Below are 142,671 nucleotides of genomic sequence, written 5' to 3' on the forward strand. Positions count from 1 at the left end.
ATTTCATAAAAAGAACGAGTTGTGACTGAATGTCGGACCATCATTAAGAGGGATTTAAGAGATAAAACCAAAAACAACAGGGTTTGAATGCCTTATAGTTTCATGTGGAAAGTCAGAAAATGAACCTTTAAAATTAACTCCAAGGTTTAGAAATGTGTCTCTGAAAGTTTAATTGAAAGTGAAGTGTTATTTTAAAGTAATTTAATACCTCCCTCCAGAGACATCTGTTGTTAGTGCAACAGAGGGCCCAGCTGTTATTTGTGCACATTGGATGGAACATTGTCACAAGGCTTGAGCACTTAAAAAAAAAGATGTTACGCGCGGGTACTCTACTACTTCATATGGGTGCATGTTGTTGCTGGTAGTGATGATAATGGTGACAATAATAATGTTGTGAATGATGATGTCGTTGTGGAAGAATATAATAATCATTGCTATAACCTGACGTTACTTATTAATTCATTTTGTATTATTATAATAAAAATATGACAATTATTTTAATTTTTTTTTTGTGGATTGTTTTTCCTTTCCTCTTTCTTCCCAGTCTGATTTTCCCTCAGAAACACACAAGCACACACACTACCCCTTATGCTGTTAACATTCTCCTGATGCCAGTCTGACTAGAGCTTACGCAATTGTTTGTGTACATTGATTTTGTGATTTCGTAGGGGTGATATCTCTCTCACTCTCTCTCTTTTATCACAGCTTCAAGTAAGAGCAGATAACTCACATGCACTGTCACGAACATACAGGAGATTTACCACCACCATCCTCGTCACTCTAAAGAAAACACGGAAGGAGAAATTACGGAAAGTTTGGTAGTTTTGAGCAAGTTATTTAAGTTAATATTCTAAGTTATTGAAGAAAAAAAGCAGAAAAAATATATTTGAGGAGGGCACATGTTGGTAGTAGTGTTGTTTTAACTTGATATACTGTAAAAGAAGCTCATCACGAGGCAGGATACTGCTCGCCCCTGTGGCGGGGTTCAGCTCTGGATCTTTGTGCTGGTGCTGACACAAGAAACCTGATGCTCTGAAATAATTTTCCTGCCAAATGGACTTATCCCCACTATTTTTTCGCGCAAGATTTCTCCCGAAGCCCCCTGTTTCTCACCGACCCCTGAGCCTGGTGGTGAGGGAGATCTCTCGCGTGAGTTCTTTCCCTCTTTCCCTACCGTAAAAAGCCAGAAACGAGCAGAAAAGAAAGCAGAAAACAGCAAAACACAAAAGCAAATATTGATATTTTATTGCCGATTTTGTGTGTACATTTTGCCCACAAAGGTGAAAAAAGGACTAATGCAATCAAATAAACTTAGTTGCTAGTCTTTCACATATCCAAGACTCTAATCACCATTCAACTAATAACCTAGCAGTCCTGAAAATAATTGAATGTTTGGTAGTTTTGAGCAAGTCAGTAGTTGTTTAACTTCACAGCAAAAAAATATAAATACATTTAAGGAGGGCACAAGGGTGAATGTTCCAGCAGTGGTGTTGTCTTTGTTGTCTTGATATACTGTAGAAGAAGCTCGTCACGAGGCAGGATACTGCTCTCCACTGTAGTTTGCTCCCCTCGGATCGAAGTGGCTGCATTCCCAATATGGTAAAAGGGGCGTGACATTTCCGTGACATTGCTGAGTAACTGACCAATTACGGCAGAGCCGACAGGCCGACCGAATCAGATCAGACTTGGCGCACGTGGGGACTCTGAACGTGGGCACTTCAGAGCAGAGAGTCAGAAGCGAGCCGGTGCATGGAGAGGCAGTACATGAAAACAGACACTTTTTTCGAACTTTAGCTATTGTGAACATACTTTAGTAGGTACATAGATTAAATATATAACCCCCAAAAGGGCATAATATGACCTCTTTAAAATGCAGTCTGAAAAACATCAGTGATAAATGTATAAGACGGACGAGGCAGCAAAGATATATTCCAATACAGTTTAATTCATAATGTACCACCATAAAGCATTATCTCCGTCTTAAAATAAAACTTGTAAACTAAAAGTGGTACTAAATATGGATAGAGAATATATCAACGTCCTAATTCGTGCCAATATAACTTATCCCATCCCCACACTGGCGCTTATGACATTAGTGAAAGTAACGTACAATTACGTAACAACTGAAAGTGAAAGTCTGCAGTCGTATTTCTTGTGCAGGTCCAGGAGATGACGGAGGTGGGACACCAGGAACTTGAGATTCTCCACCTCTTTGGAATCATAATTATCCTCCTTAAAAAGAACAAAATTAAAACAAAATTAAAATATAGGTCAGGGTAGGCTATAGGGCTGCACAAGTAAGTGCAGTTACATCGTTATCCCAATGAAAGGATTTCCAACAATCAATGCTTTCACACTCAGCATGTTTACATTTTACTGTGATTGGTTGGGATCAGCCTGTAGATGTGGTTATATGTCAGTTGCATGCAAAGACTGCACATTTAATTGCACTATCATCCAGAGCTCGACTGATAAATCAGTCAGTCGATAATATCTGCGGATATTAGCATATCCACCGACTATCTGCTCAGAACAGGCTGTTTCTGTGTCTGACCCCGCCCCTCTCTGAAAGAGGATATGGCTCTTTGTGTGTGGACTTTCTCGCTCCATGTATTTTTAATATGACTAGGGACACATATTAGAGTAAGAAAATCATGGTAAAGTGTATTTTCCATAACATGTGACCTTTAAAGGAGCTATAGGTAACTTTCAAAAATACTGCATTTGTAGTTGCAGTAGCTGTTGCTTGCTCTCACTGGCGTGCTCGTACGTATACGAACGAGCATCATCATCGGCCGCGAAACACTGAATATTTACCAACATAATGTTTACAGAGGATGTGAGTGGTCATACACATGTGAACGTCTGTGAAGGAGTCTGTATTTTATACAGGCAACAACACAGATAGACAGTGAACATTTACTTTTCAGTTAACCGTTAAAAAAAATATTTATACATTTAAAAAGTTACATATTGGAGCTTTACATTATAGACTAGACACCTGTATTTACACGGCCTACATGTGTATCCCATTTTGTGTTCTTTTTGAATCCAAAAGCATTGTTCAATTTAACCCTACAGAAAAGGAAAAAAAGATCACTTTGGAAGCTGTCTCACACATCAATACATTTGTTATTACAGTGTTCAATAAGGCCGAGATAGACAGATAGACAGTCAGTCAGACACTTACCTCTAAATCCAGCTCAAATGTGATGGCAAACATTTCAGCCTCTTCAAACGTGTTTGTGAAGAAGTCTGCCAAGTCTGGGAATCAAAGAGAAGTCAACTAAGTCAAAATAATAATACAAATATTTTACAAAATGGAAGAAACATAGAAATGCATCCAAATAAAGTTAAGTACCTGTTTTCGGGAAAAGCCTCTGTGAAGCATCGGACAACGACAGAAGAAACAGGCTCTCTTCGACTATTGTTGAGAAACTAAAAAAAAAACACACAAAAAAACTCAATAGGATATTTCCAGGAGGGACTGAATGTGTGAACGCAAAGAGCCACATTTTTTGTCTGATAACACAATACTGTGAGAACACGGAGAGCTCAGGCTTTAATGACATGCATACATTGAAATTCCATGACAGTGAAGACCTACTGGAAGCGAACGAATCATGTGCCACAGCATTCATTACTTCTATTTCTTTGCCGTCTAACATTGTGTATAAAGTCTCCTGTTTCTCCAACAATCTAGGTGTCTGCTAATTTTGCCAATTAAGTGTACACTGGAGAGGAGCATGTGCTCAGTCACATGTTTTTTTTTTGCATCTGCCTGTCAGTCGCTATTCTGCATACTATAGTGGAACCTGCCTGATAGTTTTGATTAGGAATATGTACGCCTGTATTAAAGACGTCCTCTCAAGGTTGTGCTGATTCTTACACAGTTTATGCTAATGAGCCTCTTTAACTTTGGCACTTGATAAGATTGATTAATCCCATGGATGTATAAAGAGATCGATAAATCACTCAATCCAAACAAAATGTGCCTATAAAGACACTTCACATTTAAAGCAGTTTATAGGCTTAGACTTTTACCATAAGCATGATTCCATTGGAATCTCTTCCAACTTCAATGCAAGAGGGGCATGTTTGCACTCGACTACATGAAAAGCTCCAGTTTATATCCGTATCTGGAGGAAAAGGGATATTAAAAAGAGAAACCCAGGGAGATAATAAACTTCTTCTCTGCAGGCATGTATCAAAAGCAGATAAAAAAAACTAACTTTCTCATCCAAAACTCATTTTGTGTTGTCATCATTGACAGTTTCTTGGGGGTAAATACTGAAAAACTGCTGGGAGAGTTGATTTATTTTTTGCAATAAGTTGAATTTTCTTCAATTTTTTTGGCAGGTCTAAAATCAGCTGGAATCCCATAACTTCCAAACATTTGAACTCGCTACTTTTAAAAATATAAACACTTTAGACATTTAGACAATAGAGATTTTTTTTAAATAATTCTTTGTTGAATGATTATTTGTAATTGAACATATCAATTGTAGTTTTAGACCTTCAATGTTGTGTTGCCTGAAAGGTGGTGAATGACAATCTTATATGATAGTTGTTTCAGTCACAGTTTCTTGGGTTTGGTTTCTTTCGACAGCCTCAACTGAGACCTCATGTAATGTGGATATTAAAATGCACATATATTACATACATACCTACATATTTCAAAATTGATTATTACCACTTCATCACCACTTCCAGGGTTGGAAATGTAAAACCCTCACTTAAGAAGGTATAAAGAAATAACCCTTGATTTCTGGTGCCGTAACAAGTGTTTTTCTGTAGGTGCAGGTTTAAGGGTGGTGGTGGTGGGGGGGGGGGGGGGGGGGGGGGGGGGGGGGACTGTTTGATATTCACAACGATTGCTGTCATTGACACGGAACAATTGCTGTCATTTACATGGATTACAAAGTGGCTTTGGGGGAGATATCAATGTCAAAGATGTTCAGGAAAATACATCTCTGATTACAAACAAGCTTTTCATGTGATTCACTAGGTTATTTCCTGCCTTATCTTTCACGTAAATCAAGAAATCAGTGATTTGCAAGACTGGGTGTGCATGTTTTTAGCCAGGGTCCAATGTAAAGACAAAGCTGTAGGCAGCTGTCAGCACCAAATCTCTGTGATCAACCATCCTGAACAGCAGATAAACCCACACAGACAGCAGCACTGATTACTTTTTAGGATCAATTCCTTATTGTGATGGAAGGCTTGTGCTGCAGTGCTTTCCTTTGCCTCAGACAATCATGTGTCAATAGCTGCCAAATGGCTTTTTGTGTTGTCTTGCACTGCAGTGAGTGCAAAGGGCAGATAGAGTCGATGCAGTTTGAATGTAATAAAAGGATCATCAAAAGTGCAGTTTGAATATAGTAACAGATTCTAAGAGACACAAATTGACCTATAATGGACCCAGGATGAGAGAGAACTTGCTGTCTCTTTTAGAACTTGAACCACTGGCGGACTCGGGAAGTTTGAAGGGCAGGGGGTAAAAATAATTTTAAAAAAAGGGCACCTGCTCTATGTGGTGGGGCACCAGCACAGAAAAAGTCGTCGTACAATGTGGAGCCCAGGAAGAATTGCTGAGCTCTCAGGTACGGCTAATGTGGATCCTAACAAATAAATGTTGAAGACCCACTTAGTCCACCAGTGAATCTTGAACATATCTGCTCCCTTAGCTCAGAAGGGATGAGAGATGTGACTTTGCATGTTCCCTATTATTTTTTTATCGCCCTCTAAATATACACGCTCGGACCTGTCACTGTAGCGCAGGAGGCAGGACCAGGGGGATAAACACTAGATGTTCATTTCCAACTCTGGACAGCTTTCTAATCTCACCAAGGCCTAAAAATTTACTGCCACTCGTAACCGATGAATATGAAGAGGGCAGTTAGAGACTGGCTTTCTCTCACTCGGCCATCAACAATATGCTCAAAACAAGACCTTTAATCTATGGCACCTGCATAAGGGTGGACAGATAGCTATATGGTTTATTGGTGACAATGTTATGGAGAGTAAAGAAGCAGTAGAAAATGATCCATTTAAATATTTTTGTTTATTTATGGGCGTTCATTGTATCACAAAGGCATTCTGTTATGTTCAAATGTCTGTTCATCCTGAGGGTGGTGCTCTTTTAAGATACATTTTTGCATTAATAGTCTGCCACGTAGTTACTGCTCTTCCACCAGGTCTTCACTTTTGTGTCTCTTGTTTCCTCTTCTTTTTTTCCACCCGTGTTCATGCCTTCTTTCTCTGCTTGAATGCTGATTGTATGGCAGCAACACATCAAACATCCAGCTGGATTTACTTGCTCCTAAAGGACACAGGGCTGCATGTCAGAGGTGACCTTAAATGTCAATGAAATGTATTCCTGATGTCTGTTATGTCAAAGTAAACAGCCATAAAACTGACTTCACCAAAGTCCTAGGATTAAGTTTTGTGGTAGAACGGAAAGAAGGCAGTTATCAACAATAAATACACTCAAATATATTTGATATGGTCTATAACAGTCTCAATAAGGGGAACAAAATGTGATTGAATTCGACAATCAATAGTGGGACAATGAGTCAGTGTGCTTATGTTGCTGAAATGTTATGTGGAAATGAAGGTCAAGAGATCATTCCCTGTCTTCACCTGGAGAGTCACAGGCTCAGAGGAGGATGTTCTTTAGAGCCATCGCTCATTAATTTGAGGGAAAATTATTTTGCCGTTGTCTTCGTACTTTGGTGATCTTTTTGTGGCACCATGTAACAACAAAAACATCACCCATCGACTGCATATAAAGATGGATGACACGCTTCACCTCCTCTTGTTGAACAAAAAAAGAAAGCCGTATAAGCTGGTGATGTCAGTCAGAGTCTGCCAATCAGGAAGAATCTTCATTGAAAGATTGCTCCTCTACTCTGATACAAAACAATAAAGGAGCAGGATTTGTCAACAGAGCTGTTAATCGTGGAGTAATATTCTCTTTCTATAGCATTAAATTAATAAAAATTCATCTTCTCAGAAAAAAAATATTTTATGGAGATACATTTTCATGACAGGAACTAACGATAATAGGACAAACAATGTTTGGAAAAAACATTATTTGACGTGTATTTGGATTTTATAGTGTCCCATCTGTTAACATGAAGTAAGCGGGAACAGTACAGGAGGAAAGAGTGGAGATGATGCAAACATTAGGTTAACAAAGCTTAGCAGTCAACCACTGTGTCTAATTAATTAGCTGTTGAAAAAGCTAGCTTATTGTTGTTTTCTCACAGAATGAGTTTCTCTATGTGGAAGTTGATGACACAAGAAGCTAGAAGAGCTCGCCCATGTGGTTTGTGGCACATACCACATACTTTAAAATAACTGAATTGGCTGTGTTGGTGTCCAGCAGAGAGCAAGCAACCAGCAATTTCCCATAACTTTATGGCTTAACAGGAGAGTTATTTAAAAATTCATGAATAGAGAAATGAGAGCGAAAGACCAAAACCTTTGGTGTTTATTTTTATGTTTATTTGACCAGCTAGTAACCATGTTTATTTTTACGGTAAAAAAAAAAAAAAGATGTTTTGATATGGGACCTGATAGGGGTTTGTTGGTGTTTGGAGCCAGCCTCAAGTGGACACTCGAGGAACTGCAGTTGTTTTGTTTGCCATTCTGCTTTGGCTTCATTTTTAAGGTTGCTTGTTGATTTCTAGCTTTTACTTAATATGTAAACAATTTTATTTCAAGCATTAACAGAATAATTTATATTACCTTTATAAGAAATTCACACTTAAATTTTTTTTTTAGATAAATGGCTTTATGGAACAAAAAGGGTATGAGACATTTTTATCTTAGACGTTGTCAGACAAAAGTGGTACAGAATCCTGAAAAAAATCACATTTTTACATATTATATGTAATTAGTGACGGTCCACTGTTGTTGTTGGTTTTTTTTTAAATGTGCATCAGAGTTTTTTTTTGGTGGTCTATTTTTTATTACAGCAGCTTAACTACCAGTCTGTTGAGCTATGGGGTCCCCAGCTTTGCTGAGGCCAAAATATGCTGATGAAAAGCCATGACATGTTTTTCACTCAGCTGTTTTACAGACAACTTGCTGGATCTGTCCAGAGGGGCATGACTGAACTTTCATCAGTATGCAGAGCGCAGGCTGAGGCAGAGGCTCTCTTCCTCATTCCTCTATTACTCTCTTTTACGCTCATCGTCCCTTAATGTTTTTGTCAATTCAAGAGTAGAAATAGAAATGCAAAAGGGAAATAAAGATAGAATGAGATGTCGACTTAATGTACCAGTTAAGGTTTCTCACTGATTAAAACATGAAATGCTGAGATATTTTAACTTCAGAGACGTCTTCCAAGCAAAACATAACCATTGCCACTTCTTTTGATTTGAATGGACTCTCCTGTTTGTCTTGTTTTCAATCAAGGAAACAACATCATGTGTTTAAGTTATAATGAAACTTGCAGACCACAGCTTTCTCGGGTCTGTTCCTCTTGTTTGATGTTTGATACTCGTTCAGTGTTTTCTTATTGGTTCATAAATCTAATACAATGCCAAAACAAGAGCCAGACAGGCGCTGTATTATTTGATTGTGTGTCAAAGTTTTCCATTTGGGCCTGATTGCATATCAAAAAATCAGTTTCTCTATTTTGTTCTTTTGTGTTGCCTATTGCTTTTGATCATGAACTGAAATATACCTAGTACCCACCTGTAGACTAACAACATTTTTCTCCACAGCAGTGCATCAACACTCAGTCATTTCTGACAGTGATCGTTCTCCACAGTCCATAAATGACCCTGCAGGAAATTTCCCCACTGTCCTGCGGTGCCAATTTACAATATCAAACAGGGATCTAGAAAGCAGCTGACTAAGAACCAAAATAATGGTGTGTGACCACCCAGTGCTTTCGCAGGCTAACTGCTTGTTTGTTTGGGAGGTTCTGCTTTGTCATCAACAGCAGGGCTGTTCTAATCTCTGACACAAAGGCAACAATAAACCGTGGAAGGCCCCAGGTTCGCAGCGTGTGCGGCCACGTCCAGGGGGAGGTTTTGGGGGCTATTTCGCCAGCGGCCAGTGCTGTGCAGAGTTTAGTCTAGCATGAGACAGCCAAGGGTGAGCACCCAAGTTTTCACACATTAAAGGTGCTGCAGGGGACCGAGCACTCCAGGGGATACCACCAACCCAGAGGAGGGAAGCGTACCGCAATGTTCAAGACCAGCTACACGCGCGAGGTGCGCAAGGAAAAGTATGAGCGCTCAGATGTCTTTGAGGAGGAAACAGAGGACTCTGAAACCTCTGCAGGCATCTCAGCCATCCAGGGATGGGAGAGCCTTCAGGAGCTCAACAGCCGCTTTGCACGCTACATCAACAGGGCCCGAGTCCTGGAGCAACGCAACGCCGTGTTCCGCAAGCAGCTTGAGACTTTGCAGCGGATGGAAGAGGCCAGTGGGCTTGAGGAGGCCTTCACAGAGCAGATTGAAGTCAACAGACAGCGAATTAGAGAGCTGTTGTCTGAGCACGGCAAGCTGGAGAGAGAGCTGAAAGATGCATGCCGCATGCTGGACGAATTCACCAGCAAGTAAGAGAGTGGGCAGTGGATGGTCTTATCTGTGTGTCAAAGGTCAATTGTCTTCTTCAGAGTGATTGGTGTTGTAAAGAAATGTTGTCAGTTTTTAGAATAATTGATCAAGTGAACACGGCAAAGAACTTTAACGCCAATAAAAAATTGGAGATGTGTTTTTTTTTTAACAAAGAATCTACTAACAAAAGATAATAGAGGAATTGTAAATTAATAGACAACCATACAAGAATGGGATGCAAACTGTAAAAAAACATTTATGAATACTGTTACATTTTGTTGACAGTTTTTCAACATGATAAAATAAGACATAAAATATAGTCAATACATGTACATTTTAAGTTACTTGGTCCCAAATCAGAGAAAAAAGAAATCCCCAAACTCCCACAAAATTATAAAATCTTTGAAAAATAGTTCTTTATTTGGGCGCAGATGGCCTAGCGGTTAGGTCGCTCCCCATTTAGGAGGCTATAGTCCTCCAAGCGGACAGTCCGGGTTCTATCTGGGTCCTTTCCTGCTTGTCGTTCCCTACGCTCTCTCTCCACTGCTTCCTACTATATCAGTCAAGGTAAAAAGCTAAAAAAAAAGTAAAAGTAAAAGTAAAAAAAGGTTTTTTATTAATAATGCTCATGTAATTGTCAACAGCTTTGGGAAACCTATACAATTAAACTGTAACATTTCCTTCCATAATGAGTTTTTTTTGTTGGTGCGGATAATTCAGAGATAATGCTGTAACAATATAAAAAGATGGCAACTTTGTTTATTATCATGGACATTTTAGAGAGGGAGAAAAAGGTTTACTTTGTTAATGAAGTTGAACCTATCTACAAACTCCACAAACACTGGATGATTATCAGCAGTCTGCAGGCCAAACTATATTAAAGACCAGTAGAATATCGACCACCTCTGATTAAATCAACAAGTAAAGAGAGCTGGATTGTTATTTTACACCATGTATAGATTTTAGTTGACAGATCCAATACATTATAAACACAGAGCTGTGAGAACACAGCAGAGGTTTCATGTGAATATGTCAGGTTGCACTTCTTCTTGAATGAGCCCATAATCAAAATGTTTTATGTTCCAGATACAGAAATGAATGTGATTTCCAAGAACAGCTACGGGGAACACTGGAGCAGCTAAACAAGGTACAGCTTGGTGAAATGCACACACACATATGGAAAATCTGAGACATGGAAAAACTCAAGTATGTGGAAAAAAAGATCCGATACAATTCATTTTTAACAAACACCTGATAACCTTATTGAGTTCAGATTGGCGCTGAGGGACAATGAAGAGTTTTATCACATCATATAAATTGACAGCATGTGACTGCAGTATGCTTTGTGATATTCAATACAATTCACGCTGTCCTTCTACCTGTGTTTTCTACTGGGTTCTCTGTTGTGTTCTCCTCTCCTCTCCTCTCCTCTCCTCTCTTTCTCCTCTCCTCTCCTCTCCTCTCCTTCTCCTCTCTTTCTCCTCTCCTCTCCTCTCCTCTCCTTCTCCTCTCCTCTCCTTCTCCTCTCCTCTCCTCTCCTCTCCTCTCCTCTCCTCTCCTCTCCTCTCCTCTCCTCTCCTCTCCTTCTCCTTCTCCTCTCCTCTCCTCCAGGAGGCTGACAGCTCTCTGCTCAGAAACCTGGAGTACCAGATCAACTCACAGTTCCTGCAAGATGACATTAGCTCAACCAGAGATCGACACAAGAAGGTCAGTGCCGTGACGTTGATTATATATGATCAAATCTAACTGACCTGAAAGGTTACTGACCGGAAACTGGCTGTTTTCTCAAGAAAAAAGTTCTCCAACAACTCAAGGCTTCTAAAGAAAACATAATCAGCAATTCATTGCATTGTGGATAGGAAGCCTAGAAGTCAATGAGGATTTCCATCAAGATAACCATTCATAACATGTCTTGCTACAGAGCCTCCTTTATACAGAAAGTATTGATTGTCGAGAGAGTAGGTATAATGGATATTTAACCTCTAAACTCAAAATGGATCATTTTAAATCAAAGCTATCATGATAGCCTTGCTAGCTTCAGTAACTTCCCCCTGATCATTCATATGTCCTCTGGCTCTAAGGACCCCCCCTGATCTTTTCTGGGAAAATGTAGTGTTAAATACATGAATAAAACAAAGTCAACGGCCTTAAGTAAGAGTGTTGTGAGCTTGGTCTTTGAATACAAATCAATACAAATTGATTCTAGAGACGCTAGTACAGACAGTGAGAAACTGCATAATTGATCACATTATCGTTCTCCTTGTTGATGGGTTTTGTGAACTAGGTCAACATGAGATTGAAATAGCCTTAATAATTCTCTGCTATTGCTGAAGTCAGTTCATAAATTTATCATATTAAGTAGGGACCTTTTTTCTTTTTTCTTACTCCTGCTTTCTTATGTCCATCACTACTACTCCAATGATAGGGCACCAACCCATGACAAATGTGCCTCGAAGGATTTGTTATGATGTACTGAGGGCTTTAGCAATATCCCCACTGTGATGTGAGTTTGTAAAGGATTGCAGGGAAAATGTAACACGTTTCTTCCCAGGTGCTCGCATATAACAGGCGAGCGGAGAGTGAAAAGCAAAAGCTGAAATATTACCCTCTGTGCAGCAGAAATTGCTTAAAGGTGCAACACAATGTGCACTTAAATGCAGGGACTAAACAACGGGATAGTAACGTCATACATCAAGTGCACTTCCCATTACCTGAACAATTTCTCCCTTTTTTATTTTCCACCCAATACTGCTTTTGGTGATGAATATATGCATGACTCTACAATATTGAGATAGCATATCAAAAGGCACTGCTGTTTCTGTATTATGTGGGGGGGAAGAATAGGATGCATATGAACTCATGGTCTTTTGAACCTGAGCTTTGAAGTATCCCCCCAGAGAGAGGACATATATCTCCACTTTATTGCAAAGTCTGAGATCATGCTTGTACAAATGGATTTAGGAAAAAAAAAACTCTTCGCTATGAAAAAGAAGATGAGCACAGAATGAAACGCTTTAATTTGATACTTTTATTCTCTCTACCAAACCTCAATAAGAAATGCATTATAGGTAGCATAGGTAAAAAAAAAATGCAATTGCTTAGGGATGTTCTTGCCTTTGCTGTGTTGCATATTTAATGTCTGCTCTTTCTTTCCAGAACCTTGCAGAGATCCAAACCTATGTAAACATTTTGAAGCAAATCAACCAGACACTTCCTCTGGCTCCAAACGTGTCAGTGGGCATCTCCGAGGTAAGGTCACTAATGTTAACACCAAGTGTGTGTGTGTGTGTGTGTGTGTGTGTGGGGGGAGGGAGATAATGCTCCTTCATGTCTCTAAATGATGAGGTTGCTGGCCTCTGTATCCAATTGACAATGTTCACAGCGCTGCCATTTAAACTGTGTTATAATGTCATCCTGCTGTAGTCCAGGTTTTAAGTTGTAAAAATCAACAGGCAACAAAATTCAAGCTGACCTATTGATCCCCTTTTTAATACGATAAGACGCCATCCGAAGTCAGCTTCCATAAATGTACTGGCTTATATACAAATTGGTAGGGAACTGGCTGAAACATAAATAGTAATACCAGTGGAAGTGTTAAACAATAATAAATAAAATGCACAACTTCCTGGCTAGCATTATGTTAGCTAGAAATTTATAATTTTCTTCTTGTGTTTGCAACTTTCTTGAAGCATTTTCTATTTAACTAGTTAGCTAGGAAGTTCATTCAATCTTAAAGCCTGTTAACATTTGGTAGTGTTACATAATACAGTAGACAATGCATACATTTCTAGTTTATGTAAGGCTAGCTTACTTGAATAAGAAATGGAAGCCAGAAAGCGGTTGAATGCTAACATTAGCGGTTTTCTAAAGCTGTTTTCATCCATGTATCCATGCTGTTTGTATCCATCTCCTGAAAGTTTACGTGTACAGAGATTGCAACGGTTGCGTGCAAACAGTCTATGCGGTTGTGTACCTATCACTGGGAATAAAAATCACCACCCGCTCCTTCTCCCATTCTCCAGATTATATCCTGTCACAAAAAGTTGCACATTCTGCCTTTCATGATTATGGAGGATTTTAAATGATCATGATTTAAGAGACAGTGAATACATTAATGAATTTATAACCTGGATTACAGTTGTACAACATATCACCAGTAGTTGATTTTCCCTTCCATTGCAAAATGGAGGAAATTGCAGGAAATTGTGTCAATATAGTTTCCTGCACCTGCAGGTGTCCGTGCTTTACGTTTAACATGTGTGTGTGCACGTGTGAAAGACCATCATCCATCCTGCAGACACATGTAGCGTCTGTTTGAGCATGTGAGGACACATAATGAAAGACAAGCCTCGAAGAATGGATGCACATAGATAATAGCATGATATAGCAGTCTTATAGCTTGAGATATACAGTTTAGACTTTTGGAAGCAGTAATGATTACTGTAAAACACTGAATTGAGAATAGAGGGGCCATGTTTGGACCTTAACATTAAAAAGTTCAAATTGAAGATGTTAATTTTAAGACACGCCTCTGCGTCCAAAAATATTTGATAAATTATGAACTAAAGATATGTTTGAAACTCAGGAGTACCACACATATTCATGCCACTTCATATTCCTCTACATTATGTGAGTGATTATGTTTCTGAGTAGGGCACACTTCACTTCATCAGTTCATATAAAGAAGTGGATAATCAGTAAAAAGTCATGTTGTGCTCTTAAACGTGCTAAGATCTTGACGGGGCTTGAGATCAATGTTTCATTGTTGCTGTGAGTGAGTGTATGTCATTGCCATGCTGTCAAGTATAAACTGTGGTCCTCTGCATGTTCTTATTGGTTTCTGCTTGATGTTTACAGGAGCAGGAGAAGTTGCTGGCCCAGAGGAAAGTGCCGGGGCTAAAGAGTCAGCTCGAGGAGTTCAAGAGCGCCCTCTGTCAGCTGCAGGCTCAGAAACAACGCCTCCAGACAGAGGTGGGTGACATGAATGATGATAGAAGGAGACCTTGTACCATTTCAGACAATGTTTCTTTCTTTAACCCCAAAGCTAATATTTACCTAAGGCTACATGGATTTCCACCTCACAACACCTCTAAGACCATCTCATACTTATGTTGTGAAATTCACTAAAAAAGAGTATTTCTGCATGGAACCCAATGCACATGTAATGTTTTCTCATTGCCCTTTTTCTCAGAAAAACTGTCCAAACAAAAATACATAATTAATTGACTATCAAATATCATAAAGAAAATATATATATTCACATGGCTGGATCCTGTAAAAAATGTTTAGTTTTTTTTTTTACAGAGACTCACTTAGACAAAAAATAATGATACCATGATTAAAATTCAAAATAAGGAAATTGTTATTATTTAATCATATTCTTATGCCTATATTTTTATTCAGTCAAATATCCATCAATCATTTTCTGTGTCAGGTGATAAAAATGTCTCTACATTTAAGGCTTGCATGTTTTTGTTTTGTTTTTAAGAATATCCCTCCAAGGGAGAGAAATGTTTGCTTTTGTCATTGCCAGAGGTGCTGCTTGTCATCAGGCAAGGCAGGCAACTGCTCGGGGCCCCAGGCAGCGTTTAAAAATGTGCACATTTTGCAAAGACAATAGCAAACCTCCTGAAGGGAGCACTCACTCTGCCGAACGCTGGTTGGAGGGCCCCCACAGACTCTAGAATCGCCACTGGTCATTGCACTTTGTTTTTATGTATTAATTAATATTTATATAATCTGACAGAGCATGGAATTCAATTGGCCTTTATGTTGCAGCTTCAGATTTTCAAAATGGTAGATGCTGCAAAAGAACCATTAGATGTCAGCCTTGCCCACTTCTTTTTACCTTTCACTGTCATGAGTAATACGTACTGAGACCATGTTATGTATCATACATACATTGAACTGTTAAATCCCTAAGGGTGTTTGTATTTAATTTTACCACAAATTCCTAATAATTATTTCCTGTCTGTCCATACCCTCCTTCAGACCACAATGTTGGAGCAAGCCATCAAAGGTACACAGGAGAGTTACGACGATGAGATCCAGATGTACAATGAGAAGATTGAATCTCTGCGTAAGGAGATCGAGGAAGCTGAGAGGTCACTCGAGAAGTTCACCAGTGAATGCCGTCACCTGGCAATGTACCAGACATCTCTTGAGAATGAGCTGGAGAGGTACAAGAGGATCATCGAGAACGAAGATAACAGGTAGGTTGCCTCTGTGTAGTTACACATAAAGATGCACTGACATAGCTGGGCATACAAAGCATGACTGAGGTTAAGATAAACAGATTTGGTGTAAGAGAACAGTATGGAACACAGTGCTCCTCTGAAGGCTGAAATGATTGCTTAGAAACTGTAATTTTGACCCCCAGTCATTAAAGAACAAGCAGTACATAAAACACAACTACTGTTAGGATTAATGACTTAAAGAGTAGAAAAAAAGAACACAATGCAAAGCTGCAACTTCAGAGGTAAAATCTGCCCTGGAGATTATTATCCTCCTCATCTGATATCAACATCATATATAATTTATGCACACTTTAAATTTTTATCGCAGCATTTTTGCACTACCCACCACTGCACTGTTGTCTTATTTAGTCTTGTACATATTAGGCTTTGCTGATTTTGTGTTTATTGTTAATATGTAATGTTATAGTTTTCTTATACATATACAGAGATCAGTTCAACAAAGTCAAATCCCTTGTATGTGTAGCATGCATGGCCTATAAAGCTGAGGAAAAACTTACTGGGGCTTATAGGCATGTTATTGAGGGGTCGTTAGTGAAAATGTAACCATGTAAAATATTTGACCAGCCACCCAAATGTCTTTAAATGCTCTACAAATATTATTTTTCTTATTTGTGTTTTGTTTATCTTCTGACATGGTGCTATAAATGATGTTTAACGGCCTTTACTGTTTACAAAAGGGGTACAAGAGGGTCATCATTGAACCTCCTTAAAAGCAGTTATAAACAGTAACATTTCAATCAATTTGCTCTTAAGAATGTCAATATTTTCTTACAAAAATGGTATGGTAAAGTTTCATTATAAACACATTACCTCCATATTATTTAAATTGATTTAGTACAGTAACTGTTAGCCAGCGATAAGGTGCCCTTTATGGACATAAAAAGTTTATATACTGTAGAATCCAGTACCATCCAGCAGATGGTGTTATGTGACAACAAATGTATCTCTATTGCACTTGCAAAACCAGCAAAGTGATGTTGTTTTTTTCTGTCAGGTAAGATTTATGTTTTCACTGTTTAATGTTACGTGTTGCTTTCTTGTCTTTTAATTTTTTTTTTTAAAGACTTCTCTCCCAGACTTCTCGCATAGCAAAGCTGCTCAGTTGGATGTTTGACATTTCACTGCTTTCTTCCCTGCAGGTTGAATTCAGCGATAATTGGCACTCCCATAACACTGCTCACGACTAATTACCGCTACACTCACACACCCACTGCATCCAGCAGGGGGAGAGGTAAGGTCACTATAAGTACATCAAATTGAGAAATTACTTTGGGTGCAGTCAGTTGCAAATGAGACAAGTATTGGCACTCTCTGTGATATCTTGTGATGTTGTTTTTGTCTTAGCATCGCATACCATTTGGGTTTTGGTGTATATTCCTGTTATGTTTATTCTTAAGTTTTAGCTCGTTGACTCATGACATTATGTTTGTGCAGATATCACCCTGGCAATTCAAGATATCACAAGCATCAAGCCCCGCCAGAAGATTCTGGCCAAGAAGGTCTTTAAGAAGAAAGAGCTGTCCCCAAAAGATGTGATTGACAGCGGCCAGGAGGAAAAGAATGGGGTAACATCTGGAGAGGCTCTGGATGAAGAAACAAAGGGGATCCCATCTGAGGAGGTGCAGGAGGAGAAGGTGACGAGAACCGAGTACAGACCAGTTCTCACCGGGGTTTCTCCACAGGACGTCCCAGATGGAGCTCAGATCAGCAAGGCCTTCGACACTCTTTGTAATATCGTCAGAGACAGAATGAGGAAGTACAAGAAGCCAGAGCCAATCGCTGACTTCTACACCAAGGGTCGTTACGTTCTTGTCACCGGTGACGGCAGCTACCCAGATCCCTGCTTCTACACTTCCACGCCATCGGCCGGACATGTCATTGTCACAATCATAGATGGAATGATTCCTCCATACGACCCTTTTGGACACAGAACTCCTTCTCCCACACCTCCTCCACAGCCAATTGTAGACCCAAGGCCCCTTACCCCCACCGATCCTTCTAAGGGCGGAGAAGGAAAGGATGATAATAAGGGAGGAAAGGGTAAAGACAATGGAGGTAAAGGGAAGCACAAGAATGCAGATCCTGAACCTCACCCCAAAGATCCAAGCCCAGTCCCTCGACCCTCTGGCCCAGGCTCCACCCCCAAAGATCCCACCCCGGCTGCTAATCAACCCAAGAAAAACAAGGACGACAATGGCCCAAGTGGGCCAACCCCAAAGCCTGCGCCTAGAGGTGCCAGTACCAGCTCCAGCTCCAGTTCAAGCACCAGCACCAGCACCAGTTCTAGTAGCTACACCCCTGATGCCATGAGCTATGAGAAGGTGGAGGTGGTGGAGTCTGTGGAGAAGTTCTCCAACGGGCGCAAAATGAAAGGTTATGAGGAGACTTCCATGGTGGTGGAGACCATGATAGAGAAGTCCAGCAAGAAGAAGCATTGAAACTCCACCAGGGTCCTAAATGGTCCGGGACAATCCTGACGTTGGTATCAGGCTACAAAAATACAACTGTTCCTGAACCTTCTGTACCAAGATCAACATTCACATTCCTGCTCTGATACACACTCCTCTTCCTAAAGCTTGCGGTCTCTGGTCTTGCGTCCAGAATACGTTTGGCTGGTTCCAGAAATACTGCTGTTGTTGTCCGACTTAATACTTACGCGCATGAGAGTCCTTTACTGTCTGAAAACTTGGAAAAAATAAAACTGAAGCTCCACCCATAAAATTCACAAGAAAATAAATAAAGAGTAAGTTGTGCCACCCTTCTGAACTCTGTCTTAGAACTCCAACTTTCCCCTTTGAGCCCATTTGTTTAATTGGATGCCACTGCCTGCCCTCAGCACAATTTTGCTGTGTATTAATTTTCTTTGATATATTGAATAATAAAAAATGATTCAAAGATCAATTGATGTTCTGTTTGCTTTTCGTAAGATGTAATGTACTAAGCACAAACAAGCGTATGATACAACCATTTACTCGTTTGTATGTTCTCTAGACTTAAAAGTACTCCTTTACTTTTAAAAGGCCACTAGACTTTTGGCTCATTCAACAATATGTCATCTATTTCTGGCAGGATAAGAGGAGGTAGAAAAAGGCATTGATGATCTCAGACAGGAAATAATACAGAGAGAGAAAGAGGGAAAGTGTTAAGTGGAACTCTGAGACACCCTGCTGAATCAGGATAATTGAGATAAATAGCTGTCCAATGTGCCAGAAAGTTAATCATCATTTCTAATAAAGCATTTTGCTAACAAATATTTTTCACTCAGCTCCCTCTATCTTTGTGATATTCGGGTAAGATCTCCTTTTCTGCTCTGAAACCTACAATAACTCTTAATGGCCACTTGGGGGCAGCAGACATGAGCTGTAACAACATCTTCCTGACATACTATTTCCTATGAAGTTTACATGGCAAGCTGAAAATGTATACATACACTTTGAGCTCTACATCTGGCTTTAGTAAGCTTAAAATGTTTGCCAACTACTGTAGCTATGTATTGTCTGGCTAAATATGCCACTAGGTTCATGCTTTTGTTAATTTTCAATATTTTCTGGCCTACAAAAATGGACTGCTATCACTAGAAAAATAATCTGACAAGTGCAATGAAAGTGAATGAAATTATTTGAGTTGCAGGCTGGTAAACCAAAATCCTGAGCTGAAAGACGTTAAAACGCTCCTTTGACGTGAAGTGCAGATTTAGAAAGAGAAAAAAAAAACTTCCAGATTAGATGTCAGATATGTGATGATTGGGATGATTTATTGATGTTATATGTTGCAACCTTGACAAAAAATAAAAATCTGAAAAGTTACCTTGGCCATAGTAGCTCCACTCTTCACAGGGCAATTTTCCTTTAATGGACAGTACAAAAAATCTGTGGAAAGACTGAAAACCCAGTCTGTTACTGTTCAGCTTGTGCTCTACTTATATATAAATACATGCTTATATGTTGTTGTTGTTTCTTCCACCAAATGCTCCGTCTTTGGTCTTAAGCATTGTTTTTGTCTGTGATGTTTTTATCCATCAAATATGTAGGAATCACCACTCTCTCTCTCTCTCTCTCTCTCTCTCTCTCTCTCTCGCTTGCCCTGATTTCCGACTCCATCCACTGTCCTCTTTCTCTAATGGGACAATAAAGGGTCCAAAAATTAATCTGAAAATGGAATCTCAATAACATGCATGTTGGGTTTGGTAGTGTGTTGTAAATCACTCAAGTGCTTTAATAAAGAGCTGAATAGATTTATTATAGTATACGTCAAAGATTATGAAAGATGAACCGAGGACCACAGGCTGCAAAATAAAATACATATTTCCTTTCTTAGTTTATATAAACAGTGCGTGTCACATAAAAATATCATCAGAAAGAAGTATCACTGCTCTGTTTGCAAGATAATAAACTTTAAGTAGAATGACACAGAAAATCCTTTACAGTCACAAACTGTACAACAGTCGGCAGAAGAGAGGTGCAGGGCAGTCAAAGCAAGAGCATGAAAGAGTGGACTGTATTCCGTTTTTGTACAGTTCTGTGGAGTGTCAAAATTCATGGTGAGATAGTTTCATTTCTCTAGAACAGTTATTAAAAGTTACACTTGAATGATGGTTCCATTACACACACGTTCATCGAAGGTTGGGGGCTAATTGAAACACTTGAGAACAAAAAGCGGAGTGAGGAGGGGATAAGAGGTAGAAGAAAAGGAGGATAACCATCGAGTGAGAAGAACTGAGGTGATGCATGTGAGATTTAGAGACAGATTTGAGCAAGATTGCAGAGGGAGAAAGAGAAAGATTTGACAACATGCAGATGGGTTTTTTTTTTTTTTTTTAGTTGTTTTTACTCAGCAAGCTCTTCAGACTTCTCTCTACAGCTTCATCCAGCTCCTCCTCCAGCTCCTCCTTTTTAGACATTGCCAGTTTGGACTGATAATCACGCACTATCTGGTCTATATAAGGGGCACTTTGTGTTCCGTGCAGCATGAGAGTCCACTCCTTCAGGACCCCGCGCTGTGGCTCCTCCCCCTGAAAGCCCACCTCCAGGACCCAGGTCCCGCGGGGGTCCTCACCCCAGGTGTGGGTGGTCATGAAGGGCCACTTGTCGAAGCCCACCTTGGAGTCGTCGTCGCGGGGTCTTCGGCTCAGCAGGATGGACTTTGTGCCCATGGGAGAGGTCATGTTGATGTTAAGATCGCCACGGCGGCTGGCGTTGACGGTGACTACCGCCTGCACGTGCTCCAGGTAGCGGACAAAGTTGTCCTTCCCCTGGCAGGCTTCAGTGTTGATGGCTAGCACCAGCCTGTTTCCAGACTGGATTTTACTGGCGAGAGAGAGAAACAGGTTGAACTGTTAAAAACTGTTCAGCAGAGAGACATGGAAAAGCCAAATATTAGTGTTTAAAACATCCAAAACTCCATTAACTGGAGGAAATAAGACCGCATTTTGATTGCTTCCCTGTGGTTAAACTTCAAATGGAAGATGTAATAACTTTTTTCTTTCTCCCAGTGAATTTCAGCCCAGCTCTCTTTTGAATATCCAAGTAAATACAGTACTTGACCTATTTTTTCCTTCGGCAAATCAAGGCTCCTTTTGAACCTGCTCCCTTATCGCACAAAAGCAGTGATGATTGTCATATCTTGGCGCTTTACTGTGTAATTTATGTCTAGTGGTGGGAATGAAAATGAAAACCTCTGCTATTTGGAGCCACACACGCTACACATAGGCCTTCATTTCTTGCTACCAGCTGTTGATCATACAGAGCCTTTCTTTACGACCAGTTCGTCTTCTGTGGGAGCCAAATAACACACGGGCTGATGCTAATCATGGTTTTCAATGTAAATGCAACGAATAACTAGTTGTCAATCATCTAATGAAACTATAGAATATCAAAAAAGTGTGACACAATCTTGTTGGAAGTTTTTAGGAACCAGGTAAGCATCTACACAATAATTCCAACAGAATTACAGAACAGAGCAAATCTGAGTGGCTAAAACAGCAACTTCTTAGCACTTTTGTGCGATGAAAATGGAAATCAATGGGAAAAAGCAAGTATTATCATAAGTATTTAAACATAGACAGTAAAACTACAGCCTGCTATGTGGATTATACTGTTAAACTGCAGGGAATTGTTAATTAGAAATTAATCTGAGGCCTTTTGTTAAAACTAGAGGAGAATGATTTGTCTATTTCATAATGAACGTATTCTTTTTTTTCTATTGACCCGACTGGATTTGTTCAGAACAGACAGTAAAAGCAAGACGGTCTTGGTATTGTTACTGCTTTGTGGATGGAACGGCACACCGTCGTTCCCATCTCTTTGACTGATGGAGGGAACGAGTGGGAACACAGTAGGACAGGGATGGTGGCCAAAGGCTATATGAGGAGGCTTAATAACAGTGTGTGAGTTTGACGCTTGAACTGCACACGGTGGGAAATGGGGGCATAGAGAGGGAAACGAGGACAAGAACCAGAGACTGGAGTGAGAGAGACGAGAGAGACGTGTGGAACAGCACTCGGTTTGAAAAATGATTAATGGAGCACTATGATGAGCACAGCCAGGCGAGTGCAGCGGTGAGCTTCTTAGCGCTGATGAAACAAATTACTCTTCCCAGAAAAACAGAACAGTTCACAGCGGGGTGTTTTACAGGGAGTTACACCCTGAAATGCTCAGTGAGAAATCTGACATAACCAAATATTAAACTCGTTAACAACATGGCTCTTCAAATTTGTTATGTACCTAAAATATAAAGAGACATCTTTAAAACCATTTTTACAAAGTTGCAATTTCCTTTTTTTCCATCTTCAAAAATACAATAATGAGTTTTAAATTTTGATGAAACAAAATACTATGTGTTACATATAAGGGACTGCAGTGTGGTTAATTAATGCTGTGTGCCTGGTTTGAATCCCCATCATACACAGCCTTTCTGTGTGGAGTTTGCATGTTCTCTCAGTACCTCCTGGTACTTCAGCTACCACCCACAGCCCAAAGGTCTGTATGTTCTGATGAGAATGTGATTAGTTGGTTGTTTGTATCTGTATGGCAGTCCTGTGATTGACTGGTGACCAGTCCAGGTTGTACCCCGCCTCTCGCCCAACGACAGCTGGGATCGGCTCCAACCCTGAGACCCCGAATGGCATAGGCGGTATAGATCATGGGTGGAGAAATGTAATAAAGTAAAACAAAGTTGTGTCCTCACTTTAATACATTTTTAAATTGGACTTTATCTCTGTGAGTTTAGCTAAATCTGTGAGTTTTTATTTGCACATAATTAATTATTGAATTATTTTCCAACTTACAACATGTTTTTATTGTAATTGATCTCTGTGAGTATAAGTCTAGGAGTTTTACTTTGGACCATAAAGTGAATTTGTGCGCAGCAGCAGCACAGCTCCCATCCGATGAAGAGTGTGAGTAATTACCACAGTGGGTCATAGAGCAGGCAGAGGGATGCCACTGAAGGGCAGCACCAGGGGAGATTAAAACAACCTCACAGCTCACAGGGGCCAATGCATGCCAGCTCCACTGGTAATGAGAGGTTCTCCTCCAGCCAAGTAAGCCACAGCAAGCCAGAGCAGCCATCAGATCAATGCTGAGCGGTGCGTTTGCGGGGCTGTGGCTATGTTGGTGTTTATTGCCTCTCTCTGGTGATACACTTTCATCAGAGGTGGGCTTGTTGTAATTATATCTCAACCACAATAGAGGCAGCACAAGCCCTGCAGTGCAGCTGTGAAAACAATGAACTGATGAATAATATCGCACAGCTATTAACACAGCTAAGAGATAGCTTGAAAAAAAAGAGATGCTATCTCTATTATCATAAATACTGCTTTATATGGTATTTGTTTAGATATTGATATTTTGTTCATGGCTGAGCAGAGTGCTGATGTCGCCTTCTGCAAATTGGTCTGTTTGATGTCGCATTCAAGCCAACACGTTCCTACCCCCTCTCTTTATCCAATATAAATGTTGTTTTATGTGGCCGTATGCTTCAAAATATGATGATCTGGGTACATCTCCAGGGTCAGTTCAGCATATGCAGGCATCAAGTTTTCTTTAGTAAAAAATGCTACATCTGGTTAGACAATTAAACTACAACAGTCAACAGCAATAAACAAAAAACCATTTGGTTAAAGATGAAGTTTACAACAAACGTTTCTATTTTTTTGGAAGGGGGAGTGTGTGCAAAAATCATTCAAAGATAGTTGGTTAAAATGGTCAAATGGTCAAAGTGAGCGAAGGTTTGGGCAAAATAATGACCTGCTAGGACTTTTGTTTGTAGTTAGGTTGAGGGGAAAATATCATGGTTTGGGTTAAAATAAGTCCAAATGAATGTGTGCCTGTTGAGTTACTTAAATAATACTCTCCTGGCTGAAAGTCCCACATTTGGAAACCATCCATTTTTTGATTATGTCAATGGCAAGGCAACATTTTTTGCCAAATGTCCAAATATTATGAGGCAAGCTCTCTTCGACATTTAAATAAAATCTTAAAGGGGTGTTCCTTTTTTTAACTGGCCTTAACTCAAGGGAGACACAGACACACACACACTCTCTGACACATAGGGGATTACTTTCACGCCATGCTGTCGTGACTGCATCACCTGTGGAGCACTGATTGGAGAGTAAAATAAGGATCCTGAGGGGATGATGGTGGCAAAGCCTGAAGAGACAAACCATATACAGCCTGCTGTTTTATCTACACCTACGCATTGACATTTCCACAACACATGTGAAAGCTGCAAGTTTACATCCACAAACACAGAAACACCTCAACCTGGAATCCCTTCCTGGCTGTCAGTCAGGGTAATTGACAGTGTTTCCAGGGCCCGCCATGCTGGGCCATTTGTGGCAGTCTAATTTAAGGGAATAAGAGGGTATGCTGGGGGAAGTCAACAGTCATCCCTCACAGGAGTGGGAAGCCTATTGATATGATAGATGGATGGATAGCAAAACCCTGTTAGGGTGAGCAGAGGGGGCCAGGGGAAAGAAAAGAAGAGTAAAGTTGGGTTGGAAAGTAAAGACGGGGAAGGAGGCTAGAGGTGTAGAGTGAAAACTGAAGGCAAGGCTGTTAATGGAGAAGAAGACCAGAAGAAGAGGAGAGGACTAGATGAGAAGACTCATAGCTACAGCTACATCTCGTGTGTAAAATATTTTATAAAAGTAATAATAATAATCAGCTTCTCTATCAGTAAAGAAAACATATTCTCCAATTCAAACAACCAGACAAAGCATTTTCTATTTCCCAAATCGATAAGATGTATCTTTGATTTCCCTCTAAAATAATGTGGATCATGCATGTATTTATATTTATGAAACTTTGATTTGAGCAAGGCTATGAAATTAACTGAACGGCAGAATTTGCTTTTAATGGGTTCACAGCACACTTCTGCAAGTCGTGTGCTAGACTGATTGTATTCTGCACGTCACAAAATCATACATGTTGGTACCGGCCATGAACTATAGCTGCAAACAGGACATGTAATATTAGCTCAAATAGCAGCAAAGTAGGCTAAAGGCTAAATCCAACTAAGTGCATATCATCTGTTAAGCATTAGGCCAAATCAATTTAAAGAGAAAACTTTAACACTAAACTTCTGACTTGCTCAGTAATATCCAACGTACAGTAATAGTTATACCATCGAAAGTGTTGTGGATTTAGCTACGATTAGCCGCCATACGCTGAAGTCACAAAACCAAGCATTTTATTAGACTAAGCAACAGCGTGATGTATCTTCTATGGATTAAACCTCACATTTGTTAAAGTTAGAATTTTTAATCTCGCTTCTCAAGAGTAACATATTCCTACTGTAAGGTTAATAAGAAATGTTCAAGCCGCAGGGGGACTGTTTGTTAAAACTGAAAATAAATCCATTCCATTTTCATTTTCTAGTTAAAAAACAATAGCACAAGATTTATTTAAAAAAAACATTCAACAACTTTACTATGGTTAGTTACCATAATACCCATTAACCAAAAAAGCACCTGTCACGATCACAGTCTTTCATTATTTGTACAGGACCATCAGACAGACTGAGCAGCTAATCTGAATATGATAGGGTCATGAAGTCGACACTCCCATTGTAGCTGTTTTATTGAATTAAACCTTATTGGAATTACCCAGTAATTAGATGAGTGTGTCTCTTAGGCTCAGCAGTGTTTTCCTTTCAGCATCTCGGTGGGGACAGCTTGAAATTTCCAATAGGCAGAGTGCACATGAAGTGTGCAGAATGTATAGCCAAAAAAAAGTAAGGATTAGAAGAAACGTGACTCACTGGGTATCCTGGATGGAACCGGCTACACAGTGGAAACGCTCAGGCACTGTTTTCCATTCATTGGCCATTTTCACCATCCCCCCGGCATCCAGCACACCATAGCCAAACAGGTGGTTAAACTCGAGGCCAACGCCGTTCCTCCTCCACTGGTGCACCTCGTCATGAAGCTGGTTCCTCTTGGAGGTCAGGACTGACAGGTGTTGCATGTCTCTCCAGGACAGGTTTGGGCTGGGGGAGACAGAAAGTTTACATCATAAATTTAAGCAGGAAATATCAGGTTTGAATGAGAGTTACTTCCCAATGTGGTGTTTATTATAAGGAAATTAAGACAATTTAGACTGCCTCTTGCACTAAGTCTGTAACCTGTGCAATTGTGTATCATCCCACAAGTGAAGATGTACATAGTGTGTTTATTTAGAATTATTATGTTATTTATGTCTCTATTGTCAGTACATGTTTCCCTTGTATTTTGATGTCCGTAACTTTGAGCTGTTGCAACTACATTTCCCTAAATGGGGGATCAATAAAGTTGTATCTTATCTTTTCTTAATAGTGACACCTTAAACCTCAAAGGGCACTATCCCGCTGTTGGTGCAGCAGTAGCTCAGTTTATGTTAAGGTCCGGGTGTGGACCATTAAATGGAAGTTGGTCTGGTAGCTGGAAAAGAGCCGGGTCACTTCCCAAGTAATGCCCTTGAGCACTGAACCCCCAACCGCTCTGCATGTCCAAATGTCATGCTTATGCATGTGTGTATCTCTATAACAGAGTGTAAAACCAGAATTCCCTCAGGGATTTAAAAAGAACAACATGGTCAGAAAAGAATACAAATGAACCATTAGGTGATTTTTATGATTTGTGCCACCAAAATATAGTCTGAAATATAGAAAAGCTGTGACAGTTTTCCCAGCTGGTACAGCGGAGGATGTGGCTAATAACTAGAAAAGTCATCACCATTTCATAAGGTTCTGGCCTGAGCAGCTTTGTCAAGTTACAACTTAAATTGTGGACGTAATAACATTTCCCCACATTGTTTTTATAAGTTGTTGGTGTAAGTAAAGTAAAGTGTAAGTAAAAAAAAGTTTCACCAAGAAGGCAACAGGAATTTGAAGTTCTTGAAGAGATTTTTGCCTCTAACCTAAAAGGATTCTTCCTTTATTAAGTCCAAACAGTTAGACCTCTGTGAACAAGGTTTATCTCCGCATGTTTTAGATTATATAACACTCATAGTGTCTGTTCTTTGAGGCACAAAGATCCCCGTGTTTGTGTCTCCCTTAGTAATTTTGGCTGTGTGTGGCGACAGCTTTGTTCAGGCTGACTCATTCACTCCTGCTGTAGGATGGTTTTGAGTGTGTTTGGGCAGTAAAAAGGCCCGCGCACTCGTCCTAACAGCCTCGTGGGTTATTTGCTGCCGGAGAGGGTAAGCATCCGCTCCTCCTAATAGCGACATCATTATTGTGTGTGCAAAGCAAACAGTCCTTCTTTACTCAGCTCCACTAGCAGGTGTCACTTAATGGCAGCGGTGTCTTGTAAACCTTCAATGTCAGAAATGAAGCATCTCAAGGGAAAGAAGAGTCTCCTTGGGGATTATGGTAATACGCAGGGTTTTAGATTTTCATACTGGTTTAATTATGCTTTGGCAGATTCACTAAACTGCAGTGTATTTTAGCTATTTTCTAATCTACACATAATAAGCTTTTCTAAAATTCACAAGGATTATAGAAAAAAACTGTTATTATACATAATCAACAGATTTTGATATGCTTTGCTTACACCATTAACCTACTTACATTTTCAGAAGGTTGAGATAATTTCATATTGTAGAGTATTTCATTCAGCACATTTTCTTCACTGCTTTTAGGTGCAGAGATAGCTCAAACATAAGCACTCAGCTAGCCCATCCAAACAATATATAATCTGCATTTTTAAACTTCTTATCACATGGTGTGTGTCGTTGGCCGAGCCCATAGATTCGGTACTTTGTGTTAAACAGAATACTTTACTTTTCATTTGACTTGTGCAATAAATAAGCAATCCTGTGAAAAGTTGAGAAATGATCCGTGCTTATAAAGGGTTCAGAAAAGGATGGAGAATTTGAATAGAAGGATATGAGAAAAGATATTGACTTAAGAGGTCAAAGACATCATAGAGTAGGGATATAAAATCTCAGGGTTATATTCAGCAGCTAATACATGAATAGCTTAAAAAAAACTGTTCTGTCAAGTCAAAGGATATCAAAATGTAATAAAAGGCATTTTTTTCTGCTCTAATTCAACTCTCTGAGTCTGTTTTGTACAGACAGAGGTACTGCAGGTTTAAAGAAGGGGGAGTGGAGCACATACTTAGCCTCAATAGCCAGAGCGAAGACACCGGCTGCTTCTGGAGCTGCTGCTGATGTCCCAGAGTGACGCAGTGTGCAGTTCCCATACAGGTCTGTGGTAGCCTGAAAGGAACAATGTAAGGGAAGATCAGGACAAAAATGCATCTTCAATATCAATACAATAATACCCTCCCCTGAACTACATATTTCACATTTTTTATTGGAGGGATTCAATTCAATTCAAAAAACTTTATTTGTCCCCCGGGAGGCAATTCAAACCCCTTGAGATGCACCATCTCGTTTTCAAGGGGGTCATTAGATATTTGCTGTAGAACGACTTGAAACTCAAGGAGCTGGTGTCAATAAATGTCTTTAAATCTAAAATGAAAGACCTATAGGATGTCGATGTTTTTAGCTGGTGGTGCAACAGAGTCTTTTAAGGTACATTTTTGTGTTTGTCTGTCTATCTTGGCCAAGTCTTCCTTGAAACAGAGGCTCTTAATCTCAAAGGGAAAAAACCTGGTTAAGAAAATGTTTTACTAGTCCAACAATACTCATTATGGTGGCAAAACACAGATTGCTAACATTTCGCTAGCTTTGACTAATATCACCCTCCACAAGCTAGGTCTTACTTTTAACTGTACGGGTTTTCAGGGAGGAGAAGTGGTCTTTTAGAGGAGCTGGGTAGGAGAGACTCTTGGCAGCGATGTTGTCAGGAGCTTTTGTCTCCCAGTTTTTCTGCCTTTTCCCCTCGCATGTCAAGATTGTTTTTGTTAGTATAGTTTGGGCTTGAGATCACCAGCACTCCTATTTTCGTTTTTTTGGTTTCTTTGGGTTTGTCTTTTCTTCTGAAGGTAGTTTTAGGGAAAGATGACGCTACGACCAATTAAATGGTTGGCTCGGCACCTTCCCATCTTTTGTTCTTTTTGGCTGGGTCTGCAGCCCCTTTTGTTTATTTGATTCCTTAATTATCTTTAAATCTGTGTGGCGTCCTTATATGTTTTCAGTCTCCATGTTCTGAGCCTTGGTGTAATTATTTTGGTTAAGGAGGCCGTTACATCTATGAAGGGGTTTCTTTTAAATATTTCTTTGAGTTAATATACACATATGGGAGGGGGAAGAGTGGGTGTTATTAAGCATAACAACTATATCACATCATATGTGTCTTACAAGTTGCTATTGGATGCTTTGAATTTCCATCGGGATCAATGAAGTATCTATTAATCTCTCTCTATCATTATAACAATAATCATCATGTCGTCATGATATTTTACCTCACAGTTAATTGGGAGTTTCTGATCAGTGCATTGACTGGAATACTTGTTTGATACAGCCACGTTTCAGGCTGTATGAGAAACAGGACAACATCAATATGATCCTCTCGTTACAAGTTTAAAATACAGATAAGAAAAGGATGCATCTGAGTTCAGAGTGTACACTGGCTAAACTGTACTATACACAAATCAGCAGGCAAGCAGTGTCTATGCTTATTGAATAAGCAATATAATTTGGTGCTTAATGAGAAATAATGACTGATTGACTGAAATTAGATGGAGAACCCTGGGGAAGATCCGTGGCTCTGTCAACAGCCAAAGGTGATTTGCATAATCACAAACCCAAACACTGCTGCCTTATACACTAAGCAATCCTTATTACACACAAGCGTAGCAAAGGCTGTGGGTCTACATGCTCTGTGTTTGTGTAAGGGCATTCAGTTTTATAATGTTGACCATCAAGGTCAGGCTTTTGCCTTCAGCGAGGAAGCAGCGTCTATCGTACTTCAGCTGTGTCTTAATTGTCTTCATTTCAAAAGATAGTGCACGATGTCCACTCGTCTGTTTGATGTTGAAGACTCACTTCTTTTGTCATGAATTCCCCACTGATGACACAGTTCTTTAGGCCTCTTATGGTTGTTTCCTGTTTGTGTCATGCTAAGGTCAATCACTATGTTCACTTCAGAACATCTCTTTCCCTTTCTTTACATGATTTCCACTTGCATACAAAAAAACGCTCTTACAATGAGGCACAAAGCAACACAGTCATGGTAAAGGACATTTTCTATCAATAGCAACTAATAAAGGAAAGCCACAAGTCCATAAAAAAATAAAACCTTTAGTCTCTTAATAAAAGCATCCAACATGCCTGATACCCTGCTCTAGGGTTCTACAGCAAAGTGAGGTCCAGTAATGTGAACAAAGAAGAGCTATTTTCTTCCACCGGAGACATTTTTCACAACAGTTTGATCCCTGATCTCATTCAATATCCTGAAAGGCCTGGGAAACACTGTCTGCCCGGCAATCATAAAGAAGCCATTTACAGTTCAATCTGTGAATGAGGACAATCTTTTTTGAAAGACAGAATGTCACCAACAAGATTTGAGACGTCTTGAGACATCCAAAAGAGCAGAGAAAGATTACGTCGGGGCCCGTTGAACCTAATTTTGATAAGCTTATTCATCAGCCTCTGTGAGACATACACGCGTTCAAACAAACTCACAACGCCAGCCTCTGGATTCCTCTTGCGTCCGTTGCTGAACGTGGATGCCAGGGTGGAGGAGCAGCTCTCATCGTACAGGGCGGTGCGTCCGTCATTGATGGCCGAGTTGATCGAGATTGTCCACATGCTCGAGGCGTAACCATCGCAGTTGCAGTCGTCATAGCTACCGCCGTCTCCTGATGCCCACACGTAGATGCTGCCTTTACCTCCTCGCCCCTTAAAAACACAATCATCATGATGAGAATGATGTCATACAGGCACTACCTCTTGTTGTTAAGTGAGGCTTACAGGGGTGAAATGAGAGGTGGGAATTTGGGAGTTCCAACTGATTACAGGCTGTACAGGTGGTGCATGTGTGTGCAAGTGGAGTAAAGTTGTTAGAAATCCTCCTCCAAATGATTGAAAAAACAATTCGGGCTCAGGCGAATGCAGGAAAAGAAAATATGTCAAAATATAATGGAGGCATTCATTACAAATACCTCTTTTTAAACAGGATCATCACTACTGGGTTCATATCACACACTGGCAGAAAAGTTCAGGCTATGTTTTTGTGCATTCAAGTAATGAGGAAAAACTGAGATCTGGGGAAAATTTAGGTCAAGACAATAAACACTGAAAACTTCTCCATTCAAAATCAACCATACGGCCTTCACTCAAATCAAAGCATTCAGGCAAAACACCTTACTTACACCCCAAGATTCCAAACTGGTTCCCATTGTATGCACTTGTATAGTATAGAATATCCTCTAAAGGAAGAATGTGTGTTCTCAAAGTACCACAGCTGTTCTCTTTCTAATTACAGCAGGTCAAAAGGCAGAACAGAAGTCACGGCTTAAAAATGCATAGCATATACTCTCTGTATATGTAAGCACAATAAAATGTCATCTTTGTTACAGATAGAGTGCCTCGAAATCACGAAACAACTGGCAGCATGCGGAGAGCCTCCTCTTCACCACATGCTGCACCTGTTTCAACTAGAGGACGAGCACTTCCTCACAAAAGGAAAAGATCAAGTAGGGGCGGGAGGAGTGGCAAATCCTTCTCTTCGCGGTGCTTATTTATGACGCTCTCTGTTTGAATTGCAAAGGCAGGTTTGAGCGTCGTTGAGCTCACCTATTGACCTACTGTAAGAACTTCAAGCCTTTGACCTTCTGTCTCCTGCATTGTCCAAACAGAGTGCTTTCATTTTGCACAATGTCATCTATTAAAATGATCTCTGGCTATTTGCAGAAGACACACAGTGACGTTAAGGATGCAATTTTAAATTAACTTTATCAAACTTAGCTGAAAATGTGACATAGTGTGCTTCTTTATTTTAAACTTTCTTTTTATGAGCCATGTGTACACAATGGGTAGCCTACACAGCAGTTTATAGGAATGATTATTAGAATCTAAGCGGTGGATTGCAGAGTACCTACTTGATTAGATGTGTTTACATAATCAGATATTACAGTCAGATTTTCTTGTACTCAGCCACCCTGCATGAGACCGGGTCACTTTAGAGCAAAACCCACACTGGCCAGCACACAGTGCATGATGATTAATCAAGCAAGTAATTGGAAATGACACTGTTAGCATGGCAACTGGTTGTGTGTGTGTGTGTGTGTGTGTGTGTGTGTGTGTGTGTGTGTGTAAGACGACAGCCCTTCAGCCACAGGGCCCACATCGTCGCCTAACTTAGCTATTCTATACTCCACTGAAGGGTCATTACGAAAGGCCTCTCTGCTCTAGAAGACCTGGAACACAACTCTTTAGGGGCTAGAGCTACACTGCTAATAGCATTGAGCATCCATCAGACCCACTTCACAAGTAGTCGTATATGAAAAAGACCCTGCTAGGGGGGTACTACTTTCAAGAGGTCCAGGACTTTTGGAGAACAGGGCATGCAGCCCCTGCAGTGCTGAATGTCTCTGATTGGTCAGGCACAGCGGGTGCCTCGACATTTTTTCTAATACACTCAACGAGCAGAAACGTGGTAGAAGATATTGAAGATGCGTGTTGATTTTTAAAAAAATGAGAGAGGTTAAGACACAGAAAGGTTTCAAGACCAATGCGGAGCTCGTCAAACACTGAAGCTACTTTTGGAATTTGGACAGCAGTGCCCATTTTAAACACTAGGTGTCAGAGTTACATGTTGCTCCTTTAATATCATAATGAAACCCTCAGCACAGCAGGTGTAAAGTGACCTTACCTTGTTGACGCCATCAGCCATAGCCTGCAGCGTGAGCTCTCTGGGTCCATCCACAGTCTTCCCATCATCGGTCGGTCCCCAGCTGGCACTGTAGATGTCAATAACCTGCGGCATGTGGCTGATGGATGATGCCTCAATGATGTCAGTCATAAACGGCTGGTCCAACATCCTGATGCCTGACAGAGTAATGTCTCCATGTGAACTTCAAAATCCTCCCTTTTATTGATTCTCCACAATAACGTCAATATCTAGACAGTCAAGACCATACAATACACAACACCATCACAACATCTAAAGGCTTCAAATTAGCAGAGACGGTGAAGTCATCTACATTTGTGCTCACAAATCAGACAGTCGATACTCATTTTCTTTTTTCTACTGTTACTCCCAGAGCAAATTTAAAGAATCAATATAAATAATGATGATAATAATCAATATATATATGGAGTCGTCTGGATTGTGCCACATTTCTGTGGGTTCTGCGGTGCACCCTTATACTTCACTACCAAACAACAACAATGCAGCTCTTCTAACATTTAATACATGATGTGTGCACTATTTCCCTCGGATTGAATTACCTCCTGTGATCCTTTCTTGGGCACATAATCACAGCTTTTATTGACTTACATTATAGTTGGCTCATTGCTATTCCTCTCACTTTCCAGCATGCAGCTTTAATGTGACACACACCTGCCACCTTGGAGTTGTAGGCGACTCCCACACCGCAGATGTTGTTGTTGGCTGCCGCAGACACCTCTCCTGCACAGCGTGTGCCGTGACTGTGGCAGGAAAAAAAGAGAATATATCTAAGAGGATTTGCATGAATTTACATGAATTAAAAAAATATTTTTGGGGGGTTATGGTTTAGATTAGATTTTTTTTTTACATTACATGCAACACTGCTATTGTTGACTTTGTGTCTGACTAGAATTAGAAATTGTTGACAGAAAAAGACTAAGCATTTTCAGTAGTTACAGCCTATTAAATTAGCATAAGCACAGTGTCATTTATTAACCTGAGAGCGTTTAGCTCATGGAGAGGAACCCTCCATTTATCCATCACTCATCGGAGTCTGGCTGAATGTGTTTGCACATATCAGTGTTCTGTGTGCACCATGTGATGTGTGTCTATCTCTACATCCCTTCTCTCCCCACAGGGACACTGCAGAGAGTCAACCCCTCGCTCCCAGCATGCATTGCTAGAGACAGGCAGCTATTTATAACAACCAGCTGATTAGCCAGCGAGCTGTGCCCGACAGCCAGCAAAACAGTACTGCTTCACTGGCAAACCCAAATACACCCTTTTTTCCCTCACTCCCACACAGATGCACACACAATGATACATCTAAGCAGATGGACGCAGAGTGGAGGCGGAGAGGCGGAGAAGGGATGTATTTCCCTTTGTTCCTCTCCGCTACATGTGTTGCTGTGGCAGTGGATCAGTGTGATTGGGAGATGTGAGGCAGATAAGGTGTTATCAGACAGAAGGTCGACACTGTGAACACTGCGACCCTGAGGAGAGACTAGACTTGTGCTAGTCCTCCTTTATCCACCTTATCGCTTCCAAGTGAGCGGGTAAAAATAGGGCCTGTTTTTCTATTGTGCTGTGTAGGACAACAGCTCAGTTTATACTGCACCATTATGTCTTAATGGAACTATGTGGAGAGAAAAATCAATAGAGGAGAGCTGCCAGACTCCGGGGAGCGCACACACATGTGCACACACATGTGCACACACATTGACTATGTGTATATATAAACAGAGGTTGGCTGAGTGGGCTTTACCTGTTGAACCAGTCGTCTGTGTAGCGGGGAAATGGGAACGGGTCATTGCTGCTGAAGTCATAGCTGGCATCAGCATTCTGAAAGGACCAAATGGATGCAGTTACAAAAACAACAACAGACAAACAGAAAAAAAAAGGATGAGAAAGCAGAGAGGAGCATTTTATAGTGAAGTGCTGACCTTATCATTACTGCTCCGAATGGAACAATTTTGAGTTTTTCCCAGTAAATGGCGTAATGTGAAAATCTGCGAGCTTTAGCTTTGATTCAACAGTAAAGACTTGAGGATCAAATTCCAATAAGTCTGAGCGACAGGTTGAGAAATTCATCAAATGTCAAACTATTCCTTTAACATAACAGACCATTAATAAATGGAAGTAAGAAAAACTCAGTTTGAGACAAGTTGACAGTTAAAAGACAAAATCAGAGAAAAAAAAAAGATGTACTCTTTGGGGAAACTGAAATAATGTTTGGTCAGAGAAGGGATTTCAGGCTAAGTAAACTGACGCAATTAATGCTAGGATGTAATTCAACAAGGCCCTAAAGTAACAAGATAAAAAAAGGAACAGTAGTGGAAAAGCAAAGGAGATGGACTCAGGTGAAAGACACACCGAAGAGACGTTATCGCAGTGAACACAAGTGTCAGAATGTCTGAAGACACACACACAGTGGTGTACTGCAGGATGGATGCAGGTATATGTGGAGTATTTACAGTCAGTGTTGGGTATATAAACCTGAATCCAGTGTGAGGAGACAAGTGTAGCTCATTGGGTTATCAGCCATAATATCTAAATCAAATAACTAACACTTACTAGTTACTCGCTAAGTTAATCAAAATATAAACAACAATAATCTGAGCAACGTCACACTATTTTGTTGAAATAATGATCTCTTCATTATATCTGCCAAGGGGGCTGTGTTATATGTCAATATGTCACTGCTGCAGAAAGTTGTTTTTATGCACATGTGTTTTTTATGATCTCTATTTATTTTTTATTCTCTTGTAACTGCAAGACAAATTTCCCTTTGGTGACAATAGTCTTATCTTATCTCATCTCGTCCTATCCTCTTATGATGTGCATGATTGGCATTTCAGGTTGACATACAATGTGGAATATTTATTAACTTTCTTTTTGGTCCACTTAATATTCAAGAGTAGTTTTTAATGTTGCAGTTCATAACACGGGGCAATGATTTGGAGAGTAGCTTCACCAGACATAGCTACAGCACTACATGCACAGCCAAATATAGCAGACATCCTTGGGAAATATCATGCCTGTATTGCTCTTCCTATAACGCACTTCTGAGGTGCATTCAAGCTACTGCACTCTGCAGTAATCTCTCCTTTCTTTACCTGTCACTCACATCCCATTGAGTGCTGTTTACTTTGCTCTGTGTACTCAGTAACAGATGCTCTGTGCGGTCCTGACTACAGAGAAGTCACAGCAAGAGTTCATTAGCCATATAATCAAACACATCATATCAATCGTGGGACTCCTCGCTCGGGCCTCACAGCTCTGCTGGCTGGCATTTACGGGAGATGACTCAAGCAGCAACAAAGGGAGAGCGAAACAGCAAAAGCTTATTGACCCAGTAGAGAAACACTGTAATTATCCCAATGTGGAGCAGGTAAAGGAGGGGAAAGCAGAACTGCTAACACACTGTCTGGTGTTGCATGTTGAAGTGGCAATAGAAAAAAGTTAATTGTTTAAACGGATTGTGATGATAAATATTGTGAATAACCTTTCTGTCTTCTTCTCTCTTTGTGGATATAAAATGAAGAAAAAAGATGAAATCATTTGAAACACGTGGCAAAACACCTGCAGTGTTGCTGGTCAAAATAGTGGAAAGTAAAAAACTGGTTTCAAAATTGGGTTCATTATTCACTTCTGAGGAATCATTCGACTGCCAAAGAGGATATTTAACTTGTGTCAGGAGCACATGTATTTCCCTTTTTCATTAAATGGAGTGAAAAGTGCTGAGCCCCCCAGTAATACATGACACAGGACCGTGTCCATGAATCACTCTCTCTGCTTCTCAACCTCATATCTACTGCTTTCAATCAGACTCAGCCCTTCCTCTGGTGTCTCATACACCTCCCTCACCTTTGCCTGGAATCCATCGTCCATTTTCCAGTTCTCATTGTGAAAGGTACTCGAGAGAGAGGCTCAAAGCTCTTACAATGTTAGCCAGCATGCCTTGTGAAACTAGGCTGTGTCCAAAATCAACCACAGCTCACTATATGGTGCACTATACAGTTAAGGGCATTCACCACTTAGAAGTGCGGCATCATGCATTTCACTGCAAAGATTTGACACGCAGGAAATGACGCAGTGTGAGCTCAAAACAACAAAAGTAGTTGGCTGTTTTCTTCCCTTTGTTTTGGGTAAATACATTCAACATAAGCTATCACTGAAATTCAAGCCGTGATATGTAATAGATCCCTGGCAGGCGTTGCTACACGTTTAAATTGTGCAGCACAGCAATGACGTCATTATGGAAACTACATTCCTTTTATTCTGAAATACTTCTGACTCACTCTATTTCAATGAGAGGTGGATATACTCGCTGCATGCATGTTCAAATGTTGCATTTAAATACATTAATAGTTTAAAAGGCAATAAGATCAAATCAATGTTTCTGAACTATCTGTTTTGGATTGTGACCTTAAAACAAGTCTGTAGTCATGGGCTCCCTGTCAAATTGCATATATCAGTGAGCTGTAAGCATATTCACCTGCTTGTTTTTAACTATGCAATGTTAGACAGATCTCTGGACTGCTATCACCACTATAAGGCAAATAGTCCAGAACCAAAGAGAAGCATGCCCTTTCGTCGGTGTGTTTTAGTCCTGATGTATTGAATAATGGAGAGGATAGGCTTAGACATGATGTCCCCATGTATCATCTTATCATGGTGGATTTAAACCGTGCTGACACCTTAATGGAGGATCCGAATCTAGGAGAGTTGATGCAGAGATTCTGTATAATGTGTCCTTGCTTCAAAGTCTTTTGCAAGTACTTTAAAGTGAAAGTCCCATGACGGAAACGGTAACACAAGGTCCGAGGCAGCAAAAGACAGATGCTGTGTGTATTTCTAATCTTTAAAAACTGTCATCAGAAGACGTTTCTGCCGCAGAGTATAATGAGCACTCAATAATATACATCTGCACTTCAAGGTATTTTATCAGCTTATGCCCTTTCTCTTTTTCGTGGTCATTATTCTCTCCTTGTTAAAAAGGAATTCAAACGAATGCAATATATGAAGTGAAATTCGTAGCGGTATGAAATCATAACATGTTGTCATGGTAACTTCCCATGGTGCACAGCAGGAGAGTCACGCTCAAAACAAGGACACAAAAACCCAAGAAACACACCTCAATTGTCCCTGAGCTATGAATTCACCTATTGATTGATTAATATCTGCTAACCTGTCGGAACTACACACAGATACACTATAAGGTGTAAGCAAGAGGATAAAAGAGTAAAAAATACAAGCTGGTTCAGAAATGATGCAACAAATACTCTCTTATAAAGAAATACTATCAGTTTTCCCTCCTTTTTACTCTCAGTGATATTAAGCCAAGGTTGGAAATTTAAAGAAATCTGTTTTTTTCACTACATCTAGAGTCTGAATAGATGCGTTTATTTATGCAGAAATAATTAGAAGTTCTGGGACTTACATTTGCAGATAAATGTGCCATGAAATTGAACTGCCAAAGCTGTAATTTCTCATCTTAAAACACGCTCAATCTCCAAATCAATTCACCTTTTCAGAAAAATATCTTATGAGCTGTTCCATTGTGATCATAACACAAAATGGCAAATCTGAAAAAAAAAAAAAAAAAAAAAAAGAAGTCACGCACAATCCCACGCCCAAGCAGTAACGTTTTGTTGTCCAAATCAGATGCAAACATGTACACACAAAGACCCACAGCCTCACAATCATTTAGAATCCAACTCGAAGATGTGATGAACTTAAGATGACATTTTGTTTCGCTTCTTATGGTATTATTCAGCTCATAGTAGGAGGTCTTCGTTGGACTACAAAACACAATGACGACAGTAGCAGAACAGGATCCGTGTCTTTCTGCCCACGCGTGCTCTCACGCACACAAACGCACACTTTAGATCTATGCACAGCAGGATCCATCGATGGATCCAGTGGAGTGTGTCCCTGCATCACCCCAGCTGAGACGGAGTGTTATTTTTGGGTCTGTTCACAGGCAAGACACATGCAAAGGCAGGAAAAACCTTGGCAGTGCATTGATGAACATGTGTGAAGTGGAAAAAAGACACTTAAGAAAGCTACAATTGGAAAGAAGAAAACTGAACCTGCTTAAATATGGTTTTGCAACGAAATATATGATGATAATTGGGGTACAATACGCAGACTATATTCATATTTCCTACTGTAATTCTTGTTAAAACAGTCAAACAGAGGTGTTTTGAGTCTTACAGAGCAACATGACTCACTCTTACAAAACACCTTAGTTTCTCTGGAAGATTCATGTTCTTGGCTGCAGGATGACACCTCAATGCAGTCACAGTGACAGAAACTGTATATTTTTAAGTCTGATCAAGCTAAGCGTTCTGCTTATCCCCGTTCCAATTTATCCATCCCTCTTGTCCTGTGAGTTTTTATCAGTATTCTGGAGATGGAGCATCACATTATGCAGCGCCAACCACCCTGGCATTATCTCTGCTTGTGACAGATCGGCCTGCCATTGTGCCTGCCACAGCGCAGGGTGCATTAACATTAAACAGCTCGGCCTGCCGTCTGCCTGTCTCCGCGTCCTCCAGGAGTACAAGGGGACTCGGAAGCCATGGAGGCAACTTGGGGAGGACCTGTCACTGCTGATGGTGAACGGCTGAAGTCCATGAAATCTAGCAGCTGAACCGCTGCTGCTGTTTATGACAGCACTTAGAGGAAATGAAGGAAAGAAAGAAATGAATAACTCTGAGGTACTCACATAATTTGATGCCAGGTCTGGATGAAGATAGTCGATTCCTGAAATGAGATATTGACATTTTTCAGTGAAATAATTAAAGATAAGAGGGAGTGAAGACAGTATGACCTAAAGTGACTTATTGTTATGAAAGAAAAGTTTCACAATCATTCAGTTTTGTTCTTTTTGACATCGTGATATCAGAGAATGATTTACTTCTGACAAACAACTTTTTTTTGAGGACTACAGATGAATTTGAGCTTTTACGCTGAATTCAGCATATATACTTTGACGCATGTCACTGGTTTGCTCATGTGTGCTTTCAAAATTCTAATAAATTAATAAATAAATAAATAAATAAATATGCAGGACAGGTAAACCTTACAGTCTGTTGTGTCACATCTAATACAAATACAAATGTTAATGCATGCAGAACATTTTTTTATGATTTTTAAACATTTTTAAACACTGAGTATAAATGTGTTTTTATATATTTATCTTTGTCATTGTATGTTGAGAAATAACACTGCAATTAGGGCTTTAAATGTTCATGTTGTGAACTTTTCTTTTCTGCGACGTGTTGCTTTAAGAAAACTTAAAACCCAGAGCTTTGAAGCTGTCATTAAGTTAGCCATCACAAATAGCGGAGGGCACATTAATAAGATCCAATTAATGTTGTTATACCAAATTATACGAAAAATGTATCAGTAGGCTCTCCCCCAACCTTAAGCGAAGTAATCTGGCACTACTACCACTGTGTCGTCCACTCAACCACCTCTCTCCTCATTCATGCACGGCCTGCTCCGACCTCCACCTCAGTGGCAAGGAAGGAAGGCAAGGAACAGGAACGGCAAGAATACAAAGGAGAAATCCTGAGATAACACTTGTTATGAATTGGCGCAATACAAACAATGATTGGTTGATTGATTGATTGATTGATTGAGGATAGTAATCCTAAGAAATATTCTGTAAAGCAAACACTTATTGCACGTCCTTTCATTTTTTATTAATAAGATGGGAACAAAGTAAATGATTAAACAGAATCATGAGTAAGTGCAGGTGTAATTGAATGCTTTTACACAACACTCCTGGGTGAGGAAACAACAGCACATCATGCTCACCATCGTCCATGATTGCGATGGTTACTCCTTTCCCCGTGTAGCCCAGTTGCCAAGCTTCAGCCACATTAAGATCCAACCCAGGAGTCCCATCTGCTTGGCCCGTGTTTATCTAATCACTCAGACAATATGGAGAACATCCGTGACTCATGGCACCCAGGTGAGCCACGATTAGAAGAAAAAAACAGTCAACATTGAGTCTGTGTGTGTGTGTGTGTGTGTGTGTGTGTGTGTGTGTGTGGGAAGGAAGAGGGGAGATTGGAGCGGGAGAAGGGGGAGGTAAATGTCAGCGATACGGCACATTCATCAGACGAGAGGGATGAATGACGGCAAAGCTAGCCGCGGTGTAAAAGTCACGCTTGCCAGTTATGGTAAACAAGAGGGGAGGAATAGGCAGCATGAATGCAGCTGATAGACAGTATTGGTGAGGCTAATTAAAGAATGAATAACAATGTTGATTCAGAAAGTAGTGGGGAATATGCTGTGCAGCAGAGTAATTAAGGTGGAAGAATGTGGGTTGGTCCTAAAGGTCAGGGCGGCATGCAGACGGCTGCTCGGCTGATTACTCACCAGATACCACTGTTTGGTGAATAGAGGGTCGCTCATGTTGACTTCGAGATCATTGATATTTCTGTAGCCGCGCTTCTGACGACTGAAGCCTTCCTGCTCAAAGACATTCTTTACCTAGAGGGAGAAAAAAGAAGAAGAAGTAGCTGGTCATTGTCGTGGTTTGCCTAAAGGAATCATACATGGAAAATGAAATCAAGGTGCACACAAATCAAACTAGGATCTTTAAGACGCTGGTAGGTGTAAGCATGTTCCATTCTGTGAACAGGAAATCAGCAAGCCCAGCTGTGCTCTACTGTATCATAAAGGCAGAACATCATGTAAATCAAAAGGCCTATTCTTTTCTTTCCCCCTAATCAGAGCGGCTGCAGCTGGAGCCCGGCTTCCAAACTCACCTGCCACACACAAGAGATGGATTTTTGTTTTTCTTCCTCTGTGCATTTTTTTTTTCAACAAAAAGCTGCAATTATGCACACATACGCTTGTGATTCTTTGAAATCTCTGAGGCAGAGGAACAGCTGTGTTATGGATTTCAAATACTGGCGGAAAGCAGCCACAATGTATTTATCAAGCACTAGAAGATAACATAGAACAGAGAGTCTACATGATTGGGATTCAAGCGCTTGATTGGCTAGCAGTTGGCATAGAAATGGTTGTGTGTCTTTGTCAAAGATGTTGTGATTTCATTTCTACTGCATGTTAAAAAAAAAAAAAAAAAAACAGCAACATAGCAAAACAAAACTCTCCCAACAACTCACTGCACTCATATCTGGAAAGTGGTCTTGAGAATAACATCTATCAAATCAGTCAATTCTACTTGAAATCGCATTCAAGTTCCAGGGGCGGCTGTGGCTCAGTGTTAAGAGTCGGTCCTCTTTCTTCAGGTTGGGGGTTCAATCCCCAGATACTGCAGCCACATGACCGATGTGTCCTTAAGGTTTAGGTCCACTTCTGTCTCTTTCTCTCTCTTGTGTGTGAAGGTGTGGACTTGTTACCTATAAAAGTTCACCTACTCCCCTAAACTGCCAAATCAGGACACTTTAAATGTACCTGACCCACTTGTATTGATCTACAGATCAGTGACCTGCACTAGTCACACAGGTTGATTCCAACCTTCAATCAATCAAACTGTTGATGTATGGTTTGATATCCACTTTTTGTATTCCTCTTGTTCCTTGACCTCTTGACGTTTCAGGTCAAGGTTATATGTTTTGGGAAAATAGACTAGGACTTTTTTTTACAAAAAAAGCGCTCGTTACTAGTAGCACGCTCTAAACACTTCAATAACATAACAAATAACACATTTTATAGCCGAATCAATAAAAACAAAATGTATTTTCACGTATTAAAAGCTACATGTTGAAAATGGATCCCTGTGGCTTGATGTTCCTCTCGTACTTACAAACCCACTCTAGTGCGACTGAGGGAAACAGGCATTGTCCGGTGTGTTTACCGCCACAGATAAGAGAGCAGAGCAGCACTTAAGATGGCCTTTTAAAGCGGCCGAAGCCTATTCATCCAGATCTTTCTTTTATGGCACACTCAAGGCAATCAGGAGACACACACATTGTAAATCAACATGTCAGGAAGTCCTTTGAAGGAAATGTCAGCCCCGACTATAGACGTACATTTTGTTTTATGCATGTATATCTTCTGCCAGACATTTTTAGCTGTTTTTCTTCCTTTTTAAATTGGCTGAATTCAGAGGGAAACCCCAAACACTCTCTCTGCATTATCGCTGCGCTTCCTCCTTCTTTCCATCCATCATCAATTTATTCCAACACTTGGCAGGAGAGCTGGTATTTCCCCTGAGACGGCATGTCATACTGCCCACTCACAACATCAAACAGTGCCCATGCACCACCATCCCTCTCCGCCTTTTTGCCCGCTGCCTGCTCACAGCTCACAACGCTTCACTTCACTTCAAATCAAAGAGCTGTGTTGCTCCTTCTGTCTCTCCTTTTCTTACTCGTCCTCGTTTCCCTCCTGGCTTTCCCAGACATGTGTCTTCAGGGTCAAGGGATGCTGCCCATTGACAGAGATTTATTCCATTTTCCACCTTTGTTTAATTCAAAGCCACTTCCTTGCGTGCCCTAAATAGATTTTGAATGTATTGTCCCATGTAAGATAGGAGGGGGCGGAAGGAACCGTGGATGGGTGGATAGGGTGAAGGCCTGGATGTGCAGATGAATAGACGTTTGAAATCATTGTTGGACATGAGAGGTATAAGGAGATGAGGGTTGAAGAAGGACAAGTAGGCATAGAGGAGACTGCAGAGGAACAGAAGAAAAAGATGGTGGTTGAAGTCAGAAGTGGGTCAATGTGCTCCTTACAGTCCAGGGGCTCCAAAGGACCAAAGGAAATCCATCTAATACACATCTCTCCACCTTCCTGTATAGTATGTGTAGCCTATACATTATATTTTATATTTACTAAATCTGTATATATCCTCATATAAATGTCGGTAGGGCTATCTATCCATCCATCCATCCCTCCATCCATCCATACAGTATATCTATCTCGGACGTATAGGTTTACGTAGATAGATACATGCAAATAAACGGATTATTTGAGTATGTTTTTCTCTGTCTGTCTATTACATAACATTCAGTGATGCTACTTAACTAAAGATGTTTTAAAAAAATGTTACATCCATGTGTAACAATTCAAATAAAAAATCTGAATGACAATGACTTTGTCTGTAAATCACAAATAATGGTAAATAATAATTTCCCCACAAGGTCTTTATTAACTACCTTCAGTTCATTTATATATACACACACACATATATATATATATATATATATATATATATATATATGTGTGTGTGTGTGTGTGTGTGTGTGTGTGTGTGTGTGTGTGTGTGTGTGTGTGTGTGTGTGTGTGTGTGTGTGTGTGTGTGTGTGTGTGTATATATATATATATATATATATATATATATATATATATATATATATATATATATATATGCTGTAGGTGACAGCTAGCTGGGACTCCATCTGATTGGCTGATCTGTGTGCATGTAGTTATTCAAGTTTAGGTTTGACTGATCAAACATTATTGTCTTATTCATTATCAGACAGACTGTCTCTTTACAGTGTTTTTTTTCTAATGTTCTTAACAGGATTATGATGATGATGATGAAAATGGGATTTAACGTTCAGCCCTATTAATTGTTTGTTTGCTTACATTTTCCTCTTCAACTGCTTGCCCCCTCTTCCATGAAGATGCTGGTGTGAAAAACGCTCATACGTCCACCATACTACCTTGATGCGTTTGAGGAAAACACTTCAGAATGATAAACAGGCGACACTAAATCAGACTGGCTGACCTCATTCATTCCAGAGATGCACGAGAAATCAATATCTGCAGTGTGGCATAGGAGCATGTCAAGCATCTGATTAAACGCCAGCATCTGGAACATTCAGACCTGCCCATGTCCTCGCTGTCTCTCTTCCATCAGCTGCATTAGTTCACTGGAGTGGCTCGCATTTTTTCTCTTTTTCATTAGCACCCCTCACAAGCGCAATTAGAGAGGTTAGTTGATTGTCTGCAGCACGACCTCCATGTTCACAACCTCCAGCAGTGGACAGAGCTAAATGCAGACCTAGGCTTGCAGCGACACATCTTATTTAAACTGAATAAAATGACTGAATCAATTTTTAAATGAGAAATGGGTCAATCAACGTACGTATGTATTTAACTCTCTTAACTTTGGAAAAAACAAACAGTGCTCTTCTGTTGTTGTGTTTCCTAATAAATAAATGCTTGTGATGATTCAGGCTTTGGGGATTATTTTCAGAGTTTATTTTCATGTTTGCAAATAATTTCCTGTTAGAAAATTGCTGCTATGATATCAGCAGCTGTTCAACCTGACAGCTGCTTTAATGAACACTAAAATCATACAACCTTGGCTGGGGACTGTTGCTGCTGACGTCTTTTACATCGTAACGTTTTCAAAAAATGACAGATCATGCTCACACAGTTTACACTGCAAAATCTGAACAGGATTAATGTGCATCAACATCAGCATGAAAAAACAATTATCCTTTTTGTTTCAGTGCACATTTGCAGACATTAGTCACCGACCTTGGAGCCTATAGACACTGAGTCACAGAACTATACAGATAATGAAGACGCCCCACACTAATGAAGACCAAACAATGGATTTTTTTGTTGATATTGTCGCTGCAAATGAATAAAAAACATGAAGTAGACCAGCTGGTTTTCCTGTATTACCCTGTTTAACTTTTTAACATTTTGTTTTCCTACAAAACATATGAAGAGATAAAACATTTAAATTTGCAAACCAAGTGCATCCAACTTTTTTTAAGCAATTTCTAAGCCCTGCTTTTTCAAATGTATTGCACATTGAAGCAAGCCTCAGAATAACAACTGTCATGCAAAGAGAAAGGGAGTCAATTCTTTAGGCTCATGCGTGCAGGTGACACACAGTCTGCTTTTCTCACAGTGCACCTCTCTATTGTGTGTGCTTACCCTGCGGTCTTTTTGGAGCCGCTGTCTGCTGCGGGCACTGCGTTTGCTTCGTCTCTTTGAAGTGTCCTGAGGGTACAAGTGAAAGAGCCCCTCTCCGAAGGGAAGCTGTGGAGAAAAAAAAAAAAAAGAAAAGAAGAGAGGAAGATGGATGAATCCAGGGCAGAAGAACAGTTGATGGAGAAACATAAAGGTAGTAATCAGGAAGTGCGTGATTGGCAAATACAAAGTATACAATAGGTTAGAAATGGAGGAGAAGGCAGGATGATAATTCTCCAGGTGGGGAACAAGGGCGCTTATTCAATGGCTTCCAATGAGGGTCTATTTTAAGGCTCTGGAGATGCTGATTTCCACCACAATAAATCAGCGGGGCAGGGAAATGAGATGCATCATCCAGAGATTTCCCTCTAGCACTGTGCTCAGATTAAAGACCCCCTTATGCTTTAGTAACAGCAAGGGGACAGGTCAATCCTCAGAATAAAGGCTTTCTGCTGCGCCTGTCATATCCAATGAGAAACCAAAATTATGGAAGCATGAGGATTACTCCTATCTTCTACTGCTCTTTATTACTACCCTTGGTGATGGAATAATAGATCATGTGTTCAAAGCGTATAGCAAATACAACTACTGCATCTCCATTGAGAGGATTTGATCATAATAATAATATTTACTTGAGTATTTGCACATCAAACATCCCAGCCTCACTCTTTTATCTCTCTTTGTGCTCTCATTTGCATGTGGGTTCAGATTCTGTGCCCCGGTCTTGTTAATTAGGCAACAATAGAAGATAATTCAGACGACACACACATTGTTTAATGGTGCATATCCCATTAAGACAAATATAGCTGCCGATTACATAACCTGGAAGGCAGGGAGGTAGAAAATTTTGCGGTGGTGGTGGGGGGGGGGACTATTTCCTGACAAACAAGCAATCACAGACAGCACATCACATTAGGATGAATTACACATTGAACCAGGATTGTGTTGTTGTTGTGGAGGTAAATCCTCATTCAAAGCAGCAGACACCCCTCTGCTCACTGCTACGCCTCACTAGCTAACACTCTGGCCAATTTCTCCCACACATTTATTTTGACATTTGACAAGAGACACACACTGTCAGGGAATTATTTCCATTGATCGGACAAAAACGGCTTGTTACTTATTGTGACATGTTGTTATGCATGCCGCATTGGTCAACATGTTTAATGAGATCTACCATCTCAGGTGAGTAAAATCCTACTACAAGGAAAAAGGTTGTGTATGCTTGAGACACTGTGGGTTTAGGTGCATGCTGTCCGTGTGATAGAGGAAGCTGTTTGAAACATTCTTTTTGAAGAAAAAGCCATTTTAAGAAGGGAAACTGCTTTTCACAAAGTAGGTACAGGAGACAATTCAACCACAATAAAAATATTCTCCTCATGCAAAAGTGTAATTTAGCTAATAAACATTATGCCAAGATGGAATCCATTAGATTCTCAAGGATGATATCACAGCACAACTTCATGTTGTGAGAGAAACCCCTGCTGATTTAATGGGTTTGCCTTTTTTTTTTTTAAAGGTCGATTTCACCTAAAATAAATGCTCAGCGTGTTGTTGTTTTTTGTTCATAGGAAGAGAAATTGGAAGCACAAATTAATTGAATTAACTTCTGGTAACCTTTGAATTCACAGAGGCCACGGTCCAGTGGGCAGCCTACTTAACGAGGGCCTACATTAAAGTGGGATGACGTCATCAAATGAAACCAAACGATAACACAGTGTAACTAAATGGAAATTTGGAGAAACACCTTTTAAACTGGATTGCGAATTATGTGTGACTATTTGCGATAGCCAGACAGAATATAAACGCTGCCAGCCTGCCAAGGTATGATTATAATTTTTGGAACATCAATAACTGGATTGAAAAAAAGAAGGATTTCGTGCATCGAAGTTTGAGCTCCTCGCGAGAAAAGAAGAAGAAGAAAAAAAAAAAACATGGTCTAAAGTGAACATTGCGTGACTGTTTTCCCTCTGAGCATCCTTACCTTTCGGGCGCTCTGGAACCCATGTTGTGTTGCGAGTTGGTGCGCCTCGTCCTGTGCGTCCTCGTGCAGCTCAACCAGAACATGGTCCGTTAACACTCCTTCTGCAGCCTGCGTCGCGAGCAGCAACCGCAGCGCGTTCAGCAGCACTAATAATCCCACAGCTGTCCCATGTCGAGGAGATCCACTCATCGTGTCTGGCTTGTTTCAATCCCCCCCTGCCTTTCTGCCTGCCTTCCCGTCGGAGTGGACTCTGTGTGCGGGATGCTCCTCGGTAGAGGTGGGAGGAGGAGGAGGAGGAGGAGGAGGAAGAAGAAGAGGAGGAGGAGGATGTAAAGGGGTCGAATCAAAGATTTTGCGGACACATCTCCTCGTCGATCCCTGGAAGTTGTAGCTTTTTATCCAGGCTCTAGTAGCTCTTGCTGTCTTGTTCGAGTGATGAGGATGTGTGTTGTGGACCAAAGCTGCATCCTCAGCTTTCTATCTCTCTCTCTCTCTCCTCTTCATCCTCCTCCTCCTCTCCTCTCTAATTCATTTACCTTACTCGCTCGGGTACTTTCTGCGCGTGACGTTGTACCAATGGGCTCAGGCGGGTGTGTTCCGGGGTTTGTTTTTTTTTTGCCCTCCCCCGGATGAGCACGGGGACACTTTTCAGCACCTTGGAGAAATCCTCCCCATCCTCCTCAGGGTTGATAGAAAATGTACTGATTAGTGCCTGCCAATTGTGCCAATTTACTCTACACGTTAATCATTGTTGATGTAATTCCTCTCTCCTGCAATATTGTACACTTCTCTTCAAGGGTTGAAACATCTATTCCATATTCTCACTGTTTTTTTTTTTGTAGTGGAATGTAAGAACAGTCCCATCAGACTATAATTGGTTGTTAGGATGTGAACAGCAGGTTGTTAGAAAAAAAAGAGACTGCTCCTACAAAGGCAGCTCATTAAAGGAGTCCAGATCCCCTGTATGCTCTCGTCTTCCTGACTCCCTGCTGCTACAAGCTACATGAATGGGATACAGGCCTGCTGTAGACTGATGTAACAGTGATGTGAGAAAGAAGAGAGCAAGAGGGTGAAATACTCGTACTAATTTCCTTTATACAGCTCAGGTAAAAGAGTACAGGAACAAAAGACCTTATTCTTTCTCTGTCTGCCAAAAGTTGTTACTACTGCGGCCTTTAAAGAGTTTTGTGTCAATCTTGGCAACACTTCTCTCTTCACCAATCATACCCTGTACTTATGTGAGTATTAGTCTCTTTTGAAAAAACAAAGTCAAACTTAGTGTCTCTGATTCTTTTTGATTTAAAAGTGCCTATGTAGGCAGGCATACTTTTTATATCACCAAGCCTGTGGCAGAAGTTACAATCATTAAAAAATAACTAGAATGAATAAATCTCCTGGCTCATGGTCTTAGCCTATGCTTTTGTTGATCACAAAGAGGCATTAATATTCATTTCAGTCTGTTATATATACCACCTCAACATATCCAGCCATGTCGATATAAAGGTCTATAAAGGCAAAAACAAGATTTAGTCATCCTTATCTTATCTGTCTCCAAGCCTTGTGCATTTTTGTATTGCATTTAAAACAATAAAACTTTATAATACAAGTTAAAAAAGTCTAAAAAATAGTCTTAGAACTGCTTGATTTCACTGTCTACATTCCTTCTGTACCAGTAAATTTGCACTTCAAAGTGAGATAAAATCTACATGGAGATACGACTAGCCTTATACAGTATGCTCATACATATTTTATAAAGCATGTTTTATTTTCAAAGTGTTCTTTCTATGACGTCCATATTTAAAAGATGCTAATCTAAGGCATAATGGTGCTCTGGGACATGCAGCATCCTCTGTTAAATAATTAGATTTGAGAGATGTAGTAACATGGGAACACAACAGCACATGGATCATTTATCACAGAAGTCTAGAGGAATAATGATGGTGGATTTTCTATAAGTGGATCCGCTTTACTAATCACAGTTTCCATGCCCCCTGCAGACCTCCTCCCACACTCTTGCTATTCTGTAGCACACAGATTATTTATTTAGCCCAGGCAAACCCCTCGCATCTCCATCACTACATCGTTTCTTCACTGCTGGGCCCACAAGTCGTGACTTGTGTTTTTGTTGCTGATTCACATTTTACCTTATCCTCTTCAACATGTTTGTCTGCCAAACCTGTTAGTAACACATTCTGATTTCAGTTTTTTATCCCCTGACAAATCACAAATACTGTATACTGAGAGAGAAGTGGGTGTATGTTTAGAGGTCTATCCCTCACTGTGAGGTGACTCCACCATAACACTATATGTTTACACTGAAACCTCTCACGTCTTAATCAAAATGTACATAAAGGCACTATCTCATTTATGATACTGAATGTTTGAAGAAGAAGAAGTGATGCTGCCTCAACAGATTAGCTCTATTAAGGGTACTACATTTATAACTACGGTGGCCCACAAGGGTGCTACAACAACAAAAATGTGTTATTGATTTTGTTGCTGATGCATTTATTTCGGCCTTCTGCAGAATATTGTTTCTAATAGTGGTAGATTTCTGTCCTATTTGTTTTGGATTATTGTTATGGATTTTTTTTATATGCATTGTTTCTAAATGTGCAGACCATTCCATCTCCAAATGAAATTGGTATGAAAATGTATGAAACTCTGTATGAAAAAGCTCTCCAGTGTTACGTCTGTGAATCCAGCACAGTAAATGTTTGTATGACAGGTGGGGATCACAGCTTTTATGTGCAGTCTGATGAACACAGGAATCGAAAACAGCCATCATATGTATAAAGATTAAGTTGCTATGGTAAAAAAAATTAAAATTAAAATTAAAATTAAACCAAAGCAATGGCCCAAAATGTGCAAATTTTGCAATGACAAATGGCAAATTTTACAATGACAATGACAGTAGGAAAACTCCCTAAGAGGGCCCCATTAGACAGCACTCACTCTTGTTGCCCTGCTAAGCGATGAATGCATTATTGCCGTGGAAATCAAAATTTGTCAATGAAAGTCAACAAAATAAAAATAAAAAATGAATTATCCGTCTATAGGAGAGAAAAAAAAGAGGAAAAAAGAGGAAGAGGAGTACAAGTCGGGACACTGGCAGACATAATGCTGATGAAAGCTCTTTGGAGGGCCCCCAAATTGATTTTTGCCTACGGGGACCCCTCAGACTCTAGAATCTCCATTACAGTACAAGGCATCCCAGGAAATATGTGTTCAATGATTAAAGTTTCAAATGAAACACAATTTGATTTGGAACATGCAAATACAGATAGTCATCCAACCCCTCAGTTTGTATTAAAACATTAAAGCTTGGAGTGTTATTAAATTACTTTTATTTAATCAACTCTCCAACCTACATCCTAAGTTTGAACTGTGTCTGTGGTGATATTTGAGACAGCTTTGTAACAAATAGCAAAATCAGGATTTTTAATGTGGTCGTTTAAACTTTAGTCATGCTCCTCTTCAACACTCGCCACACCAGAAAAATCTACACAGAGGGATTCAATCTAAGTTAACAATAGAAATGTCTTGGTCCTCCAAATTTTCTCTCCTCAAGCGAATTTTGGGTCTTTTATTCCATAAATGAAAAGAAAGAGTTATCAGTGTGATTCTAATAAGGGCTGTAATCTTTTGTAATGTCATTTACTAACTTCACTAAAAACCGAACAGTCTATAATATTAGCAATAAAATGTTATATTGGCTGCACTTATTGTTTTCAGACGGCTGTGTTCTGAATAATCACATCATTTTAAATGCCCTGGGTTGATTGTTTGTTGTCAAGCTCTGGAGACATTTTGAAAAATGGACATTTCACAAATCGTGTTTCAGACTGAATCATGACATAAGATTAACGGAGCTGTTAAACGCAGCGATGTGTATCTGCAGCAGTGTTGGAGGAGGAGCCGAACAACATGGATGTTTAATTTTTAATACCCACCCCGAGGCTGGAGTGGATGCAGGCTGAACATCAGTGTTTCTGCTCAGAGTTTCAGTGAGAACAGGAGAGATTAGTCAGCAATGACACTTAAAACGATCAAGCATGCACACAAACAAACAGTCCTTTGTGACCTCTGCCACCAACATTTGAGACCACACCGGGATTCTTTGCATGCTCTCACGTATGGCTCTCACAGACACTAGTATTGATCTTTTATTAACTCCTGTACTGCAGGAAACAGTTTTGTTATGCATCTGATATGCAGAGTTTATGAATAGTTTATGATTTCAGAGAGATCCCATCCCTCTGCTCTCGTTTAGATGCGGAATTAAACAACACTCTCTTCAAACGCAAACAAGTGAGCGCAAACTTAGCTGTGAAATTAAGTTCTGCAAGTGGAATACTCGCCTATTGACACAGTTTCCCTCTGTATTAGCGTCAGAAATGAAGAATATCAAAGTTGGAGATCTTTCTGAACTTTCCCCGTAGTTGAGCTGTCATTTCAAAGGCAGCTCTATATCATACTGCTCTGTCAGTGCCAGCCAATGTTGTGAGATGGGATATATCTGATTGAGTGGGGGATTGTGGGTACTATTTGGCACTGATTGCAGTGCGGATAGTGTCAATTCTAATGGTTTCATTCATCCCCTCTCTCTCTTCTCTCTCTCTCTCTCTCTCTCTCTCTCTCTCTCTCTCTCTGTCTTCCTCTGTCTCCCTTTCTCTGTATTATAGGAAGCCTGCCTCTGCTTCTGTGAGATAAGCTGCCGGCCCTCACAGGTAGACAGATATCAAAACCCACAGACAAACGCTGGTCTTCATACTGGCAGAGGGTTGACAAGTGATGGCACACTATTACTTCAGTGTCACTTGCTTTAGGTCTTTCAAATTGGCTTCAACTGTGGTCTTTATATGAGATTTTAGAGCAGTTTTCAATTTAAAATGTAAAAACTGCTGTAAATCAACCCTTGGCATCAAATGTATGTGTGGTCAGTGTGTAGGAGATGTAATAGGATATAAAATATGTTCAAGGGATATCTATCAGTGAATATGGCAGAGTAAAGCCAGGCTCAGGAGTTTTGTGCCACTTGCTACCCCTCCCGGCAATTGGGACAGAATCTGGTTTTGGTCCTTGGTTGCTTCCAAAGTCAAAACATGATTAATCTCTTTCCACAGATTCAGTATTTTTATGCAGAATCTGTGAGTGCTGGACCAGATTTTGTTATTGAATGTGGTCTCATTTCCATTTGTAGTACACAGAGAATGGTCTAGGCCTGCAAGATGTGAGAAAAATATGCAATGCGTGATAACATTGTTCAATATTAAAATGGTATGAATTACATGCATGTTAGCTTTAACAGTTTCCACCTGTTGTTTTACAACACTTGTGTTTGCAAAATGCCCCTTCTAAACCCCCCCCCCCCCAAAAAAAATGTCTCTTCTAAATTGGCACTAATTAATCTGAGAGTAGCTGATAGTTTGCTTTAGCTTCATCTGACTGCATCAAAATGGTGTAAAAGCATGAACATTAGTTTACACACAGGAACTTTGTATGATTGGTTAAATATACACGTGCTGAATGAGAAAGAATGGCTGGACTACAAATGTTCTTGTTTTTTTTTATTGCGATAGATTCAGACCTTCACGATGTGTATTAGTGAGAATGCAATAACGATAAAATCCCGTAAAATTTCACAGCCCTAGTTTGATCTGCTAGCATTTCAGCTAGTAGTACAGTTGGCTGTGTGCAAGAAGCAAGTCTGTGTGGAGAGCAATGAGGCAGAACATAACCCATCATGATAAAATCCCTGAACTCATCAGCAATGATCCAATGACGATCAAATTTTAATCAATCAATGTCTTTGAACAGATAACTGCATGCAAGTGCAGCTAACAATCATTACATAGATGTGTCTCTCAAATCCAACTCTACACTCACTTGTAAAGTCGCTCGTTGGACAGTGAACATTTAGTCAACGAGCTCCAGAGTTGGATCCAGATTATCTGCTAACGTGAGGGGTTTAAAGACGTCTTGCACTCTGGATCTGAAAGTGATTTCTGAGTGTGATAATAGCCAATGAGAGTGACAAAGAGAGAATGAGAAAAAAAAAAGCAACTGACTGTGTTTTTCAAGCAGTAAACTTTCCAGCTCTGAGGCTAATTTAAGCTAGCAGCCCTTAATATTCCACTTTAAAACTCATCTTACCTGTGACGTCTGTCTACAATCATTGTTTCATCCAGACTTGTTTAGCATTTTACTTGCTTTTTCCTGCTGCAAAGCATGACTACAGCGGGTTTAGGTATGTCTCTGTTTACTTCTTAAAGGTCAGTCTCCAGATAGCAAACTCATACCAGATTAAGTGAAGTGCATGCTGCTCCCCCTGCATGCAATCATCTTCATAAAACCCCTTTAGTAAATTTCTCCCTATGTCTGCGAGGCAATCAGATTTTTGAATCAGTTGTGATTTTTAAAACACCTGTAAGTCTGAGCCTCAACGTATCACTGCATAAGTAAGATTTAATTGCAGCTACTCTACTCAATCGAGTAGATTGGGCTATATCTATTACTTCCATCATGCCAGCTACAGACAGAAGGGAGCAGAGGAACAACGTGAGGTTATGTCGGAGCGTGATGTGCTGTGAGGCGTAGCAGACAGCAAGGCCAGCTCAGGTGGAAACTCAGGCTCCATTTGTCATGGGCCACAACTCAGCAAAATACATTGAAATCATCACTAACCCTCTCATGTCTTTCATTGAATACTTCGATGTTACGCGCTCTTTACATACACCCTGTTAAGGTACAGATGTGCAGGGAACACTGTTTGGGAAACGGGCAATTCAGGTTACATCATCCTGCAGCTTTTACTTAAGAGGTCTGCTGCTACACTGCTGTGAAGTTTGAATGTTTCTCTCTGCGTGGTGCCTTAGCTAATATAGACTCTATTGATATTCCTGCCTGTGCTTCTGCTTTGCCTTGATCTAACCTTGAACATAATGTAAGCAGTAAGTTACCCTCAAAAGAAAGAGTCTATCATGTCTATTCATGAAGTGAACAACAGGTTTTAGTGTCCTGGGTACACATAAGAACCTTCAAACACTCTGAATATGTTCGAGGATGCAGGTGTAGCTATTAATACACCCAAAAGAGACTGAGCAACAGAATTATTGACTTATGGTCTTCTTTTGGGGAATGTAAGTATTATATTCACTCTTGTTTGACCTCCTCTGGTGGTGTCCTGTAGCCTATAACTCCTGAGGAAATTACCTATCTCTGGAGCAGCTAAATGCTCCAATAGCTAACAACAACAGTTCATGAAATGTTCACTAGCTAACTTTGCCTGGCAAGTGTTTGATTCTGAGCAGTTACTTTACTTCACACTGGTTTTCATACAGAAAACTTAATACAGAAATTGGCGAAAACATTTTTAATATGTCAGCTCAGCTTACAATGGGACCATGATGGCAGCCATATAAACTACAACCATAGATACATCGTAATTGTATCACTTTTTCAAACTTCTATCTTTCCTCGTTTATACCATACGCTGTAAATATTAATGGACGAAGCCTGAGTGACGTCAGCCATCTTTTAAGGCAGGGGGCTCCAGAGGCTCATCGACAGCAGCCGCCATGCTGGAAATCCTGTCTCAGCCTAACTTTCAGTCAGCCTTACGACAGGCTGAGAACTGGAGCTGAGGCGGGTTTTAAGCCTTATGACAAACCATTACATCGCACCCAACTATGGATAACATGATAATAACTAATCAGACCTTTTTTTTTTTTCTTTTTTGTACCAGGCTGTAAACATGTCAAATACTGTAAAAACTGCATGACTTTTTTGGGTGTGGAGTGTATGTGACTTTCGATGTTCCTGGAGCCGGCCTCCAGCGGACACTCGACGAACTGCAGGATTTTGCACTTCCACATTGGATTCATTTTTCAAGACCGGAGGTTGCTGCTTGGTTTATGCCCAATTACAGGCTAGAAATAATTAAAAATGGTGAAGTTAGAGGGAAGCACCTTTAATATGGAAATATTGAACAAAAGCCTCTATAAGAGAATACATACCATCCAAATATTGACTTGTCATGGCTACCGAATAACTTTTCTTTGTAAATAAATAATGTCCAGTGTCCATTATAATACATACACTGAAAAGCAGTGAACAAATGCACAACAAATCATAATGTTATTTCCCCAGGTATATTATATTTTATTCAACAACTGAAGAGATAAACTATGCAATTGTTTTCCTTTCAGGAAATGAAAAACCTGTCTTGACCTACCCGGCTAAGCCTATAAATCCCCTTACAAATGAAACATAAAGTCAGCAGGTTCCCTACAAGGTTTAGCAAATGGAAGAATTCCCTATATCTTTAATGGTTTCTGATAAAAAATGTATCTAGTATCGGACTCTGTAGAAGTGCAGTTTTTATCCTTCCCTCACACAAAGCAGTGAGAGCAAACAAACCACCTGCTTTGTTATTCAAAGCATATTCCAAATATAAATGTACTTTAATTGGAAAAGGAAAACAACTGTGCGAGCAAAGATTATGCATAATCACAATAATTATTTGCCTCGGTGTATTACTTATTCGGAGGTGAGTGTTCAGTGCAACCTAATGAATGCACCACCTAGGAGGGAATTAAAGCGCAGGCAAATTAATAACAGAGATGAATCACTTTAATTCAGAAAGTGGAGAATAAAAAACACTAAGTCGTATTATATTAATAAGAAAACTTAACCTGAATTTAATGACAAGTGCATCTTTTTCAGCAAAAAAAATCCATGCCTGTATTTTAATGAGAATTGTGTTGTTTTCCTATCTTACTTCACCAATAATACAGTTTGTGCTCCTTTCAGAAAGTTGTGATGAATAGCTAACACTCATATAGCCTACATCTGTGTGCCTGAAACAATCTAGCAATCAGCCAATATGTTTAAGTTCCTGGTCGAGTGATTATATTCTCCAACACAAGGACTCATGCCCGGCATGTGTTCAGAAACTATGATGATGTCATCACTGCAGTTGCTTATTGCCATTACAGATATATCATGCCCAGTGCCCCCAAACCTGCCAGAATCAAACACGTCCAACAGAATTACTGATAATGATTTGGATTCTTGAAAACATTACCTCAAAGTTAATTTTTCTAATCAAGCCTCCTGAGCTGGACCTGGTCCTCAGCGCTTCACCGCACTGCCAACTTTCCCATTCCCATTCATACGCTCATTAAGTTGTCAGGGAAGTAAGCCACCTTCAATCTGATGTCTGAGCAATCAACAGCTTCAGTCGATCTGTGACATTTGGCACTGGAGTTTTTTTTTTTGATGTGTGATGAGACAGCCTGACCTTTAGGGCTCAACGGGAATGAATCACCATGAAACTATGGTCAATGCCTCAACTGGGTCGAGCTACGAAAACACAACTAACTGGCATTGAGATAGCTCACCTTTTCCTTGTGTTTTCTGTTAGCCTCAGCCTTAAACCTAAGGGTGATGATATCCCCTCAATGCAAACATGTAGATCTTTGTCTTTATTTCTTCACATTGAATTCATAGAATAGCGTCAAATGCCAAAATAAATACTAGTCATATTGGGAGGTGAGAATTAAATGACTGAGAAATACAATTGTTTTGATAAAAGGCTCATTTTAAATGTATCTGTGACCACAGGAAGTGGACAAGCTAAGTGACCTTGGCAGAATATGATGCCATAGGAGCTGTATCACACAAACAGCATACACAGCAGTCTGTGTGTGTGGGCTCTGATGCTCTTTCCATTTTAAAAGGACATTAGGGCTAATGGCAATGGTATCTTAGAGGTTTCCAAGCCTCTTTCCAGAGCTGCCCTGTACTCATAGGCAAAGAGCATAGTCCATTAAGACAGCAAACAATATTTTTCAAAGTCCACACAGGCACTGGATACATGGCTATTGAACACACAAAAGGGATAAATTATGTCTTTGACAGTTTGGTTTGTAATGGGAACAAATTACCTTAATTCCACAGTCGAGTCTTATTAGTCTCATTATGTATCCACTAAAATATGAGTGTGAATTAACACTCATAAAAATACAAAACCTAGCCATGAATTGCTTTTTGATCCCGAGCATAGTTAGCATTTAGCATGTACAGCCAAAATGCCCCTATTTGTTCCACGGCTAAGAATGAAATGCTAAATAATGGCTTTATAAGTAAAAAGTATAAAGTATGTAGATTTTACATTTACAATGAAAAGAGCTGCTATGCTTTAAAATGCTGTTAGCATCCTTCAGATAAAAACAGACAACTGCAGTCAACACTCACTAACTGCACCTTTCATTTTAAATCATTCATAATAACTCGCACACTTCCATAATGATCGGTGTTTAAGACAAAATAGCTAATATGCGAAAACTAACAACAGAATTAATTTATTGTGCATTTTTTGTGAAAAAGAAAATCAATCAATCAAATAAAAACAAAAAATAGACAAGCTTAAAGCTCCAGATAGAATCTTTAAGTTTGTGTTTACTCTGTGGACAAGGTACAACCTTATCTCTTTACTTATCTTGTTTTTTTTTTTTTTTTAAAACACATCCTGCTTTCTTTCGACAGTCAAATGTATGTATCATTTTGAGTCTTTCCTGGGTAAATGTAAAAAAAAGTAACTGTTTGTGCAGCATTCATTTTATCACTTGGTCTGACATCTACTCTGCAGCATCTGCTTTTATAAACCTGATTAAAATGTAATTTGTTTAAGCTATTAAACTTTTTTCGATTACATTTTATTAATGCCTTTATTGGCGAGACAGGAAGAGTAGATAGAGTCGGAAAGAGAAAGTAGGGAATGACATGCGGGAAAGGAGTCACAGGTTGGATTTGAACCCAGGGTCACCCACTTAGAGGACTATAACCTCTGTACACAGGGCGCGCACAATACGCTATACCAGCCGCCCCCATTTGGAGTATTTTTACATGTAAAATATTATGTAGCCTAAATAAGTCCCTTTATTTCACCAGTTGAATAGCTATCAAGGATCAGGGTTTCTATTGACTTTAAGTAAAGCTCAAAGGGCCAGCATTGTCATACGATAACACAAACAGCTAAAGGAAAGAATTCAAGAAAAACACATTTTCCAAAGAAAAGGCTGATGAGGAGAAAACATTTCCATGAAACCAGACATAGTCAATAACACGACCACTTGACATTAAACCCATCAGCTACTGTGAACAAAGATCACAGTGAAAGCAGAAAAACGCTGTGGGAAATAACATCCTATTGTTTGTGTGCATGTGCGTTACGCGTGTGGCTGAGCATGTTTTTCCATGTCGTTCAGCTGAGGAGGCTTTTTCTTGTTACGTCCCTTTGTGCGTGAACAGTGCACACATAATCTGCAGCCATGACACTCAGTAAAAGAAAAAAAAACCCATGAGGGAGTTTGACACCTTTAGCCAGGCTCTTAACACAGATGTGAGAACCTGCATGGCTTGATCCAGGCTGGGCTTAGTGATGGCCACAGTCTCTTAATGGCTCAGTGGCTTCACCGAGGTGACAGCAGCTAAGAGATAAGCCTGCCACTCTGCCTACTGACTGTGAAGGAAGGACTGCTAATTAACAGCTCTGTCCTGTGCTGATGAATTTATTCTGCTTAGCCTCATTTATTTAATCTGGCAAAGGTGATTTATTTGCTTGAGCGTGAGTTTAATTGTTTTCTTCACAACTTCCCCAGTCATATCCACTTTAAATGTTTGAAACTATTAAATGCCATTTACTTGGTTATAACCAGTCGACTGTATATTGAGTGTCGTGCAAAACTTCCGTCAGGTACATCATGCCGTTGTAAAAATAGGCTACATGCAAAGTGAGTAAATAGACCCTGCGATGGCCCATCCAGGAGGGTCAATAAAACCTACGAGCTGAAACGCATTTAGAGATTCTCCATGAAACTCTCATTGTTCATTCTCCTCCTGCGATTTGCGAGGATACCCCATCCAATCAATACAAGGACCATTAGGCTTAACAAACCTGGATTCATCTATAAACTGCCCACAGCCTCTTCAAAGCAACAACATGTCCTCCAGGGCCGCCTGCCTACCTGAAATGGCTCACAGGCAGGTGGGTTGAACAAAGCAGGATGTCTTTTTATCCTGACATACCGACTTCTGACGCTCATTTGGCATGTCAGAGTACGTGTTGTGACGCAGATTACCCGCTACACAACCAGTAATTCCACTAATGTACATGTGTGCATGTGCTGTGTTTATACCCCACTGTTTGCTATGATTTGACATTCAGCAAATGGCTTAATACATGACCATTTTTTTTTTCCCATAATGAGAAGTTCTATTACAGCAGTCTTTTTTGTGCCACTGTCAGTCATGTCACTCTCTGGCAAAAAAAGCTCTGGGTGGCTGCAAGACTGAGATATGAAACTTGAAAGAAAAAAGGGCAAAGCCTAATAAAAAAAAAAAGAAGAAAAACACAGCAGACACAGTAAACCAAGGTTTGACATTCAAAATGAGAGCGATGGCAAACTAAATAAAATGCCAGCGTTAAAAATAATTCACTAATCAATCAGTTCTCAGCTAAACAGCGTGGAACAACAACAATGTTTTACTTGAACTCAATCATAATTGACAGTAAGTTCAACATCTGAAATAGTATTTTTCTTTTCTTACAATTGTGTGTATTTATTAGGGATTTGAGCATTTAGTTGACCAAATGGATACATAGCAGTTAAATGTTTTATTTCATTTGTCTTTCTTTTCCATCACTGTGACTACAGGGAGACACTGGGCTTATCCACAGTGTGCCTACAGGGACACAAGAGTATGCAATTAATCACTGATTAAAGAATGTAATGCACTCATTTCAGACCTTAGTTTATCATGATGAACTAGTTAACGCTGGCAGCCCTGCTTATAACATAATCAAAAAACAATGCTGTGTGATTGCTGCTGCCTAAGTTATACGTCTGACGATGAAAATAAACACTTTTAAACTACCAGAAAACATCCGAATTACGCCTGAAAACAGGAAATGCTCCTCAATAAAACTCCTCAGGAGAGCATGCTCCTCGGCGGTCACAGAAATACGTCTGTGAGCAGAAACGCACGGAGACATACTGCAACACACAATTTTGTTTCACCACTTAATTGCCTTACTTAGCCTCACTGCTTTTGTAATGGGTAATTGGTTGTCATGACAAACATTCAGTCTATTCATAGCACAGAGGCTTGTACAAAAAAAAAATGCCTTTGCAAAAACATTTGAAGAAAAGACAAAGATTTTCTTGAGTATTTGTACAACTCCAGAAGCTGAGGGGACTAAATGGAATGATAGTGTGTTATTTCTCTTTTTCCCCCCATTATTTGTCAGACTGATGCAGCGTTCACCTTTTGGTTACATACAGGGAAAATTCAGTATGACTAAGAGCCCTTACAGCGTACATTCAAACAGAGACAGGACTAAAGCATTCTGACTCTGCTGATTGGAGCCCACTAGCTTTTGTACTGTAGGAATACTAAAGGAAACCAAAGACTAAAAAACTGCCTTCTTCAATAGAGCCACACTGATATATGTAAACACACTGAAGAGAAACTTACTTGAAATCCAAGGGTTTCTTTCTTTGTGAGCTGTAGAAAATGTCATGACATGTTAGCATCAAACACAGCAGACAACAATCTCCAAGACCCCGAGGTATTGTTACCTAAAAGACATGCATTATTTATGTTACAAGGAAGTGAATAGAAGAGGCAGTGGGATGTGCAACCTCAAAGTTATTTATCCAAAGGCTGGTTAAATGATAAACATGGTGTTAGCTGCCTTTTTTTTAAGTTCTGAAAAAAAAAATTCTTGCCATTGTTGCTTCAACCATTAACTAGCTAGTTCACTCATCAGCAGGGGGGGAGGGAAGGGGGGAGCGATTGTGCTCGGGTACTGTACGAAACAATCGAGCCTAATGTGAAGATTCAAGATTCAAGAGGTTCAAGATTCAAGATTTTAATTTGTCACATGCTCATACAGATGTGCAGTGAAATGTAAGGACTGTTCCGCAAGGCCATGCAATAAACACTCAAATGACTAATACACATATATACAGTAAAATAGAATATAATGTAAAAAATAAAAAAAGAATTTTTTGAATGTACAAAATATAAAATATAGAGTAATGTAAGTGGTGTTTAAATGCCGTAAGTATAGCCTGAGACAGGAATAAGAGGAAGGAGAGTAGAAGTTAATTTGATTTGTATACTCCATTTAGTGTTACAGGCACTGGTTGTGTTATTCAGTTGGAATAATCTTATAGTGGAAACGTAATGTCAGCAATGTTATTTTCTTCAGCTTCAGATCTTTATAACCGCTTTAGTGCGACCTCTCTGAGCACAGCCAATGCTCAGTGGGTTGACAGAAAATGCCAAGGTGCTATTGTACATTAAGCCTTAATCTATAAATGTATATCATATACATATTCAATTCATGTTTGTTGTGTTCCTTATCATTAGTTTATAGATGTTATGGCAATACATGCTGTGTTTTTGTCAGTTTGGGTCCCAGGGAGAAAGCTAATTTCTCATTTGGCTCTTGGGCAGACAAAGATTGGGACACCCTGGTTTAGAGGATGACTGAAAATATTACATGTCATTACTTGTTTTTCTTCTTATTCCTTGGGGTCAAAAAGATCAAAATATAGTCATCACAATACATTAGGTTTTAAGAAATGTAAAATTATTATTTATTATTATTAATTAAGTTAAGTCAGAGTTTGATTCTCTTATTGGGTTGTTTTAATCTCCATGACCTTTCCACATATGCTCAAATTCAAATGCTGACATTTGCGCTTGTCCTGTTTTCCTTTTAGAAGGTCTTTCAAGGATACCATCTGACTAATAGCACAGTTGGAGGTGAAATCTCTGCTGTAATCAGAATGCAAATAAAGTAAACTTTTAGTGGGAGAAGACTGATTCACAAGAAATAACTTAATCCAGTGATAATGAGATGATTTCTTCTTAACTGCAGAAAACATTTATTGCAATTTTCTTATCAAAGCTAACCCCTTGATTGATTTTAATTTTCCAGGTCTATTCATCACCTAATACATCTGTACAAAGTAGTCTCAGTGATTTGTTTAAAATTACAGGCTAATACGTGCTCCTTATTTCCTCTTAGTGCCGTTAATTTCCTGTCATTTTCTTTCAGCTTTTTTGACCTTTTGACCTTCAACAGCGTCATTGGCAAATTAGAGACGGTCAGCTGCTTTAAATGAAGCATGTCTTGGATCAACATTTAATCTCTTCTTACTCACTGGGTCCCTTTCCTCCTCCTCCTCCTCCCACATCAGCATCCCATGACCCCTTCATACGAACAGAAGCCTTTCCCTGAATCACCGTAACCACGACTACGTACAAAACAGAGAGGAAATAAAGAATGGAAGGAAGTTGGTTTCCTGGATGTGGAAGGTGAAGAGAAGGTTGTCCTGCTACAAAGGGGTTCATCCTCAGGCTAAGTATGGCTAGCTCAGAAAAGTGACTTTATTACCATTTCACCATTCTAAATGCCAAATCAACTGAAGAAAAGTCTTCTGAGATGCTTGGTTTTCTTTTACCGAATAGATCAGGGACATTCAAGTTCAAGAATTTCTGAGAGCTGACCATGCAAGAATGGAAATCATTGGCTTCTTTCTGTATAAGAACTCTAGTTTTGTATTTGTGACTCATTTATCTATAACATAGATGCAAATAAAAATTCCTGAGAGAGGATTTCAGGACATTCAGGCCCTGATATTTTCATGAACTCTCATTTAATATATGCACCTCCCAGCAGGAAATTAACTGTCCGACGCACTCTCACAACTAAAAATACTCTGGTCTAAGTGTGTGTGTGTGTGTGTGTGTGTGTGTGTGTGTGTGGGGGGGGGGGGGGGGGGGGGCAATTATGACAATTAAGGTGAACAGTAAAGAGTATGAAGCAGCTAAACTCTGCTCAACATGAACAACATCACTACCTTGCAGTGAATGTTCCAGAAAATCATTTGGATTCACAATTCAGCTCTCCCCGACTTCACTTGTCTCTCTCATAGACTGTAAATAATAATAGACAAAGCCTGAGTAACGCCATATATTGATTTCTGAGGGGCGGTTTTGGAAGGATCTCCATGGGGGGGGGGGGGGGGGGGGGGACAAGCAAAGAGCTGGAGCTCAGCCTTAAGTTTCCGCTTGCCGTCAAAAAAGTTGTGCCCCTAATTATGCATAGCTTGCGTCCTTCATAAAATCAAAACAGCTGATAAAGACCAAAATCGCTTTTGTACCAGGCTGGAGAATTTCTGCTGTCAAAACGGACATATTAATATGTGGTGCGAATGGGACTTTTTGAGCCAGCTTCAAGTGGACACTCAAGGAACTGCAGTTTTTTTGCACAGGAGTGCAGTGCAACAGTGAAAGGGGCTAAAGAGAAATAGATGACAAAAAAAGTAAAATAAATACTGTATATTATATAATATTGTAGATGCAGCACTTTCTTTTTGATTCAACACTTCTATTGTCCTCTGTCCTTGAAATATGGCATCCACGCACACAACGTGGCAGCACAGTCCTGACAAAAAAATGTAGTCTGACAAATTAATTTTCAAATGCAGAGGACATTAATCAGCTGAGAAGGACATGACTGATCCTCAGGCTTCAACAGTGATTGATTCTGGCTGACTGATTGATTGATTTAGTCCAAATAAGCAGTGAGCTGGCATTTTCTGACACCCTTGAAGAAAATCCACCACGACAAACAGTGACATTCGAGCACCTTGAAGACAGCGGTGATTAAGTCAGCCACTAGAGAAACAAGGAGGGTTTATTTTATCTCCAATTCATACATATGGAAGACAAAGCACAGTCTTCCATCAATAGAGGTTGACCAATTTAGATTTCAGTCTGTCATTGTCCTGAGTAGAAAAACCTCATCTCAGACAGACCTCTCATTGTTCGGCCTTGGAAAAAGTGAGCTGTTTCTTAAAAAAAAAAGAAAAAAGAAATACATTTTCATTCCCTGAGTCAGACAAATTTTCTTCCAAATACAATAATTTCTTTTCCAATCTTCTTTTTCTTCCCTAAATCTATTTTTATCCAGAAACAGACAAGACTCTGTTTTTCTTCTCATTCAGTGCTCCACTGGAGTGTTTTGTTTATTCAGGAACTGATTTGTGAAATTGTATTTTGTTGATTAAATTTGATTTTCCACTTTTCATAATTGCTTCATTTTGCAGAAGAAAATCTGCTTGATACGTTGGTATCAATGAGTCATCTCACTGTTCTGATAAGGTGCTGTTAGATTATATTTGTTTCACATTATCATGACAAGCTGTTAAACCAGCAGACATGCCGGACGAGAGTTCTTTTTTTTTTTTAAATCTTGGGATGTTTTAAACAACAAAGGCTCTCTTTTCTTACATGTCACACTCAGATGCTAACCTAACCTGAAGTTGTTGATTTGTCTGCTCAACAGGGTCACTGTGCTGCCAGGTGTAGGGGTATGGGTGTGACACACTGGATGGGGGGAAAAAAACACATGTAGCGCCTGCATTTGGCAGCTGCTCCTTTAAGCCTCCACACAGGAAACACACAAACACCCACACACATCAATCTCTTCTGTCAGAGTATCCCTGCCTGTCACCATGGTAACACCCTAAAACTATAGATGTCTGACTGAAAATTGACCTGAGTAACTTGCTGTGATTTGTGGATTTCAGTATGGGCATTTACATGTCCGTGCAGGCTGTCAACAAAAAAAAAAGGACGCCGCGAGTGACTAAACACGAAATACACTGTGACGCGCTGTTGGAATAATTCACTTTCAGATCCAAGATGCATTATTTATTCCACAACACATGAAATTACAACTGGTACCAGTTGCCGGATCATAATATTTGCGTGTGATTGCAGTTCAGTGTAGTGTGGCGGTCAACAGAAAGTTTCCATTCCTCTCTCCATCTAAGCCAAAAAAAAAACCCCAGTGAACAGATGAGTGTGAGCCATATAATGACTGCCATCACCACAATCATTTCCGGTGAAAACGCCCAGCACCAATATTAGGTAGACCGTAATCAATAGAAACAATCAACCTACATTTATGGCTCCTACTCATTCTATAACCAGAAAATGTGACGCATGCTGTTTTCCTGAACACATATTATTTCTTATTACAGATAATACAGGAAATATATAAGTCTTTGTTTTTCTTGTGAAATGGAAATGCCCCAGGTATAGTTCCCTCAGAGTGACATGTTGTGGGAGATGTCCCCATCGCGAACAGGTTTGTATCGATCCGTGGCTGGGAAGGTGATGGGCGATTGATTATAACACGCATGACAGTCCCATTTCCCAGACTCGTAAGCCGGCCTTTCTGAGACTGCCCCTGGTCAGACAGAAATAAACTAATGAAAATGGCCTGTCTGTTGTGGCCTCCCGAATCAATGCATGCAGCAGTCATGTAAGAGGCCTCTTCAGACAGCAGAGAAAATGACTGGGAGGACTGAACATTAGGGACGTTCTCTTGTCTTTTTAATGAAATATCTTTGCTTCTGATTACCCCACTACTGCAAAATGGTGATTATTTCATTGTGATGTTATATTCACGATCATATCTGGTTCAGTGCTATGACGCATAAAAAAGAGGAGATGATGTTAGACCAATCAAAAAAGGATTCAAATCACCCCTGCATGAGAGTCTTATCAAGAGAATAGGCCAGGCAATGCTTTGATAGTCCTCTGAACTCGTGAGTTTGTCTGTGTGGGTGTAATACAGAAACTGCTGAGAGACAGATTTGGATTTATTTACAAATACTAGATTTAGAAGAGTGGTACTTTCAAGAAAAAAACTAGTTACTTCATAATACGAAACAAAACAAAGCGAAAGGTGGCTTTCAAGGTGGTCTAAGGGCTGTTGGATATATGTCAAAGCAACTTGATACATCTAACAGCTTTCTTCTACAGCGTCTTCTCCAAGGGAACTGATGGTAAAGCCTTAATGAATCAATGTGGATGGCCATACACATGTACAGCAGGGACAAATTGCCTACAATTGCATAAGCTATTAAAGCTTATATTTTCTGTTTTTAAACCAAACAATCACTTGCAGCTCTTGTATTAAGAGCAAAAGAATCAATCTGTGAAATACATTTTCTCATGCTGGTGAAATAAGCCTTAGTTAAAAATGTAGCCTATTTGAACACTATGTTATTTTCTTTTTCACACTCATACTCTTTATACTTTAGTAAAAGGAAGGACACTGAATTAATAGAGAGGCGATGTCAAAAGGTAAGACAGAAGATAAATGATTGACACTTGGAGAAAACAACATTTGGTTCATTAAAAAGCCATATAAAGTCACCTCAAAAAATATATATAACTATACTATAACTATGCTATTTGTCTTTCTTTTCAATGTCGTTTTTACAGTAGGCTACTTCTGCTGTTACATTTGGTGTGTTACCTTATTTATCACTCTTAGCTTCAGCTCATTGCTTCTAGGACATTTCCTTTTTCCTTTGCATCAATTTTAGAACCCTTCGGCTATCATCTGGCGCGCTTTTACATCAAAGCACTTCCGGCTACGACTTTTATTCATGCGTGCCCATCATTTACAGTCCGATTAGCAATTTGAGAAACGCGAATGGAGTTGGAGTTGAGAGACGACCAGCGACGTATGAAGGCGGATTGTTGGCTGCATGCATAAAAACAAAGCACACTAAAAAGCTAGTGCAACTAGCATAGTGAACAACACTATTAAAATGGTAAGCAAAACGTGACACTTAGTATCAGGTCATTTGCGTCAGCTAATGATTTTGCATTTCTATGCAGTCTCTTTTAATATATTGAATAGTTAGCTCAGAATAGTTTATTAGCTAGGCTACTTTATCAATTTTTGTATTCATGTCTAATTTACAGGTTGAATCACATTTATTTACATCCGATATTAAACATAAAAAGTAATAATGTATTAACTCAAAAAATGCTGACTTATTTACAAATGTTACAATTCACTTAGCAGACGCTTTTATCCAAAGCGACATACATAAGGGATTAAGTACAACACTAATCCATTCATACACCGCCACAGAAGCAGCGGGGTCAATGCAGGGTTGGATGTCTTGCCCAAGGACACATCAGACATGTTGCTCAGCAGGGGATTCAACCCTTAATCTTACAGTTGAGAGGCAACAACTCTACCAACGGAGCTACAGCCACCCAACACTTACAATCAATTATTTAGACAATTAATTGATTTCTAATTGATAAGTAAAAGAAACACAACGTTATAATGTGTTCACTCAAAAATAGCTTATAGCCTATGACTAATTAATTAATTGATTGAAATGTGTTTTTGCTATTTTTTTTGCTTCTAGAAAAATCCCTCTGTAGCCTACTTGTTTATTTAGAATCATGAACACTTTGCAATGTGCTTTTTGTATAAAAAAAAATAAAAAGTCTGACAGCAGGGTCAAGAAAACATTCCTTTAAAAAATGCCTAAAAGAAAATATGAAAATTGAGTTTGATCACAATGGGTGAGGATCACCACTGCAAGTACTCTTCTGTTTTAGCATTCTCTCCATGTTGACATGTTAAGTGAAATTGCAATCCTGACCCTGTCAAAATAGCAATTTTATTATTTGAAAAATGAACATTGTGGATTCAAATGTAAAGGGGTTTATTAATCAAAGTGTCTTTTCCAGACAGAAGAAAACAAAACAGACACGTTAAGTCAACATCAGGGGTGTCGGACTGTTGGCTGTGGAGGGCTGAGATTGTCCAGGTATCTGTCCACTATAAATGAAAAGTATAGAAAAGCAAGACTTGAATATAAAGAGGCTTCAGCCTGTTGGGTCTTAATAACAGTGAAAGTCCATGTCCTGGAAAAAAAGTAAAGATGAAATTAAAAAGTGAAATGCATTGCCCTTAGACATTATCCTATGAAAGAGGTAGACAGACTCACAGTCGTAGGAATCTTTACTGTGTCTTCCATAAACTTCTGGGTCTCCTTCACCATCGTTGCAGGGAAGTATCCAATAATGCCCATCTGGTCCACATACCTCTCACTGTAAACCTGCCAGTGGAATTAACATGACATTTCTAATAATTTACCATAACCAACATTAAACATAAACATTTATTTCTAGTCTTCACATCCCTTAAATGTTTGCTCATCTTCAAAAGAGTGAATTGAAAATATAACCAAATGGCTTTTATGACATTTGGCTCAAGGAAGCTTACATTTGTTTACCCAATTTGTTCACATTTTCTTTTCTTTCTTTTTTTTACAAATGATTTAAATTAAGAGACATTTATGCACATACACTTCCCGACCAGAAGACTCCAGCGCCCTCCTCTGCTGTGAGTTTAGAATACACGTAGACCATCTGACCCTTTCTGATGTTGATGAATCTGCAGTCAGGAGCTATGAAGTCATCCAGGGCTGTGGCCATGGAGAGAACATCTAATATTATAGAAAGCACAAGAGAAGCGGGGACATAGATGAACAACTTAAGTATATAGAAAACATTCATATACATTGTAAAAGCAATCAAAGATATACCCAATACTTCACTCTTCTCTGACTTACATGAGCATTCTGAATCTCCACAAGTTTTGCTGTCTGCTAGCTTATCCATAGGAACGGCCCTTGCAGTCTGCTGCAGTAGTCCCACACAGAGCAGAATCACCAGTGGATAACTCATGCTGACTGAAGGAGCAGAAGCAGAGTTTTTAACAAAGGTGCACAAGGAAGTAGTGTGCAGATGTGAATGAAGATTTTTTTTAGAAGGAACCTAAGACAATAACAATCTCATAACACCTCTCTCAGCCAGGACTAAATGGGTTGAGCCCTTACATCAGAGGTCGCCTGACCAATCAGTGTTGAGAAATGCCACAGTCTGGAACAGTTCATTTCCCACAGGGGAGTTGGCCAACTTTTCTGAAATCTCAGTCTCTTTGCAGGAACAACAAGTCACACAGTTCATGTGCACTGTCTTTCTGAAACTGAGTAAAAAGCAAGTTTATATGTTAAAATATATTATGTAGTTCTGGGAAGTGATTCTTTTTTTAACAAGTGTTCTACGAGGAAAAGAAAAACATTAAATCAATTTCTAGGTATCTAAAGTCCATGGATCATCTTAAGTAAAAGTGCAACTTATGTAAAATACATTTAGAAACAAGCTTAGTTTCATGTTATTTGTTAGGAACAGTGCATATTAATGAACAGCTGTAATAATTACAGCTGTAAAAATGCCAGATTATAGCAGAAGTGCTAGTTTCCGTCTGTTGTGATGTGCAACTTGCATTCCAATGTGATCACCCGTGTATGTCACTCCAAACGCTACTACTTTTTTCTCTAATTATGAACAAAAATTGCCAAGCAATGTCTAAAACAAATCGTAGTTAAATAAAATAAGATACGATCAGATTTTGAAACACTATTTGAAGCTGAAATGCCAGACCAAAATGACCACTAAGTATATGTAGTTATATCAGCAACAGGAGCAAAGCCATTAAACTTGGCTGGGTACAACTGCTTTAATGGATTTACCAAATCCAGTCTAAGTAACATATTAAGAGGGCCTGACTATCTACACCAGGATATTGCTGTTTATACACTTCTTCAAAGTGTATAAACTATTGGACAGTATACTTTTTTTCCTCTTTATGAATTTGTTAAGTTTTCATTGTTAACTCACTGTGTCCTCTGAAGGAAACCAAGAGGACATGGACTTATAAATACACCGGGTGGCGCTGTTGTTTTCTTGCTACAGAGTTCCCTCTTTTTATTTATTTGGTTGTTTGCAGTGACCATGTAAAAAAAAGAAAAAACACACGTGTACTTCATCTTCAACTACATATCTTTAGTTAGAAGAATAATCAACCAAACCAAAGATTAACAATACCCATATTTTCTTCTGTTCATGTTGTTAATGTTACCTTTTTCTGTGTACCGTGCATGGCCAACCATTCTTACGCTTACACCATAATCACTACACATTTATCACTGAGGTTATAGGTTGCAATGGTGTTGAACTGGCTTGCATCATATTAACTGTTGTCCTCCCTTTTTACATAGGGGGGCAGATTGTAAAAATAATAATAATAATAATAATAATAATAATAATAATAAAATAATAATAATAATAATAATAAGTTTAGCATTACTCCACCACCCACTTTGGCCTGAACAAATAATCATAAAGTAGAATTATTAAGTATTTTTCAATAGTTAAAAAAATGAACACAAATTCCGCCTTAGCTTTTGAATTATGTGAGATTACAATCGAGAGTTTTGTTTAATTTGTGGCCGGGTATGTATGGAAACCGATGGAAAAAAAAATACAAATGAAAATAATAAAGTCTCATAATTTCAACTTTTTATCTCATCATTTTGACTTTTTATCTCATTATTATGACTTTATTTTTTTCATTTTTATTTTTTTTAACTGGCGGAAATGGGTTTCCATAGGTATGTGTATGTCTAAGTTGGTGACAATATTTTGTATCTTCATCATCATCTTTTAGAAAACTAGATTTATGAAGTCTTATGTAATATTTCCTTCTTTTTTTTTGTCTGATGCAAAAAACTTCAAAACGGTGTCATTGTGTACGTTCCCTGTCACGACCTTAATAGTAGTAGCCAAGGCGGGCGGGGTTTAAACACTACACACAAAGTGAAAACATAACTGGCACCGCTCACTCGCGCTCTGCAGTTGTCAGAATCAAGCACACCCCCTTGAGGTAAAAACATGTGACGTAAGCAGACTATACAAATTAAAACGACAGCCCCCGGCCGGTCCTGTTATTGTTCGGTTTGAAGAGTTTCAGAGTTGGGGGGGGGTTGGTGCTTTGTTTTTATTTTTGGAAGGGGTGGAAGATACCGACAGAAGGCTTATACAACTCTTCATTCTGACATTAAAGCACCATTTTATCCACGTAGCGGGTAGCTAGGTCGCGGAGTAGCCGATGGATGAGCGGGTGTCGGACTTGTTTGGCTCGGGAAATGGACACTGCTCTGGGTCTCAAGCGGCCAACTTCAAACCGGGAAACGGTTATGGGGTAGCCTCGAAAAAAGCCTGCGTTAAGAACAACAAGAAAGCCAAGGCTCGGTTCGCCCGGAACTTCAAAACAAGCAATAACACCCCGTATCTACCTCCGGAGGTAATGCTGACACTAAAGTTACACTTAGCTAACATTATGTCCTATCATTGGAAAGTGTGCCAATAACAACGCGGGATTTGATTCCTGCTTGTGTGCATTTGTGTATAACACTTATTATCTTACTTTTTTTTTCCCACCCAAAGAGTAAGCTGACTGTCACAGTGACACGTAGCTGACCTGCTATACCGGTAGTAGTAACCATAAAGGGAAATGAATGAGATGGTTATACTCGGCTCACATTACCTTTTGTATTATTATTATTATGTGTCATTCATATATAAGCTTTACAACAAAGTAGTAAGCCAAGGGTTTCCTTACACGATCTGTTTGTCAAAGATAGCGTGTCAAGAGGGAACAGCTGTGTTTGTAAATAACTAACAGGCGGGGTGGGTGTACACTTCATCCAGCTAATGTTACTATTACAGTCTTTTGGTATTCACTCAAGAACTGTGTTACAGCACAGCAATGAACATTTACTTTTAGTCTATACAGTCAACTAAATGCACTTATACACAACAACAAACGTTAACAAAAAGCATTATATACTCAGACACTATGCTGCCCTACAAAGGCAAAAGAAAAATGTACTTTAAAGTCTTTTTGTTGTCCAGCCAAATGAGTTGAAGGCAGAATATTGAAAATGTGGCAGTTCTTTGTCTTTTTAATGAGGTTATTCATGTTCATAAAAAAAAAAAAATCTTTAGCTCAAACATGACCTTTGACCCTTCTTTGGAAGTTAAGGTGCTCTGCCTTTGCATTGCCTGTGCAATAATAACGGGGTCGTGCCAAGGCAAAAGGCTTTAACTTCCATTCGATACTGTATTTCACTTGTTAAAATAACACAACCAAACGCTGTTTCTTTGCTACACTTAAGTCAAGCTGCTGTGTGTGTCAGAAGTGCTTGATGACAGGTATTAAAACAAAGGCGTAACACCTTAACTCCGCTGCAGTAGAGTGAAGTTACTGGACTCTGCCTTGGTTTCTCGAAGGGCTTTTGGAAGTTAAGGCAAATACAACCTACTATTTAATCAAAAGAAAAACAACACACTTGACTCAAGATATCCGTCCACAATAATAAAGCACATCTGTAATGTTCCAAAAGTGTGTTTATCTCACGCCACTCCATCTAAACCTGGAGATAAGTTAAAGCAGTTTGGGTTCTGGAATATATTGTGTATATTTTTTTAAGTATTGTTGTCTCCGTTATTGTAGCATTTGGTTAATATATTAGCAGCATCCACCACCAAACCATCATGGTCTAAACTCTTGCTTGGGCAAGTCTCAACATATTCCCTACACAGTTGATGCTTCAGCTGATCCCCAGTTTGTCAATTACTACACAGTCCTACACTGATCATTGCTACAAGTTCACATTTAGATTATTTTCTACATTTTATGAGACTTAAATTCATTTAATTATATGTATATGGTTTTTTTTTAATGTTTATGTAACACTTTGTATGTGTTAAGTAGCTTTGTGTCAAGGCTAGCTAAGCACTTAGTGTGTTTGTGTAGCTTTCAGAGACTACCTATTCACAGTAGTACTCTGTCTGCTCATTCAGTTGGATTGCTTTTATTTGTGTCTTTTAAAAAATCAATAGCCTTTTGTCTCACTTCTCTGCACTCTGACAGCTGTTGTTCCTGTTCTGTCTCTGTTTGTCTCCCTTTGTTTTTCTCCTCTGTCTCTCAGGCTGAAGAGGGAAATATAGAGTACAAGGTAAGCAAATCAGCTGTCATGCAAATATGGTGTGGTGTGCACAATATACGTCTGTTTATTTCAAAGTCGTGTCTTCATGTAACCTTTTTAACAATGAGGAGCAAGTGATGAGATCGGCCTGTTCATAAGTGTTGAAGGTACACATAAAGGTCAGTCGTGGTTACTACAAGCTGTCAGAAATATGTAGGTCCTTTGTCAGAATGTGTGAGGGCAATCTCAAAGGGTCTGCAATGGAAAACCAACACCAAAGGAGATTAGCAAGATCATTTATAGTATCAGACAGCTGTCTCCACTACATCAGTATAGACTAAGGTACCATTTTAATTGGATTAGCCCTATTATATTAAGCACTGACTGGGTTTGACATTTAATTTTCCACAATTTAGGTTAAAGTTCAGCACTAATTTCTGATTTCTTTCCTCCCTTGTCTAGCTGAAGCTGGTGAGTCCCACGCAATACCGCTTTGAGCACCTAGCAACACAGATGAAATGGCGTCTGCAGGAGGGTCGAGGTGAAGCTGTCTATCAAATAGGGGTTGAGGACAATGGCATGCTGGTGGGACTATCAGAGGAAGATATGAGGGCATCACTGAAGACCCTCCATAAACTGGCAGAGAAGTAAGTCAAGAGATTGTAAAACTTGCCTTTTATTTAACTTCTAGTGTTTAAAACCATTTGAAATTAAGTCTTGACCTCAGAGCCAATTCCAATTGATTAATATGACATCAGTAAGTCATTTTGGAATCACAAACAAACATGAAAATAACTTACTTGAATACATTGTTTACCTTTTTTACTGACAGAGTTGGAGCTGATATCACCGTTTTAAGACAGCGAGAGGTAGACTATGACTCTGATGTGCCTCGTAAGATTGCCGAGGTTCTCATTCGTAAGGTGCCAGATGACCAGCAGGTTAGTAAGGCTAAGGCGCGTTGTATTTAGTTTTGTTCTTAAGCCGTTGATTTGTTCTTTTATTCTGTTAAAGTTCATTTTTTTCATTCTTTTTCTTGTTTAGTTCTTGGACCTACGTGTAGCTGTGCTGGGTAACGTGGACTCTGGCAAGTCCACTCTGTTAGGTGTGTTAACACAGGGGGAGCTTGACAATGGCCGAGGCAGAGCGAGGCTCAATCTCTTCAGACATCTTCACGAGATTCAATCGGGACGCACTTCGAGCATCAGCTTTGAGATCCTTGGCTTCAATAGTAAAGGAGAGGTGAGTGAAGACGCACGAGAATAAATTCTGTGTGCCCTTTTCATATACTCACACATTCTTTGTCATAAGTATTAGCACATGTGATATGTGTTATGTAATGGTAATCACAGGGTCTCTTCTTCCAGAAGTTCAAACAGGTTTTTACAGGTTTTCACAGGTTCGATTTTGTTAAAGTCATACGTCACGGAAAGAAAGTTTAACACAATGTAATAATTATGTAGCTATGCAATACACAATAAAAAAAATCTGCAAGATATGTAAGTAGCTGTTGTCTAACCTGACCCACACCTTCAAGATAAATACTCAGGAATATGTATGTCTGTTTTACATGTCTTCTAGGTTGTGAATTACAGTGAGTCTCGAACAGCAGAGGAGATTTGTGAGAGTGCCTCTAAAATGATCACATTCATTGATCTGGCGGGTCACCACAAGTACCTGAAGACCACCATCTTTGGCCTCACCAGCTATTGTCCAGATTTCGCGATGCTGGTCGTCAGCGCAAATACTGGCATTGGTGAGTATCAGTTAATTAAATAAAGCTTCTTATACTTTAATTACGGTCATATTAGAGCAACATTTAAGCTCTTTTAACATATCGGCTTTATTGAAATGTACTCGTATTTCTCTGTTTGCGCTTCATTCAGTCAATTTTCTGTGCAGATAAGCTACGTTGGGGTGTAATAGACACTAGCAGGACCAGTCTGACAGATATTCTATGTTTGTGTACACCACACCTCCACACTGTAGTGGGCAGCTGTGGGTTAGCAAACATGTGATATCTGACCTTATGTAACAAACCACCGTTCCCACCTCTTGCCTCCGTCTGCCACTACTAGTCCAAAAATATCTCTAATACCGTCCATTCATGTCAAAGTCCTGTGACCCTCTGGAGTTAGCTCCTTGCTTGATCCTTAGCTGACTTTAAAAACCATAGAACTGCAAATGACTCAGTGAGAAACTGTGTATGTCAACATTACCAACCCTGCAGAAACAAAGAAAGAAGTTATGCACCCAATATTTGCAGCTTTTTGCTTGATTGTAAGGGTTGTCATTTTGTGTTTAAATACCTATATTTTTACTAAAGCAGATGTTTTTTTGAACAAAATTCCAGCAAAAGTATGAGTCGCTACATACATCCAAAAATTTTGTTTCCTTCTCTGCGGACTCCTACTATTACTTGTTGTAATGTTGTTGTTTCTTATCTTGACATACCATTTGCTTATAACTCTTATAAAGAGGAAGAACTGTTTCCACTTCTTCAATGGGCTTTCTCGCATACGAGTCATTATATTTGAACAACTTGTCCTGTTGACTGATTCTGAAATGCCTAATGTGCTTTCACTCATAGCTTTTATGATAACCGCAACTGAGACTGAGAGCAGGACGTGAACTATTCAGGTCCAGTTTGGATATACTTGTAATCTGAGCTGTTCAAACTGGTGGGACAGGCTAGGCAGTCCTTTGCTTTGCTGAAAACAAACTGTGTATTTAGTCTTTTGTTTCTGTTCTTCTTTAGCACTAAGAGTAGGACACAACTTGATTCAGTTTTAAGCTTCTGACCGGTAAAAATGTGCTGTCAGAAGTGGGATTCGAACCCACGCCTCCAGGGGAGACTGCGACCTGAACGCAGCGCCTTAGACCGCTCGGCCATCCTGACATAGTTGAATAGAGTTGAGTAAGCTAGAAGAGGAAGGAGGAAGAGAAAGGGAGGGGGAGGGGCTGTGACATGTGCCATGTGGGTGCAGGCAGAACACACTGTGACCTTCTGTATAGAGCGTCTGTGCTTTCAGAAGCAAAAGTCTTTCTTAACATGAGGTTATGAAGCAATCCTTGGTAATATTTTGTTTTTACAAATAGCTAGGAGCCTTGTAGATGGTATTAAGCACTCCAGCTCAGACTGCTCGTGTTATTAGATGAGTTATGTTCATGTGCTCCTGATATATGGCTGCCCGTTTTCATTGGTTTTGTCAATAAGATTATAAAAGTTAAATCATTTGGAAGTAGCTTTAAAACTCAGTTTTGCTCTGAATCAGGTCCTGTTATTTTTTGTTGATTGTTTTTAGACTTTTCTTTTGTTGTAAAAGGCAAAAATTCATTTTCAAATCATTCATTACCATGACCTTATTTTTAACATTAGTAAACAATGCAGAGAGAAACCTCAAGCAGAGAACATCGTCATGGCTTGTTTGTTTTCATTCATAAGCCATGTTAGTTTACTAACAAAGTTGGAAAATGGTGTTGTCAGAAGTGGGATTCGAACCCACGCCTCCAGAGGAGACTGCGACCTGAACGCAGCGCCTTAGACCGCTCGGCCATCCTGACGTGAATCTTATATGGGTTGGGTCTGTTAGAAGTCAGGGGGCTGTGACACGTTGGCCACATAAAAGACACACTCTGTGACCTTTGTAGAGTCTGCGCTTTTGTAAGCAAAGGCCTTTAATACCTTAGAGTTAAGAAGCAATCATTAGTTATATTTTATTAATACTAATAGCTAGGAGACATGCAGATGAAAGCTGAGACTTGGAGATGCTTTTAGGCACTCTAGCTAACAGGCTATTGGCATTATCAGATTATTCTCACCATATCTAGCTCCTTATGTTAAATCGCTGTTCAAAATGTTAACGGTACCCATTACAAAAAGCTATAGCAACTACTGTAGAAGACGTATTTGAAAGATTTGGTTCAGCACTAATGTAAAAATTATGACAAACATTTGTTTGTGAAATGACATGAGAAAGAAAACAGACCAAGGAACAGATGTCATCTGTCTAGGCTCCAAATGTCTTGTATCTCTCTTGGAATCAGAGTATACAGCTTAACCATCAGTGTAAACCCCTTTTAGTGTTATTCATATTCTTTAATTTATAATTATTTATGGTTGGATATCTATATCTATATGTAGTGCACTGTTGCCTTGTCTGTGTGGGTGCCTGGTCTAAAATAGGGTTGGCTGGGGAAAATGGGGTCAAGAATGAGGGCCATCTCTAGCGACGCAACCGACAGAAAGAGGACACAGTGTCTGCAACCCAAGAACCACAGTTTAAATTATAAAACAGAGAGTAATGGATCTGTGCAAGGCATAGGAGTCTTCTGAAGAAGTATCTGTTACAAGGCAGAAGGGCAGTTTATTTTTCTGGCATTTGTATGGGATTCTTTTAATAGATATTTAGCAACTCCACTACGTCCATTACCTATTGAACAGGACGAAGTTCTTGCACCACATGCCCCTTTACCTTAGGTGCCCTAAATCTAACACAACTAGCAAGACAAACCACAGCTCAGCTGATGAGAGGTCAGGCTATTCTCAGTCTGTGTCTGTCTGTAAATGTGTTATGGGTTAGTACCCTTAAACGCCTTTGTGACCTATATCTGAACCAGACATAAACTTTACATATTATGGTTGACCGTTCCTTCTACTGCTATCTTTTCTTCTTCCTTCGATGACACAACAGACTCACGTCATGGTCAAATCTATCTGGATTTATCAGTTAGTGGAGATGGGCTTTTGACCTTTCAACTAAAATTATCTGCCTCCAGATTAGCAGTGTTATTTTTTGTCGTAACAACCCTTCTGCTCACGGATATGGAGTTCCTTGTGTGTGCATAAGGGGCATGTATAGACACTGGGTTTCTGTTTATATAATCTTCTTCTTTTCATTCCTCTCTGACAGCTGGTACCACCCGAGAGCATCTTGGTCTTGCCATGGCCCTGAAGGTTCCCATCTTCATTGTGATAAGTAAGGTGGACCTCTGCACTCGGGCCACAGTTGAGCGCACAGTGCGGCAGTTGGAGCGTGTCCTGAAGCAGCCGGGCTGCAACAAGGTGCCCATGGTCGTAAGCAGCACAGATGATGCTGTCACGGCAGCACAGCAGTTCGCCCAGTCACCAAGGTACAAGACAACTGAATGTACATGTGAAAACATGCAATATAAAAAAATCTGCATTTGACTTAAGAGACCCTTTTTATAAATATGTTTCCTGATTGCGTGATTTTGCCCTCCCTGCAGCATCACACCCATCTTCACCTTGTCCAGTGTGTCTGGAGAGAGTCTAGACTTGCTCAAGGTCTTCTTCAACATCATCCCTCCTCTCAGCAACAGCAAGGAGCAGGAGGAGCTAATGCAACAGCTAACTGAGTTTCAGGTCGGTGATGAGTTGACGCACACTTTCAGATGCAGTATATAGTATACACCTAACATTTGTTGATTTTGAAGTGCTTGAAGGTAATGTGAATCATTACAGGTGGATGAGATCTACACAGTCCCAGAGGTGGGGACAGTGGTGGGAGGTACTCTGTACAGGTCAGTGTGATTAAATCCTCACTTCATCCTCTTCTATTGAACTTCATTCAGTTTTGGTTTGGTGTACACTCTCTCATATCTATTTGATCGTGCAGTGGGATTTGCCGTGAGGGAGATGATCTGGTGGTTGGGCCCACAGACTCCGGCCAGTTTCACAAGTTAACCGTCGGAAGCATCCAAAGAAACCGCTCTGGATGCAGGGTACTCAGAGCTGGCCAGGCTGCCACACTCGCCCTAGGCAACTTTGACCGGTCGCTACTACGCAAGGTCAGACACTTATATGTGAAACTCTTATCATTGTCTCTTAATTGTTTGCCTCAGTATTTAACTTGAGTCTGTCATTCTTGATTTTGGGGAGGATAGAAGTATTTATGACATGCAGAAACTCAAATTTTCTCATAGGAAACCTTAAAAACTCCAGCAAATGTGAGAGAAACTAACTAGTACACATGTTGTATTATTCTTTGTTGGTTATTTTATAGAGATTCTGTGAATGGCTTCAATAAAACACTTCTTATTCCTTGTTTTAAGCAGATGTTTACAAGTCTTATTTACAGTTTTTACAGTGAATTCTAATCTATGCCAATGTTTTGGGATTCTTCACTCACAGGGCATGGTGATGGTGAGTCCGGAGATGGATCCTACAATCTGCTGGATGTTTGAGGCTGAGATTGTGTTGCTCTTTCATGCCAAGACCTTCCACAAGGGCTTTCAGGTTACTGTGCACATAGGCAATGTGAGACAGACTGCCACTGTGGAAGCTGTGTATGGCAAGGTTAGTAAATCTACTTGGCTAACTCATTCTCTATCTGAAAGTTATTCTCCACTTTTAAATCCTGGGTTTCTTCCTATTCCAATGCGTGGCCTCACACTCTTTCCTTTTGTCTTATGATACATTCATGTACTGCAGGAGGAGCTGAGAACTGGGGAGAAAGCAGTGGTTCTCTTCAAGTTCATCAAACACCCAGAATACCTGAAGGTAGGAGCGAAGGTGCTTTTCAGACAGGGTGTGACCAAAGGTATCGGCCATGTCACCAAGTTGCAACCAATCGCCCAGTACCTACCATCACAAAGCGAGGACGAGGAAGCCTGAAATTTGTCAAAGAACCACAACAGAAAACACCATCCCTCCAATAAATAAGGGTGCTTTACTTAACCTCCTGCTTTCTCCAAAGAACACCCTCATCCCTGCACAGTAAAACCCTCTAAGAGGATTTTGTTGTTTTACTACCCTTTTCCAAGGCCTTGTTACCACCCTTGTCCCCCCTTTTTTTTTTTTTTTTTACTCTTAGGCATTTTAAAAACCGCTGTTACTCAAGTCTGTTTTCTGGCTTTGGATTTTAAAGTGTTGCTTTAAATGGCACTGTTAAGAGTAAACCTCTTAGCCCCCTACTCATCATATTCACAATGCAACATCTACTAAAGTTATCCATCAACTGTCAAAAACACATTGTTGCAATGCATGCATTAGTAAGTGGTAACTAGGAAATTGCTTTCTCACCTAGTGCTACTTACACCTGAATGCACTCCTAACACGTTTAAAAATGGATGCACACACAGACTTGCACTAAACATAAAAGCCAGTGTTGATATACCTTTGGCAGGAAATCGTTTACAACAGTTGCAGATATGACACACTTGAACATGAGAGTGTTAACATGTATCAAAAACATCACTACTTTCATAGCGACGCAACAACTTGTTACCAACACAGTGCCTGAGCTCAGTTGTCTTGTATTAAACCAACTCTCTGAAAACAACTAATGGAGAACGTGAAAAACTGTAAAAGTAATGAGATACTGTTGTGGTTCTCAGACAGTTTGTTAGTTGAATTTAAGCCAGATCATGTTTAAGCTATTATGCTGATAGGGCACTTTGGAAAATGTAAAGGAGAGCATTACAAAGTATGCAAAGCTAGACTCAACCTGCCAAGATATATCACATTTTAACTGGTTTTATGTCATAAAGTTTGTGAGAATTATCTTCTTTAGTTACAAATGATGCCTCACGATAGTGTAGTGAAATTGCTATCTATCTTTCAAGTGCTTTAGTTACTCAGGTCCATGTAGATAATGGTGATAGACAGCATTCCTCTCTCACATGACTCCTCCTATGGAGGTTTCTATTCAAACTGGGTGTTCCTCCCAAAGCGACATTCAGCGACAGTGTTTCAAAGCAATTTTGTCGGAGGAGCTTGATGTCGTCGCCTCACTTATGTTACTGATGTCACTAACTTTGAAGGGGTTTAACACAGTGCCTAGTGGAACTACTTTTTATGTAGCTTTCCATTACAACCCAAAGTTTTACAACCTTAATTATGTTGGTGCTACTCTGTAAAACATTTTGTTGATGAGATGCTACTGTCTGTTTGAGGCTGGTTTTGGCCTCATTGTCTGTCTTATTATAGCATGTTGGTGTGATTTATAGAAGTTGATGTCCCACTGACAGAAGTGATAGAAAAGACAACAGCAATGTGTGCCCTGTTTTGTTGCACCCACATTGATATGCACAGTTTGTGTGTATTAAGTCAAAGAGAAAAACTAAGAATGCAATTCAACCAAATCATTTTCTATTCTTTATGAAGTCTTTATCAGGTGTTTGTTTTAATACACCTAAGAATATTTTATAGATTTGTAGTTGCAGATTTTACTATTCATTTTAACACAGTTTTCACTGACAGCCTTCTTTATTACACCAACTCTTGTTCACTGTTTTGAAATCACCTTTCAGATATTTTTGCCTTTTAATAGAATATGTAATATGTTAATTGTTTGGGTGAAATGCAATATTTATGTACAGATCCAATTTGTCTGTCTTGGTGTACATGAATAAAACTTTGTCTCTTTAGCAGGTGTAATTTGTTGTCCTTCAGGTGAAACAAAACTTGCTAGAAGTTTTCATTGATGTCATCATACAGCCAGTGTTTAGGGTTAGGTTTGGTGAGGGGCGCAGCGTTCTGTGGAACGCTACAAAAGCACAGGCACTCCGGGGACAATGGGTATTAAAATTACTTTAAAAGGGTTTTAAGGCAGGGTTAGGGTTACATGTAAAATAGTCATGAATCGCTTCTCTAAAAAGGAGCTTTAAAAGGTTTAATTTCCAAGCAGACCTAAGACGAGGCAAGAATAATTGACTCATTCTGAGCAATGGGTTTATTGTAGTAGGAAAAAAAGGACATTTAAGCGTGCAATTGTTCTCTTACAGCTGGTAATCAGTATTAAAAAATAAATGCTTATCGTCTTTTAATGTCAAATATTTTCTGTAACTCATTTACACAGTAAGACTTGATGCAATTCAAATGAAGTTCCAGCTCTTTATTCCACTCATTACTGCCATCTGCTGGCAAGTAGGAAACTAGGAATTGCAACGAAAATGAAAAGGATCCATCATAAACCCTGGTGTCAAAAATATCACTAAAAGCATAAACTTTCTCTCAGTACAGTCATTATTGCGTTCCATTCTCTGAGCAAATGCACAAAACCAAACATAAAAACTGTTAATGATATATATGCATCTTTAAAAATGTTAATTGTATTTTGTTTAAAAAAATCACAGTGCTGCAACACAAATTCAGTTCCTTTTGAAAAATGAATCCAGAGTTCCCGCACTTCCACCTTGGGACTTCTGTCGCTTTGGTTGTGGTCCTGACTTGCCTCTGCTCTTTGTCTTTCCCCGGGAGGACTGAGCTGTGCCTGCTGTTCCAACTCTGAGAGGAGTTTCAGAGACATTGGAAGAGGAAGAGTTGGTTGTCGGTCCTGAGGATGAGGAAAGGGAATTCTGCAGGTCCAGGGCAAAGTGATAGTCATGGTGTTCAGGCATTTCCCAGACCAGCACCTCTTTGCCACAGCGTTCACAGGTTAACAGGTCTTCTGTGGCCACATTGGGAAGATGGTTAATTAATTCTTGATCAATCTCCTCTTCATCTTTAACATTTTCAAACGGGGACTGATGGGATGCAAACACAGTTTGTTGTCCATGTTGTTCTGACTCAACAGCATCAATATCTTCAGTGTCTTCTTTATTAACAGGCGTATTACATGTTAAAACTGAAGTCTGTACATTTCTTTCAAGACTTTTCTTCTGGAAGAAAGAGGAAATGCCAGAATTAGGGCTTGGTGATCCATTTTTAGAGTTAGAGTGGAGGGTAAGAGAAGGGACAGGGCATCTGGTATCAGTAGCAGAGGTTTTATGAGAAGGTGGTTGGGTAATCCTGCAGTCCTCATCTTCATCCTCCTCTTCAAGATCTATGGTAACCCTCTGTCTTTGATTCTCCTTTACATTCTGAAAGAAGGACTGGATGGAGCTGGGATTTTTGCATGCGGGGTCGTTTTTCTGTTGAGATGGTGTCTGGGTGGAGGACTGAGTGTTGGAGAAAAGACTCTGGGTTGCTGTGACATCGCTGGAGAGAAAGCCTGCAATGCCCCCTGCTGATGGAGCATCGCTGAATTTGCTTGCAGAAAGATGGAGCAGGGTGAGGGGTGGAGTCCTGGGGAAACAAGGAAAAGATCACACCAGATCTCTCCAACCGATCATTCTAAATATCTTACTGTAGCATGATATTCTTATTACCATGCTGCCTGGTGGTTCCCTGCTGTGTTGAGGCTCTTGATAATAGCAAAGCTGTCAGTGGATAATTTGGTGGCTTCGTAACGCACTAAAGCACAACATCGAGAGAAGCTGCTCGGCCTCTTATCACCAAGCTGACGCACACCAACCGTCAAACACTTGGCCACACGACCATTCTGTACAGCGGTTAAACAAATGACAGGAAACACGGTTATATTCAGTGTATAAAAATTTGCCTGGGAACCAAGCAAGTATGAGGAAGTAGGTTTTACCGCCATGAATAAGTAACACAACCACACAGGTTCTTTTTCTCACCACATCTTTGTCCTTAGTCAGCCGCTCCTCCAGCTCAAGCGCCAGTTGACGTAGCCAGTACTGTACCTACACAATTTATTATTATCAGCTGACATCAAGACTTTATGAAATTATACTTCATATGTGTTAAAAACTATTCAACATGTGTCTAATGGCATGGACTAACCAACCTCTCTCAAAGTTTCAGCCAATGAGACTTAAAGAGATTGGACCTCAACTTTATACCTTGATGTAAGAGAAGAGGAAAAGAGTGATGTTTAGGTACCTGCTCCTTTGTAGACAGCGATGTCTTCCCAGGGAAGTTTTTACTGCAGCCGATGGACTTAGGAAGCTGTCTCGGTTTCACCGCTTCAAAGTCAATCCCCCGGCACAAATCGTACAGCCACTGACTGCAGAGAAACGTTTTTGTGGTTGATTATCGAGTATAGATAAAATGCTTGGACGTCATATTTTTTCACATAAGTCCTCTAAGGTTTAAGATAAACACTTTTCCCTCTTGTGTGTTTTTAATCATACACTTTTGTTACCATATATGTCATGACAAGGAAAGTGTGAGTTAAGACAAACTCAAGAAGCAGTGTACTGACTTTTTTTGTAAATTAACATTAAAATAATGATTGTGTCATTGTGTATCTGGCCTGTCTTACCCTGTCTTTTCTCCAAAGTGTTGTCCCAGTTGGGCCTGAGAGAAGCCGGTAAGATCTCCAATGTTCTTTACTCCCAGAGTTTCTGTAATGGAGGTTCCCAGTTTACCCCCCAAGTTGCGTCTAAACAGGAGAGAAAAAAAACAAACAATGCAAGAGTGCAGTATATTATTGGTCTACATTTGTTTTTATATCAGTATGAGTGTTATTTCTGAAGAGATATTTCTTAACGGTGGAGTAGTGCTTTTTACTCACATCTTGCCGATTGGTAGAGAGTTGAAAAGTTCTGTCACAGAGTCCAAAGGTATAACAGTTTGCCGGTTTGGTTTGTTCAGACCACATGCTAATTTTGCCAATACCTGGGGGGAAAAGTACACATTCAACTCTGACTTTAACAAAGAAACATATTGCTTTAAAGTATTGCTCCCTCCTAACTGTTTGAATGAGACAAAAGAGAGAGGTTTTCTTACCTTATTGTGCGATATCCCGGCTGAACATCTGAAGCCCGTAACTTTCTCCACGGCGGCCCTCATTTCCTCCACAACGAGTGCACCCACAGTTAGCTGCAGATCTGCAGAGCTCTGCTCTCCAAGCAGGGAGACAGATGAGGATGCCAGCCACTGCAGGAGACCTCTAGACCTTTGCTCCTCTAAAAAAAAAAAAAAAAAGGTTCAAACTGTACCTGAGTATTGTGGCTTTGTTAGGTGTCCCTTTTAACAACAGCCTTTTGTATCCAGTATGAACAAAATAAATACAGACTGTTGGCCTACCTTTATCGCAGGCAGCATCTTCTACAGATGCTTCCTGTTCTGGTAGGCTTTGTGGGTAACCCTGAACGTAGGTTGCCTTCAACAGTTGAGGATCAATTTGTTTGTCGGTCATTGTTTTCAGCCGCTGCTGTACGGTAGCAGTCAGATCCATGTAGGCCTCATCGATGCTGGCCCGCTCAACCACAGCGAAGCGAGACATCACCTCAATCACCTCCACACTAGCCTCTCTGTAACTACAAGAGTGAGAAGGTTGTTTTCTTCACAACTGCTCACAGAAGTGGAAGGATGGAAAAACGTGCAGTTACTGTTTGATTCTACAATCCATTTGTAGAATTGTAGAATAAAACAGTTTTATGGCATAGAAACGTTATACAGTCAATCACAAGGACTTACTGGGTCAGGTCTGCTTTGCCATGGGACTCACGCACTCGTGCCACTTGGAGATCTGGGCACAGTTTCTTTGCATCGTCCACCCACATGTTTCTAGTGACACCATGGGCCCTGGCCTCGTAACTCACAGCTATGATACTAACACAGATGATGATGATATTAAGTTCAGAACCACATTGAAGAGTTGTGTTTACAAACCATGAAAACTTGTTAAACCAAGTGGAGTTGGTGATTATATTTGGGGAATAAAGGCGGGTAAGTTGCCAACACAGAGACAGGTATTTAAATGATCAATGCAACTGAGCATACACAATCTGGCTGGATAACAGCACTGAGTAAAAGTAGACACCTTCTGACCCTGAAGAGACTTTGGGATTTACTGAGTGATGTGATCCAGATCCTTCTTTGCGTGGCAGTCTTGTCAGATTGCATTGATCACAAAAACAAAAAAAAAGACTTCTCTGTGTCAGAAACTCACCTGCCTCCTTTCCACGTCTTGTACTGAGCCACCACACAGGGAGTATTCCTCAGGGCTGGGTCGATCCTCTGCTCCACCTGAACGTAAAAGCAGTCCATGTCCACTAACGCCACCACCCTCTCCTTTCCGTGCTCCATTACACAAGAGGAGACCAAATCAGCGAGAGTGAAACACACAAACAGGTCGGTGTTCTCACCCCCGCTAGTTTATCCCACAGACTGTAACAATGTATCCGTTTATCCGGACAGATGCCTCTAATTCCCGTCGCTTTGTATTTCGCGCAGTTGTCAAAAGTTACATAAATACGTCATCAGTAGTCCGCGTGGACCACAAAGGCGGCCATCATGGTGAGGACTTTATAACTACAGGAGCCCAGACATTTAAAAAGGAATCAGCAACCGACCAGCGTATGGACTGTAAACGGGGCGTTTTAACTCCAGGCTGGTGAATAAGAAGTTCAAAACTCGATATTTGACTTTACTATTCTGTGTAATGCTGCTGTCACGGTTGTCCTATATGCAAAACGTCAAACGCGATGAGTTTGGCGGGAAAACATCGCCATCTACTGGCTAAGTAAAAAATGAATATACAAATGAATGCTTCTGTCTAATATTTACATCAGCAAGTTTTATATTTGTCATCATGCTGGAGAACAGTAGGTAAGAAATTGATAAATTAGAGTATGTGTTTGCCCTAGGGCAGGATTATCAATTGTAAAAAAAATCATTCCTTCCAAGCAAGGCTGCCCATAAGGGGGGGCAAAGTTTTGGGGGGTTAGGAAAGACACGATCCATCCCAAATTGAAGCAATAATGAGCACATTTTATGTTAAACCTAAAAAGTCTCCATTTCTTAGTAAAACACAAAATGTGCATCATATTAACTGTTTCCGGTTTTGAAATGTAAACCCTCTCTTCTGAAACTGGTATGAGCGTTTTGTTTTTTTGGTAGTTTTGTTATACTGAAGGGCCTGTAATGGCAATTTTCTTTTCTTTTTTCCTTTGCTCCAATTATTGCCATTAATACACAGGTAGGGGTGAAGTCTTACGCAGATGCAAACAATGATTTTCCAGCCGTTATTAAAGTTGAGTTGAAGGTTTATTGAAGTGACTTGATGGGGATATGAAAACAAAAAAAAACATACCATTTCCAGTGAAGCGTAGCCAGTAGAATGAATGAATTGTAGTTTGTCTGAGTGCTGGTCTGAAACATGAATGACGGTCTGGTGAGAACTGTCTGTGCTCCCCTCTCCTGTCACATGTGCCACACGCCCCTGTGCATTCAGTGTCCCAAGTGAAAAATAATATATTCCGATAAATCTAATTATACAACATGCCAACGATAAACATAAAATGGCTCCTGCAGGGCCTATTGAACTTAAATGTAAGGCCAGCAAAGTTGGACTCTGTAAAGCCATCCCAGGACCTGCAACAAACTTTTTTTTCACTCAGCTCCAACAGCTGAATGGAGACAGGCCCAGGAGGCAAATATTAGCCAGGAGGTTAGCACTAGTGCTACTGAACCAACATGCATTGATAGGTTATTCATAAATATATTTTGGGGAGGGCACTTTTACTTGGCATTTTAGGGGCCCAGGCATTTCTGTTAGCAGGCCTGCTTGTAATAAAAAATTTTTTTTAAAAAGCATATCATGGACTAAGTCGGCCTATATTAGATTATTTTGTGTTGTCTGTTTAAAACTCAAACTTTTGTTGAACTCATTGCTGTGACATTAAAGTCAAATTCTTTTATTTTTAGTTTATTTTACAGCTTTATTATTTATTTATGAATAACGATTGGTCTTCCAAAACAAACTGTACACATTTTATAGATAACTACATTCATTTTAAAGCTTATTTTCTTCTGCAGAACTGGTTCAGTTTAACTTTGAAGATCAGTTTTCAAAATGTTCAACTGAGAAAGGAAGTACAAAAAACAAAATAGGGGAAATGCACTTTTGATCATCTTGCATCATAGCCAGACGATCTACACCACAGGAAAAGGTGAAGAACGCTCAAATCGCTCATTTTTCTGGAAACACGGCTTCAGACATGACTTCTCCATTTTCCCCTTACCTGATACTCACTGCGCTCTTAGGTAAGTCATAACTTGGGCTAAATGAGAATGTTGTGCAGAAATTATAAAGAAACTTGTGTAATATATTTGGAGTCTTGAGTCTTTGAGTCGATAAATATGTGTTAAATTAATTCAATGCTAAGTCTTGATATTTGTAACAGATGTAAGCAAATAGCTAAATACACAATGTATGTGAAAGCACCTCTTAAAATGAGCATCTGCTATTGTTTTCTCAGGATTTCACTGTGAAATCATTACAGTGAGTAAGGTGTCAGTTAAAGCCAGAGGCTCCATCTCCATCCCATGCCTCTATGAGCCGCCTTACAGAAACCATGTGAAATACTTGTGTAGAGGACATTCCTGGCTGCTCTGCTCAAATGAAGTGAAAACAAACCAGACAGAAGCTACATGGAAATATTCTATCTCTGATGACACAAGCCAAAGAATCTTCACTGTGACTATTAACGATCTGGAAGATTACACAGATGACACTTGTTACTGGTGTGCTGTTCAACTTAAAAGGAAGAAAGATGACGGCAAAAGATTTCAGCTGTCCATCACGAAAGGTAAGTTCCCTTGAAATCCTCCTAAGAAGCATATCAGTGGGGAAATATGTTTCAGATAAGCAACAACATGTTACACAACCAAACTATGCATTTTTTATTTTGTGCTTTTTTTTTTTTTTAAGATATGCCAAGTCTGTATGTGGACCATCAGAAAATAACAGCATTCGAAAGAGGAAGTGTGACTGTTATGTGCCGCTATAAATATCTAAAAGTAACAGAGTGGTGCCGGCTTGGAAGCACCTGTGTGACAAAACAGACTGGATCAATAGGTGGAACAACAGTGACCATCAATGAAACTGTCCCGAATGTTTACAATGTGACTATGAGTGGACTGACGACAGCATGCAGCGGCTGGTATTGGTGCACCAATGGAGACTTTCAGATCCCAGTGCATATAATGGTTCACAAATTAGCCTCAACAACAACTGAGAAAATTACAGTGAACACCAAAACAGCAAGTATGAAACAAAACCAATTGTCAAGCTGTTACAATAATGAGGCCATATATAGTGACACACCAAAGGTTAGACAGATAGCACAATAAACTATCGTGTGATAATTCCTGCAGTGAAAAACATTTTCATGACAACAACCAAACAGTTTCACATGTCATATATTATCAAAACATGTATTTAATCTACACAATGGATCTTCATGATATTTGTACGCCAACCACACAGGGACACGCCGAACATCTACGCAGCCTTCTTTCAAGCCAAAAACAACTTTGCCCAAAAACTCCATCAAAAGCCCGGAAGGTGGAGAGAGCCTGCAAGATGAACTGGAGAGGTAAGTTCAATTCTGTTTTACATATCTTCTGCATATCATTCCTTCTACACTCTTTGCCTTTAACGATACAGCACTGCTGTTTCTATAAACTCTGTAAAATCCTTTTAAAAACAACTAAATATTTAAACATGGGATTCTGTTTTCTTCTTTTTTTCATCATTAATCTCTGTAAAGCACAGATTGTACTTTTAAAAGTTAATGTAACAAAGTTGAACTGTGCTAAATCCTGAGTTGTAGTTTGATAAGTTAAACTTAAAAAAAGAATAGTGTATGTAAAGGAGAATATTCCCATTATCAAGCTCATTATTGTAAATTCAATGACCCTCTGATTTGCATTTATCTTGCAGCTCCACTACGGTTATGATCGTCGTTGCCCTCGTCTTACTGCTCTTGTTAGTTGCTGCAGCCTTTTTTGCATGGTGGAGGATAAGACATAGTGAGTCAGTTGCAAACTCTACTGCTGAAAAATCTCAGGATTTAAGATATCTGTTTTATTAACATATATTTTTCAAATTGAATATTTCTTAGAAACAACCCAGCCTGGGGCGTCAGACACCACGATGGTAAGATATAACATAATAATAAGAGATACTATGTTTGGTGATCGTCTTCATCCCTGCTATATAACAAATAAAACTGCCTGTCAGCATCATGGCCAACAAATTAGTTAATGTAGTGTGAATTAACACTAAATTAACTTAGTGTTAGTCTTTGACTATATATGAGCAGGTCTATATTGACTCGCTACAAAGGAACATAACCTGCGCAAGCTCATCTCAATTAAACACGATGGGAATCTAACTAAAACACTCTTAATATTTAAGGGAGCCGTTTTAGAGAGATACTTTTTATTCACTTAAACTGCTACTCTACATAAGATACCGTGGTTGAGTGACTAGTCCACTTACAGTATATTACAGTAGAAAAAACAGGTGTGACATTAGACAGTTAAAATGGTGAGTAATTGTGGAATAATGTGTTATATTAAAATGATTGTCAAATTTCAAATTCATCCATCACAGGGCTCAGACACCGCAAGTGATCCTGATCTGCTCTATTCCACCATCTGTCATAATAAACGTAAAGCAGCCCACATGAAGGTAAAACAGTAAAGACAGTAAACAGTAAAGAAGTGCTGTTTATTTCTGAACAGGAAAGGAGAACATGATCTGAACAGAATTGAACACATTTGCTCCTAATATGTCTTAGTTTTACCCCGAATATTGTATTTATTTGACTGAATTTCATCTAGCAGAATCGTAGACCTGAAGACAGCATGACATACAGTACCATTGTGTTGAAGGATTGTGTTCAACAAGAGGTATGTGATTAACTTAAACCCTTATAGGCATCTTTAAAAATAACAACATTCTGTAAATAGCAAATACAAATTAGTAATATTTTAGTCAATAACTATTCAGCATCTTTTTCTTTGTACGTCCTTTTTCTCAGATTCAACCAACAGATGGAAGTGTGATCTACAGCACAGTGAAAACTAGAAAGAAATAACATCTGTAAATGAGCTGAGGAGATTATAGCAGCGCTTATGGAGTCCTTCACTGGGACTCTGCAAAGCTGTAAAATAAATGCTTGCTATTAACCAGGTTGAGCAAGACATCAACACATGGGGCCACAAGCTGGGTCAGTTTGTGTTTATATATAATTTATATATATATATATATATATATATATATATGTATAAACTGCATTTATTAAAGTAAGTCTACTTTATGTGGTTTGTGGTTTCTTCTTTCAACACGACTGTTTGACTGGTGTACATGACATATTCTATTTTCTTATATACTCTATGTACTTATTTTTGGTAGTGGTAACAAAGTTGAAGGTCTTCTGACATAGGGTTTGCTATTTCAATGTAACCAAGAACTGCTGACATATTTAGAAGCTATTTTCCAATATTCAAGTCATGATGCAGTCCCTCTGCAGAAAGTTACACGATGCAGATGAGAAACCCTCTAAAATCATCATCTGTATTAAACGACAATAGAACCATAAAAAAAAACACAGAAGCAATTATTTCACAGCTTGAAGAACAAGCTTGTTGCATTTTTATGAGTGAGATTATGATATAAATAAGAAGAGACAGGGAATGTCTAAGACCTGTAAGGGCTGTAAAGATTTAATCAGCATTGTGTTCAAACCAGAGGCTTTTACTGACCCGTATTTGTGAAACCACACTGCTGAAGAAGCACATTCAGCTGATGTGTAAGTCCTTGCTCGTACACAGGTTGTGAACTTGACATCTCAAATTGGACTGTTATTCAAATATTGGAAGCAAGGCTACCAAGAACTTGAAAATGATTTTTGTGTGACGTGCTTCTTCAAATACAGCATACTCAACATTTTGAGTTTCTCACATGGTCACTCTGTCACTTTAGGAAAGTCTGGTTGTTTCTATACAACAGTGTAAATGATAATGTATGAATGGGCTCAATGTTCTGAACAACTAATTCAACATTGTTCTGATCATCAATTCAATGAGAAAAAAACCTCAGATAAAGTTTGAAATGTAGCTTTATTGCAAAGAAGGTATTAAAAATTAAACATTTGAGTCGATACATCTGGAGTGCTGATCCTTTTCTTTTGAGCTTTTGCAGTGAATTGATTTACGGCTAGTCTGCAGTAAACTCTGTAAAATACCAAAGATAGATTATTTTGCATAAATATTTGTACACATCATCTAACCACTGAAGGCTACTTCCTTTCAGCAGGGGGAGGACAGATTTAAACTTTTGCATTTGTATAACAAAGAATATCAGGAAGTAGGACCAGAGTCTTGCAGTGCACTGGTTCATGTAGTTTATTCTGCTCCCTCAGCGACATGGCTTTTCAAATTAGCTTCCTTTTTATCCTCGCTGGACTAACAGGTAAAAGAAGATCATGATAATTGCAATGTAATGTCAGTTAGACAAGAAATATTGTACATACCTGTGATATTGTATTATTGTGAAACCTCAGCTAATATGAAATTTGAAAATAGACAGGAAGATCATTTTAAGTGACTTTATGCATGACACTGTATCACATGCTTTGTTGCAGGAATTGACAGCATATCAACAGTCAGTGTAGTATCAGTAAAAGCTGGAGATTCAATTTCCATCCCATGTCTGTATGGAGCACAATACAAAAACCATGTGAAATATCTGTGTGAAGGATACAGATGGGACACCTGCTCATCTAAAGTGACAACAAACAAACCCAATTCAAACAAGTTTTCGATCTTTGATGACAAAAAGCAAAGAACCTTCACAGTGACTATCAAAGATGTGACTGGTTCTGACCTTCATTACTGGTGTGCTGTGGAGATACGCAAAGGGCCAGATGTTGGAAAGTATTTTGAACTGTCAGTCACTAAAGGTAAGCACACCTGTATCATCTTTATGCCAATTTCCAATCCTTTGTGAAATATTAATTAGAAGTAAACACACTAAAGGAGGTTTCATGGTTTCTGCAAATACTATTTTACCAGGTTTAATATTGGATTTTTTAAATATATATATTATTTTATCTATATAGCATTTTCTTATCCAGATTCATACCATGGAGATCAGAGATCACGTTTACAAGGGAGAGCTGGCCACAAATGGCAACAACACACATTGTCAACTATAATCAAACTCACGCAAACGATTTCTTTGTCTGTCACAAAGCAGTTAAAGAGTTAAGAAAACGTTTAATCCAGCAGCTTTTGTATACTGCTGCAGCACTTGAATTTCCCCACTGGGGATCAATTAAAGATTATCTTATCTTATAAAATATAATTCAAATGTCTGTGAAGGTTCTCAGTCATCCAGGTCATGGATAATTCAAAGTTTGATCCAAAGGCAACTGGACTTGGTTGAAGATCTTCAACCAGTCCAGTTGCCGTGAATCAATACAATTTAAACATTGACAGCATCCAATGGTATCCAAAATATTTTAATAAAAAAATGTTTTTTTCTTTAGATACACCCAGTCTCTATGTGGATCACCAAGAGTTAAGAGTCTTTGAAGGAGATCCCATCGAGATCAACTGTCACCATGGTATCCCCGGGAGAAATGAGTGGTGCCGTCTTGATGGGTCCTGTGTGACAAAGTCAGCTGGATTGCTCAATGAAGCAATTGTGACCATCATTGCGAGGTCCAGTAAATATTTCACTGTGACTATGAGTGGACTAAGGACAGAGAGCAGCGGCTGGTATGTGTGTGTCAAAGGAGACTTTACGATGCCAGTGCATATAACTGTCACTGAGCAACCTCTTATCAGTGAGTACTATAAAGAATTCAAATGTATAAATATACAAATTGTTAATACATGTGATCAAATCTATTAGCAAAAGCTTCTTTTTGATTTAGAAAAAGATACTATATCATTTGTACACTTGCAGTCATTGTCTTATCTTAAATGATTTATTTGGGGTGCCAGTAGCCTAGTGGTTTGTGTGAGACGCCCCATGTACAGAGGCAAGGGTCCTCTAAGCAGACAGCCCAAGTTCGAATCTGACCTGGGGATCCTTTCATGCGTTTCGTTCCCCAATCTCTCCCCAGTTTCTGACTCTGTCCACTGTCCTATCTCTAAAAAAAAAGCTTGTTGTTGAAATTGCTTAACAACCTTATCATCCACATTCTTTCAGTTTCTACTTTGGGAAACCCAGCAACTACCACAGTTGACCACAGGTGAGAATTCTTAGCAATTGAATGCATCTGCAGTTTTTAACTGGTTAAACTAGTCTCGGTTTTCATTTATTCTTTTGCATGCTTTGCTTTAAATGTGTGATTCTCCAGTGCTGGTCCAGAGAAGTTCCTCATCCCTTTGAGCTTGTTGATCCCCCTTGCGATAGCAACTTTGATCACCTGGTTCCTGTTAAAAAGACATAGTAAGTGGATTCTGAACTTTGATGAATGCAATGTATACCAAAGCTGTTTTATCATCAAATTCTTACTTCACATGAAAATTGTGTAGCATTGCCATTGAGTACCTAAAAGGTTTTTTTTGTTTATTGTTTCAACTTTAGAGAACACCAGAGCAGAATCTTCAGCAACAACGGTAAAACGTGAAGATTCAATAAAAAGGACATCATGGTCTTGTTCTTCACTTTACAGAACACCGATACAAAGCAAAAAAAACATTTGTTAAAGTTTGATTAATAACATCATCTTTGAGTATTTTAGTTGTAAATTACAGTAAGCATTTGAGCATTGTGAAATCACGTATAACAACACAAATATACCAATGTGGTTATCAGTCTACACTTCTTGTTTTTAAATTCATTATTTTTTTGTCTGCTCACTTCTGGTTTGACACAGACTGCAGCGGAAGTAACATACAGTACTGTAACCATGAGGAGTAAACCTTCAAGCCAGGTAAGGGACTGTGTGAAAATTACTTGCCTAAACCTTTTTGTTACATTATTAACAGATCCTTTAAAGATATATTAAAATTGTATTTTGACCTCTGATTTTGACCTGTTATACTAGACTTCTAGTGTGCAGTTCCAAACATTTTAAACGACAGTCAACTCCTATGATAATGGATAGTCTTCTTTTATTTTGGTTGCCTCAAAATATCCTCTATTTAAGTAACATTTGGTTTATTCCTTCATCAGGCTCAAGAGGAAATAACAAACAGTTATTTCAAGCATGTAAGAAAAAAATCAGCAACATAGTCTTGAACCACTATGAACATAACAATGCTCAATCGACCTGTTTTAAGTTTTTCCCTTTGTTCTTACACAGGGGTCAGATCCGGGGAGTGATGTGATATACAGCTCTGTGGTAATATTGGACCAAACAAAAGGTACATTTAAAGAAGTTCGCTTATATTGTGAGGGGTATTAACAATGTTAGCCAATGTCGCAAAAAACTGACATGTTTTTTGTTTTTTTTTAACAGGTTGAAGGAAAAGTTTTGCAGGCAAAGGGGCTTTTAGAGAAATGCTGATGGAGTGTCCCTTTAAGGATTTTTTTTATAGTTATACACTTATTCAGTTTTCCTATTTTTCAAGTACATTTTCAAGAATCACACATTTTTGACCCCAAAAAATAATGTACCCAACATCAAATTGAAGCCTGGAGTCGTTAGCTCACCCACAGATTCACTGTATACGGTATCATGGAAGCCAGGGAAAATCTATTACTATTCAGATATTTGTAGACTGTATCTTAACAGTTCATATTTCCGCTTAACAACTGAGCGAATTGCATTTGCTGTGACTGAAAATGTGGCTGACTTCCCTGTAAGTGGGAAACATTATGATGGTATTTTAGAGCTGTTGAAGGCTAATGCTGTGGAAGCTTTATTATTTCTGTTGCTGCTAAATAACACATTTCAGTGAATGCTCTGTTCTGGTTCTGGTATTTTATTCTAAAAGTATGTATCCACTGGACCTCATCCCAAAGTCTAAAATAAATTTTAATCTGCTGGAGTTCTGTCATTAGAGGTATTTATAAGCATCATCCAACATGCTACAAATGTCTTACAGATGGAAAAGGAAAGGTTTTTCAGGAAGTAGAAAATCAGCCCATCTGTACCATTCTAGTTTTATAGGCTATTACCAGTACACCTCACTCACCAACATAGCTGTTCATATGTGCTTTTTATTCATTCTCATATAGCTCAGTTATCTATAATATGTAACAATTTAAGGAAATTCTTACAGTGGACCTATAAGTAATACTCTGTAAGTGGTGTCATGATCACATTTTGAGAAAAGGAAGGGTCATATAGGCAAGAAGGGTGCAGAAGAGCAGCATTGTGAGGGGCTTTGTGAGCTTATGTTTGTTCAAATGTTAAAGTAATTTAATAAAGCATTATGAAATTGTTGGACAAAATATCCATACATTTATAATTGTGTTGATGTGTGTTGTTTTTTTTTTAAAGGTGACAGCAATATTTAAACCGGGGACTTTTAATGTAGAAAAGATGAAATTTACCAGTAGCTCTCTGTCATGTCAAAATCGACACAGTTTTACCTAAACTACAATGAAATCTTCACAACAAATAAAATATATAATATACTTCGAACTTCCTGTTCACGTTTACATGAATAATTATTTATTAAACGGTCCTCTACCTCCACCTTCAGGCTTTTCAGATTAACAGCAGGCAAAATGTCTTAACAGTCATGAAATGACAGCCAACAGCTCAGACTAATAAAGCTATACATCCTCCTTCACATAGCTGAATGTAAAGATGTTAAATTACTAAAATAATGCTTAGAGACAAGACACTGATAAATTGAATATTGCAGAATTAATGTTTGTGAAACCACAGGGTCGAGATTTATAGCTGTTGTAATGTGGTGTAATCTAATATTGTCTTATCCAAAACAATTGTGTTGTATCACAAATCCATTTTTATGCAGTCTGAAGAAAAGTTCAGAAAGACTTCAGGTCTTTTCAACCGTTAACATTTTTATTTTTTTTATTGTATTCTTTTCTTTTCTTTTTTACATGGACACGTGCAATGTATTACTACAAAGTACATGCCATGCATACAAATTTGTAGCAGTGGTGAAACCAACCCTTTATTTCTTAATTCTTAAAGATATGACTTATTTCTTTGACCGTAGAGAAAGTAACTAAACATATAAAATCATCTGCTGATCGGCTGCAAAAGGCTAGAGCAAAGTAGTTTCTGAAATCAGGTAGGCCTATTTCAGGTGTTACAGCTATACAGTTATAAATGTTATTTCTGGGAGCAGATCTGTGATGACAAAGTGTCTGAAGTGTCCTTATTGTTATTTAGTCTCATTTTCCTTAGCCTGCGTAAATATGACCTGCAAACAGTGTTTGATTCTGAAGCGTCTGTAGAGGTAATTTAAGAGTGGATGCATAATACAAGACGGCAGCATAGTATTTTAAGATTGTTTGCAAAATTCTGGCAGAGTAGAAATGTGTTGCTGTCTGCCAGAAATTGAATTGTCCTGGGACTGGGAGTTGCTTCAAGTCACTAAATAAACACCAGTTTATCCTTACAACCTTTTTTTTTTCTTTTTTTTTTTTAGAGAAGTCAACAAAAACACGAAATCTTAGATATAACATAGATCAATAAAATGAGCATTAAAACACAGCCAAATAAGCATATGGCAACTTGCAGCGCAATGACGCAACCAGTGAGTGAGTAAAATGGTATTTCTTTTTTTTCTTTTTTTTTTACTCAGGCACTTTAAGTGGCCGCCCTGGGTCCTGAGCCTGGATGTGATAGGTCTGCTGTTCAGTGCAGTGCAGTCTCCTTCAGCTCGCCCTCCAACCGGTGACGCCTGCCTCGGCCGAACTTCTCCAGTAAAGTGACTTTTAGTGTACTGCTAGCCTCATCCTCTACTGGTAAGAGAACCATTTATTCTGCCTGCACTCTTTATGAACTCTTTAACACGCAGAAATGAATGTTTGCCCTGACAGACCCCGGTACTCTGCAGGCTACACCACACTTAGCTCAGCTAGCTTCAGCCAGCATGCCGTGTCTGACACATGCACAAGTTGGAGCAGGGTAGTTTGACTTATAATAATGCAAGTCCCATGTTGCAGAAGAGTCGACAGGGTAATGAGATGCTGCTATCCGACAATGTAACTCGCATGTTACTTATTATCCCTTAACTATCGCGTCTTTATCCTCCCAGTGGCCTAGTTAGCTGTAATGAGGTTACTCGACTATATAACGCAAACAAACTGGATAATTATCGCATTCCCAGTAATTGGCATTTGAGTGTTCCATGCCACGCCTTAGCTGCTCCCTTGCCAATTCCCGTGGATGAGTAGTTTTAACAAAAGGCTTTAACTAGGCACTCCAGTGCGGCAAAATGGCTCCTCTCCCGATCCGTAACCTTGTCCCAGACTCTGTGAACAGCTGGGACTACCTGCAACCCACTGAAGAGATGTGACCATGCAAAGGCGTGTGTTAGATTAAAGTTCTGATGTTTATTGTGATCGTCACGGTCATAAATTGCGACCTTAACTTGGTTACATGAAAGTTGTCACCCAAGGCTTTATAACTCAAGGTGTGGTTGCAGTGTTTCCTTACCCAGGTTGACACTCGGACCCATAGAAGTCTTCTTCAGGTGGAGTAAAGTAGTCACATTTTGGGTTTTTATGCCTTCTAATGTAAGGCCAAACTTCCCATTCAACAGGTGAAGAATACAAATGGTAGTATGTGACATTCTCAACTGAACCAGACTTATTTTCTTTTACTTATGGATTTATTTCTGTATTTCGAACGATTAAAAAATGGATGAAAATGAATAATCAAATGAAAAAAAATAAAAAATCTGTATAAAATAAAAAGCAAATTTCAATATAATACACATTTGACTCGTTCGAAAAGGGATAGGAAGAAGCCTACGCTTGTCAAGTCCTACCCCCGTTCTTCACCATTAACAAATGCAAAATCCAATAAAATAAAATAAACGGACAATCCAAAAAATACTCCAATCGAGCTATTCAAAAAAACAAAACAAAACAAAAACAAACCAAAAAAAAAAGAACAAAATGAACAGGTGCCATTAACAGCTGGGAGATTTACATTATCCTTCCTCATTTCTGTACTTTTGAAAAGTACAGATTTGATTTACCTTCCATAGGAGCACTTATTTTTGTAAGAAAAAGTTTATAATTCTTGTGCGTGAACAACACTAACATTTATCATTTGTGTCATTTGTGTACCCGTACAAATGATTTTACATAATTGGATATGGTACATTTACTGAAAGACCCAACATCAACTTTTAATTTAGTATTTTGAATATCTCGCACTGCTTTATGTACATTTTGAGGTTGATGTCTTTTTGCTTTTTTTTCCTGTTCATTAGTAGTTTAATTAAACCAGTACTGATTGACGTGTGATTCAGGACTATACTGTTTTATTAATAAGATGTATTTTGATTCTGTCTACAGATATAATGGCTGTGCCTCCCTGCTATGCTGACCTGGGCAAATCTGCCAAGGACATCTTCAACAAAGGCTATGGTAATGTTTTGATGGAGAAGTATTGTGTTGTTTATATAGAATAGAATTACTTTATTGATCCCAAACTGGGAAATTGTGGCGTTACAGCAGCAGGTTATCCACAATATTAGCAAATATACACAATATAATATTAAATACAAAGTAAATGAGCACTAAAAATATAAAAACTAAGAATGAGAATATATACATCCAGGATTTAACTTTATAGCATTACTTCTAGTATGTTCTGTAAAGCCTGATGTTGTCGAACTGATGGAACAAAACAATTGTTTTCTTCAGGATTTGGCTTGGTGAAGCTCGACGTCAAGACAAAGTCAGCCAGTGGAGTGGTAAGGTCATTTCTTTATGCATTAATCGTAGAGAAATTGTTTACTCACCTGTACTGTGACAACACTGCAAAGTTTGATTGCATAGGAAGATGTACATTTTGTAAAAAAAGAGTCAAGTTAACAGCTGTTAATGTTTTATTAAACTTCCTGACATGAAGGTGGACTTTTTCTAACCAGAACGATGAAGATCTTCACTTGACTTTAGAAACAACAAGCCCTGTTGATTACACAGTCTTGTGAACAATTATTTACAGTAAAGTGTGTTGCAGTTTTGGGTCTTGCTAGCTTTTTCTCTGGCCACTAGTCCAGAAGCTCGAAGATTTTAAACAGTTATACCCAACCAAAGCTTGGATGGGTGTTCAATGGATGGATGGATGTTCAATGATTTAATTTTCAATTAACCAATTGCATCATTTTTTGTGTCTGTTTGTAACCATAATAGCTGGACTTTGAGATGAAATGGTTCACTTTGATTCTTGGTCATTTCATCCAGACTGCCTTGTCTTTAAGTTTTTCTTGTCATTCTTCATCTCTTTAAATTTGTCTCTCACAGGAGTTCAAGACTGCCGGTTCCTCCAACACCGACACCAGCAAAGTTGTGGGCAGCCTGGAAACTAAATACAAAAGGTCAGAATATGGCCTGACCTTCACTGAGAAGTGGAACACTGACAACACCTTGGGAACAGAAATCACCGTTGAGGATCAGGTAAGCAAAATATTCAAATGTTTTGGTTGTGTCTGAAAAGTAACTTTGTACCCAGGGACCTCGACACGACAACATTTTGTTATAATTTTAAATGCATTTTTGTTCTGTCCCTCACAGATTGCTAAGGGCCTGAAGTTGACATTTGACACAACCTTCTCACCAAACACTGGGTAAGATAATGGCTGGAAAATAATGTAGTTCTGATTATAGGGAAGTTAAGTTTTATGGGAATGTTACTTGCACTCATTAAAGTTCACTCTAACCAACATAGCTTGCTCTGCCTGTCGCCTCATCATGAGTCACTACTGCAACCTGATATGTGTTTTACAGGCTTGTGACAAGTGTAGTTACCAGCCATGTGACCCCTGGTCTCAATATGGAACTAGTTCCCTGTACCATATTACTGTGATTGGCTGTGAGGGTTTTTTCTTATTTCATGCTTTTCAGTTTGTTTTCTAAAGATAAAAACAAGCTATTTTTTTTTTATTGGGTGTAGATGTTCAGCCAATGCTTTTGCTTTCTATGAGGTGTAAATTACCAGAGGGAAATGGCAGGTGGCCCAAAGAAAGCTATCCTCTTTCAAATTTAATGTCAAGGGGATTGCGAGAGTGGAGTTGTATAAATATTAGGGATGCAACACCAAATTGATAAAAAAAATCCCTGAAAATGGATAATTAAGTGTTGGCAACAAAACATTTTGTTGATTTGTTGTGTTGTGCGATTGTTACATCACTTACCGCTCTGCAGAGCCATTTACGTCACACTCAAGACAGTTGAGTGTTACTTGGTCAGCTTGAGCTGCGTTCATGTGCCGTTTGAATAAACTTGACTTTCATTTATCGCAATGATGGTAATAATTTAAACACAGAAAATATTTGCAGAAATATCCATCAACAGCTGTTTTCCATGACGAAGCGTTGGCGAGCTATAAATAGATCATGATTACATGAACTATGACAAAAGCATACATTTTGTTTTCGGTTACAAGACGGGATAAGCATGTTACTGCTGGGCTGACATTCAAAATCCTTGATCTATTCCCGACTGTGCATCTTAGTCAGTGAAAATATAAACGGTGTAGAGGGGAGATGTGCGGCTACATTGATACATCACGTATAAGCCCACAGTGTCAGACTTGTGTCTGTGCATTAGTGTCAAAGGGTCCTGATTCAAAGCTGGTGAAACATGTGCAACTGGCAGATCAGTTTCTCAGTCAGTGGCCTCTCAAACCGTTATTTTCTTATCATATTTCCTACTTAAACTGACTGCTGGCGTTGTGCCTTGTTTCAGTTTTAACTCTGTGGGCTCATAAATCGATAGCCGTGGCTCAACAACCTCAGGCCATTATGACTTCAGTGTGTTGAGGTTTCACATTGTTGTTCACAAAGTGTTTTTCTAATGTATATATTAAACGTCAGGTTAACCAAAGCGGTGTTTGTTTATCAACAGCAAGAAGAGCGGCAAAGTTAAGACCGCCTACAAGCGTGAGTTCGTCAACCTGGGCTGTGATGTCGACTTTGACTTCGCCGGCCCCACCATCCACGGCGCTGCTGTCGTCGGGTACGAGGGCTGGCTCGCCGGTTACCAGATGACCTTTGACACTGCCAAATCTAAGATGTCCCAGAACAACTTCGCCATTGGCTACAAGACAGGAGACTTCCAGCTGCACACCAATGTGTAAGTAGAATGGCTACATGTGTCTTTGTAACTGCACATTTATGTTTTTACTATGTGAAAGTACCAAACCTTTAGCCCACTTGTTTAAGGATTTGTATTCTTCCTGCTGTATAAATACTTTAAATCCATTGTGCGTCAGTAGTTTCAAGACCTGAAAAACACCCTAAAATGACTTATTATTGTTCATACAACCTGCAGCTTGCACAAAAATGTATCAGATGAGCATCTTTATGCTGACCAGCAGGTAACGGACTATTTAATTAGTTGCTGTTAACACTTTAAAAGTGACACGAGTTAAAAAAGGCTCAGATCGTACCTTCACTGTACCATCCTACTGGATGAACCATGGTTACCCTATGAATGGATTGATCTTTAAAAAAAACAAATGGTTTTATCAGGGTTGTGATTCTTCTGTATTTTCCAACATGCTAAGGAGTGATCCATGTGAATCATACACTTAAAACACAATTGAAAGAAGGTGGTAATAGGTTATTTAGTGCAGTAAGGAGAATTTAAGGACATCTGCAGGGTTAAGTCGTGTCATGATTCTTTACATTTCCAAATATGCTTTTTTTTTTTTTTTTTTTGTCCAATGTCGATCACATTCCTCTTAAATGCTTTTAATGAGCTGTATTAAGACAATGGGCATATCAGTTTAGCAAAGCTTACCTTTTTTTTTTTTTCTTTTTTTTTTTTTTTAAATGTCCATAAAAGCTGCAAACATAACAAGAAAGTATCACCTGATATAGCATACGCTTTCTCCACTAATTTACAGCTATTAGGGGGGAAAACTGGTTCCATAAAGTTAAACAAATCGACAGTAAGATAATTGGATGTTTCTACTCATGATAAGACCTTCGGAGACAATAATCAATCTGTTGTCAGAAAATACCTAAAGTTAGTCCCATAGCATGATATCGCCTATGCTTGTATTCTTTAAAGCAATGATGGAGCTGAGTTTGGAGGATCCATCTACCAGAAGGTGAGCGACAAGCTGGAGACAGCAGTCAACCTGGCCTGGACCGCTGGCAGCAACAGCACACGCTTCGGCATTGCAGCCAAATACCAGCTGGACAAGGACGCCGCCGTCAGTGTAAGTAGAGCAGCAGAGACTTTTCAGAGTGGACTCGTTGAAGCAAAGAAGAATGTTACATTTAATAATCAGACTGACTTTTAATGGTGGGTTTGTTTTCTCCACAGGCTAAAGTGAACAACAACAGCCTTATTGGTGTTGGGTACACCCAGACACTCAGACCAGGTAGGTTGGGTTTTTTACATGTTCATGGACAGCTGGTTCATGTTTTTAACATGTTTATCAATGAAGTTCACATAGTTTCTACAGTTACTAAGCCTTCAGTCTTAACACAAAACATTAGTAATTTTACATGACAACATGACAGAGAACATGTAATTATAGTAACCCCTAATAGTAGAGATGCTCGCAAGAACTAGTGTCTCCATACGGTCGACGACCTGTGACGGTATGAAACGATGGGTCCTCCGTAGTTTTATTTCAGCCACAGTGGAGCAGAGCTGAGGGAAGTGGGAACTACAGTCACCATCATCCTTTGCGCTCTGCTCACTGCCTCAGTTCAGCGAAAATGGCGCACAATGGCATTAGTGTGGAGGGAGAACAGACAATTTTTTAAATTGTGGCTGCTCCAGCGGCTCTGAGATCGACACTGGTGTATAAAATACAAATATGAACCCTAAAAACAGAACTGAACAATGTAGCAACTTACAGTAGGGCTGACTTATTAGCAAGAAATAGTCATTTTTTTCCAAGTCTTCAATTTTCTATTCTTTTAAAATATCACAATAGATACGGTACCGTGGACGTGTTCTCGTGATATTATCATATGGAGAGATTTTGATATCGTTACATCTCTACTGTCTTCTCATTCTTCTGTCAGAAGTCTTACCTAAATTTGTTTTTTGCACGTATACTTCCTAATGTTGCTTCCTCTCGTCTGTGCAGGTGTGAAACTCACCCTGTCTGGCCTGGTCGATGGCAAGAACATCAACGCAGGAGGCCACAAGCTGGGTCTGGGCTTGGAACTGGAAGCTTAAGCTTTCCTCACACTGCAAGGGACTAGGGAATATCAGAAGAATCTGGCCTTAAAAGTATGTCCAACTCAAACCAGCAGGGGGATATCTTGGAGAGTATCGTTCAAAGGCTACAACAACAAACTCGTTGGAGTACTACTTCATCTTGGTACTTCAGTCATCAGTATATTTTACCTTTTGTTGCTTTTTACTTTGTAGTAACATCTGTTCAAGAGACAGCTGGTGGCATATAATTTATAAATCATGTCATTGTTCCTGTCCAGCACTGCCATAATAATAATATCCAATACAATCCCTTTGCCTGTCCTCAACTCTGTGTGGCTTTATTGGAAACAAAATCCCAGACACTCCGGTCTTAACGAGAACAGTTTTGTGTGGTGAGTGTCGTCATCCCTTCTGATTGTACAATCATGACCATCTGATATTCCTTTGTCATCTACAGTTTTAATTTGCAAACCTTGTTAAGTACACTAGACTTTCTCTGCAATTGTTTTAAATAGTGCTGCACCCTTCCTTTCATGCACACAAGGACAAACTAAGGCTCTGTAAACTTCTGTTTTGTGCCGGCCATTGGGGTTCGTGAGATGCTTTGAAGCTTCCTTAAACTGGGCAGTTTTTGGGTCGCTTAAAGATGGGTTTGAGAGAAAAACCTGTATGCTTGGCCGACCAAGCAGAATTAGTCATGTCATTTTTTTTCTGTAATCGCAGAAAATGGGAGCTACATTATAAATGTTCACAGTAATGCCAAACTGTCATGGTGTGGAAGAGGTGTAACTTTAAGTGTGCACGTGTGGAAAGTCCCTGCACTGGGCTGAGACAGAGCCCAGAGGAAGTCATGAGGGTCCTTATGTGTATGTATAAATTTTCAATAAAGTCTTTGAACTTCACAAACTCCTTTTTTTTTTTTTTTTTTAAGTATGTGACAATGACGTACATGCTATTAACAAGTCATTAAAGAGTGAGATGTCAATAGTTAAGTGCTCAAAGGGGATGTAAGAAAAGGCTTTAATTTAAGTAAATTTAGTAGAACCATAACCTTTTTTTTTCTTTACACGATTGCAGCATTTAAGGAACCTGCCATTTTCCAGATCTTTACAAGAAAATGATTGCAGTACATTTTTCTTGCCCCACTGAAGTTATTTACGGAACTTCCATCAAAGCCAAAGTCTTGGTTGTGTGCCCAGGACATGAATGAGTAATATTTATGGGACGGCGGATGCATAAGACATCTGCATCCTGTATCATCTCCAAGGACAGGAGTGTTTGTTTATACTTCCAGTTAAGAAGAATTGGAAAAAAATCCCTGCACTCTAAACTTCCTTTTTGAATGTCTCAGGTGTGAAGGCTTAAACCCCCTAAAAGCAAAGATTAAAAGAAAACGAAAGCCATAAAGTTTATGTTAAGTGGAGCTCCACTGGGACGCTGTCTTGTAAAAGCAGCAGAAATGGATCACAAAAATAGTTCAGGGAGACGACACTGGACAAAAAAAACAAGCTCACAATAAATAGAAATGAACCACTTGAGTAAAACCTTCTTGGGGAGTAAGGAGATCAAAAGGTCTTTAAAAGGGATTCTGATAACGGGATATAAAACAACTGGCTGACAAGTTTCAAGGTAAGGTGATTATCTACAATCCTCCTTTCATAATATGCATCTAATCAGACCATACAATACAAGGGGCTATTGTTTTTCTACAGTATGAAACAGCAACTCTTAGCAGGTCTTAATATCTGATTCATCAAGGTTATTTCCCCACAAGTGAAAGTGGCATTGCAGCAAATGCAGTAAGTGGTGATCATTTTGTAATAGAGACAAATATGCACAGCACTTTTTTTAGGTATTGCATTTATTTCTCATACGGTAGCATAGCAAACAATCAAATGACACTTTGACTCTTTACATTCATGTCTACATTCTGTAGAAGGGGAGTCACAGGTTCTTTGTACATCACAAGTCGTGTTGAAGTTCAAAGGCAAAACTGCTGCAAACATTTTTAGATTCATGCTCTCTTTTAACACAAGTCGTCCTTTAGAGAACTCTCTTCTTATTGCTCATGTGTTGAATTTGCTCTTTCCTAAGATAAGCCATTCACTTAGTGCAGCTTCACTGTCCCTCGTGCCATTTCGCATCCTCTATCTCAGCTCACCCCTCTCTACGTAGCCTTTGTTTACCCTCTTATGTGACTGTTTTACTACTCTCCATCTTCTCAGGTTTACCTTGAGGCTCGTCCCTTTTCTCTGAAACTTCAGTCTGCTTTGATGTCTCATTCTGGCTGCGTTCTGCTGCGCCCTGATCTAACTCTTTCATATCTTCATTTGATTTCTCCTTTGGTAAAACACTTTGAACTGCACTGTCTGGTTTCTTATCCTCCTCGTCAGGAAGACTGTTCACATCTGATTCTTTGACTTGACCTTTATTGCTCCTATCGCTGGCACCTTGAATGCTTTTTGCTACGCCATCGTCAACTTCTGCAGCTTTGGATTGAGTGCTTTCCTTAAACTCTGTTTGACTGTTTTTCTTTTCATCAATTTTGTTGGTAGTACTTGCAGATGCTGGAGACTGTTTTGAAGTATCCTGGGTTTCTTCATGCACAGTGCTCTTGGTGGTTTTCTCAGCTGTTTCTGAAGCTGAAGTGGGGCCATTGCCCTTCACTTGAGCGACGTTGCTTAGCTCTTGAGTTGTGTCTGATTCTGGAGACACTTCGGCCGAGTTTTCATCCACAGGTTTCGTCACCTGCTCTCTCTCAGCGTCAACCTTTTTACCGTCATCAGATTTTTTCTCTCCTGCCACGACCTCCGACTTTAAATCCTCCGGTGGAGAAGGGAGATCTTTGTGAACTGCAGCGTCTTTTTCCTCTTTTGGGATTTCAACTACTTTTTGATGCTCATTTTCTTCCTCATCCATCCTCTCACTTGATACATCATTGCCTACTGAAATATTTTCTATGCTACAGTCCACCTTATTATCTGTTACTGTTACTACTGTCTCCTCCATCTCTTCTTTAGTTTTCCTTTTCCCACTATCGTCCACCTCCACAGGACCCTCCTCATCACCTCCATTGACTAAATCTCCTTCTTGAGCCTGCTCACTATCAGGCACCTGCTCACCATCTTCCTCTCCACCGTCTTTATTACCACCCTCTTCCTCCTCACTGCTCCCTCTATCCCTTTTGACATGCTCCTGCTCATCCCTTCCCCCCTCTGTCTCCTCTGACCCCGTCTCCTCAAATTCAGACATTTCTATTTCCCTGGTGGTCTCCGTTATGATCTCCTCTACAAACTTGTAATGGGGCTCAGCTCGTCTGTACGTTCCTCCCGGTCTGCTGAGGCAGGGCAGGGTGTAAATGGGGGACTGGTGGTAGATGTAGGGCAGAGAGATGTGGGAGTCGGATATCGAGGACAGGCGAGCCTCCTCGCCGCAGAGTAGTTTCCTGCAAAGTAGGAGACAGAGATTTCACCTGCAATAGCCACTACTGTAATAAAACAGAATTTATTAAAGATGTTATAGTGCTTTGTCTGTTTCAAATCATTTATTTCCTTCACTTTGCAGCCAATGCAAGGACATTAATGTTAATATATGGGGGAAAAAATCCATTTCCCAAAGTGCAACTCCTTTTTGGCAAGAAATTATTTTATCTTGTAACTGGAGTCTTTGATATTTGGTGATGGATAGCTTTTGTTAAGAATCAAGCAGGATGGTCACAGACAACTTTCTTAAACAGCTGTTTACTGTTCTGGATGCATCAGCTCTACGTGTTACTTAACTAACCAATCAGAGGCAAGGATGATGTAGACTCAGACTTTTTTTTTTACTAACCCTGTTTTATTGTTATCCTGAAGGAGGCGGAAGAATATTGAACGTTATTCTCAGTCGTTTTTAAGAAGAGGGATATGAGGGGAGTCAGTATCGCTCAGTTGGTTGAGCAGGCATGTACATCGTTAACAGTCCCTATCGCACTGGTTGCGGGTTTGAAACCCTATCCAGACATTATTTGGTGAATGTCATCCATACTCTTGCCCCCCCCCCCCATAAAAAAAAACAAAAACACTTGCACACAAAAACTCACAAACAGTTCCTGTCTCTTTGCAATCTTTCTTGTCAAACAAAGGCCCCAAAGCAAGTACCAAGACTTTAATTCTCTGTGTTTCATGATTATTTGGTGTAATATGTTTTTGGTTTCCATATGTGTAATTCATCCTGTACACTGAATCTCCTCTGTTGTGTCTTGGTTCTTAAAAAAAAGTAATGCATTTGATTCAGATAAAAACATTCTGCCAAATATTCAAACATAAAACCTTGTAAACAAAAAGTGTAAAAGAGTTGGCTGTACAAACACTGAGATAATTCTTTAAACCTTACTCTCTTTTCTTTTCATTTCTACACTTAGATCAAATAAATAAATCGTATTATTTGTAGTGTTATTTATTGCAGTGGCGTTATTGCCCTTAATTCAAAGATAACATCACAACTAAAGTTTTTTTTTTTAATGTCTTAATCATACCTGGATTCAGCAAAACGTACCTGTACGAAAGAATCTCCACATCCAAAGCCATCTTCACATTTAACAGCTCTTGGTATTCCCGCAGATAACCAGACATGTCAAACTTGCAGTTTATGAGCTCATTTTCAAGTTCCTTGATTGTGTTCTGGAGCCAGAGAGAAGAGGAAACATGTGTTATGATTACCACCTGAACACTGAACGTGACTTCATTAGGACAAAGTCTCACCTGGTAATGAATCATCTCTTCCTTGTGGCGATCCTCCACGTCATGCAGCTGCTTCTCCAGCGCCTCCCTGGTTCCTTTAGCGCAGTCCAGCTCGATGTGCTTGGCCTGCAGGCGCTTCCTATACTCCTGGATCTCCTTCTGGGTCACCTTTAACGCCTCCCTCTTGCTCTCGGCTTCCTCTGTTAGTTTAGCAAACTGAGATCTGAAAGCTTCTCCTACCTGCTGGAGGTCGGACACGGAATGACCTTCCAGCTGTGCCCTGATGTCCCTAAGTGCTGCAGTGACGCCAGGGTCGCCAAATCCATGCGCTTTGACGCTCACCTGCGCGCTCTGGATTTGATCATTCATCGCTGACACCTCGGTCTCATGGTTGCTCTTCAGGAAGTGGATTTCGTCCACGAGAGCCTGCGCCTTCTTGTCCAGGTGCAGCTTCGCCTGATACGCGTCATTGATGTCCTTTTTGAGGAGCACAATACTTCTCTCGGCCTCTGATCTGCCACGCTGCTCCTGTTCATGTTGCCTTTTCAACATAGACACTTCCTCGTCTAAATTCTGATGCTCAATTTCAATTTGATGCTTCTGATGGGTTATATCCTTAACCAGCTGTCTCAGGTTCCTGACCTCTGGTCCGTACTCCTCCTCCAGACAGGATGCAGGTTTTATTTTCCCCCTGATCTCCTCGATCTCCCTCTCCAGCTGATGATTCTGGTGCTCCAGCTGGTGCACCTTTTCAATGAATCCTGCGAGACGATCGTTCAAGCCATGCATCAAATCCTTCTCTTTAAACCTCAGACTCATGCTCGTGGAGGTGACACTGGTATCTAATGCCGGGCGTGCCGATGCGTATTGCAAATACTCATCTTTATGCATTCTGTTGGGAAAGCTGAATCTGTTATCCATGTTGTAGCTCGTACTGACGCGCTGGATCTCCGGTGCAGAGTCGCTTCATGCGGGCTTTTTATAAGCGCCGCCATCTGCTTGGTCTGCAGAACGGAGCTGTCCGCGGTGCTGAAAAGGTGTAGCATCAGCTGGTGCTTTCACGAGAGCTTACACTACATTCTGTCGCAGAGAGCAGTCACGTGGCTTCACTAACGGCGTGTGCCAGACCAAAAACCGCCAAACCTCTCCGACTTGGACCGAGTTTTATTCACAATAGCACTGTGTAGCGATCATATGTTTGTAAGAGCGTTTTAACACTGTTTTTACAATCAACCTGCTTTGCTGCACGTTGCAGGTGACGTCGTATAAAGCATTTTCTTTCAGACGAGTAAGGGAGATTTGCCCTCACCTTTTTTTTCTCACCCTCACCTACTTGTTTGTTTTCAGTGGTGCACTTTAAATTGAAGAGCATGGAGTCAGTTCTGTGCTTAGCCTTTAGGTGTTTCCTCTGTAGCATCTGTAGTGTTGACCGCAAAGCATGATGGGTAGTCTGTCTTGGTTGCTGCTGTCTCCGTCTCTACTTTTCCTTGCTGGTATTCCTCACTCCAGATGTTTAGCTGTGGATGCTCCTCAAAGATATTTGGCCTCTTTTCTAAGACAGTGATTCCGAACGGGTCTACCCTCAGGATCTATCCGGACCCAAATTTCTGATATTTGTCATCCAATCAGATTTATTTAATGAAAAAATTCACCATTTTGGCCTCAGACGGTACAAAACAATTGGCAGAACTAAAAAACAAGAAAACAAAGCTAACCTGTTAAAAAAAAAGCTCTTCACAGACTTTTTGACACACATTTTTTTCGAGGCACACATTCGTGACCCACAGCTCCATGACCCACTTTTGGGTCTCAACCCACCAGCTGAGAAACACTGCTCTAAGATGGCTCAACCTTGTAAAATATGGTAATAATACTTAATTTGTAAAGCACATTTCAAGACAGGTAACCAAGTGCTTCACAACTGAATATGAAAGCAAACACAATAAAAGCAGAGTAATAGAATAAAAATCATAATATTTGTAGTACTAGAAGTGATAAACTGTGATTTCCCTTTTTTTCCACTATAAAGGTTTCATGTTTTAAATGAATCCCCTCATCTAACCTGGTTATTTCAATACAATAATTATATCCAGTTGTCAAGGTAAGAATAAAGGTTTTTCTCATGACATTTTAAAAAATATAATCATGTTTTTAGTTCTTCCTGCTGACATTTCACTGAAACATGTTAGAAAACATCAAAATTCAAATCTTACATTAGGAGGTTCCATGTGTTCTTCAAATGTTTAGACTGAAATACTGAATCATCGCAGACCTGTGTGTATAGGATAAAAGCCATTTTTTTCATTTCTTTCATTTCTTTTATGTAAGAAAGGGCGTCCTGGTGGCTTCAGGTAACAAGTTAACAAGTTACTGTGTAATTTTTTACATTATTGCATTGTATTGTGTAACTTTACATTTACATTATTGTATTTTCTTACATTATTGTATTTTCTTACATTATTGTATTTTTTTACATTATTGTATTGTTTTTTTTATTTAAATGATGTAAATATGTTTGATCTGTTTCTTAACTTCTGTTTTTATTTTTTGTAAGTATATTCCCGTCCCCTGTTTTCTGGAGCTGCTGTAATGCACAAATTTCCCCCACGGGATCAATAAAGTTTAAGAGTTAGGATTCATTTTGAGTTCATATTTTCAATATAACTTAAAAGTGTTTGCTTCTAAATCAGATGAGCAGTGTTCAGTTCAGAACTTTATTGTCCCTGGAAGAGAAATTGAGATTTACAGCAGAGGGTAAGAACACAACAAATAAAAACACAGCCTGGTGGAATACAAACAAGAAAAATACAATGTAAAAATATTTTCTTATCATTTTCCCCAAACTCTTTAAGTAATCGAAAGTCTGTGGTGTATGTAAAAAAAGAAGAAGAGAGAAATAGATTGTGCACAAGTTTTCCCTTTTATTACTGTCACTAACATAAAGTTAAAACAAAAAAATAAGCACTAAAAATAAGCACATATACCAACAGTTTCATTTCAAATCTATCACGGTGCTGTAGGTAGTCTAAATAATAGAAACATATCTCAACATCCAAGCACTTAAAGAGCTTACTGTATATAAAAATAAACACTAGATCACTAAAATGTAGATGACACATATCAAACAAACAGAGTCAGGTGTTTTCATCTCAATACAAAGAATGTAATTGTTGCCTCTTTAAAATATGTTACTATTATTTTGTTGTTTTGATGTTTTGGCTGTTGAGGCTATAAGTAGATGATCATATTAGCTTGTAAACAAAATGAAGTGTTTCATGTTCTGTCACAAAGAAAGGCAAAGCCCCATTTTTAAAAGTGTATCTGATCCTGAGTTAAAGCGCTGTGATATGTTCTGATTGTCATCTTGACTGTTGAAACTATATATTGTTTTCTTCTATGTTGTCCAGGTAAAGACTGAAGACAAAGATGAAGGTGACATGTTTATTCTGCTGTTAGAAAGAAACATTCACTGGATGATTGCTGCAGCTCTACAGAGATAGTGATGATACTCTATCCAGCCTTTTTAGGACAGTGATTTAGCGTTTAATGGCAATGGTCAGCCCATCTCCCACAGTGAGCATGCTCAGATCAATCCTTTGGTCTTTGTGCAGCTTCTTATTAAGAGCGTCCAAGGCCTGCGAGGTGATGTCATCATGAGCAGGATTCACGACGTGGCCGCTCCACAGCACCTACAAAACCAGTAACAACAGAGCCGCTTCATTCAAATATACTTTACACCTCTCAATAGGACATTATCTTTCCTCTGACGGATACTCCACCTGCTTTTGTAAGATGCACTTACATTATCAATCGCAATGACGCCCCGTTCTCTTATGAGCTCAAGGGACTTCTCATAGTATCTGTCATAGTTGATTTTGTCAGCATCGATGAACACAAAGTCATACGTCCCTGCTTCCCCAGCTGCTAAAAGATCGACTGATGAGAGAGAGGTTAGAATTAAAAATGCAATTTTCTTTAACAGAAATATTTACTTAGATCAGTATAATAACTTACTCAAAGTTTTTAAGGCCGGTTGTTGCTTTACATCTATCTTGTTTTCTGCTTCGGCCTAGAAAAAAACGATTTCATTTTGTGAGTCAAAATACTCAAACTATAAGTGTTTTTTATTTTCTTTAATAGCTTTTTAAAGAAAGAGCTCGAACAGAGATTGATTTAACTTCTTGACTTTGCAACTGTACATGACACAGTCCCCTGAGCGGACACCTTTTTTTACTCTCCAGCCGGCAGAATTTAGTGAAGACGTATACTGACAGAAGGTAGGTGTACAGTTTGCTGTCTGCTGCACTTTTTTACTCTCACCGAGGCAACAATCGATCTTACTTAGGGTGCAAAATGCCACATTCAGGTGTTACACAAGAGCTGTTTCTTTAGAATGCAACCAACAATTACAGTGTTAGGATCAGAGGTTTCATGAACAAATCTCTATTTTTTAAAGAATCTCCATTTATCATGTAGAGAATGTGACTCATGGAAGTTAGATAGAAATGTCCTCACCTCTTTAAAAAACGGTTTGGCAATGTTTATATAAGTTTCCATTATTTCACAAGCCACCACATGTCCATCCTCTGGCATGGCCAAAGCCATGCTCAGTGTGTTGTACCCTGTGTACATCCCTGCAGAATAAAAAAAAAATTATTTTCAAAAAGTCAGAATGAAGGCTACTTCTGTGTCCTTTCAAGATGGTAAGAAAAAAAAAGCATCAAAAACAGCCCAACACACATGTCTAAAAATAAACAACTAAGCGATATGACTGAAATTTGATTACCACTTAGTTTAGAGTACTGAAAAATATTTTAGGAATGAATGTGGTCTGCGTTATCCAACATATCTGATAAGCAAATTCATGTTTTGCATTTTCAAAAGGTGCTGTGCAATTTTTCTATTTTCAGATGTATCAGTATAATACAATTCAAGGATTAAAAGCCCAGAAGCTCAGATTGATCAGTTAAATTCAGACAAAAAAATGAGTGAAAACTTAACAGTCACTCCCAAAGTTAATGATTTTTCAGAAATAATCATTTTCTTCATAGTACAATATTTTAGTAATCAGACGTTGATTATTCATGTACTATAAGTAAGTCATCAGCAGTCATTTTATTCCCCAATGAGCTATTTTGTGTCTTTAGAAAATTGTCACTATTATAGACATTTATGCTACCAAAGCCTCCTGTTTGTTCTCACATGAACTCACCGATTTCAATGGCTCTAGTCCCATTTATCAGTTTAATGAGATTTGCCATGAGCTGGGCTTGTTCACTGGCAACCATCATGCTGTTCCACGGGTCCTGAAGGGTTCTCTGGAATAATAAAATATGTATAATTTTAATTATAAGGTCTGACTTTGAGGATAAGAAACTTTTCCTGACATTCCTTGACTGTGTCTTGACTCTGGCACTGTGCTGCCCTCTAGTGGTCATATGTCATACTGCTCAGATCCTGAAATTAAATACAGTGTTGGCCTTTATAGGTGAATTTGATATGTACAGACAGACATGATGACGTCATCAAAAAATGTGACTCAAAACACAAACCAATGTCCTCTGCAACTTTCTAAAGTATTAAAAGTTTCCAAAAGTTTAGCAGCAACGACTTCAAAGCCACAATCATCTTTAGTTTTTAGCCTGCAGCACCAGATGACCAAGCAGCCATCTTCTGACCTAAATAACCAGCTGATGGCTACAGCATGCTAATGAATGGCCACATGTTCCTACCCATGCTAAGCTATAGCTGATCAAAAGAATTTAGAGTCATTTTAAAAGGAAATACATTTTAAAATATAAATTTAAAATGGCTCTGGATCTTATTCCAAAACCTGGTCAGATATCCTGCAGCCAGTGGTGGAGGAAGTTCTTGAAACTTCACTTAAGTACAAGCAAAAATATAACACTTTAATTAACTTTTTTAAATATCCGCCATTCATTCAAAATCTCGTCAATGGCGGGGAAAGAGTTAAGAAAAAACACAAAAGCATGAACACCTTGATTCAATGCAGTATCAGTAAATTGAGAAACGGACAACAGATGCTGGTGAAAGAGGAAACTTGATTTCAGAGGAAAATAAATTAAGATGATCATATATTTTAGTAACTCCAGTTTGTTAGATTCTTGCAGGTCGTAAAAAGTACTTTATTTGCTTCTTAAATGTAATAAAAGTAAACGGAAGAAGAACATTAAAACAATCAAAATAAGATCATCCAAATCATACTTCAGTGCAGGACTTGAGAAAAAAGTGCATTTCCGTGTTGTAAAGTAGGGTTAGCTGGGATACCCTGTTTCTCTTACCAGTCTGAGTTTGGTGAGCACTGGGTGCTCCCTCAGAGAGTTGTTAACAACATACTGCAGCACAGGATCGTCCTTCCCTTTGCTGTGGCTCTTCCCAACAACTGCAGACTGTCCCACACCTGAAAGACAAGACACAGAAAAGCCAGCTTCCATTAACAGCAATCCAAGTGATGTAGGTCACCTGTCTGATTGTGCCCTAAACCACCGCAACATACCAGTCAGAACAACTGCAAGTGCAACGCAGAAGAGCATTTTAATATCTGTCTCCATTATGTTCTTTAGTCTGAGCTCAAAGAAGGTTGAACTGCAAAGAAAAAGAAAATCTCTGACTTTCCGCTGTCAGTGCCTTTTGTACTGTTTGATTAGTTTCACCATTGAGTGGGAGGCTCAACATATTGATTTTCTAAGTAAACTGCAAAGGTAGGAGGGGTTTTAAAGGGTAAGCTAATGACTGAAAATCTGCCGTCCAGTCAAGCACTTTAAACTGTTTTTGTTGTTGTTGTTGTTATTGTTGTTCACATTGTGTTCCTAAATGCACACCCTTTTAGATAAAGATAGATAGATAGATAGATGAGTACTTTATTAATCCTTTGCATGAAATTACACCGTCACAACAGCAACTGCAATCACAGTCAAGACACCACACAAAAAAACTAAGAAATACCTTTTAGTCACATAAAAACAAGACATCAAAAATACTAAGATCAGTTTTTAAAAACTAGACTAAAATGTCTGAATTATAAATAAAATACATTATGGGAATGTAATTAACCTTTAGTGTGCAATCCAGTTTAGCACTTTACATGACTGCAAACACTGCAATGTGTGAGATTTTACTTTTTCAAAGGAAGCAGATTTCTTAATTAGAGGTAAAACACCTTTAATGGCACTCAGAGAATTTTTTTTTCTAGGTGATTAAGCACCATGCACAGTTCATTGTCATTAAAACAGATTGGAAATCTTTTAAAAAGAGCTCCACATCTCTGGGTGCTGTATTTACACTGGTCAGACAGTTTGGCTGCAGAGTGCAAAGTTCATGAAGAAACATTTCAGCTGTGTTTGGCGTCCAGACAGAATTACAGTAGTCCTCTGAAGTGTTTCATGGCTACAGTGGATTAACAGTGTTTTATGTCCAACATTTCCATTTGTAATCTTGTTTACTCTGTAAGGTCATGGGACTGTGACATTCCTTAGCAAAGCATAGACAAAAAAAAAGAGTGATAAGAAGTCATGTGAGTCCTCTTCATTGATTGTGAGTGTACAAAAATCTCATTGAGACAGATTCCCCGAGAAGATAAGCGTCCACACATTTTCTTTTACTATGTTTTCCAATGATATCGAGTACATTTTGGTGGATTTCTCAAGATCCCGACTTATTTATCTTGTTATCTTGGTATAACAAAAGCTAGTTTTCCCCTGGTTACAAATAATTTCAGATGTTTATTGGAAACATTTTTAACTCAAGATATAACCAGATTCATAAGTTGAGATCCTGAAAAAACAACCGTTACTCGTTATCCCAGAAAAGATTGAATAAAATAAAATGTATCGATGAATGTCCTCTTCGGGCTACCGTAGAAATCTGCAAAAAACATTTATTCTGGTCAGATGTTAAATCCAGGGTTGGTTTTCAGGCAGTAAATGCAATGTAGAGCCTGGATTTCCCACTTCCTTTAACCCATCTAACAAAAAAACAGGGTAATTGTCAAGATTTTCAAATTTAGGAGAGGTAGGCCTTTTCTTTTAGCTAGCAGTGGCAGCCGATGTCATTTGGACCAGCAGCAGTGCTAACAGTGGGCTAACAGTTTAAACAGTCCCATTAAACCCTGAGGACTCCCACAAGCCGAGGTAAGGTCAAGTAGTTTTACAGAGAGAATATGTTATGACAAGTAGCACATTATATTTAACTGACTTAAAATAGCCTTTATATATTTTGTAACTGATGTAGCTAGCTGACTTTGAGTGTTCCTGCTTTTGCTGGGCTACAAAAGTTGCATTCAAACTTTATTGTATGTATTCTTCACATTTAACATTTTCTTTGAGCTTATTTGTAAAGTAGTCAGAGTTTAATAAGCTACATTTTGCAGAGCAAGGCGTGCAGAGTGTTTTCATGAGCCACACTTTAGATCTTCTCATCTTGCAACTTCAGACCAGCAACGGAGGGTGGGGGGGGGTGGGGGGGGGGCTAGCCAGGAATGTTCAAAAAGGAATTTTGGGGATGTGAGTGGGATGTGAGGTCTCTCCAAGGACACACAGCTTCCTCTGTCTATTCCCTAATTAAGAATGCACGGATACAAACAAAAACACTCCGCCGACAAGAACACATCATCGAAATGAGCCGTGACATGAACTGTCTCTAAAAAGAATGTTTGAGTTGTGACGATGAACGCGAGGGGACGTCTCAGAGTGTGTGCACACAGTTCTGCTGAGGTCCTCTCGCTGAAAATGAGATGCCGTGTTTCTCCACCATCCCTCCCTCCCTCCCTCTCTCTCTTTCTTTCTTTCTTTCTTTCTCTCCAGCTGCTTCAGGCCTCTGCTTATGTGACGCTAATTGTTTCTGCTACTTGTGCCAAGTACCTACTCTTCCCCAGCACATTCTACAGACAGGCCCTGGTCCCTCAGCTGCTTTTTGTGTCTGTTTAAGGAATGAAAAAATGTGTGCTGCCATCTGCAGCGAGCACACCACTGTTCCTCCTCCCGGCCGCGACTGTCAGAGTGCCACACTGATACACATTCACACACTCTCAGAGGTAGGGGGGAAAAAAGTGTGTGGTAGAGAAACGAGAAAACAAAACTGACACGTACAACTGCTAATATGAAACAAAATAATTCAAGAGGTTCCTGTTTTGATGCATACACTGTGAAAATGGAAAAAAAAGGCTTTTGAATTTTGCAAAGCATACAGAGAGGAAAAGTAGATAAAGATTGTCTTCAAAACTGCTTCTAAAACTTACACGCAGGTCTCTGTATTCAATTTTTCAAACATTAACTGGATAGACAAACCTCCATAATCTTTATTGTCTATGTGTGGTCACACATACAAGGAGTCTTACTCTGGTAAACCGTGCTCTCAATGAAAAAACATTAGATATAGCAGAGAAAAAATTAGCTGATGTGCAACATACAAGACTACATCAAACAATAGTGCAGTGGTGAGGAGCAAAAATAACGTGTACATTTTGCAGCCAAAAAGAAAAAATGCACAAAAGAAGTCATAAAAGACTGAATTCAAAATCATAGATAAGTATGAAGCCCTCAAGCAAACATGCATGCACGAGGTCATTTCACTCATTTTTTTTTTAAATCTGGAGACATGAACTCTTTATTACTGGAAAAAAAACAGTGTTGCTATCCAGTGATAACGAGATGAATAAGCCGAGATCTCAAGAAAACAACTGATAAGACTCTTTATAATAGGAAAATTTAGTCAAATAAAATGTATGGATGTTTATCCATACATTTCTTCCATAGAAAACTCATAATGGGGGTCTATTTAATTGATTTCAAAGTATTAATTCAAATTGGAAAAACTTCTCAATTTAAAATAGACAAAAATGATCTTAAAAAGGCTTTTTGATAGTATAAACCGCCTACAGTGAAGAAATGTAAGGTAGACGACTGTATAAGACCATTTATAAATTCAAAACTGTTAGTAATTGATTCTTAAGCATCAACAAGAAAATAATGAAACCGCTAAAATAAATAGCCTTTTAGCATTTGTGATTTGCATTCTGCATTTTTTTCCTTTTTATTCTGAAGTACTGAGCCTTAAAATGACCAGCAAGGGGCAGTGTTGTTTAGCTAATCCACAGTCTTCTCTCAGAACAACACAAAGAGAGCGAGGCCTTCTCTCCTTCAGCCTGGGAAGTAATATCACTCTTCCTCTTGTTGAATTGACCTTTGTCCCCATCACCGAGTAAACAGGACTGCACATATTGACATGCTTGTAATGCCACACGGCTGTTACATCATCTGTGGGGTTGGTTTTTCTTTTGGTTTTTTTTTATCACAGTGAGAGACTGCTCGCAATGCTCTCTAATAACAGCAGTCAGTTTGGCAGCGTCTCAGCACGCATGAATATTAAGTGATGCTAATCACAGTGGAGAGACCCACGTCAAAACGACTGACAGACGTTTCTCGGCATTCAATTGACACCCTCAGATTCGTCCTCGGTTTGACAGCAGCGTCTCCCGACATGACAAGTCTGTTTAAAGCTTCCGGAAGAGGCTCGCACGCACCAGCACGCAAGATAAGAGATGCATTGACACTGATTTTTACTCAAACTGGGCCACTGTGCGAGACCCGAAACAAGAATTTCTCGTCTCTCACACACGTAGAGTTTCAGTTTATTGAGGCCACGTGTAGAGCTGCAGAATTTAGATGAGGATAGAGTAAAATATTCGCCCTAAAACTGCTTTTCAATCATGTAAATCTGGATTTATCATGGCTGTATTAAACTACAGTGCCGTTTTGGTGGATGAGCCATTCAATGATTTATCATCCTCTCTTTGTGTACTCAACCCATATGGAACAAACAAAGAAGGGTCTGCCTCTGAAGAAGAAAACATACATGAATGGCAGGTGTGGTTGTTTGACTTTCAAATCAGCCAGGCATCTATACGATTAACCTGGCGTGTAAATAAATACCGAATTCAATTTCCATGGAGTCACGCCATAAGATGACAGTCCTCAAAAAGATCAAACAGGGCTGCTGCGGTGCACGTGAGCCACAGCGAAGAAGCCTCGGGTGGATGAAAGGTGTTGACACCTTGAGCAAGCCACAGAAAGAGACAAATGTCACATCCTCAGAAACAATTACTGGGTGAACCAGTCTTTTTCTCAAGGTCGCCTTATTATTCTATAGAAAAGATGCCGAATACTTCAATTTTAACAGCCCAATTCCTAGTTTTAGTATTCCCATTTTAGGAAGGAAATGCAGGTGCTATGCTCCAACGTTACACAAAAAACAATGCATCAGATAGGACCATTGGAAGTTTGATCAGTTAAAGTCGCCATGAAACAAAAAAAATAAAACATTTCTAGTTTTAATCCAGCGTTTCTGTGTTAATTGTTTATTTTTCTGGCGAATATATTTTGATGAAGCAGAATTTCTACATCAAAATATATATATCTTCTCGTCCTGTCAAACCTTTAGAATGTCTGATGACTCATCCTGCACTCAGGGGCGTTTACACATTTTCGACCAATTAAAAAAGCTTTGTGTAATTTCAACGATCCAATCAAATTCATCCCAGCTTCATGTCCCGCCTTCTATTTTGCGATCGCTTCTATCGCGTTTCAGTAGGACATACGTCAGGAGTCATGCCACAGCAGGTAAATACTCTCAAAGCTCTGTTTGACGGGGACTTTAAACCTCTCGTAAGGAACTTTCTGTTTGTGTAATAATGTGGCGCTCCCATTGGGAAAAGTGGTACCTCTTATGTCTTTACTGATTTTGTCATGTACAAAAAAAAATTCTGCTTTCTCAGTAAAATGCATCACTCAACAAGAGTCCTTGCCATTTAAATTGTTTCTAAATGCTTTCATTTTTGGCAGTGCAGTTTAGCAATTTGTCTGACACCTACCCTGCTGCATCAGTTTCAGGCATTAAAAAAGAACTATATGGAAATTTTAAATCATTATGATGATGTTCTCGTTTGCTTTTGTAGCTCATTACGAGGCATCAATATTTATTTCAGTCTGTTTCATAACCAGATAAAAACTCCTTATAGTAGCTTTAACTAATAAGTTATCCATGTACACAAGTACTGGCATTAATGGCAGTAGTATTGACATTGGTATGAAGAGTTGATCAAATCGTATTGCGTATTGTCCCAGATATAATAAACGATATTATACGATCTGTAACATAATTGTACACAATAATTATGACAAGAGTGATATACCAAATATATAGCAATAGTGTTGCAGGCTTAATATTTCAAATTTCCACTTTATTGAATGGAGTATTGCACACCATGAAGATACATTTACTGCCTGTCGTCTTTTTCTTGAATCTTTATTTGCTTAATTTTTACTCCTCTACTTTCCCAGAGTCACTACCTCCTCCCTCCCTATTAGCCTCATTCTCATCCAGCTTCCGTGTCCCATTGTGACCGCACTTCAGGCGCTAATGATAATGTTATAACCCAGACCAATTTGCCACGGCAATCAGACTCACTTAATCGAGTTGATTATAAGCCCACTGTCTGAGATGACCCCTCCGGACTCAGGGAAAAAAAAAAAAGGGGGGGGGGGGGGGGGGGTGTGGATGTAGGGAGTGACGGGTTTCTTCAGGCATTCCATCACTATGTAGGATTCACATGAGATATGACTGTTTGGAGGCATGAGCAGAGGCATATGTGTGTGTGAGTGTGTGTGTGTGTGTGTGTGTGTGTGTGTGTGTGTGTGTGTGGAGTTGTGAGATGGCGTGTTGGGAGAAGCAGACCTTCAGGGAGGTGTTAAAGGAAGGGAGAGGGGTGGGACAGTCGCTGGAGGAAGAGGAGGAGGGGGGCTGGGTGACGGGACTTGGGGGGGTTTCAAAATCACAACAACAGCCTCTGTAATAGAGCCGGACACACACCACATCTGAAGTTAATCCAATCAAGGCAAGACACACAAACATAAGGTCAAGAGCAGCTTGTATTAGCGCGATGATGTCAGGGAGAAGTGGTGGAGTTAATTGACTTTCAGCCTGTTTAGAAGGATAACAGAGATAGAGGGACGGAGGGGAGCAGAGGGTCCGGAGCAGGTCCAGACAGATGTGAAATCAGGACAAATTACACAATATGACTTTGCACACAGGATGAAATCAACACATCAGATGTTCGTCTATTTTACTGAATGGCTGTTGTTTATTGTTTTGCTTGTGACTTTACTTGCAAAAACTCATGACCAGGTATTCCTAATTCAGTGTCCTTATTGGTATGAAACTTTAATAAAAACAATTTAAAAATCAATACACTACTTGATGTTCATTTGTAAAAACAGTTTAAAAAAAAAATACAATGCAATAAAGTACAAATTGTTGAAATTATTTTGCACAAAATATGAGCACAATTAGATTTAATTCTCGAACACTATTTTGCTCGCAGTTTTTTGTGTAAAATATGAAACAATTTAAAATGAGCAAAGCTTCACATTTCTGCAGTACAGTAAAATAACATACATAGACACAATTAGCACATCATGGTAGAAAATAAATCGGATACAGAAAGGAGAGAGATACACATTCGGCTTTAAGGACCAAAGGAAGCTAAGAGGTGGAATGGTGGGTGATGTTAAGGAGAGTGAAATGCACTGAGGGGAAAAGTGTTTCTTCATCCTGGTCTTAAAACAATTCCTAAAGAACGATCTCAAAGTTCTTTTACAGCTGAATATTTAAAAAGTGTTGCTCATTTTATTAAATGAAAAGACGGATCTCACTGACAAATACACTCATATTCATTAATGTGGTTTTAAATGTGTAATAGTATCCAGCCTTTTAATCACAGGGTGCATGATTATTATTTTAAATTCTAAATCTTACTTTAAAACAGTCTAATTGAGATCAGGATATATATTTCAAGAGAAACCTGTGTACAAACAATCCAATATGCACAGCTTCAACCATAGAAGGACAGACAATTTACAAACATGTATTTTACATTTTCATGATGAGAAACTGAAAGTTTGATGTACCAGGGCACAAGTTTTTTAAATGTGGAAGAGAAATGAGTGTCACTTTTTTGGAGCCTATTGCATTAGTAAGTATAATACACCTTCTTCTTCCAAGATCAGAGTAACCAAGAGGTTCAGGTTTTGTTCAAATATTCTGAACTAACATGAATACAACATTTAAAGAGAGAGAGAGAGAGAGAGAGCAGACGGCATTCAGGAGCTCTGAATAGTTCAAATTCAAAATGATTTTTACCTTTTAGGAAATGATTACAGTGGTTAAAAATTCAACTTTGTTGATATAACAACAAGAAATGTCCAAAAAAGGAGAAAATATATACAATAAAATACATTTTTAATAGTTTTTGTTGTCTTTATAAAGTCAGCTCATGTGGTGTTTTTGGAACCGACTTAGAGAAAGCATGCCCGGAGTCAAAAGAAACATTTTTCACACAAAAAGAGTCACTTACCTTCCTTCATTTTCTTTATACTAGTTAAAATGAAGAAAAATATTCAGCGAATAAACAGAGAGCTGCAGATATTTTTCAGTGGTTGAGGTTTTTTTATTCAGTTCTACATTATCCCTCTCATCCTTCTAACTCTGTAACATGAATTACTTCCATAGTTTTCAAACTAAAAACTGCACCAAAACGTTTATCCGTTTGATCGTGGAACTATTTGTTTGGAATGCAACAATGGGGGGAACAGTCCAAGCAGAGCTGCTCTGAAGATTGTGCCGTTTTATTTACAGTCAAACAGGACACACTAATAGGAGACACAGAGCGCATTGCCGTAATATCTGGGGATGGAAAGCAAATGTGCTTTTGAGCACCAAGTATAGTGGTCCCTTTCATAGGCGACTTGGTTCCACCCATGATCGAATGCAACATTCTAAAAGGACTATTTACTCTTTTCATTTCCTCTTGTGTATTACAGACGAAGGAGCGTGTGGCTCGCTGTATGAAAACAGGGCCTGGCCTAATGTTGCATGAAGACCATGGTGAATTCATATTGATGGGAAAGCAGCCTCTGAAGCCCAGCAGCCATGATTTTTTCATAAGCCACCGGGAACAAGAAGTCAGTCAGCTGACAGGTGCTAACGCCGCCAATTGTGCCGTGGATAAGAGATGGGACACGGAGAAAAGAGGACGATAGAGAGAGAGAGAGAGAGAGAGAGAGAGAGAGAAAAGCAAAGGCAACAACTGGCTTTTCTTTTTCTAAGCACTTTTGTGTGCAGATTGTGTGTACGTGCTGCGTTGTGTGTGCTCCCTGTACCCTGTTCCCCCCCCTCTATAGCTGCAGAGGATTTTACGGAGGAGACTGTGTAAACACCAGAATGCATGTCAAATATGATGAGTCTTGATAGCTGTAAAACATACCCAAGGACTGCTCCTCACTTATTATCTACAACCAGAGCCCCGGAGCTATGTCTGCATCCTTCTGCCTTCCCTCCACGCATGTCGCGGCACAAGTCCCTCTCTGGAAAGCATTGATTATTTTGGCATGAGCCAGGGAGAAAGAGAGAGGTGTGATTTCTTTTGTGTTTCCTCAAGAAAGAAAGAAAGAAAAAAAAAAATCAGCAAAAATAAATATTTTTGTGAGCACGGTGCAGGAACGAGAAATATACGAGCACATTGGGGAAGAAATAAAGATGATGGATTTGCTGGCTGACGTGTGCCTGTGTGCCTTGTATAAAAAAAAGGTGTGTGTGTGTGTGTGTGTGCGTGTGTATTTGGGGTCTTGCAGAGTTTTTTGGCTGCTACATTTGGTGCATTGCTTTTGCTCACGTGCATGTCGTTGTCTGAGCCGTACATCCAGAATATGGTATTACAGTATCTGTATGTAACGGATGGTGCACCTCTGTTTGCTAGTGTGTGGTGTGTATGTGAAGGAGGCAGTTGCTGGAGAGAGCGAGTGAACCTGCAGGCGGTGTGAGGCTCCAGGGAACCACTTGAGATTGCAGGCAGAGGGACTGATAAGGAAGCTAGCCATTCATCAGGCCAAATGAAGGCAGTAAAGTTGACTGGAGGAGCCCAGGCATCGCCCCAGGATGGCAGTCGGCGTCCCGGTGGAGACCTGTGACTAACACTTGTGAGCAGGCATGCATGCATGTACATACACACACAAATAGGTGAAGAATGGGGAAAGAAGGTAGATGAATTGGCCAGGACGTGGTGCAAGATTTGGGCTCAGGAGAGGGAAAAAAAAAGAAAGAGAATAACAGACCTCCAGGAGCAAGAGGCCTCGTCTCCTCAGAGCTTCACCCAGCAACTGAGGCTCCCGTCTGGAGCACAAGTGGCCCTGCTATGCTCAGAAAACATCCATCAGACTGATATTACTGTAATCCAGAGGTGATGCATTAGCTCGGGTGCCAGGGGGGCAGTGTGTGCCGGTGATTGAGCTCCCTGGCGTTGTCACAGGGGCCTCACAGAGAGCGAGAGAGAGAGAGAGAGAACCGCTGCTGCTTGAGTCAGCTCAGCAAGGCTAACACTTTTCTGCTTTATGTCACTGTTTGAATTTATTCCACAGTAATGCTCTTTGTATTTTCTTCTTAATCACACCACCCAGAGGATGGAGACATATTTCCACCAAAGAAAGTGCCTGAAAGTTGCACACTTATGAAAGCAATACATTACTTAAGCACTTAGGCCAGCCAAAGAGGAGATATGAAGCTACTTTAGGGTGTTGCTGCTCTGTTTATAAGGCTATATTAGTGTCTCGCTGGTGCTTTGATAGAGCGTGTACCATCAATTTGCACAAAGACTCTATCTTTGCTTACATAAATCCCACCTCGGGGTTATTATGAATCTGATTTATTTGCTCCGCTTATGTTTATTATTGTGTTTTATGGTTTGTATTCCGTGTTAAATGCCATCAATAGGACTGCGGAGCATGTGTGGCTCATCCTGCGAGGGATGAAAATGGTTTATGAAGCTGTGAGTGCCAATAAACAGGCAGCCACAGCCTTTTGGATGTACATCTTTAATGTTTTATGCATGATGAACTCAATAGTTTAGCTCAAGGTTCAAGGCCAAATGGTAAGTGCTGACAGGACTTCCCGGAGGCAGAGACACGCTACAGGCTCAGGACAGAGATTGAGCCGTATGTTAGGGCAGGAATGCTGTCATGTTTTGTTGATCTGTCGGTATGTATACCTGCCAAATGGACAAAAGTATGGCATCCCACAAGCAAAACAGAATGTAAATGTTTGGCAGGGGAGGCTGACAATTCCTCCTTCTCTGTATCCAATTGTGATCTGGATACACTCATCCTGATGTTGTCTTGGACCAACAGATAGGTGTGGTGTGGGAACTGTTAGGGATCTGTCTTATGGAAGATGAAAAGCAGACGGTCCACCAAGGACAACCGGACAGATTGATGTTATCAGACGAGCTGCAATACACATGCATGCTCTCATCAAAATGTTGTACACCAGGAAATAATAAGGGAAATCAATCAGTGTGAGTCTACTTCGATAGAGATTTCTTTTGAAGCATTTCTCCTACTTTGGATGTATGACTAACAGAGCAAATATTTAAGTGGCCAACAGGGTACAGCTTATACGTTCTGAGGTGCGCACGGTTGCAGGAACATACCATGAAAAATAAATCAAAAAACTCTGTGGCACACTGAAAATAACTTTACTGTATTTTATTGTGAGCGAACTTGAGTGAGCTGATGTGAGAACGCAGCAGGATATTATCCGGAGAATTCTCTTTGAGCCAACAAGAGGGGGGAATGACGTTTATATACTGTGACTGCTGCACGGTGCATAGGCTGTATATGCACTTAATTAAACGGCTGCATTTTATTTTCTTCTCACCAGGATTTTCTTCTCCGCTCTTTTATTGGTAGTGTAATTCTGTTGACCTACATATAGCATTGATATAATGGCAAAATATTCTCATTACAGCATCGTATACGGACTCTGTTGCTTCATCCGTTACTTCTGCGTGGTTGTTTTTACGTCACATCTTACTTCAGAAGGGTAGAAAATGTATGATGTAGCGATCCTACACAACGTTTATATGGCTTCCAGTTCAACATAGTACACAGATAATGAGCTATGGCATACTTTAGGAGTCAACAAACACTATTGGTAGGTTATGTGAACTATTTAAAGTTTGTTTTATACCTACGAGATACCAGATCCAGAACATTGGTTATTTATGAAAATGCTTCAGTGTCACAGAAACCCACTAAATGGGAATCATTTATATTTTCTTTTTTCCTCTACATATCTATGACAATTGAAGGATTTTGCATTTTTGGCAACACAGGTGTTGTGTAGCTTTCTATTGACATTCAAAGCTTCCTAAAATTAGCTTTAGCAAATATTATAGACAACTATTGACAAACATTTTTTATTAATTAAGCATCATTAGGATGAGGAAATTCCCTAAAATAAACAAAATAAGAACGAAACAATAAAAAAATGAACCTCAGTCAAAATCCTTTTCCAAACATTCACCGATGATACGACACTAACGGGACTGTCAAAACACTTCAACATGTTTTTTTCTTCAAGGCCAGATGAGAATGATCAGCTCCATCATCATTCACAGACCCAGATTTCCCAAAGTTTCTCTGCCAGGTGTAAATGAGTGAACGTGTGGATTTCCTCGTGTTTCCACCCTGGCGCCTGTCTCTGCTGTGAGTGAGTCTTTGATAGCTGTTACACCGCGAGACAGACAGGCCTGTGCCGAGACGATGGCATCAAAAAGCCAACGATTGACAGCTACTGACAGCCATCTTCCTCCTAAACACACTTCAGGTCCCCCTGTGCCCCCTCTCTCTCTCTCCCCCCACTCCCTCCCTCCCTGTCTTTTCTCTCTCTGTCAGGGGAAATTGTGGAGACTCAGAGATAAAGAGAGGCATGTCGTAAACTGGCACCTGTCATCATGTTTTGTTTTGGTCAGGGTGCTGAGAACATTCGTAAAGTTTTAAAAGACATTTTGAAGGGTTTTGTACTTTTACAGCTACAATTTGAATCTCCAGTGATGCACTCAGCCCCTGACATTTGTTTGTATCATTTTTGGGCATCAGATGATTATCAAAGGGGGCTGAATTTATACAAGAATTAATTTCAGCTTTATGATTTTCCAAACAAAAAAATCCAGCAGTTATTACACTTTAACATTAATTTGGCTCACTGATATATGACAACAGTTTTACGAGACACACAGGCCTCTTAGATGTGTTTTCAAAGACACATGAAAACTCTAAGTGCATAGCTGTCAGTGAGATCCAGTTACCTGAAATGACACACAGAAAATGAGAATTTTTGCAGGCAGATACTCACATGCATGCCAAAGCAACTCGCACGCTTAAAACGAGTCCTGTGCGCATTCACAAACAGCATACTGCATTTTTCGCTAACATGCTAATAAGCATGGACGCACCTGGATTTCTCACATTTGTTGCTGTGTTTCATCAGCTTCAGATGGAGCCACCGTTTCTTCAGCATATCCAACTTGTGGAGTCATTATCTCCTGACACACTTATCCTCCTCTAAGTGATTTCTCTTCATCTCCTGCAAGTCACCTAATCAAAGTTGAAAGCTTAATGCCACTCAGAGATCCCACTGCTTTCAACTGCATTCACTGTCATTATGAGAATGGATGGCGGCAGCTGAGAACTCAGATGTTCTTTCACATCATGACTGAGAGTCTCTTAATATGTCTTATGATCTTTACCGTTGCTGCCTTTGACTGAAGGCCCCGGATCAGGGACTCGACTAATCATCTTACACATCTCGCACATTACATTCGTTTTCTATATCTGCTCCCTGTTTCCCTTTCTCCCCCGCTCTCAGTGTCAGTGACGTATGTGTTGCTCATCGAGATCATTAGTGCCTGTTGAAAAGAGCACAGACAGAAGAGGGGTATAAGTTTCAACTTGAAGCCGGTGGTGTTTTCATGTAATGACGGCATATCAGCTCCAAGGAGTCTAATAAGACAGGACCTGTAAAGATTCTAATTGGACGGACAAGGAGGATGGGAGACGTTTTTCTACTTGTGTATCCTGGCATGGATGTTAAAAATTGTTCCTTTTTTTGTCCTTGTCAACATCACAAAAACAAAGATAATCCACAGTAGCTGAAAATAGTGACGTGACAGACTTATTTCCAGCTCTTTAGAGTGGTTGTCTTTAAGGTATTTTCTTGTTTTCTAGAGTTTTCCACTAAAAAGTTTAACAATTGGCAGGGATTGTACAGGGGGAAAGATAGGACCCAAATGCAGATGGCTACAGGGAAATTGGTTCAACTTATTGTGAGCCAATCTCAAACCCATTGGCCACCACCGTCTGTAGCCTCTGTGAGCAACAAAAAGTTTTGGGGTCAACGTTGCGCCGATGGTAATTTGGATATGCGATAACAAATTTCCAGGCAAGGACTTCCTTAGAAACTTTAGACATGGGAATTGAATTTGAGTTTTAATAGAATATATATGATTGCATTGTAAGCTGAATTCGTATACAGGAGTCTGTGATAACTTATAGATACAGGGTTGTGCTACTCTGACTTAAAACAGAAAACAGAACTCTTTTCTCTTCCTTAGAGATTGCAGGCAAACTTGTGTATATTTTTTTTACTAACAAAGACTTGAAGGCAGGTTTTGTCGATAACAGACGGGAAAACTGGCAACAAAAAAAACAGATACATAGGCATTCACGTTCGGCTACAAAACAATTATCAAAAAGGTAAAAACAAAGCTGTCCAAAAATAGAGTATCATGGCTGAGTAATGAGGATGAGCCAGTAACTAAAGAATGAAAAGAGTCTGGAACATCGTGAGGCTGATTAGTGGAGAATGTTGGAGGGGGGGGATTCATGGATGATTATAACTTGAAACAGGTGTAAAGGGGGGGGAGGGTAGGGGAGGTACGGGGGCATCTGCTGGAGAGGTGGAGAATTGCAAGAGCCCTTGGGAAGTGGCATTTGACAAGAATGAGATACAACACAGTAGCAGGTAAAATGACATCAATGTAAGCTCAGTGTGACATGCAATTAGTTTCGGAGGTCGGCGTGTTTTTGTTGGGGAGAGGTGTTGATGTTCCTCAGCACGTTTCTGTGAGTTTGTCACTTTTGTAGTTACTTCTGCACACATTTATTTGGAGGACTTCTTTTTTTTTTTTTTTTTTTTTTACTGAAAGAACCCGTCACAAGCTGCAATCTTTCAGAGTTATCTTCCAGATGTGCCATCGCGAGGACAGGATGACATCTCCATCTCACCCCTAATCCGCTGCCGTCTGCTGCTTGTATTTGCTTTAGGTTTTATATGTGTTCACAGAGAATGTAATTACCTCTTTTAGACATGCAGCTGTTAGAAAAACTGATTTTTATGGATCATGGTCATTGCCAAAAAATGTAAGCACCCTGGGCTTAATCTGTCAATTATTAAATCATAATAACATTTACTTTGAAGCCATTAGCTACAGGGGGTTTAACAATGATTTTGTGTTAGGACACAAACTTTTTCTGTCCTTTTTAGCGAAGGAAAAATAATGATTAAAATCTCAATGATGTGTCTGTAATCTTTCCCTCAATTTGGCTAACAAAGTGCAGAAATGATTCATGGCAGATGAAGGCATAATTAGATTACAGCTTGACGGACTATAATTTATTAATGATGAAGACACTCAAACAAAGAGCCTTTAATGCAATTTTTCCCCACACTTCCTCTCTTCCTCTCCGACTTCATTGGCACATTGCTCGCTCATCTGTAGTCCGCTTCTGGGTCGAGTTACGGAGTTGTGGTAACGCATTGTTACAGCAAATTATGCACAAGCACGGACAGGCCAGCCTCTAAGTGATGGCCACAATATGCGTTTGCCTTTAAAACTTATAGAGGGAGTTTAATTTATTGAGGGTGTCACATGGCAGGAGTGAGTAATTATTCCCAACACCCCTGTGGACCACAGTGGTTAATGTATTCCAGGGCCCTAGGGGGAGCTGTCAGGAAGAGGACACCCTCTCTTCTGCTCTGCTCTCTGGCCATGTTGGATGGTGCAGGAAGATTCTCAATACACAACCACAAATCACTCTCTCAGGGTATGTAATTGTGCTTCTCCCCCCCCACTTCCTGAGCCTTTTCCCCTTTCTTCCATTTCTGCAGCTCTGCACCAACCTTAGCTGTTGATTTTTAAATACTTGCTAAAGATGCTAACTCCTACTAGACAGTTTTTTAGACCCCGGTGTTCAAGAGAAAACTTTTGTAGGTTTGTTATGGAACACTTTTTTTCCCCCGAAAGGGAAGCTATAAAAGATTTTGCTCTCGGTTTTGAAGTCCAAGCCATCAAACCTTTGGTGTTTATCACTTGTGAAGTCCATTGTTGTGTCGACTTCCTGTCTGCTGTGTAGTGTGAGGTTCTGGCGAAAAGTCATTTCTTGTCTCAGCGGCTGTTGACAATAAGTTATCGAGCGGGAGAATACAAGCTCTGCCTTTGATGTATACGCATTGTTCGGGTCAGTAACTGGGTCAAACTGTCTTTCAAAGTGGGTCTTCTTTCTTGCAACACACTCATTGTACTGATTCTAAAAGCCTCCCGTGGACAGGTGTTACATTAGCCTTTTTCTAAAGTAGGATATTAGCGCTCTATAGAAATGTTCAGCATTGGCTTTTGTATTTTTCTTCTTATTGTAACCGTCTTTGGCCGGCCACAGCTTCATTATAATTGTCATTTTACAAGTTTCACTTGCATTAATTCATATGATTATTAGACTTGCATCATGTGACCAGAAGCCCAATTCTCCATGAATAATATGTTGCTATGTATCTAATAGATACAGTAGATTATCATCTTGAAAGTCGACAATATGTCAGTGTAGTTGTATGGCTTGTTCTGCTGCCTTATCAAGATATGTTTACTTACTCATGCACATCTGCTTTGACCTTTTTTTGTATCTCCATCTGGGCCTGACCCCGCTGCACAAGATCTTTTCTCCATTCACACACTAAAAATGTGTTTTTGTCGGTTAGGCTCCTAGCTCCTAGTCATGATGAGTTGACACACTTAAGAACGTGGTGTAAAGGGTATTTTGTATGGTAACACTCTGAAACCATTCTCATAGGGTTCAGACAAAGTGTAACTTTTATTTCCAGCCACTGAACTACCCAAGAGTGTAGCTCCAAGACAAATAAGACATGTTACTCTTTTAGAAACCACCGATAATAAATGTGCCTTTTGCATCCATGAGAAATCTCCCATTATCTATTGACTCAGTCTCACCCTGTGTCTCGGTGACTTACGCCTCTCTCTAATTCCCATTACGGGGAACACTGTACCCTTATCAAGGGAAACAATAAGCCACTTGTCAGCACAGCAAGAAAATATGAGGAAGCATCTGCCCGGTCCAGAGGAACTCATGACTCTGTGGTGAAAAAGCACTCCACCTCCCCTCCTTCTGTCTGCCCTCGCTCACCTCAGTCAGTCCTCCATGTGACCTCTGGAAAGACACGGTTGAAGATGGCTGCGTTGGTGTGAAGCCATTTAAACAAGCAGAGTAAAACTGATCATGGTTAATTCAAAGACTGCCTCTTTGTTCAAAAGTGAAGCCGGAGTGTGAGCCTGCCTCATTTCTACCGGCCAACAGGGGGAGACTGCACTAGTTTGTCTGATGCATGGACTTTATATACATGAACGATGGACGTAGTCTCAGTGATGTCACCCATTGGTTTCTGAAGCAGACAATGAGTAAGAAGTTTTTGTTTTGTGTATATGGAGAGTTTTTATTTTTTATTTTTTAGACCACTGTGACACTTTCAAACAGCATATCTGTAATATTGATTGCATGATTTAAGAATTGGATGGGCCCTTGACAGGTTTTGGATTCAAATCAGCCTGTAGCATTTGGAAGTTTAGGAGTAGCTGCTTTGGGCGTGGCTACATTTGATTGACAAGTTGCTACCTAGCGAACATTCAACCAGGATAGAAGCCTAAGCATGTTTGTGTCCATCTAGTTGTCCAAATGTTGTCATTTCAGCCTCCACGACAAAAAAAGCAAGATCAGGACTGCCTCAATGCTGAACCTAAGCTTAATCACAACAAGCACATAGCTGGAAATGTCCACTTCTTTCCTCCACAGGGGGCAGAATTTCCACATGCTGCAGTTTGTGGCTTTGTGTGGGATGCACAGGTGGGAGTGAAGGGAGGGAGGGATGGTTGGATGGAGGAGTGACACCCACGCTTTCTTGTCTTCCTCCCCCAAATAGAAGCCCTGCTCCTGAGCCATAAACCTGTCACGGAGATATGTCTCTGTCCATGATGGCATCCCTTTTTTTTTTTTTTTTCCCCAACCGCCCCTGTGCCTGGCTGTTATCTCCTTCCTCCCTGCTATGTCTCCCTGCTCTTTAAGACAAAGGGTAATAAAGCTATAAATTGTGTGGTCTGCAGAAGGTATGGACATTCTGTCTGGGAGACGCTGTAAGAACTGCCATAAAGCACCCTCAAAGTCATAGCAGAAGATTTACAGTTATTTAACATCCTCCTCTCCCCCTAAATCACAGTGATAAGAGAATTAAGTGATGGCTATAGGTTCTTTGTCCTTAGTCTATTGATTTTTTTCGCCCCTCAGAAGGATCCTGAACATTATAATTATTGAGCCCTGCAGTTTGATGCAGGTTTACAGAGTAGGAGAGGCGCCCTCAGTTCGATTCTAACGCAGTTAAAACAAAAGGCAACGGTTTTTCAATTTGGTAATGGGCTTCCAATTATGCTTCATTTACCTTGTTTGGGTTGAAAATGTTTTTTTTTTTCGAGGCCTCTGTGCTATAAACAGCTTCTTTGTGCGGTGACAAAACCTCAGTAACAGCTCTATTTATCTCCAATCCGAGGCCCCGCTTCTTCGGCAATTATTCAGCCGTGTGGATAGCAGGATTTTTTTTTGTTACACCGTTTTTTCATTAAGAGCATGTCTCCAGTTGTTAGTCATTTTCCCGACTCAGTGATCTGTGACGTCTCGCAAGCATCTCTGTTACATAAAAACAAGATTGCCGGATGTGTCTCACTGTTTATCCCCACATTATGAAAGCTTAATCCTCACTATAAACTGTTGGTATGAAGACAGAACATAATCGTGTCCTCTGCCTCTTTGTGTTTCAGATACTTTGTCACTAAAAACACGGCCTCATCCTCCTGAAGTGTCGACTTTGCAGATGTGAAGGTTAGTGCTATTTGTTTTATCTGTAGAAAAGCTCTCATATCCCCAAAACACTTAGTAATGGATTTGCATAATCCACACCAGTCCTCTAGATCGATCAAGAAGCGGCTGAATTACTTCGCCTGTTGTGATAATCTTCAACATGTCTCCATTTCCAAATGGCTGCTAGTAGAATGTGATCTCAAATTAAGCTGTAATTTAACCATTGTATAATGAAACAAAGACTTTCTATATGTGTGGTGGTGACTGTGTCTGCAGAGACTCTGTCCTCTGATGTGATTCAAACCGGCAAATATGACAGATGTAGACTCAACGGCAAAGAAGAGAAAATATTAACATAGTGAAATTAAACGGCAAGCAGATAAAGCTTGTTCTAAAAGAAGGGGGAACCTTCGGTTGGGTTTCAACCGCATAAGCAGAGTGCCAAACACCGGTGGTCAGCTTGCGCTAGCGTGCAGTAGATTGCAGTGTAGCTAGAAGCAGTGAACAGACACACTATGTCCTGAAGTGAGTGTGCACTTCAAAAGCCGATGAGCTCTAGTTTGAATGTTTTGTTTACATGCTGCAATGAAAAAATGCTACAGACTGCACTTTAAAAGGTATAAATGTCACTTTTTCACAAAAACATTCCTTATAAATATATGAATGTCAGCCACTGGTGGTAATTTTTCAAAAGTTAGAGTTCAGTTGCCTATTTAAAAAAAAAAAAGCAAATAAAAAAACTCTTATTCTATTCTTCATTTGTTGTGTTTGATTTAGCTAAGCACCAAATATCGAGACATGCTATCCAATAGCTCATCAATCTTGCTGATTGTCCTTTCTTTGGTAAAACATCGGTGTGACTTTTACAAAAAAAAATACATGAGTGTTTTTCTAATGAACTGTCTCTATGATGAAAGCTGCAGGAACCAAATGACTTATTATGTTGTAAATATATGTTTAAGTGATAAATCCACACCACGTCTTTAGTGCTCAATCCTTCAATGTGAATGTGAATTGTTTTCAGTGTGTGAACATTTTTGTTGTTTTTCTGGTTCGAACAAAGCACGCGATGATAAATCACAATGATAGACTCTCGCACTCCCACCACCTCTCATTGTCTTTCTTTTTTAAGTTGAAGCAAAAACACATCGGAATAAAAGAAAATCATACACACACCAATACACACACACACACATGCACACACCCCTCAGGCGCCACAAAGGGCCACAGCCCCACTTACCACCGCCTGACAGTTGGCTTCTTAACAAAGACGCAGGGAATATAATTAAATCATTTACCTTTGATACTCAGCCAGCTTTGTAATTAATTAATTCAGCCTGGGTGTGCTGGAATGGCATTCACCAAGAGACCAGGGAGGGAAGAAAAAAAAAAAAAAAATTTTTTTTGCATACTTTGGGGACAAAACCCCACCACACCGTGTCCCTCTTTCTTTTACCACGCCGTCCAACTTCCTGCAGCCGTGTCCTCAGAGACGTGGGACTAAAGGAGTTAAGCGCTTCTCTCGTTGAAAAAAATAACCCCGTGCTGATGTTTAGGCCTCATCAGCCGGAGTGCCTGAGGGCAAAACGGGGGTTGCGGTGCGGGAGGACAGGGCCTCGCTTTGCAACATCCCTCTCATTTGGGCTGACCTTTGTGGTGGCTGTGATCCGGGAAAGCAATCGCTGTCAACATCGTCAGTGTCACAAGGAACCAGAAATAGCCTCTGCAGCAGTACCTTGGGAAGAAAACAGGGCATAATGAAGACGTAGACACACTCAGGTGATGATGTGGAATCCGGGTTTAATGTTAAATGTTGCAAAAACTCCCTGAAAGAAGCCTTAGGCCACAGACTCTGACACAAATATCAGTGACAAAAAGTCTGGAAAGGCAATGCAGTCACTTTAACATATGACTTTCATTAATACTGTCAATAGAAAACAATTGTTTAAAGTGCATGCTAATGCTACATGTGTGTGTTTTTTGCAGGTAGAATATGCAAACAGAGCTTTTGTGTGAAATATTTAGTTTGTTTTGTGCACTGTGGCTGTCTGCTTGCTGTTTGTCTTGGGTGTGTGTGTGTTTTTTCTTCTTCTCAAATGACGATCAAATTGTTGCATTGGATCTGACTCACTCTACCTCTGTAGCACTCAGAAGGAAGCCTGAAGCAAATTCTTCAGTGTCATCATTTTGCCTTTCCAAGAACATCAAGCATTCGAATCAATGAGCCTTCATCAGCCATCTAATTCTTTACTCCTCTGTATCGCTTAGCTGCTGCTCTGCCAGTCAAGGAGAAAAAGTACACCACTGTTGTTTTCTTTTTCTTTTTTTTTTTTTTCCTTCCTTCCCCTCTGTTGGTAAATTACTGCCGCGGCAGAGTTAAAAGCTTCTGAAAACCACTTCTGTAAATGATTGTCGATAAATTGTAATGAATCATATGAACCTTTGAGAAGTTTGATTTATAATTTGGTGCTGACGGCGTGAGGATATATCGCTCTGAGAGCTGCTGGGGGGATTTGGTGGGCTCCACGGGCACATTCATCACTTCGTTCTCCAGCCATTTTTTTTTCCCAGTGTGTACCAATATTAGGTCTTGTACAGGTTTACCTGTAATAGGACCATATATACTGCCTCTCAGCCTCTCAGTAAGCTGTAGTTTACATAGTTTATATAATGTGATTAGCTTTTAAATCTGTCAAAAACATCACCAACAGTTCTCTGAAGCACACTTCATTTCAGGTTATTTGATTTGTCATTCTTTTTTATCAAAGCTTTTGCAACTAAGTTTAAAAAAAAAAAAGAAAAAAAAACTCTGCAAGATCTGAGTAAACTGGGGAAGATGTGATTCTACATAGACGCAGGATACATGCAAGGTATTTTATCAAAGTAATAGTTCTGGGCTGCCGGATAGCCTAGCGGTTTTGCTGCGTGCCCCCTGTACAGAGCTGTAGTCCTCACTGCAGCAGCTGTGGGTTTGAATTCCAACACAGCCCTTTGCTGCATGTCACATTTCCTGTCTCTCTCCTTTCCACTACAAATCCCCCCCCCCCCCCCCCCCCCCCCCCGATAATTTCTAGGGTCTAGTTATCACATTCTTTCACTCTCTCATTCTTTCAATATATAACCCCTCCCCTCATACCTACAATAATGACTTTAAATATGAACATTATTACCCGTTTCAACAAGGCCATAATTCAATTAAGCTTAAGTTATTGACCAGAAAAATATAAATACACAGTAAAGTAACTGAGCAAAGCGAAATGATTCTATATTTAATTAAATATACCTCTAATCAGTGGTAGCATGGCATCAGATTCTACATGCAAACAACCCCTAGATCATGGCACAAGGTGCATTTTTATTCCCAGTTTTCTACATTTGATTACAATCTTAATGTATTAAACACAATAATTTGTCTCGAAGATAACTACACACCCCTCCGCCCAGGCCTCCAGGTTAGAGATGTAGCATGCATCCGATGGTTACGAACGAGGGGCTTTCATGTCCTGTGGCCACACGCAGCCCGAGGAGAGTCATGTGGTGACACTGTTTACATCCCTCTGCGATCTGAAGAGCATTTACCCAAACCATATGCTGCCTTCTTAATGGTTAGTGATATTTGTGTGAACGCACCCAACAATTAATGAGAGAGAAATGGGGCTGGCGTTAACCTTCCGGGGATTGTTTGGATGTTAACACTCTGCTCCCTGAACCTCCTCTCCTCCTCTGCATGTCTGACTCTCTCCATCCTCTCATCCCCCCTCCTCCACCCTCCATCCTCCATCCTCCATCCTCCTCCTCCTGCATGCTCGGGGTCCAGTGGAAGTGATTTATCTTAGCGTGAAAAGACTTGTGATGACGCCGAGGCAGGAGGCCCCGGGCCCTTGGCATTGAATGCTTCGATGGCGTTTGCATGAAGTTCACAGCCCTGGAGCCACGATAAATGTCAAGTGCAACAAACGTCCTGTAAATAAGATAGAGCGCTGCCAAAGCCACAGCCTGCTTATTGACTGCTCGAGCAGAAGCTGGTGTCTACGTCTTTGTGTGTGTGTGTGTGTGTGTGTGTGTGTGTGTGTGTGTGTGTCACTGTATAAACCAAGCCTTATTCTCTCTCAGAATAAAGAGCAACAAATCTTGGATTTCATAGACACAGGCTATACTCTCAGAGCGGTTATGAGCTTTCCTCTGCAGGGTTTTTTTATTCGACAGCTATGTAAAAGTGAGGAAATGTAGAAGGTGAAGACCTTTATTAAAGTCTTGTTAAAGGAGTCTTTATTCTGCACATTTTTAAAAACCAAATCTGCCATGCTATGCTGTTCATCCCTCAGATTCTTTCAGTATTTCACATTCAACTGAATACCGGTCCAGTTTCCTCCGACATAGTAAGTGGCTACTTTGAACCAAAATTTCCCTTTCTTTATACATGCTATATGTCTAAATAAATCCTATGTTGTCAATATTTCTTCAAAGAAAACAATGGAATTCAGGTCATGCTCAGTGCTGCCCCCTAATGGAATCCACATATATTAATTGAACCCAGTACAAAGATGAAGAAAATAAAAAAAAAACCTCCTCCGACCTTTCTCTGAACTCACCCATGCATGCTTTAACTGACAAAAATGCAAAAAATAAAGAAGCCTCTGGGATGTGAAACTGTTGATCAAAGCCCGCATGATATCCCTGCTTCAGAACACAGTGTACACACATTAGGAGCTGCATCTGCCTCTGTGTAGTGTGGGGGGGCACGCATATTTCTACCATGTGCTCATCCCTTCACAAGAACTCGAGGCCTGCGGCACACAGACACATGTTGGATTTGGCTATAGCACACGCCACTGCCCTTTTATTAAGCAGCCCTTTTAGTAAATGTTAGCCTATGTTTCTGTGTGTGGTAGACCATCATTTATGATGATGATGCGTGCAAAATCAGCTAAAAATTGTTCTCTAAAGGAGCCACCTAACAGAAAATGAGGCTTCACTTCCTCCCTGTTTTTTTTTTGTTTTTTTTTACCAAGATGACAAGGGGCTTTTATTTAAGTCTCAAATGTCATTTAAGGACTCGGCGAAGTCATCGTGAGACTCGAGCGCATACTTCAAAGTACCGTTTTATTTGATCAACCTCTCCTACTTCAGGAATTTCCCCTGTTAGTTGGAAAACGAGCGGCAGAGCAGGAACGTGGCTTCATGCTATTAGAGTTATCTGGGGAAGTACAGTCCTGCATATATCACCTCCACTGGTGTCAACCCCCCCCCCCCCCCCCCTCCCCCTCCCCCCTCCCCCCTCCCGCTTGATAAACTGCATTTCCTGTCAGCGGAGGACACTGAAGGTTACAGCTGAGATTAAAAAAAGAACAAAACAAGCTCCCAACTGGAGAGCTGACACATTCTACCCGCTCCAAATCATTCAGATAATTCAAGACGAGCGGAAGTGTATGAACCCTTGATGAATACTCCCTAAATACGGGTGTAATGACAGCTTTTAACATATGTGAGACGTCCCGCATGAGTGAGAGCATCCAAGCATGGGGGACACGAGCTCACGCACTCACATCTGACATAAAACATGCAGCATTATGCAAACATTTGCCTACATGCACTCAGCTGATTAAACAGGCGCATAAATTATTGTTTCTTGTCATTTTTTTTGATATATAAAGGCACCGGGTTGTTTCGTCCCTCCCATTGAATTGACTCACAAACGTCACCAGCAGCACTCAGAGCGGGTTGTGCCCGGAGAGAGCGTGGCCTGCTGTATATCCAACCCTCAGCAGGGACCATAAGCTGCGTTTGTTCCCCAGCTCCAGACACACTGAGGCAATTTATGAGCCTCTGGCTGCAAGCTGATTAGAGCACTGCTTGTAAAATGTATTTTGGCATGTATGCAGGGTTTTACTGGAGCTCCTCCTGTCACAAATCCGCCATACATCAGCAATGAAGGAGAGAGGTGAAACAAGAGAAGCAGAGGGAGGGTGCTGGTGTCAGTGTCGAGGTAGGGAGGGAGGGAGGGCATTATTTAATCCACAAAGGCCTCCATTTTGGAAATGGTTTCCCTCAAACTGTCAACACTTAATTTCTTTTTAAGGGAGGAACATTAGAAGAAGTTTGATAAATGTCTACTACCTTTGGATGAACATGAAGGAAGTCCACTTAGATATCATTTGATTATATTGTTAACTTCACACGATTCTTAAATATGTTACTTTAAAACCCTGGGTTAAGTTAAATCCCTCCATAAAATCAGTGTCTCTAATTCTCCATAAAAATCCTCTCTTTGAAACACTTCTTTTCCAACCAGACAACACCACAGCATGTGCAGCTGTGCCCTGGCTTCTTTCCAAAACTTGTCTGAGCTTTCAGGAAATATTCACAATTTGTGCTACCTGTCGCCCAACTTTCAGCTTGATTTGTGACAGCACCGTCTGACCAGAACAATTGTATTAACAAGTGCCGGAAGGCTCCGCATGTCAGGCCCTCCCGCCGTTACCATGTGAGATCTTTATTAAATTACAATTACAAGACGACAAATCCTCTCATTGTTCCACCTTATGGACCGCACTTGGACACGTGCCACAGTCACATGAACACAGAGACAGTCATTTCTCAGGAGCGAGTCTTTACCCTTCTGGCGTCCTGTCCTCAAGAGCAACAAACCTGCTGGGAGAATTATGAAGTGCGCACAAGCTACGTCGAAGACAATTAGATTTATAAGAGAGAGCTTTTCATTTTCCAGGGGAGGAACATATTTCTGAGACACCGCTGTCTGATTTTTATCACTGAAAGTTGATTTCAGATTGGAACAAGTGATTGCCTGAAGATTTTAAACAGTTGAGCCTTTTCCCAATGGACAATTTGACTTATTTAAGCCCAAAAAGGCACATATTTGAAAATATTATAGTTTTGAGCATGGCACAATTAAAGTGAATACAAACCAGTGTTGATAGAAGAACTGATCAAATGTGTGGAAAAACCCAGCCTTCATGATGTCCTGCAGAATACTTGAGTGGAATCAGAAAGTAACTGACTGCCTGTATTGTTTATTAGCAATCTCGCCTGCAAAGACATTCTTTAGCCCACATCAGAAAAAATTATAGACAAGCTTTCTAATTCCATATTCGGCCATAAATATCTAGCAATTTTGTGACGTTTTTCTTTTAGTTCACCCGTAGAAGACAGTCTTAATTTGCTAGTTATGATTCCATTATGAGGCAAAAGCAGAAGTTTCTTCATCATGCACTTTGTTCTCCATATATGTACTGTACTAAGATGGAAAGGAACCAACACTCAGCCCTGACAATTCCTGCTTTGACAGCTTCATAGATTCCCACTGAAACATCTGTTATAAGTGAACAGATCTACTTGGTGTGGTTGTTTTTTCTCCCATGTTGCTGGTGGTGGGCTGGCCCCATATTGTATATGCCATTTTTGCTGGGAACTTCCTGGTTCTGTAGTTCAGTTGTGCGTGATTGGTGAATTGATGAATTGCCTGCAGAATGTACACGTAAAGAACACCATCCTTTAGTATATTGACTCTAGTACCTTGAATGTTTTAAACTTATCTAGCTGTGAAACTGTGGGTACATTAGAGCACAAAATCCTTAAGGTTAGGCTATAAACAAAGTTCATGTTTAGGTTAATATAATTAATTTACATATTGAAACAACAGTGTTTTGAAAGCAGGGAAATGTGGCGAGAATTTCAAAAGTAACTGCACAGAAAGACATCAGACTTTAGCGTCTTTTTGCAGGAGGGATGTTATTAGCTACTGAGACAGCACAACTGTGAGGAACTACGAGGACAATAGGAGAAAGTTTGATTTATTTTTATGGTCTTTGTAACATGTTGGAAGTTTTGCAATAGGAGCAGTTGGATTTGCCCAGTAAAGAGTCCAGTCCAGTAGTTACAGTATCAGGGAGTCAGATCTGTTCCCCTTAGGTCAGGCCAACACGGCACACTCATGAGGGACTACAGCAGTACAACATACAGCAGAGCAGAACTGTATTTTTTTTTATTAGCAAATACTACTTTATAGAGCAAAGAAGCTAATACGCTGATATCTGTATTCAGTTGTTAACATGTATGAAAGTGGCTCATTTCAATTAAAATGCAGCTTTACGGATGAGAAACACCTGAAAATGCAGTGAAACACACTGACATTTATG

At 39.7% G+C, this 142,671-nt stretch overlaps 9 protein-coding genes and 2 non-coding genes across 12 annotated transcripts; 4 read left to right on the forward strand and 7 right to left on the reverse strand.

Moving 5' to 3' along the window:
* Positions 1-9,047: 9,047 nt before the first annotated feature.
* Positions 9,048-18,736, forward strand: LOC109981917 (filensin). Its single transcript, XM_020630908.2, has 8 exons — positions 9,048-9,577; positions 10,665-10,725; positions 11,190-11,285; positions 12,735-12,827; positions 14,436-14,549; positions 15,570-15,790; positions 16,975-17,066; positions 17,270-18,736. The coding sequence occupies exons 1-8, from the start codon at positions 9,204-9,206 to the stop codon at positions 18,271-18,273; spliced, it is 2,055 nt and encodes a 684-aa protein (XP_020486564.1). The 5' UTR covers positions 9,048-9,203; the 3' UTR covers positions 18,274-18,736.
* A 1,900-nt stretch (positions 18,737-20,636) lies between these two features.
* Positions 20,637-48,538, reverse strand: pcsk2 (proprotein convertase subtilisin/kexin type 2). The gene is made up of 12 exons (XM_020630910.3): positions 48,030-48,538; positions 46,010-46,114; positions 41,516-41,629; positions 40,949-41,057; positions 39,852-39,889; positions 34,884-34,960; positions 33,791-33,879; positions 33,101-33,276; positions 30,910-31,125; positions 28,436-28,536; positions 26,096-26,323; positions 20,637-21,141 (listed from the first exon to the last, which is right to left on the reverse strand). Exons 1-12 carry the CDS (start codon positions 48,216-48,218, stop codon positions 20,652-20,654), a joined length of 1,932 nt encoding a protein of 643 aa, XP_020486566.1. The 5' UTR covers positions 48,219-48,538; the 3' UTR covers positions 20,637-20,651.
* Positions 48,539-68,645: 20,107 nt separating this feature from the next.
* Positions 68,646-69,805, reverse strand: LOC109981954 (otoraplin). The gene is made up of 4 exons (XM_020630963.3): positions 69,575-69,805; positions 69,309-69,448; positions 68,948-69,058; positions 68,646-68,864 (listed from the first exon to the last, which is right to left on the reverse strand). Exons 1-4 carry the CDS (start codon positions 69,687-69,689, stop codon positions 68,841-68,843), a joined length of 390 nt encoding a protein of 129 aa, XP_020486619.1. The 5' UTR covers positions 69,690-69,805; the 3' UTR covers positions 68,646-68,840.
* A 1,967-nt stretch (positions 69,806-71,772) lies between these two features.
* gtpbp2a (GTP binding protein 2a) lies at positions 71,773-82,228 on the forward strand. The gene is made up of 12 exons (XM_020630953.3): positions 71,773-72,150; positions 73,841-73,867; positions 74,300-74,484; positions 74,670-74,778; positions 74,882-75,079; positions 75,419-75,593; positions 78,751-78,970; positions 79,088-79,223; positions 79,323-79,381; positions 79,477-79,648; positions 79,992-80,156; positions 80,292-82,228. Exons 1-12 carry the CDS (start codon positions 71,956-71,958, stop codon positions 80,472-80,474), a joined length of 1,824 nt encoding a protein of 607 aa, XP_020486609.1. The 5' UTR covers positions 71,773-71,955; the 3' UTR covers positions 80,475-82,228.
* Positions 76,654-76,736, reverse strand: trnal-cag (transfer RNA leucine (anticodon CAG)). The gene has a single exon. It is a non-coding gene; the product is annotated as a tRNA-Leu (tRNA).
* trnal-cag (transfer RNA leucine (anticodon CAG)) lies at positions 77,319-77,401 on the reverse strand. Its single transcript has one exon. It is a non-coding gene; the product is annotated as a tRNA-Leu (tRNA).
* A 273-nt stretch (positions 82,229-82,501) lies between the features above and the next one.
* On the reverse strand, positions 82,502-87,032 carry polh (polymerase (DNA directed), eta). 2 transcript variants are annotated; one of them, XM_065959382.1, is made up of 11 exons: positions 86,545-87,032; positions 86,070-86,204; positions 85,677-85,909; positions 85,377-85,555; positions 85,162-85,265; positions 84,910-85,029; positions 84,524-84,651; positions 84,263-84,324; positions 83,951-84,123; positions 83,782-83,867; positions 82,502-83,748 (listed from the first exon to the last, which is right to left on the reverse strand). In XM_065959382.1, the coding sequence occupies exons 1-11, from the start codon at positions 86,679-86,681 to the stop codon at positions 82,952-82,954; spliced, it is 2,154 nt and encodes a 717-aa protein (XP_065815454.1). In that variant the 5' UTR covers positions 86,682-87,032; the 3' UTR covers positions 82,502-82,951. The 2 variants fall into 2 exon arrangements, with proteins under 2 accessions (XP_065815454.1, XP_065815453.1); XM_065959381.1 differs by having other exon boundaries at positions 82,502-83,867.
* Positions 87,033-88,494: 1,462 nt separating this feature from the next.
* LOC109981904 (uncharacterized) lies at positions 88,495-96,818 on the forward strand. Its single transcript, XM_065959788.1, has 20 exons — positions 88,495-88,640; positions 88,856-89,185; positions 89,308-89,643; positions 89,866-89,974; positions 90,322-90,410; positions 90,503-90,537; positions 90,997-91,074; positions 91,227-91,295; positions 91,427-91,462; positions 91,579-91,615; positions 92,752-92,859; positions 93,032-93,349; positions 93,938-94,237; positions 94,606-94,648; positions 94,757-94,848; positions 94,987-95,018; positions 95,279-95,335; positions 95,578-95,613; positions 95,708-95,768; positions 95,864-96,818. Exons 1-20 carry the CDS (start codon positions 88,595-88,597, stop codon positions 95,866-95,868), a joined length of 2,217 nt encoding a protein of 738 aa, XP_065815860.1. The 5' UTR covers positions 88,495-88,594; the 3' UTR covers positions 95,869-96,818.
* A 1,320-nt stretch (positions 96,819-98,138) lies between these two features.
* Positions 98,139-105,600, forward strand: vdac2 (voltage-dependent anion channel 2). The gene is made up of 9 exons (XM_065959627.1): positions 98,139-98,295; positions 99,859-99,930; positions 100,210-100,259; positions 100,813-100,965; positions 101,083-101,135; positions 102,415-102,642; positions 103,585-103,735; positions 103,843-103,900; positions 104,621-105,600. The coding sequence occupies exons 2-9, from the start codon at positions 99,864-99,866 to the stop codon at positions 104,710-104,712; spliced, it is 852 nt and encodes a 283-aa protein (XP_065815699.1). The 5' UTR covers positions 98,139-98,295; positions 99,859-99,863; the 3' UTR covers positions 104,713-105,600.
* Positions 105,601-106,523: 923 nt separating this feature from the next.
* LOC109981902 (neurofilament light polypeptide) lies at positions 106,524-110,947 on the reverse strand. The gene is made up of 3 exons (XM_020630889.3): positions 109,437-110,947; positions 109,231-109,355; positions 106,524-108,139 (listed from the first exon to the last, which is right to left on the reverse strand). Exons 1-3 carry the CDS (start codon positions 110,334-110,336, stop codon positions 106,885-106,887), a joined length of 2,280 nt encoding a protein of 759 aa, XP_020486545.3. The 5' UTR covers positions 110,337-110,947; the 3' UTR covers positions 106,524-106,884.
* A 1,895-nt stretch (positions 110,948-112,842) lies between these two features.
* Positions 112,843-116,074, reverse strand: comtd1 (catechol-O-methyltransferase domain containing 1). The gene is made up of 7 exons (XM_020630967.3): positions 115,933-116,074; positions 115,718-115,836; positions 114,628-114,733; positions 113,931-114,049; positions 113,430-113,484; positions 113,218-113,351; positions 112,843-113,104 (listed from the first exon to the last, which is right to left on the reverse strand). Exons 1-7 carry the CDS (start codon positions 115,985-115,987, stop codon positions 112,952-112,954), a joined length of 741 nt encoding a protein of 246 aa, XP_020486623.2. The 5' UTR covers positions 115,988-116,074; the 3' UTR covers positions 112,843-112,951.
* Positions 116,075-142,671: the final 26,597 nt, after the last annotated feature.

This window comes from Labrus bergylta, chromosome 10 (genome assembly GCF_963930695.1).
Source record: "Labrus bergylta chromosome 10, fLabBer1.1, whole genome shotgun sequence".
Lineage (NCBI taxonomy): Eukaryota > Metazoa > Chordata > Actinopteri > Labriformes > Labridae > Labrus > Labrus bergylta.

Coding starts and splice junctions, on each gene's coding strand:
- LOC109981917 (XM_020630908.2), top strand. CDS start 9,204: ATGTTCAAGACCAGCTACACGCGCGAGGTGCGCAAGGAAAAGTATGAG. Junction 15,791..16,974: donor ATCGAGAACGAAGATAACAG/GTAGGTTGCCTC, acceptor TCTTCCCTGCAG/GTTGAATTCAGCGATAATTG. Junction 17,067..17,269: donor TGCATCCAGCAGGGGGAGAG/GTAAGGTCACTA, acceptor ATGTTTGTGCAG/ATATCACCCTGGCAATTCAA.
- pcsk2 (XM_020630910.3), bottom strand. CDS start 48,218: ATGAGTGGATCTCCTCGACATGGGACAGCTGTGGGATTATTAGTGCTG. Junction 46,115..48,029: donor GGTTCCAGAGCGCCCGAAAG/GTAAGGATGCTC, acceptor TTTTCTCCACAG/CTTCCCTTCGGAGAGGGGCT. Junction 41,630..46,009: donor GGCTCCAAAAAGACCGCAGG/GTAAGCACACAC, acceptor TTCTCCCTCTAG/GTAAAGAATGTCTTTGAGCA.
- LOC109981954 (XM_020630963.3), bottom strand. CDS start 69,689: ATGAGTTATCCACTGGTGATTCTGCTCTGTGTGGGACTACTGCAGCAG. Junction 69,449..69,574: donor TGGAGATTCAGAATGCTCAT/GTAAGTCAGAGA, acceptor CTATAATATTAG/ATGTTCTCTCCATGGCCACA. Junction 68,865..68,947: donor CAGTAAAGATTCCTACGACT/GTGAGTCTGTCT, acceptor CTTTTTTTCCAG/GACATGGACTTTCACTGTTA.
- gtpbp2a (XM_020630953.3), top strand. CDS start 71,956: ATGGATGAGCGGGTGTCGGACTTGTTTGGCTCGGGAAATGGACACTGC. Junction 74,779..74,881: donor AGGTGCCAGATGACCAGCAG/GTTAGTAAGGCT, acceptor TTTCTTGTTTAG/TTCTTGGACCTACGTGTAGC. Junction 79,224..79,322: donor AACAGCTAACTGAGTTTCAG/GTCGGTGATGAG, acceptor GAATCATTACAG/GTGGATGAGATCTACACAGT.
- polh (XM_065959381.1), bottom strand. CDS start 86,681: ATGGAGCACGGAAAGGAGAGGGTGGTGGCGTTAGTGGACATGGACTGC. Junction 86,205..86,544: donor AAGACGTGGAAAGGAGGCAG/GTGAGTTTCTGA, acceptor CATCTGTGTTAG/TATCATAGCTGTGAGTTACG. Junction 85,266..85,376: donor CCGGGATATCGCACAATAAG/GTAAGAAAACCT, acceptor TTTTCCCCCCAG/GTATTGGCAAAATTAGCATG.
- LOC109981904 (XM_065959788.1), top strand. CDS start 88,595: ATGACTTCTCCATTTTCCCCTTACCTGATACTCACTGCGCTCTTAG. Junction 88,641..88,855: donor GATACTCACTGCGCTCTTAG/GTAAGTCATAAC, acceptor TTGTTTTCTCAG/GATTTCACTGTGAAATCATT. Junction 89,186..89,307: donor TCAGCTGTCCATCACGAAAG/GTAAGTTCCCTT, acceptor TTTTTTTTTAAG/ATATGCCAAGTCTGTATGTG.
- vdac2 (XM_065959627.1), top strand. CDS start 99,864: ATGGCTGTGCCTCCCTGCTATGCTGACCTGGGCAAATCTGCCAAGGAC. Junction 101,136..102,414: donor ACCTTCTCACCAAACACTGG/GTAAGATAATGG, acceptor GTTTATCAACAG/CAAGAAGAGCGGCAAAGTTA. Junction 103,901..104,620: donor CACCCAGACACTCAGACCAG/GTAGGTTGGGTT, acceptor TCGTCTGTGCAG/GTGTGAAACTCACCCTGTCT.
- LOC109981902 (XM_020630889.3), bottom strand. CDS start 110,336: ATGGATAACAGATTCAGCTTTCCCAACAGAATGCATAAAGATGAGTAT. Junction 109,356..109,436: donor AAGAGATGATTCATTACCAG/GTGAGACTTTGT, acceptor CTCTGGCTCCAG/AACACAATCAAGGAACTTGA. Junction 108,140..109,230: donor GTGGAGATTCTTTCGTACAG/GTACGTTTTGCT, acceptor CCTACTTTGCAG/GAAACTACTCTGCGGCGAGG.
- comtd1 (XM_020630967.3), bottom strand. CDS start 115,987: ATGGAGACAGATATTAAAATGCTCTTCTGCGTTGCACTTGCAGTTGTT. Junction 115,837..115,932: donor ACTTGCAGTTGTTCTGACTG/GTATGTTGCGGT, acceptor CTTGTCTTTCAG/GTGTGGGACAGTCTGCAGTT. Junction 113,105..113,217: donor GCGTCATTGCGATTGATAAT/GTAAGTGCATCT, acceptor CTGGTTTTGTAG/GTGCTGTGGAGCGGCCACGT.